The 144,179-nt window shown below is 42.5% G+C and overlaps 1 long non-coding RNA gene across 1 annotated transcript; it reads left to right on the top strand.

The window, feature by feature from the left end:
• Positions 1–58,887: 58,887 nt before the first annotated feature.
• LOC133375497 (uncharacterized) lies at positions 58,888–97,576 on the top strand. Its single transcript, XR_009760243.1, has 3 exons — positions 58,888–58,993; positions 77,590–77,761; positions 97,408–97,576. It is a non-coding gene; the product is annotated as an uncharacterized LOC133375497 (long non-coding RNA).
• Positions 97,577–144,179: the final 46,603 nt, after the last annotated feature.

The following is a 144,179-nucleotide window of genomic DNA, read 5'->3' as shown; positions in this document are numbered from 1 at the left end:
AAAATTTTAAAAGGGATATTGTTGTCCCTGCAATAGGCTTTCACCTCTGGTACAAAGCAGCTGTCAAACCAATCTTCGAAAACGGCTGCAGTCGCCCATGCTTTTCTATTAGACCTCCAATGCACTGGAAGTCTAGTTTTAACATAGTTCTTTAAAGCTCTAGGGTTTTCCCAACGATAAATTAGCATAGGCTCTAGTTTCAAGGTACCAGAGGCATTGCCACCTAACAGAAGGGTTATTCTTTCTTTAGCTGGCTTGTAGCCTGGCATTGTTTTCTCCTGTCTGGCGATGAAGGCTCTTGCGGGCATCTTTTTCCAGAACAGCCCAGTCTCATCCACATTAAAAATTTGTTCTTTGGAGTAGCTTCCCTCTTCATAATTTTGGCAAGGTCGCGTGGATAGCTTTCTGCAGCCTCAGTATTTGCAGCAGCTGCCTCTCCTTGCACTCTGATGTTATGTAGGTTAGACCTCTTCTTGAACCTGTCAAACCATCCATGGCTTGCAACAAATTCGGCATCCTTCGCTGTCTCACCTTTCTTAGCCTTCAGGTCATTGAATAGGCTTAAGGCCTTACTTTGAATCATTGCCCGCCTGGCTTACAGGAACCTGGCATGCAGTCTGATTTTCTATCGAAAGTATTAAGAGTCCATATCTGCAACAACGCTATCCTTTTTTCTAATTTTTGTTGTGTTCACTGGCATAGAACTCTTAACTTCCGCAATAATTTTTTCTTTGCTCCTCATGACTGTGCTGTCACTCGAGTGAAGCCTAGCCTTCGGCCTATCTCAGCTTAAGAAACACCTTCATCAGACAGTTTAATCATTTTAAGCTTCATATCTAAGGTGATAGATTTACAACTTTTCTTTGTATCTGCCATTATGTACTGTACAGTACTGAAGGCAAGGGGAAACAATACCAATACACACACACACCACACACACGCTATTGGGAATCACAAGCCAGCAGTGGCAAAAGCCAGAACTAATGATGGGCAGAGACAGAGAAAAAAAGCAGGAAAGGAAGATGGGACAATGGAGAGGTATAAAATGGGACAATAGATAGGTATAAAATGAAATCGGTGATCTAAAGAATTTTTTTTATTTTTTTTATCACAATTACAGTAAAGCAGATGGGACAATGGAGAGGGAAAGGTATAAAATGGGACAGTAAAATGAAATCGGGGATCTAAAATGAAATCGGGGATCCAAAATGAAATTGGGGATCTAAAGAGCACAAAGTGCCCTCCCACACTCACTCGCTGCCCCCCCACACTCACTCGCTGCCCCCCACGCTCACTCGCTGCCCCCCCACGCTCGCTCGCTGCCCTCCCGTGCTCGCTCGCTGCCCCCCCGTGCTCGCTCGCTGCCCACAACGCACATGGCACGAGGAACGCAAGTTCAGTCAGTGTCCGTTACTGCGAAGTGCGTACGTTAAAGTGGGGTATGGTGGAGTATGAAGCATGTACGTTATAGCAGCCTTTCTCAACCTTTGGGTCCCCAGATGTTGCTGAACTACAGTTCCCATAATTCCTGACCATTGGCCATGCTGGATGGGGCTGATGGGAGTTGTAGTCCAGCAACATCTGGAGGCCCAAAGGTTGGGAAAGGCTGCGTTATAGTGAGGCAATGTTAAGTGAAGTGACGTTAAGCGGGGTATGCCTGTATACTATCTGTGATTTTCCTGCTGCTAGAAAATGAGACATGCTAAATTGGAGGGGGGATTGGGGGAGGGAGACATGAGGTTGTAACTGAAGTTCTGAAATGCTCCCTTTTCGTTCAGAATTTCTTCTGCAATAGTAAATGAAACTTAAATGAAGGCATTAAGAGCTTGTGTGAAGATTATGTTAGCAATATTTATTTATTTGATTTATATGCCACCCTTCCCCCCAGTAGGAGCCCAGAGCGGCAAACAAAAGCACTAAAACATCATAAAAACAGACTTTAAAATATATTAGGGCAAAACATCCTTAAAAATGTATGAAAACAAAACATCTTTAAAATATATTCAGGTATTGATACATTCAGAAGTAATGGATTATCAAGAGTAACCAAGAAAAGTTGTGAAGAACAGCTCTTAAGCATTGGCTGATAGATGCAACGTCTTTCAAGGTATGGGACCTGTAACCGGGCAACAAAGAAGTTAATCTGTACTCTCCAAAATTTGGATTTTAGCCATGATGATAGAGCACAAGTGATGATAGGGTGCCATGCTAGGTGTTCTGTTGGCCAGAATCTATGACTTATTTCTCACTCTACATCATTTATCATACCCCTACACTTTTGGCATTTGGATACATCTTCTGCTTTGTCAAATCAAGAGGATGAAAACATCTCATTATAGTCTGTATTCTGCTTGTGTAGATGTCTTCTGCTGCGGCATATGGCTTGGATCATTTGCGAGAGCCATCTAGATTTTATTGAAATTTAACTACTGTTCGAAGCAGGCATCTGTTTCTGATAGGTATCTCATCTGCTCCTGCTGTCTACTTGATGTGGATTAAGATTTGTAAAGCGGTTCTCTGTATATGTTAATACAGTGGTTCCCAGACTTCTTTCCCATGCACCACTTGAAAATTACTGATGGTCTTCGCAGACCACTTAAAGATTTTGTCTGCCTGTTGTAACAATTGTAATGCACTTTCCTAGGTGCTGTATAAATTTATATTTACTGCTTTTATTATTCTATCATATTTTATTGTTTTACAACCTTCATTTCATAGAATTCAAATTATAATACAATGAAATACAATGTAAGACACAGAAGCAATAAAAAGACAAAAGATCAATATGCATATTTAATGTGGACATGTCATGGACCACCTGAATAAAGCTTGTGGACCACTTATGGTCCACGGACCATAGTTTGGGAACCTGTGTTGACGTATGAAGTCCTGTTTAGACTTGGAACACACAAAAAGAAAGAAAGAAATGGACTGCCTTCAAGTTGGTCCTGACTTAGGGCTACCCTATGAATAGGGTTTTCATGGCAAGTGGTTTTCAGAGGGGGGTTACCATTGCCTCCCTCTGAGGCTAGTCTTCCCCAGCTGGCTAGGGCCTGCTCAGCTTGCCACAGCTGCACAAGCCAGCCCCTTCCTTGTCCTCAACTGCCAGCTGGGGGGCAACTGGGCTCCTTGGGACTCTGCAGCTTGCCCATGGCTGCACAGGTGGTAGGGCCCGTAATCCCTGAGCCACTCCTTGTGGGGGTGATATTTAGCTGGCCCTTTGCACCCAGGAGACACGAGTAGGGATTTGAACTCACAGACTCTGGACTTTCCTCCCCACTGTGCTATACCAGCTGTTCTGGAACACAAGAAGAGGCCTACTGGATCAGAATAACAGTACAAAGCCTATGATGTATATTCTAAACAAAATATAACAAGCTATTGGAACAGTTTAAAAGTGCAGAATGATGTTAACTGAGAGGGGATAGATTAACTGAAGTTAGAGGATCAGGGATAGCTAATGGTTTTGTGGGGTAGTGGTGAGAGAATGGGGGGTGCTGTGTATGTGGCTTTGGCTCTATCCTCCCTTCTGCCCGAGCAGATTACCCTAAAGGGAATATGGTCATGGGGGAGGAGAAGATTCCCTACCACCATTCTAGAGCCAAATATGCTTGCGTGGAAAACATCTCTAGCGGCTTGGAGCAGTTAAAATGGAAAACTAGTATCATGAACTGTACTGCCACATAACAGGGACCTGGTCTGTGTCAGTTCTAAAATGGTAAATATGTTTTATATTTGATGCACCAGACATTTCAGTTTTGTAGCTGGGTAATCAGAGCACAAAACATCTAAGACTGAGCCTTTGCAGAGGTTTTCAGTGCAGACACTGCAGGCTAAATATATCATCAGGCATCTTAAAAACTGTAGTGTACAATGGACTGATACTCTGTTTGTATCATGGATTTTTAGATTATCCAGCTCCAAAGCAAGACCAGATCTTATTTATTATGAGGAGTGCCTAATCAAGTTCTTTTTCCCTCCCCCATTTTGTAAAACAAATACAAAAAAAGGAGAGCAATGTTATTTGCGCTATATCTCATTCTGACCAGCTGTTTCAGAGTTATTGTGCCTCCCAACCCAACATTTTATTGTACTGTGTAATGGGAAACTGTGGCACGAAGTTTTTGAACTACTTGAATTTTCCACAGCTATCTAGAGCTGTACTGTGACAGTGACAGATTTAAAAAATGAGAAGCGTAGGGTGAATGCCTGGGAAAGCTTGCATTGGAGTGGAGAGTGCTTTTAATATTTCAGGCTTCAGATGTATTTTGAAGACAGCTGGCAAGACTATGAGTACCTGATGTGTCTCTGCTCTATTGATCTAGTTTGCAGAGCTCTCATAATAGATGGCCACAAAATGTTCTCCCAGGCACAGTGGGAATTGCTGAGCTGCTGCCTATAAGCCAGTTTGAATTGTTTATTTTCAAACTGCACTCAAATTCAGCTCACTTTATAAATTGGGCAGGAATCCTGATTTTTTTTTGTACTCTTTCAATCATGAGTTAGAATCTTATGCTGATTTGTGGATATAAATTGGAGTACAAATATTAGTTTACACATTAGTTCCTATCTTCTAAGTAGAGAAGCACTAGATTAACACACAAGAAGAGGATGGGAGAGGTTGGATTGGAATCTGCCTAAATTAGCTTCCCAGTTACTAATTTTCAATCTGAGTCAGTAAGAGTTACTTCCTGCTGTTGGATGGAGCAATAGCCCCATCTTCCAGCCAGGCTACTGGCCAACCTATTATCTACTTGGGAATGCCTCTGAGGATGTGGAAGAGAGAAAAGGTTTTTATGGGCTATATAAACACTTATGCAGTTCAACCAACAAGAAAGTAAGAACTGGCACAGTCAATGACTCAGTAAGGTGTGTGGGACACACTCCAAACAATGAAATTGTGGTGGCCTCCCAGCTCCAGGATTCCTGGATGAAATGGAGTATCTAGATCCATTTCAGTCTGGTTGCAGGCCTGGTTATGGGACAGAGATGGCTTTGGTCGCCTTGATGGATGACCTATGCAGAGAACTGGACAGGGGGAGTGTGTCCCTGTTGGTTCTGCTGGACCCCTCAGTGGCTTTCGATACCATCGACCATGGTATCCTTCTGGGCCGCCTTGCTGGGATGGGACTTGGGGGCACTGTTTTACAGTGGCTTCGTTCCTTCTTGGAGGGACAAACCCAGAAAGTGGTGCTGGGGGATTCCTGTTTGACTCCTTGGCCGTTGGCCTGTGGGGTCCCTCAGGGCTCAGTTTTGTTCCCCATGCTATTTAACATCTACATGAAACCGCTGGGAGAGGTTGTCCGGGGGTTTGGGGTTCGGTGCCATCAGTATGCTGATGACACCCAACTCTACTTCTCCTTTCCACCTAACTCCAAGGAAGCTGTCTTGGTTTTAAACCGGTGTCTGTCATCAGTGGTGGACTGGATGAGGGCGAACAAATTGAAGCTTAATCCAGACAAGACAGAGGTGCTCCTGGTCAGTCGAAAGGCAAATCAGGGAATAGGGATTCAGCCTGTGCTGGATGGGGTTACACTCCCCCTGAAGACGCAGGTTCGCAGTTTGGGTGTGCTCCTGGACTCAGCTTTAAATTTGGAGGCCCAGGTTTCTGCGGTGGCCAGGAGTGCTTTTGCACAATTAAGATTAGTGTGCCAACTGCACCCATTCCTTGAGCTGTCTGATCTGGCCACGGTGACACATGCCTTAGTTACATCCCGTTTAGATTACTGTAATGCGCTGTACGTGGGGCTGCCTCTGAAGACTGTTCGGAAACTTCAGTTGGTGCAACGTGCTGCAGCCAGAATGTTAACTGGGGCTGCTTACAGGGACCATACAACTCCCATGTTACAAAAGCTCCACTGATTGCCACTCTATTTCCGGACACAATTCAAAGTGCTGGTGATGACCTATAAAGCCCTATATGGCTTAGGTCCAGGCTATCTGTCAGACCGTATCTCCCTATATGAGCCTGCCCGGGCCCTGAGATCCTCAGGAGAGGCCCTTCTCTCAGTACCTACGTTCTCACAAGTACGACTAGTGGGGACGCGAGATAGGGCTTTTTCAGTGGCTGCCCCAAGGCTTTGGAACTCCCTTCCTAGGGAAGCGAGAATGGCCCCCTCCTTGCAGTCCTTCCGTCGGCAAGCAAAGACTTTTTTATTTCAACAAGCCTTTGGAACTGAAAGCTGTTAAGGACAGGTCTTGACGGGTGCTGCATTGCTATTGTCTAATTGTATTATTTTAAACTGAGTTTGAATTATTTTAACTGTATGTTTGAATGGTTTTAATACTGTAAATAGTTTAATTCGATTTTAATCTAGACTTTTGTATGTTTTTAATTATATGTGTGCTTTTATCTGGAAGCCGCCATGAGTTCCAGTTTTGGAAAAAGGGAGGGGTAAAAATAATGATAATAAATAAATAAATAAACTACCTTTAAGGAAATGGCTCTGATAAGAACAAATATTAAAACTTAGTACCCTTTGTTGAAGCCCTTTCTTTCTTTAGAGCATCAGAGTATTTTTCATAATCTTTGAAAGACTTTTTATCTCAGCTTTCATCTGTTTTCATCTCTCAATTTTTTAAAAAAATCATCACTAAACAAACCAAAAATATATGGATGGACTGCGGGAGGAAGCTCTTCCCTCCTGATTATCTCTCAAAAGATTTTTTAAATCTTAATTTCTATCTTCTTTTGCTTTCTTTCATTATTTTTGAAAGAATGTCCATTATTTTCAGAGAGGTTGCTATGTATGGGGCGGGGACTCCTCTGTCTCTGGCAGATATGATTGGTGTTTTTCCACACCCCAGAGCTTCACATCATCAATCACCAACCAAACTGCTTGAGCCTTCTTGAACAAGCCTGTCAAGATCAGACTGTGGACCTCTGTGGATTTGGACATTAAACATGTTTTAGCTGACACCTCTGTCTCTCCTGAACTGATGCCTCTGCCTAGTATGACTCCAGTGCTATTGTTATAGCTTCCAAGGTCCACCTGAAAGAGATGTTTGACCAGGTGCAGGTGATGGTATAAAGCTTCCTTGCGTATGGTTCCAGACAATCATGTTACTGTCTTGTAGCTACAGTGAGAGGTGCTTCCATTGGCCTCAGTCACGGCTCCTTAACTATCCAAGAAAACCAAAAGAGGAAACCAGTTCCTCAAGAATGCAAGGTCAGTTACAATGCGATAAAAATGTTTTGTTGTCAATAGAAGCTGTTTATTAGAGCCCAACATGTTTCAAGTCTAAGTGACCCTTTTTCAAGGGCAGTCTGTAACAAATGAAACATTATTAGATGACTAAAACAAAATCATAAAAAGCTTTCTAAATATGAAATATAAAAACATTGCTAAATTATTTAAAACATACAAGTTATTAAAAAGCATTTCCTAAATATCCAAATACAATAAAATAGTGACCAATTAGAAAGTCAAAGAGAACCATCCTATTTCCTTGTTGCAGGCCTCTCTTTTGACTTGGGCTTATGATGGTCTCTACATAATTGAGAGAGCCTTGGATCTACCCTTGAGCATGAGGTTGGAAAATGGAGACCAGCAGGCAGTCGTCGTTTCAATAGCTCTGCAGTGTTTCTTCTGGTTTTTTTCCTCTCTCTTGAAATGGCAACACAAAACTACTGAAAATTATTGAATTAATTACCAACCTCTGTCATCTCGCCGCCTCTTATCTTTCACTGCACCAACTATTCCTGAAAAGCCTCTAATCCTGCTTGTCTCTTGAATGACGGACTGCAAACTTTACAGCATCTCACCCCACCCTCCCCTCCCTCATCTGGAATGGTCCTGCTCACGACGAGGAACACTAACAAGTAAGCAACGATTATAAGCTATCTTATGGAATAAGAGGAGAGGTCCTCTTTTGGATAAGGAATTGGTTAAGAAGCAGAAAGCAGAGAGTAGGAATAAACGGACAGTTCTCTCAATGGAGGGCTGTAGAAAGTGGAGTCCCTCAAGGATCAGTATTGGGACCTGTACTTTTCAACTTGTTCATTAATGACCTAGAATTAGGAGTGAGCAGTGAAGTGGCCAAGTTTGCTGACGACACTAAATTGTTCAGGGTTGTTAAAACAAAAAGGGATTGCGAAGAGCTCCAAAAAGACCTCTCTAAACTGAGTGAATGGGCAGAAAAATGGCAAATGCAATTCAATATAAACAAGTGTAAAATTATGCATATTGGAGCAAAAAATCTGAATTTCACATATACGCTCATGGGGTCTGAACTGGCGGTGACTGACCAGGAGAGAGACCTCGGGGTTGTAGTGGACAGCACGATGAAAATGTCGACCCAGTGTGTGGCAGCTGTGAAAAAGGTAAATTCCATGCTAGCGATAATTAGGAAAGGTATTGAAAATAAAACAGCCGATATCATAATGCCGTTGTATAAATCTATGGTGCGGCCGCATTTGGAATACTGTGTACAGTTCTGGTCGCCTCATCTCAAAAAGGATATTATAGAGTTGGAAAAGGTTCAGAAGAGGGCAACCAGAATGATCAAGGGGATGGAGCGACTCCCTTACGAGGGAAGGTTGCAGCATTTGGGGCTTTTTAGTTTAGAGAAAAGGAGGGTCAGAGGAGACATGATAGAAGTGTATAAAATTATGCATGGCATTGAGAAAGTGGATAGAGAAAAGTTCTTCTCCCTGTCTCATAATACTAGAACTCGTGGACATTCAAAGAAGCTGAATGTTGGAAGATTCAGGACAGACAAAAGGAAGTACTTCTTTACTCAGCACATAGTTAAACTATGGAATTTGCTCCCACAAGATGCAGTAATGGCCACCAGCTTGGATGGCTTTAAAAGAAGATTAGACAAATTCATGGAGGACAGGGCTATCAATGGCTACTAGCCATGATGGGGGTGCTCTGCCACCCTAGTCAGAGGCAGCATGCTTCTGAAAACCAGTTGCCGGAAGCCTCAGGAGGGGAGAGTGTTCTTGCACTCGGGTCCTGCTTGCGGGCTTCCCCCAGGCACCTGGTTGGCCACTGTAAGAACAGGATTCTGGACTAGATGGGCCACTGGCCTGATCCAGCAGGCTCTTCTTATGTTCTTATGTTCTTACAACAGAACTAGCTTTAATATTTCCACCAGCACCGGGGATTAGTTTGTTTACAAAGCCGTGAAGGTCGAAGGAAATTCTCCCTTTTGTAAGCTGCTTTCTTGCTTAAAGAGACAGCCTAGAATTATGGTCCACACTACGAGGGACTACAAAATCTTGGGGCTGGCCCCCTTGGAGTCTATCCCTTTTGCCAGAAAACTTAAGCAAGCAAAAATTAATTACTTTTTTACCCCTAAAGAACATTTGCTTTCAGCGGATATGGAGGACAGAAAGAGGCCCATGGGGAATAAGGCTAGCAATCCCAGTAGATTCAGCAGAGCCAGCAGTCCCACAGTAAAAGATGAGGACTCGCCACCCCTAGCAAATACCCCCCTGGATTGGTCACTGGATTTCAACAGAGCCTTGCAAACGGAAGCTCCTGCTCTCTCGTCCTAATCTCGCTTGGGAGCTTGCCGCAGCGGAAAAGCCGGACCAGACAGGGGCTTCCCCTCCATCGATGGTTGAAGACTCGACCAAGCCAAAAGCTGGGCACCTAAGTCTACCTATCTACCCAACTTGCAACGACTCATTGCTCAACACAATCTCACACAGCCTTCCCAAATAACCTAAGGGGATGAACCTATCAATTGCAGCTGACAAGTTTCCAACTGAATGCTGGCTTTTTATGTTACAAGGGACATTGACTTCATCAAGACCTTCCTTTCTGAGTCCAACAAGCTTTTAACCACCCTAGTGGAGGCTCATAATAAGCGTACCCTATGGCCTGGCAGCGCGTCGTGGGGAATCCAGACCTGCACAAGCTTCAAGCAAATCACGCGAAGAGCCAAATCTAAGCGTTGTGGCACTAGGATGCACAGGAATCTCCTTAGAAATAAACGAGGTAATACCAGCAGGAAGAGCAAAAACATCAAAAACCCAAGGACCAAGCGTTACAGCAAAATGAACTTTGCCAAACTCTTTCGACTTCTAGACGCCACCCCCAATCGGAAGAGCGCACAGAGGACAAAACTTATAGCATACTCAGAATGGACAGAGGAAGGCAATTCTCTCCCTAACTGTAAAGCTCTTTCCCCCCCCTCCTACCCCCTTTAACCGCTACCCCCCAACAGTGTCAGACTCCAGACCAGCAAGATCTCTCGCCGCTTATACTCCTGGAGGTCAAACCAGTCCAGAGCTGGTCCTCTCTGACTAAATGGAGTTTAGTCCTAGACCGACAAAAGCTTGTGCTTTCCAACTACCCCAAACCTCCGGGTCATATTGTACATAATAAACACAAAGCTCATCTTCTGGGAATACTTGAAAGTATTATGCCAGTCCTTTTTTCTCCTAGAGATATATCCAACATGGAATATCTTTACTTCAACCAGGTCACAGCTCGAACTATAGTGATTTTCAGCTCTCCTGAAAAAACTAGTCAGCTTCTCAAAAATAGAGACATCTTACAATCAATCGGCATAACAACAACAAGAGTCTTCGAAAACACAGCTCTCCCACAGGCTTTAATCAGCTGCACGAGCATACCAACCAAAAGATCCCTGACAATGATAGACCCTCTGCTTGGAAAAAAATTAATCGAGCTGGAAATCGAGCCTGATCCACCCTTCCCTCTGCGGGTGCGATCTCAGCTCGCCAATGCCAAGTCAGAGGCCCCAGATCATGATTCAGCCCGCAGCTTTGGGAGCGCTGATGGGATTGACTTGTTCACCGAAGAAGAAACAAAACTATTTGAAGTCTTTGTTGCTCTACCGTCACCAGCCCAAACAGACATTGTTTTAAGGCTACAGAGATTAATCACACAACTAAAATGCTTGCCGGCTGCGAAGACCAAAAACAGTTCCCGGAAAGGAAATCAACGGCTGGGGGATCCTATTAGTATGTTAGCGGTGGACCCTATGACTATGACTTTAAGCCACAGTTCCTAGCAAGTAATAAACATGCCCTCTGGGCAACTACAGCAGAAATCAACTTACCAGCCCCAAACTCAGTTCCAGCTCCCATAAGGAAGAATCAGATCATTACATCTTCCAGGGCAACACCTGCAACGTGTGTAACTCCCACTTGGACAGAAATGAGATGGTTAGACAAAAATGAGGAAGGCTCCCCCCAGAAGGCATACGCCTATAGGGGTTCCTCGCTTAACTCTAAGCAGGCGCTAATATCTAATGTTAGCTGGATGGATCCAACTTTAGAGTCAATGGAGCCCTTGCCGATCAAATTGCCTCCTGTGGCCAGTACTCTTCACCAGCAGAAAACATCATCATTTCAACAAAACATGGGAGGCCAACCTCCCAAGCCCTGACTACAAGCGAGCCATTCTGCATCTCGGTTGCTCTTTCTTTCTTGGAACATCGCAGGGTAAAAATCCAAAGTCGCTGACCCCTCCTTTCTGGATTATGTAACCAAGCATGACATCGTCTTCCTCCAGGAGACCTGGGCTACAGAGCCACTTGAACTGAATGGATATTCTGTTTACTCGCTGGCGGCAGCGCCAAGCAACAAAGTTGGCCTGAGTATGATGGTCACTACTAATCTTAGAACCAGCACCACCAGACCGGACTCTCTGTCAGGGCTAGCCATGGCGCTAGTCCTCAAGTTCAACTGGGCTTGCCTACTAATAATAAATGTTTACCTCCCTCCAAACCGCCAAAAAAGGCGAGTGAATAACATCTGCCAAGAATTAGAGACCTACATAGCCGAGCTGACAACGCTATACCCTGAAGCGGCGGTGGTGATAGCAGGCAACTTCAACACTAGGATAGGACCTAATGACGAGGCCCTGTACGCCCACTTCCATGAAATTCGCCCCGCCCTAGATGAGACCCATATCTTACCAGCACGACATTCTAAAGATCCTGGGTTCAACTATGCTGGCCTTTGCCTCATGGAAGCGCTATATAGACTAAATCTTGTTATAGCAAATGGGTCTATGGATGGTGATAGAAGTGGTGAATACACCTATTTCTCCAGCACAGTAGCATCAGTAATTGATTTCTTTATAGTGTCTACCGACTTATTAAGAGGCATATCCTCATGCCTCGTTGACAAACGGCCCGACAGTGACCATCTCCCCTTGACCCTTGTTGTGTTGCAGCACTCACACTACTCATAGCGATCAGTCTCCATCTTTGACAGTGATTCCTGAAGTAAGGGCCGCATGGGTCAGATGGGCGACTAAGTTAGAGAAGGAACTGAAAGAAATACTCTACTCGCCCAGCTGTCTCTGTCACCATGAAAATCTGTTAGCAGCGGTCCCCGGAGAAGCAATGCTTGCTGCTTACAATGATTTAATTACGGATGTTCAACACTGCCTGATACCCAAACCACCAGCAAGGCCCCTTATCCATCTACAAAATTCCAAACTGTGGTTCAACAAAGAATGTGTTGACTTGAAAAAAAATGCTAGTTGAGAAATACAGGGAGTACAGAACAAAGGATCTTCCGGCACTGCCTGCTGAGTGCCTAGAGCTAAAGAAGAGATACAAACTTCTAATTAAGCAAAAAAAAAAAAAGATCAGCACAGGCTTACCTCTGGCAGTCCCTAATTACAGCCTCAAGGACCAAGGATTCATCCGTTTTCTGGAAGCTAGTGGCCAGGGGTTGGCCCAACAATCCTACTAATTTGAATTACAATATACCTGTGAACTCCTGGGAATCGCATTTTTATAACATCTATTCAAGGGGCCAAACCAGGGCCCTGCGGGTTGAGAACCCTATAACTGAACTCCCAAAGTGGGCCCCAGTCTCTGCCAAGGAAGTCATCTCCTTAATTGCCAACCTGAAGCTGGGTTAAGCTCCAGGGCCTGATAATATCCCCCCTGAAGCAAATCTAACCCAGAGTGGTGGGCTCCGGTCCTGGCAGCCTTATTTACTAGTATCGACCAAACTGTTGGCATCCCCAAGGACTGCGGCCTTGCCACTATTATTCCAATCTTCAGAAAAGGTAGCCGTGCAGACCCAGCCAACTATAGACCTATTAGCTTGCTGAATATTGTCAGCTAGCTATATGCAAGTCACCTACTTACAAAATTACAAACTTGGATGGAACAGGAAAATATTTTGGAGGAGGAGCAAGCCGGCTTCAGGGCAAGTCGCTCCCCATTGGATCATGGCTTCGTCCTCCAACATCTTGTTGAAAAATACACTTCCAAGCCGGGCGGCGCCCTCTATGCTGCTTTCATCGACTTTAAGACAGCATTCTATCTCATTCCAAGAGATAGACTTTGGGCAAAACTTGAATCCACCAATATTGATAGACGTCTATTAGCATTGATTTGTGGGTTATACCAGAATACCCAGGTTCGCATAAGATATAACAATGCTGGCCACCTGTCTAAGCCCATTGCCACCCAAAAGGGAGTTAAACAGGGCTGTATTTTAGCCCCTACATTGTTCTACCTATATATCAACTCCCTAATTAAAAGCTTGGCGTTGTGCCCCTTGCATCATCCTACCCTGTCAAACAGGCCTCTTTCTATCCTATTATATGCAGATGATGCAGTTCCTTTGTCCCTCACAAGTACTGGCCTCCAACCCCTGCTCAGAGCCCTCGCCAGTTACTGTAATAGAGAACAGTTGGTTATTAACCACAACAAATCAAAGGTCGTAATATTTACTAGGAAGAGAGTGAAACATCGATGGCAATTAAACGGTACCCCATAGAGCAAGTATCATCATATAGGTACCTTGGGATAACCCTTCAATCCTCGGAAGCATGGCATCTACAGGTAAAAAATGCCAGGGCAAACGCTATGAGGAGCACAAAGGCGCTTCTCTCCTTTTTTTACATGAAGGGTGGGCAACACGTTCCATCTGCGCTACAGGTATTTAGTGCCAAAGTTATCTCTCAGTTACTTTATGGTGCCCAGATAAGTGTGTATGCCAAACACACCTTCGAAACTATCCAAACTAAGTTTCTAAGGAACATACTGGGCACCCCCCCTATGTGTATCGAATACCAACTTATGTCTTGAAGTCGGGCTGCCTACGATCGAGGCTCGTATGTGGGTGCTCAAGTTTAAGTACTGGCTTAAACTGATCTTTTTACCAGTTGGTTTGGCTCCACTAGTGTTATCTGATGCGTTTCAGTCAAAATGGAAGAAATCACTACTCACCAAACTCTCAGCTTTAGGCTTTTCTCCTGCTAGTGTCCTCTCGGGTGGTTTTTTCAAAGCGAAATCGGCTATCACCCAGAGAATATTCGATATAGAATTGCAAAACCATTTGCCTCTTGCTGGTTCCATCTCCGACTCTTGCCTTTCTACAAAAACCTTTACTCCTGCGCATTATCTGGCCTTCCTATACATTCCCAGACTTAGGAAAGCTTTCACGCTGGCCAAGCACAATGCCCTACCATTGGCACTTTTAGAGGGCAGATATCAAAAAATCCCATTCGCAGAAGGTTACTGCCCATGCGATGTTGGTGTAGTAGAGACCGTGAGCCACGTTTTATTAGAATGTTCTCTTTATCATGATCTCCGATGGCGATTAATTACCCCCATACAGCAGAAATTCCCAGGTAGAGATGCCGTTTTCTACGTACAATATCTTCTAGCTGATAAAAATCCTTTAGTTACAACTAAGGTCGCGAGCTTTTGTGACGCAGCCATTAAATACTGAAAGAAGTGCCAACCCAATGACCGTAATAGCTTATAGATTGGTTTTAGATTGACCATGTGTCAGTATACAGTCTATTGTACTGTTAACTTTTTATACAGTTTTTTTGCACTGTTAACTTCTTATGATGTTTTATATTCTGCACTTTGGTCTCTGCTGGTCTTTGACCGTAATAATGCAATCAATCAAAACCACACTTGAGCATGGAGTGGAAAGGGGTTTCCATGCACAGTGGCTGGGAGGGGGGGAGTACAGGTTCTTCTGAGCTCTAGTTTCCGAAATGCTGGTCTATGACCACACAAATGGCCATTCAAAGAACAACAGTTATACATCAGGAACCTGTCTGTCTATGTAGCACTGATGTTATGGAATGCATTCTCTGTTGAAACATGAGAGGCCTTGTCCGTATTGGCTTTCTGCTGGTTTTTGTATCCGTTTACACAAGCATTCCCTTGATCTTTCGACCTGAATCTTCTGCTTTAATTGCTCTCTTGTTTTAGTGGGATATTTTAATTATGGCAGGTTATATTTTAATGTTTGTATAACTTTTTTTTATACATTGCAAACCACTTTGTCCGTTGAGAGACTTACATTCCTTGAAATTGTCTAATTCTTTAAAAATGCCATCTGAACTAGCATACATCACCACATACTGTGATCATTACTTCCATAAATTGACTATCTGAATCTACTCTCATTCAGCATTACTGGATGCTCCTGGGAGTTCTAGTATGTGTGTTTATGAGGGGGAAAATGCTCCTATTTACTTACTCTCCCAACACTATTCACAATGTGCAGTAATACCTCAATTAACAAATCCTCCATGAAAGAAGCACCTTTTTAGAATGTCTTTTTGGGCCCAGGGGGTGTGAGGGGCACATACTCTGACATAGTCAGAATGTGGCCCCTTGTCTACTGGACTGCAGCTGCTGCAGGCAGCTCTTCCACACGTGGCTGGAATGGTGCTCCTTACCAGGTGGTGCAGGCACCTTGGCAGTAAACAATGCTTTGGCTGCCCTGGAAACACTCTTTACTGAAGACACATCCTCTTGAGTGTAGGGGAGGATGGCAGAGAGAGAGAGAGAGAGCAAGCACAGGGGGATGTGGCTGCCCCTTGCCTGCCTGGTTGAGTGTATGGAGAGGAGAACTGTGCTCAAAGCTTTGGGTTGCTATAGCAAGATACTACATGATAAAAGTAAAGAGGCAAGGCAGGCATTCCTGGATGCATTTTGGAAGAAGCCTTCAAGTGGTCTGTATGCAAGGCTTACCTGACCTGGTTGTTTTATTTCAGACATGCATATTGTTAGTTTTGAATAAAAAGTTTGCTGAAATATGTTTAACTGCTCTTCTTTTTTGTGGTGTAGGAACTTATCCCTATTCTTTCCATATTATTCCTACCTCTAGTATCAAAGTTTCTGTTAAAGAAGTAATGTCCAGGAATGCATGCACTTCATTAATTGAGGTGTTACTGTGCAACATCTATCACATCTGCCTCAACTGTACAGTTAAATCCTATTCATGTTTACTCTAAAGTATCCTACTGAATTCAGTGGGCCTTTGCTCCCATGCATGAGTGCAGCCTTACAGTGCAGTTTTAGGGTAGAGACACATTTGTGCCAGTTCCAGTGTGTCTCCACTTCTCTTTTCTTAAAACAGGGGCACATGACATTAGTCAAACGTTGCCCCTTTTTACTCTAAAACCTGGTTGGATCAACTTTTTTAAAAAAGAATTTTTTAAAAATTCAGCTTCAGATAGAGTTTGCAACTGATTGATAGATCAACCTGTTGCCTCTCCAGGTGAGGCCAATGGAAATGCTTTGCTGTAGACTCAAGGAGAGACAGTGATTTGTTAGCTCATGTTTAGCTGAGTCATTCCACAGGTTGGGAATGGGTTAAAATGTTAACAATTAGTGAAGGACACACAGCTGCACCAGATCACAGGGGCTGGCTATAAATTACGTACAGAAAGAGCCAGGCTGTGTGGGGGGAAGTAGTAGGAGCGTCTTATGTTGGTGATTGTATTTGTTGACTGCACTTTGGTAAAAATTTATGTTACTGGCACGAAGCTGGACTGTGTTGGAGCATTTCATTCCTGTTTGCTGACTTACTTGCACCATTTTGGCTGTGAACCTCTGTGTCCTGTGCAGCAAGCTAATTCTGCCTTGCTGGGGCGGGGCACAAGAGCTCAACAAAGGGTTATGGGCCCAGCCATTGCAGCTGAAACAATGATCTTGTGAGGCTGAGCAACAGGCAGAGAATTAGAAAGTGCAACAGAACTACACAGCCGAGAAGGGTGAGAAGGATGGCAGTGTTTGGAAGCACGTCTTTTCCCTTGGAGAGGCTGGGGAGCACCAACTACTCCTACTGGAAGGTAAAGACTGAAATGTTACTGGTGAAGGAGGGCGTGTGGCACACTGTTGCGGAAGACCCCCTAGTAGCCCCACCGGCAGAGTGGATAAGAGCAGCAGAGAAAGCTAAAGCTCTGCTTATCCTAGCTCTGGAGAATGAACAGTTAATACATGTCAGAGGCTTAAACACAGCAAAGGAAGTTTGGAATGTTTTATGTGCTGTACATGTGAGAAAAACTGCAGGCTCTAAAGTTTTACTTGCTAAAAGACTGTACCAGACCCGTTACAAAGAGGGAGAGTCCATGCAGAGGCATTTGCAAAACTTACAATGTTTGTTTGCTGAACTGCAAGAAATGGACATGCAGCATATACAGGAACAGATGACATATATTATGCTATCTACTCTTAATGATTCCTGGGAAGGAGTGATAAGTGCATTGGAAAGTCTCCCGGACGCGGACCTCAGTATGACGTACATCACAAACAAACTACTTCAAGAAGCAGAACGCCAACAAGAGAAAAGTAAACAGAGCAACAAAGAAAACCCGGAGCGGAATGCGCTAGGACCGATGGCGTATGGAGTTAAACGTTGCTACAGATGCGGCTCCACAACTCATCTACGCAGACAATGCCAAGCCGAGACGAAAAGAAGATTGCAACAAAGCAAGAAAGACCCATTTAAAGTGCATGTCGTTGGCACTAAAGACAAGGACAATGAACTAAATAACACATCCTGGGCTGTCGACTCGGGAGCAAGTCATTTTCTAGTAAATAATGAAAAACAGTTTAAAAACCTAACCCCAACAAAGAACCAGAACGTTTACTTGGTGGATGGAAGCTGTCGCGAAGTTGAAGGGGTAGGAGTGATATATTTAAAATGTTTAAAAACGCTAGTTACAAATGTGCTTTATGTTCCCAGTATGGACAGAAATATTATGTCTGTAGCCAAGTTAAATGCTATGAATTATGTTGTTCACTTTGACAAAGGGAAATGCACAATATCTAAAGGGAATAAGATTTGTGTGATAGGAAAGTTCAAAGAAGCATTGTTCATAGTAAATGATGAAGCCCCACAATGTGTAAACACAGTAAGAAACAAACAAAAGCATGAAAAATGTATACACTTGTATCATAGAAGATTGGGACATGTAAGTTATGCTACTCTACTAAAAACAATGAAGCATAGTGCAGACTTACAGTTCAAACCTTGTGCGCAGTATGTAGACTGTAATATTTGCAGTGAATGGAAGTCAACAGCAGCTCCCATACACAAAGAAAGGCTAATTAGCACGCAACGGCCATTTCAGTTAATCCACATGGATCTGGCCGGTCCCTTTAAACAGTCAAAAGGAAATGCAAAGTTTTATTTTGTGTTGGTCGATGACTATTCGAAATACGCGTTTGTTTACCTATTGAAAAACAAAGCCGAAGCCGCAGGGAAGCTTCAACATTTTGTTGAATGGGTGGAGGTGAGATTCAAAACCAGGATAGCTACACTCAGATCAGATAGAGGAGGGGAATTTCTCTCTTCAACTCTGCAAAATTATCTTTACAGGAAAGGGGTAAAACACGAATTAACTGCTCCTTTTTCACCCCATCAGAACGGGGTGGCAGAGATTTATAACAAATATTTGCAAAACACTGTGAGAGCAATGTTAGGAGACTCTAAACTTACCAGGGATTTCTGGGGTGAATGTGCAATTTATGCTAATTTTCTGTTGAACAGAGTATATAAAAGTACTGTGGATTGTACACCTTATGAAAAGATGTTTAACAGAAAGCCTTATCTCAATCATGTAAAGAAATTTGGAGCAATATGTTGGGCACATATTCCCAAACCTCAACGTAAAGGCAAACAGGGTCCCAGAGCGTTAAAGGGTTACTATCTCGGATTTGAGGGGGCATATCACAGAGTCTGGTTAATGAAAGAAAAACGTTTACTTGTGTGTAGAAGTGTTAAAACGCAGGAGCAAGACTGGGAAGACAGTACACAACATGTAGAAATAAACATAGATAGCACACAAAATGAGCAACAGGAAATAAACATTAAACCTGATCCCCAGGAAGAGAGGGGAGGGGGAATTGTAGAAACTGCAGAAACTGAAGTTAAGCAAGAGGCAGAGGATAGAACAGATGAATGTCAGAATGTTAAAGAGATAGATCAAAACATAGCACAGACAGAGTCCAGAAGTACCAATAGTTGAACCTACACCCATACCAAGGTGATCACAAACAGCTAATCTGGGGCAACCTCCAGAGAGATTTAAAGTGACGACTGTAAAAGTAAAACAGGAACACAAAACACCAGCAAAGTGTCAGAATGGGGAAGATGACTGGACCGAGCAGGATTATCAAGAATGGTTTGCAATGCTGGATGGGGGTAGAGATTGGCGAGATAAGTTACATAACATTGTTTAGAAATACTGACCAAGACATGTAATAAACTGACATTAATGTTTAGTGTAAATGAATGTGAAAATGTAAGTCAAATGGGACTGAGACTGTATGTATAAAAACTGTATTAAGTATGTGTAACAAGACTACTGTAAATGTGAAATGTAAATGTAAAATGTAAAACGGATTATGTAAAATGTAAAACACAAAACAAAATGTAAAACTGGAACAGCAGAGCAACAGCATCACCCAACATGTGAAATGAGGTGGGGGCTGTTAGCTCATGTTTAGCTGAGTCATTCCACAGGTTGGGAATGGGTTAAAATGTTAACAATTAGTGAAGGACACACAGCTGCACCAGATCACAGGGGCTGGCTATAAATTACATACAGAAAGAGCCAAGCTGTGTGGGGGGAAGGAGTAGGAGCGTCTTATGTTGGTGATTGTATTTGTTGACTGCACTTTGATAAAAATTTATGTTAGTGGCACGAAGCTGGACTGTGTTGGAACATTTCATTCCTGTTTGCTGACTTACTTGCACCGTTTTGGCTGCGAACCTCTGTGTCCTGTGCAGCAAGCTAATTCTGCCTTGCTGGGGCGGGGCACAAGAGCTCAACATGATTGGCCCAACACTTTGCTGTGGGTGATCCTGAAAGGTCTGATCCTGAAAGGTCCTGCAGTCCAGCAGCGGGGAAGGGAGGTGCATCCAGCCAAGGGCAGAATTCCTTCAAAAAGGAGCAAAAAAAACCATTCTTGCTGCTTTTGACTTGTGTGCCCGCAGCCTTATACTTTGTTGTCAAAATAACACGTCTATAGTGGGCCTGGGGGCACATCTGGAAACCTAAGAGACAGTCATGGGCAGCACAGAATTTCACAGAAGAAAATCTGATAATGCCTAGAACCTCCCTCCCCAAATAACAGACAAAACCCTTACACCTCCCCAACAAATAGAGAAAATAGGAGGTAACACCCTTCCAAAAACAGGCAACCCCCCAAACAAAAGCAAAAAAACACAATCATTTTAAAAATGGAAGGGGCAGGGGATCTTGGTGGGTGCCAAGGGGGTGTTTGAGGTAGGGTTGCCAGGTTCAGGGCCTGAGACTGATCCTGTATCTTTAGGAGAAGAGAAAGTCAGCCAAGTGCAGGTGTTTTTGCAATGCTGTAATGGGAAAAACCACAAGGTGGAATTCTCCTCTTTAAAAGTTTAAAAGTGCAGGGGGAAGGGAGAATTCCACCTTGTGGTTTTTCCCATTACAGCGTTGCAAGAACACCTGCACTTGGCTGACTTTCTCTTCTCCTAAGATACAGGATCAGTCTCAAGGCCTGAGACTCTGAGGGCACTAAGTTGCCCCCCCCACACTATAGTATTCTAACCTTACAGCACAATCCTAACTATGTCTACTCAGAAGTAATGGCTGTTGAATTCAGTGGGGTTTACTCCCAGGCAAGTGGGGTTAGGTTTACAACCTAAAGCTGCAATCCAATACACCTGGGAGTAAGTCTCATTGAATCTATTGGAGATACTTCTAAGTAGACATGTATTGGATTGCACCCTAAGTTGTCTTTTCTCTGAGCTGAAGAAACCCTGGTCTGTTTAGCTTGTTGGGAAAGGAAGTGAAACTCCTTTTGCATACTGCTACAAACAGCATTCGAACAGAGTAAATGTGTATAAAATAATATGCCCTTATATGCTTCCATTAATAAACTCTTTCAAAGTAAAACTGTATTCAAAAGTTAGCCACAAGTTCTGTGTTAACTTGTCTTTTCCAAAAAAGCTGTGCTATTTTGGTACCAGATTAAGCTAGCAAAATTGTGGCTGCATACTTAGCTGCTTTTTAAAAAACACACAGATGCTTTGAAGTTATTAGCGGCAGTTTAAGCTGTAAACTATTTAAATGATGTGCTAAATATAACCAGCCTACTAAGCATATTTTAATTTTATTCCACCAAATCCTAAACGTTCAGGCTTTTTTAAAGGCAGAAGGCAGATTTATTTAGTGGAATAAAACTAAAGAGTGGCATTTTGTTCAAACCAATTCTTCAAAATGATGTTTTTAAATCCCCATCAACTTAGTGCAGTAATTTATATAGGCATAGGCATTTACAGGCAGATGGGGAGCTACTCTTACAGAAAACTCATCCTGCTAATGTTAAGGAAAAACAGAGCCATGCTAACACTGTCTTACATGTCTGAATCTCAATTTGCTGGTATATCTTTTGGTCATGTTGCACAGTCTGCTCTCCTCAACCCAGCTCAAATATGTAATTGATTGCAACAGACAATCAATGACCCAAGACATTTTGCTGCCTGAGGTGAAGGACAAGATGGCTTCCTCCACGCCCGTTCCATGCACAGAGATAGGACACAAGTTCCAGTTCAGAAGTATGAAACTTGCATATTTAGCATAGTATCCTTCTTGGATAAGCATGGGAATTAGTGGGACCTGTAACAAAATATCAATCCTTTTAACAGGAGTGCTCCTAACAAGGGTTTCAGTCAGCCATTTTCTCCAAGCATGGACTTTGATGGTTTCCCACAGGTTTTCTAACTCCTTTTCTCTTTGCCTCCATTTATCTTTTTCAAGTGACACATTATGTTTAATGTAAGCTTATAAATATTTACTTGTGGAAACTGGGAGGCTTGATCCATGCATATATGGTGGTATCTGAGATACAATGGTTTCAACTACCTCTTGGAATGGAACGATCTGTCAATTTCAGTTCTCTTAGTTTCTCAATTTTCCAATCTTAAATTCAGTTCTCCAGCAATTTGTGATTTTTTGTTAAAAAAATCCTCATGAACATTCTTCAGCATTTTAGTGCAAATTTCTCTTCATAAACACATTTTATGTAGTTTTATTGTATTTATTTATTTTGTTGCATTTATATACCGCCCATAGCAAGTAGCTCTCAGGGCAGTAAACAGAATAGGATAAAATACATACATCATCATAATAAAATCACAAAACATATAAGACACAATGAAAACAAAATACAATTAAACAAAATATAAGATGACAAAAGGATTAGTATTACAAGATTAAAAAGATAAAAAGATTAAAATGATTAAAATGCCTGGGAGCATAAGGTCTTTACCTGGCGCCGGAAAGATAATAATGTAGGCGCCAGGCGTACCTCTTCGGGGAGGCTATTCCACAACTCGGAATTAGTTTTAACTAATGTACATGATTTTGCAAACAATTTTTTCTAATACAATGCATTTTTGTGTGTAATTTTCACTAATATATTCCTTTTTTGCCCACTTTTCTCTAATGTATACTTTTTGTAAACAATGTTTTGTTGGAGAACTGTATTGCAAAATTCAGATATGTGTGAATTTTGAGGGATGTAATTCATGCATTGTTCCGGAAATTGCCAATTTGATAGATCTGGCTTTAAATATGCACTGAATCAAATTTCTCCCCCATCCCTAACTATCTCCCATATCCCCCTATACTTTTCTATTCTGGTTACATAACAAATTAGAGGGTCTTGAGCCACTGTGGCCCTTGCTTTAAAAGGAAAAGGGATGGAGAAAAAACCCTTGGCCACCCCTCTGAATATTTTGGAGAAAATTCTCTTCCCAAGAAACCATGAGAATATTTTACTGGTTTTGTGTGGATGTAATATCTTTGCACAAACAAGGGATTCTGCTTTCATGCTTCTTAGAAGATGGAAAGGGCTTCCCAGAAGATGGAAAGGGCACCCCCTGGCACACACAAAGCAGCACCAAGTGAAAGCATTTAATTCTCCCAGCCCTTTTTAAAGCCTGTGCTTTTTCAGTAATCTGAACCACTGACTGTCTTCCTGTTCTTCTCTATGCTGGATTTTTTTATGCTGGGAAGTATCATTTCGGGATACCACGTTTTTAATTCCATTTTATCATTTTATGCTGTAAGACACCCAGACAACGAGCTTTATATAAATATAATAAACCAATGAGCTGGAAGACATAAGGTATGTTGGGGGTTTCATCTGGAAAGAACTAGGGCAGAGGAAACTTTATATGTCTAAACATTTAGCTTTTCAGATGGTACAAGACCAAGCTTCATATTTGCTCACATTAATGATGCAACAGTGTCTTATTTGTCTGCTGGCTTAATGGTTTGATCTTAGAAAGTATGCTTCTGAGATACCAGGTGTTTGTTAATAGCTGACTCATGCACAAAGATTAAGAAGGAAGAATGGCAAAAGAAAACAGGCTACAAATCGGGTCAGAATACTTGTGTCATTTTTGTGCTCATTTTTAATACACACACAGAGAGAGAGAGAATTAAATAATGCTGAGATTCAAGATGCAAGACTTGCTATTAGCTTTTCTGTAAAACCTTTGGAACTATTGTTAACAGCTGCAGACAGTCTGCCATTAAATTATTGTTATTTGGCTGCATCAAAGTGCAACCAGTTTCAGTAAGACAGCCTGGTCAGTGAAATCTTTCACAAACATCTCCTATATACATAACACGTGGAAAGTTATACCATTATTGTTATTTATTTGTTATAACTATATTAAGATTCTACCTTTCTGCCTCATCATGAAACACTCAAGGAGACTCACAGTAACATTAACACACACACACACACTGAGGCTGTGCACACATCATGCATTTAAATCATGAAGAATCATGGGAACTGTAGTTGTTAAGTATGCTGGGAATTGTAGCACTGTGAGGGATAAACTACAGTTCCCAGGATTCTTTGGGGTAAGTTATGTGCTTTACACGTGCTTGTAATGTATGCAGCAGTATTCAACTAATATGTGCCAACAGTGCAAGGATTTCTGCTTGTGCAACAGAGGGAGGAATTCTGTCACACACGTGGAGATCCTTGCACTGATGGGACCATTACTTAGCACTATGTTGGTTACAACCCATAGTGTGTACGCTGCCAAAAGCACGTCAAATAAAATATACACAAAATTAAGCACAAAGCTAATCACTCCTGCTAACAGTCAACACTGGTGGTGAGTATTGATAGGTCTGTAATAAAAATGGAGTCTCTGAGAAACAAGTGGGAGGTATAGGCAGTTGTGGCTGGTGGCTCCATGTCAGTGGAGCAGTGGAATCCACTCTGGGTTTTAGTCTGAACTTTTAAAGAACTGTGAAAGCACTTTGGACAGCTCCTTTAAAGTCTGGCCTAAATCCCAGAGTGCATTCTGCTGCCTCACTGACATAGAGCTACCAGTTGCCACTGAGTATAAGCATATCTGGGAGAGCCCTGTGATCTGCAGTTCAATAAATCTTATTAAAAAAGAAATTGAAGGGATAACCCCTCCCCTAAAAGATAGTCCAGTAAGGAATGACCCATGGAATGGGCATAGAATGTTGAGCGTCAGTTGCAAAATAAAAATGGAAAGTAGGGGCAGAGGGCAGATAGATGGACAAATAGGTTGGCTTGCTGGAGGGAGAGCATGGCTGGCCAGCTGCAACCCTCAACAGGAGGATTCTTATTAGGATGTGAGAACAGACTGCAATGTTTTGTTGCAGGTCCCACTTGCAAGTTCATAGTAGCAAAATAACAGCGAGGTGAAAATAAAAAGAAGGCCAGGAAAAGCATAAAGACGCTGACAAGCTAAAGAATTGCCAGAACAAAACAAGAATGAAGACTGGCACAAAACATGGAGGGAGCCAAACAGATGCCATCCCCCCAGGCAGGCCATTTTAGAGTTGGGGCACTGCAACACAGAAGGCCTTTCAAGGGTTCCTGCCAGATATTAGCAGGGCACATCATGTGTCCTTTCCCAGTGACACCAACGTTACGGCTGTTGCTCGCTTTCTTCATATGAAATTCCACTGGATGGAATGTAATATAATTGGTGTCTTTTCTGTGGTCCATAAACAATTTAAAGGGCATGCGAGTTCTAATGATAATATTCCGGGATCCCACATCTCACTGACCAATGTCCAAACTAGTGCATGCTTACTTAGAAGGAAGCCACACTACTGTGTTCAATGGGGCATGCTTCCCGATGTATTGCAGCCAAAAGATCTGAGTACAGTGAAGTCCATTATCTGCACAATTGGAAGACAACTTTGTAAAAGTTCAGTATCAATAATACAGTACTACAGAATGGACTCGAGGTTCCAGACACACAGAGACACACAATGTGGAACAGTGGCTTTTCTTTCTCTCTTGTCCAATTATGTTCATATTCCATATTTTGCTGAAACTCTTCGGCTTCTGCCTTCATCAGCTGCCAACATACAAATGCTGTTACCAAGGTGGCAGTTAGAGAGCTTTGAGGATGGAATGGTCAGAGGGGCTTCATTTGCAGGAGCCAAGTGATGTTTGTACTGTCCTCCAAGTTAAGACAATGTGGTACCCATGTGTCCAGGGAGTATATCCATGAGTTCCCCCTGTTAGTCAGTGCTGTTGGATCTGTTGGCATCTCAATAGCTGTTATTGATAAGTCCAAGAGGCTGCAGCCCTTGATGTTAAAATGATTTGCAACTGGTTGCTCCACTTTATAAGTCAAAATTGCTGATTTGTGGTTTCCGAAGAGTGTGCGTAGGCCAGTTGTAGTTTTTCCTACGTATTGGATATGACATCCTCTTTTTTTGCATTCAATGACATAAATTATATTGCAGGACCTGCAGGTGATGTTCTGTTTGATGTAATATGTCCTGCCTGTCCTAGTGCTTGTGATAGTAGCTGTTTCCCTGAGGTACACACACAGGTGATACAGCATTTGGAGTGACAAGGATGAGATCCAGGATTACTGATAGGTGCCTTAAGCACAGCTCTCACTAATAGTTTACGTAAATTAGGAGGCTGATGAAATGCTACAACAGTAGGTTTGTTGATGGTCCAGCAAGACGTTCAGAGTTTGCTAGCAATGGGTAGCTCTCCTTGATTGCTAAGTGATAATTAGGAGATATTGGATGGAAATCTACCACAAATGGAATATGTTGTTCTTTATTTTTTGAAACCTCATTATGATGGAGGAGGTTTTCTCGAGAGAGAATGGAGGCTCAGTGGATGTGGCAATCAATTACATGTGGAGTATATCCTCTCAGAAGAAGGTGTTCTTTAATAATAATAATAATAATAATAATAATAAATTTAATTTCTGTGTCGCCTATCTGGCCAAAGGCCACTCTAGGTGACGTACAAAACAGTTAAAACACAATGAGATAAAATACAATAATACAATAAAAAACAGTATGAGAATAATACAGCAGCAACAATATTAAAACAGGGTAGGAGGCATTTCAGTCACAGTAATTAACCCTCCCCGGAGATCCCAAAGGCCTGTTGAAAGAGCCAGGTCTTTAAGGCTTTACGGAATACATTTAGGGAAGAGGCATGCCGGAGATCTTGTGGGAGGGAGTTCCAAAGAGTGGGGGCCGCCACTGAGAACGCCCTCTCTCTCGTACCCACCAATCTAGCTGTTTTTGTCGGCGGGATTGAGAGAAGGCCCTGCGTGGCTGATCTTGTCGGGCGGCATAATTGGTGGCGTTGAAGGCGCTCCGTCAGATAAACTTTAAGTTCATTAATCCTTCTTTGGTATTTCTCTTCATTGTTGCAAATACGTTTGATTCTGAGAGTTAAGCTATAGACAACATTTTTCTTTACATACTTATAATTTCCAGTTTAGATAGGTGTGGGCATCAGTGGGTTTGCTGTAGAGATCAGTGGCTATTTTATTGTTTTCAGTGGTGAGAAGGACATCAAGAAAAGGGATGAATGGATTCCCGCTCCATGCCTGGTACTTACCGGGCCAAAGGGGTGAGTTATGCGGCTGCAGCCAAAGCCTGAGCTGCCATCTTGGCATGAGGGGCGCCGATTCACTGACGCAGCATGCAGCAAGGGGTGGGGCGGCCAAGGGTATTTAAACGCGCACCACTGGCTTCCTGCCTTCTTTTGAATTTGGCAGCAGTGGCGGCGGCAAGCCTCGACCCTTGCAGCGGTGAGCATCAATCTGCGGCTTCTCCCTGGACTTTGGAGTGGCACAGCAGCAGGAGGCTCAGGCTAGGTGGTCTTCTGGCCAGGATTTTTGGTTTCTTGGTTTTGGTGGGCGGGAGACTAGCACACGGTGCCAACCTTGTGTGTGGGGGCTCTTCCCTGCTCTCATCTCCAGTCCTTTGCACAGGAGGGCTAAAGGAGGGCTGATCTGGATGTGGCGGGCCTCTGCGGCTACCTTTGAGGGGCCTCCCCACTGCCTTATGGTGGGCGCGCTAACCTCACGTGTGGGGAGCCAGTGCCAGGCACTATCTTGGTGCAGCGGGCCTTATCCCCCCCCCCATGGCTAGCGTGCTGACGCACATGGAGGGATCCAGCTCCCAGCACCATCTTCGGGTGGTGGGCCTTTTGCCCCCCCCACTACTGGACCGCTGGGTGGCCTGTGAGGGCTGGTCAAGCCACAGCAGGGCTGGTAGAGCCAGCTTACAGTTGAGGCTAGCGCTCAGTGGTTACATTGCCCAGGCTCCCTAGGCCGCAGTAGCACCGATAAAGCCAGCTTTGGTGTGTTCCCACCTCTCCCTGCTGAAAGGCGTAGGCCTTTGGGTAGGCGGGTGGCCTCTGTTTTCTTCAGTCAGCTAAAGAAGCCACCCAAAAAAGGACAAGGTGGGCCAAAAGGGAAAAACAAGGTCCCCAAAGCAGGGGGTGGGAGCCCACCTCCTGCAGCTTTAGATGGCGGAAGGAGGATGGGCCCCCATGGGCAGCCATCCTGGCCAGGTTGGAAGCTCTAGAGCGTGGCCCACGCCAGCCTGATGCACTTCAGGCTCAATCTGTGCTAGAGAGGGCAAAGGAGCCATCACCTAAGTAATCCCATGGGAAAACGCAGCGCACAGTGAGCGAGGCTAACAAGCTATCCTAGCTCAGCTGGACGTGCTCGAGGCTGGGCCCAGCAGGGCTGACATGAGGACGACCAGCGCAGAAACACAGACAGCTCCCACTTCACAGGCCTCCCAGGGGCCCACACTGGATGGTGCACCTTTTGTAGCACACCAACAGGGTCAGCCGCAGTGGAGCTGGGCCTCATGGGGATTTCCTTACTGGCCCTTTTCTCTGCCAGCTGGGACGGAGGGGTATGGGCAATCAGGGATTTCCAAGGGGGGGAAGTATGCCACAGCAACAGCTAGGAGAGGCCTGTGAGCAGGTGTGGCAGTCCTCTGCTGGGATGTTGACAGGAGGGGGGCTCTGCCCCCCTCATCTTCTGCCCATCTTGCAGATGCTGCCAACCCTCTGGGGTCGGTGAGAGACGGGGCTATACCTTTTGGGGAGATGTCAGCCCCACTAGGCTTTCACCTACTACCCGCCACCAAAGAAAAAATATTTTGGGGGTAATATATGGACCTATTCTCACTTTTATACAGGGAACCAGTCAAAATGGAGAAGGACAAGGGTGATGACGTGGAACCGGATAAACCCAAGGGCTAAGTGGTTGCCAGCATTCCTAACGTACAGGGGGGTAGTGATGCAGAAAGACCCACAGAAGGGCTCAGTACTTCTTAAATACCTTGACATCATATATCAAGGTTATTCTGAGTTCCAGGGGGCTGCCTGGCGTGTCTATGATGAGGCGTTCTGTATGAGGGCGGCTTTTGATACTTCCCTCCCCTGGGACAAAAAGGAGGCTGACCTCTGGCTGCAGTTTATTTCACACTCCAAGCCTGCGGTCGGTGATAGGACAGGCAGTGGCCACCTCTTAGCTTGGCAGGTAGCAGCAGCTCCTCCCGGCTTTCTCATGCCAGTGGAGTCCCTGCTCCCACCCCTGAAGGGCCAGCCCCTGGGGCAGCTCGTGCAGGTGTGGGGGCCCCCACATATCACACACTCGTGTCTGAATCTGCAGAGGCTCCGACCACAGGAGCCGCTGGAGCTGCACTCCCAGCAAAGCAGGCGGGGTTGAACCCCCTGCCCCGCCGGCCTGCAGGGAAAGGGATGTATGGATTATTATTTGTACTACTGAATGTAAACTGGACAGATAGTGTTGATGTAATTTTTAAATTGCTCTAAGCTCTCTTTGCCATTTGTCCAGACCACAAAGATGCCATAAATGTATTGCTACTGTATAAGTGGTTTGTTAATGTCTTTTTTGATGATCTCTTGTTCCAGTTTACCCATAAAAAGATTCACATATGATGGAACCATAGCGAGGTCCCATAGCTGCGCCTTATAGCTGCAGGTAGTGTTTTTGCAAGTCAGGACTTGGGCTGAAAGTTCTGGTAACCTCTGTGGGAGGATTGTTAAAATTTCTGGTGTTGAGGAACTCATTTAAAGCCTGAATCCCATCATTATGTGGTATATTGGTGTAAAGAGATGTGACATCTAAAGCAACTAGTATAGATACTGCTTGTTTAGAGACTCAGTTTTAAGTAAGAAGTCATTCTTGTCTTTGATATATGATGGGAGATTTTACACCATGTTTTATAAATTTAAGTCAATGTACAGAGAAATCCTTTCAGTAGCTGTTGTCATGGCCCCGTCAGAGGACTCATCAGACGAGGATGACTCGGGAGTAACAGCAGCAGACCCAGAAGCAGCAGACTCAGAAGGAGAAATGGAGGAAACTCCTGAGAACCCAGCTCCTTCTCCCCCTCAGCTGCAGAGCACCCCAGACACAGCTGAAGCCCTTCAGCCAGACGCAGTCAGTGAACAGGATACTCCCCCCTCACCTGCAGAACGTAGACAACAGAAGGTCAGGCAGAAGAGGGGCAGGCCTGTCCACTTAAGGCCAAAACGCTGATGGCTCACACCTGCTGACAAACCTGCTCCTTAAAAGTCAAACCTTGGCTTCAGCTTGTGGCTGACTACGTCAGGCGTGACCACTGTGTGTCTTCCTATCCTCTGAACCTTGACTTGGACTGATCTCTCGGCAAACTGGACCTGGACCTTCACTGACGTGTCTTCTGGATTTCTGGCTTGGCACGTAAGCTTTGAACGGCCTCTGCCCTTATCTTGCTTCCTCCTTGCTAGCCTGGCAGATTTATAGCCAAGCTGCCGGCTGAGGACTTACGGCCTGGCAATTACCAAGGAATCTCCAGCCCTGCCTGCACCCCCACTGACACTGCTGTCTCAGTGAAGAGCTGACAGCTGTGTTGTTACCTGAGACAATTGGGCGACAGGATTGTTGGCTTTGTGGATTTTAGGTAGCATGTAAAACCTTCCAGGGATGGGATTTGGGTTAACAAGGAGATCAGCAGTCTCCTCTTTAAGTTTCCTACTTGTAAGGTTTTGTATAGTTGCAGTGATATGAGTATTGAGATCTGTGGTGATGTCTTTTTCCAAAAGTCCGTCTGTCGTTTCATCCTTGTGTTGTCTTTGACTTTCTGCTATTTAGTCTGAAGTGTTAAGTACCACAACAGTACCACCCTTATCCGCGGGCTTGATGACAACATCCCTTCTCATCTGAAGGTTCCTTAGGGCTATTCTTTCTTCTTTTGAAAGGTTGTCCTGATTAGGAGTTGGTGTGTGGTTTTTAAGGACTCTGTTTACTGATAAAATAAAAGTTTCTATGACTGCATTCCTGTTAATGTTTGGTGTCCACGTTTTAGGTGGCAGAAACTGTAGCAGAAGATTTCTATTGTAAAGGTCTATGTTGTTCTTAGAGTCATCATAAAAAATCCAGCCACTCTGCATCTCTTTTCAAATGCTTTGATGTCACTTTTCATTTGTGCTATATTGTGCTGTCTTGGTGTTGGGTGGAAGGTGGGGCCTTAGGATAGAAGCCTAATTTCATTAGGTGACATTTTGCCCACAGCGAGATCTATCACTGTTGTGGAGTCATTTCTGTAAGTTATGCCAGGTGATTTTGTTATACATGTGGAACTTTTTAGAGGAATTTGTTTGAATCTCCTGTTTTTCTTGTTAGCTTTTACTCATGTAGCAGAGGAATATATTTCTTTATAAATAGATCCCTGTGTTATTAAGTTTCCCGGAAAAAGGGGAAGATGATATCTTAGAATATCCCTTTTGAGTTTTTTCTTTTTGGTGGCATGGACATTGATAAATGTCTGTTCTGTTTTGTGGAGCAGATATAGGAGACGTTCATAGTCATATGGTGTTAGAATATTTTTTTTGAACATTAATTTCAGCTGTAGTGCTTGTTTCAAGGTCTTGATTTTCAGAAGATTCTGCTTAATAAATGTAGAGTTAAGGAATATGTTCAGTTGATGTTTCTCTATGTGGCAATTTAGACACAGATTGATACTTTCCAGTATAGAAATTCATTTATAAATCTCAAGGCCTCGTGGGATAATATTTAAGGTCTTATACACTTTAAGTTGATCTATAATAAGTTGGCATTTTGTGATTTTCTCTTGTAAAAACACTGCGTACCTTGGGTAGTGGTTGCACATGATGGAATACTTGAATGAAGAAGACTGGATCCTGGTTAGATGTGAGTTGCTTTGGTATACAAACAGACAGTTTTGAAACCACAAACAGAACTTCCCCCAAGCTTGCTCTGGATCCCTGTAAGGATTCCATTAATCACCTAAAATATATATACAAGGAATTGTGATTAACAAAACAGAGGTTTTTATTTTACTAGCAAAATGTTTTGGCTTCTGCTTTCATCAGCTTCTAACATACAAATGTTGTTACCAAGGTGGCAATTATAGAGCTTTGAGGATGGAATGGTCAGAGGGGCTTCATTTGCAGGAGCTAAGTGATGTTTGTACTGTCTTCTAGGTTAAGGCAATGTGGTGTCCATGTGTCCAGAGAGTATATCCATAAGTTCTCCCTGTTAGTTAGTGCTGTTGGATCTGTTGACATCTCTGTAGCTGTTCTTGATAAGTCCAAGGGGCTGTGGCCCTTGGTTTTAAAATGTTTTGCAACTGGGTGTTCCACTTTTTTAGTCAAGATTGCCATTTTGTGGTTTCTGAAGCATACGTGTAGATCAGTTGTAGTTTTTCCTACATATTGGATATGACATCCTGTTTTTTGCATTGATGTATCTGTATTAATGCTGTTCACAACGTTCACTTTCTCCTTCTCTTCTGATTCCATGTATGCCTGTCTATGGTATCCCCTGCCTATTCCATATGGGACTAATCCTCAAGTTTGTTTTCCAAAGGCTAACTTCAGTGGATTAGGAGGAAGACCTTTAAAAATCAGCAGTGAATTAGGAGTGAAAGAAGGTTGTCTAGAAGAATTACTTTGGCATTTTATTATCTTTGCAACTGACATCTCCGCTTGATTTGAAAGCTCAGTTGCCATGGGGGAGAAAGCAGTCAATTAGGTTTGTCAGCATCTCAGGATTTGAAAGGGATAATTTCAAGGCTTGCTTTAAGATCTGTTTTATACATTGGAAACCAAAGAACAGAATTCATGGCAAGCAAGGAGAAGTGTGTACAGACAATACTGAGCTATCATTGTGAGTGGCAGCTAACTGACTTCTCTAAGAACAGCACTCTTGTTTGTTACAGTGAACGGGACAGTGAATAAAACTGTGGCATACAGAAGCCACCCAACCACCAGCCTTAACCTCTCTTCTGCCCACCCACATGCACCCTGGAGTAGAGGGGCAGATTTAACATCAGAGAAAATGAAGACCAAATGCTTAAGTTATGTGGTTGTTGTGACAGCACATCCCGAGATGTTAACACAGGAGTGGCTCACTGTTTTTGGACTGAGAACCACACTCGCCCTTGGCCAAACTTCCAAGGGCCACATGCCAGCAGTACATGTGGCCAACAGTGGGTGTGACCACCCCACACAGGACACATATCTAGCCAAACAGCCTTCTCTGCTGGTCTGAGCAGATCAGCTGGGGGCCTATTGCTCTTTCTCCATCCCTCAAATAATTGATGACTGGGGAGGGGTGATTTGCATCCCCATCAGGTTGCTGGGGTCTGCCCACCTCAGCACCACGACTATTTTAATTTCCCCCCCTTTCTGCTGGTGCCGCCCAAATCAAGAGCTCCTCGCTCTTCCCAGGAGGCTGGTGGTGGTAATAAAGTCTCTCTTTGTGTCTAGGGTGAAGGCAGCCTTTGGAAGCCCATGGGGGCGGGATTGGCCAGCTCAGACCTATAAACGGATCACCTGGTGTCTGCAGGTCTTGCTTTCTGTGAAATCATGTGTGTGAGAGTTTTCAAAGTTCAGAGTCAGTGTGGCATAGTGGTTAGAGTGTTGGACAAAGACCTGGGAGACTAGGGTTTGAATCCCTACTCAGCCATGAAGCTTGCTGGGTGATCCTGGGCCAGTCACTGCCCTTCTGCCTAACCTGTCACAGTTGGCGATTAAATGAGAAGGGCTAGAACTGTGTACTTCACCTGGAGCTCATTGGAGAAAAGGTGGCATTTTAATGCTAATGCTAATAATAATATAAGACTTTCCCAAGGAAGAGCTCAGAATACAAAAACACACCTTTATTGTTTTTAGTGTCCTGTTGTCTGTGTCTTGGTTAAGGTGTGTATCCAACCTTGATGTGCTTATAGAAGGGGTGCGCAAGTAGTGTCCCCCCAAGTGTGAAAGTTTGGACAAACACTGTGTTATAGAAAACCAACGTCTGTGTGAAAGCACATATTTGGAAATGCCATTGGTGCGACCCTAAGCACATTTACTAAATGATGTCATATAGAACTTGACCTTCACAAAATATTTTACAGTCATGCCCATAAACACCTATGCAACCATGTGTCTGGAGACCTAGACCAGATAACACATTATTAAGAATAACTTTCCATAACTGTAAAGAGGTATGTCCACATGCGTGCATCTCAGGCACCTAGATGAGGGGTGAGAGCAGCATAGGAACATAGGCAGATGCCTTACACCATGGGTTCCCAAACTTTTCTTGAAAAGTTATACTTTTATTGTTTTTATTACATTTGTAAGCTGCCCTGAACTCTGTTTTTAACAGTGGAAAGGCAGGATATAAATCTTCTTAATACATAAATAAATATTCCATAGTGTTGTAAACTAGAGCCTAGGCATTTAAGGCTGAAAATGTACATTTTAAAAAACAAATTCTCACATATTCCTTCAGTTCTTGTTGTTAATTACTAGGTAAAAAACCAAAACACCTGGATAATGCAACTATTTATATGCTTCATTTGCATAATATGCAAATTAGCCTGCCCAGATTTGTGGGACTGGAATATGGCAACCCCACCCATGGCGAGTGTGATCCCTTGCAGGTTCTTAAGGACCAAAAGAAATGAATTAGCAAAGATTCATTGAATAACTTGTGAACTTTTTTTTTCATTTACAGAAGGGAACATAACATTAAATATAACACAATTTTATGTTTCACAGCTCCCAAATACTTAAAAAGATAATTGTCCACAAGTCTTTTTTTTTGGACAAATCTCTGCAGTCAACTGAAGGTTCTTTTCATCTGTCTTAAGAAGATGAACCACTCTGTCCTGTTCTTCTGAAGAACTGCAGTTTCAGCAAGGCCAAGAAAATCCATAGGTTCGGCAAGGCCATATGATTACATATACAAATTACCACCACTCAAATATTCCCCATGCCTTTCCCCACTTCTGTACAGTGCAGTTATACATATGTATTTTAAGGGATTAGAGGCCAACTCCACAGTTGCTTCCCCAGGGCCCCAAGTTCTCCACACCCAGGGCCATCTTTCTGCTCCCCACTTGCTCTTTCTTTCTTCTTCTTTTCCGCAGGAGCAGGGTTTGCTCCTACTTAACCCCACCCATAAGACTGAACCAACTAAAACAAGATTGTGGGGGTCATACCAGCAGAACTCCATCAAAGCAGCTTTGGATCCAATCCAAATTGCCAAATATGGAGCCTGGCTTCAAAAACCAAATTCAGCGGTCAGGAAAAGCCTGGGGAAATAAGTATGTATTTAAAAGATGTCTAAACCAGATATTAGTGGAAACATGCCATATGGCAGAAGGAAGAACATTCCAAGGTGCAGAGGCGGTGACAGAAAAGAGTTGTTGCCAAACAATAGGGCAGCCTTTCCCAACCAGTGTGCCTCCAGATGTTGTTGGACCACAACTCCCATCAGCCTCAGCCAGCATTGCCAATGGTCAGGAAAGATGGGAATTGTGGTCTAACAACATCTGGAGGCACACTGGTTGGGAAAGGCTGCAATAGGGCATGGGGCTATAAAGTGATCTAAGTGGTCTGTATTTGGGCTGGTGATCTTTCAGGTAAGCTTTTAGTCTTATGATCTTTCAGTCATAAAAATGTAGCCTGCAAATAGGGATGGGCGAATATGTTGATTTTGGTTTCTCTGTTTCTCAGTTTTCCAGTCTTAAGTTCAGTTCCCTCATATTTTCATATCAGTTTCTGATTTTTTTAAAAAAAGTCCTCATGAAAATTAATCAGTATTTTAGTGCAAATTTATCCTAATATACACATTTTATATGCTATTTTGCCTAAAAGACACATTTTTAGAAAGCAATTTCCCCTAATGTGCATTTCAGCATGTTATTTTCACTAACATATGCATTCATTCGCACACCTTACCTCAGTATATGCATTTTTGTATATATTACGTGGCTAGAGAACTAAACTGCAATATCAGATAAGTGCCAATATCCAAAGATGGCTGTGTTTTGGTTCATGTAATGTTTTGGAAAGTGTGAATTCAGTACTTTCACCTTTTAGTGCAAACTGAATCTTCAAAACTGGGGTGGGGGAAAAAAATCTTATTACCAAACCTTAGCATATGTGACATTTTGGAGATTGGGTATGCAATAATAATCTGAAAATAAAGGAGAGATTTAGTACACTTGAACTTAAATCCATAAATGTTTGAACTTAAATCCCCAAATCACTACAAATCAATCCCCACCCTCCAAATATAACGAGGAGGATATAGAAAGCAAAGAACCAGAAGAACTGGTAGTTCCTCCCAATTTTACCACCTTTTAGCCTGTTAGCTAAAGGTGTGGCTCAGCTTGGCGGCTGTGGTTTCTTCTTTGGAACAGGATAGAGAGAAGATTTATGCTGATGTACAACTCTGCTGAGTTCTAAGTGTTTTCGAAAGAGCACTTTGCCAGAATCTGATTAATTTATTGCATTATTGAGAGCCATGAGATCACTTTGATGAGCTATGTGATAGGACAGAGTATTGAAGTAATGGTGTTAGGTTTTTTAAAAAGATTTTATCTTTGCTTCCAGAATACACAAAATGATGGCATAGAAAAACCTGGTGCCTTTCATAGGAAACACCAGACAGGTTCTGCTCTTGAGGCTTTAGAGCTCCACAGGGTGCTTCTATAGGCAAATCAGATGCAACCCATTATGAGGCATGAAAGTGGGGGGCATTTTCTCTTTGTTGGCCATGCTGACCATTGTCCCACTCAGATGATGATGATGAAGATTTGCATTTGTTTGTCTCTTTTTATATTCAGACCACAAAAAAGTCTTGGTGTGATTTAACATCAAGACAGAACACAAACAGGTAAAATCAATTAAAAGCCAAATAAAAAAAGAAAAGACCAATGTGTAAAACAAATGTTTTCCTAGAGTATTCATCCAACAAATAAAAACGATGTATCTTACCCCATCCCACTAAAGGCTGGGTACCACAGCAGAGGCTAAACTCGTACATGAGCATGAACTCAAAAATGTAATCAGAAAAAGTCTGGGTAAATAAAAATGTCTTAGCCTGGCACCTAAAAACTGACAGTGATGGCATCAAGCATGTTTGCCTGGAGACAGCATTCCACAAATGGGGTGGGGGCACTACTGAAAAGACCCATTCTCCTCTTTCCTTTGCTGTCATCGCCCATGAGTGCCACCTGTCTTGTGCTATCCTTCTGTCTTCACACACGCACATACATAAGCAACATATGTACCTGTTCTGGCTCTAGGTTTTGGGGGGTTGTTTTGGCCAAGACACCCCATGCCCCCCCTCAGTGAGTCTACCCCTACCATGCCAGTAGGGGTGAAAGGATCTGTTAATTTTGGTTCTCTCAGTTCCTCGTTTTTCCAATTGCAAATTCAATTCTCAACATTTCTGCAGCAATTTGTGATTTTTTAAAAAAATATCAGCATGAAAATACTTCAGCATTTTGGTGTCAATTTCTTCTAATAAACACATTTTGGTATGCAGTTTGGCTAATGTAAACATTTTTGCAAGCAATTTCTCCTAATATAGTGCATTGTTGTATGTTATTTTTCATGAATATGTTCATTTTATGCACATTTTCTCCTAATGTAAGGATTGTCTGGTCGTACACCTACACGGGAAGATTAGGATAAGTGTGAATGTTGAAGGATGGCTGTGTTTTAGTTTGCATATTGTTTCAGAAAGTGTGAATTCCCGGAAGATTGCTCCGCCTGTGGCTGCGTCTGAGATGAGCTCTGTCTCAGAGGAAGCTTTTTTCAGTTTAAAATCAGTCAAAAGGGAACTTTGACTGGTGTAAATGTTCTCCCAGGCAAGGGTGAACCGAATAGATTATCCACAGAAACTTTGTTGGGCTGTCGGTGGCTGGAATTGATCAGGAATTCCCTGGGAAAGGAAGGCATACCTAGCAGCCGAGGACGGAGTTAGGACTTCCAGCAAGCTGGGCTGAAAAAAAGCGAGACGTTTTTTCTTTTAAACGATCCACAACGGGCGAGCTTTCTTCTGTCTAATCTTATCATTTGGCTTAAATTACTACAGTAAAAGAGATTTGTTTAAGAATCAGCAATTAAGATACCTGGGTGAGTTACACTTCTCTCTTTTATACAAGGAATTAAGGAGGAGGAAAGAAAATTTTAAAAGCTTATCTTATTTTTTATGGCAAAAAGCAGACCTGAATTTGGAAACTATAAAGATTAAAATGGATGAGGGGCAACTTACCCGAAGAGAAAATCTGATTTAGATGATTATTTGATTGATACATGTCTGGGACTACTTTTTCTTGGACTACTTTCTTTAGATGAATCTGCTGTTTGTGTATGTTACTAATTGTTCGGCGCTGTGAACCAAATTTGTTTTGCATTCTTGGACGTGCGGGAGATAAGAACTGTGCTGGCCAGATGTCAACAGGCCTGGAATATTAACTCCCTTATTGCTGGAAAAAGAAGCAAATTACTCTTTGCTTGGGAATTGTGGCTATATTGGAAATTTGAAGGGTTTTTTTTTTTGGCTTTAAGAATGACAATCAAAGAAGTGGCAGAGACCCTGGATGTACCCCTGGAAGGGTTTTCCCCTCTGGATATGTTTCAGAAGATAATGGATGAGATTAAGATAACGAAACAAGAACTGGGACAGAGTAGTCAAGAGATGGCAACTGAATTTGGTAAAGTGAAACAGGAGTTGAAAGAAATAAAGGATTATATGAGAAAAGAAGCAGATGGACAAGCAATAGAATATGAAAAAGAAATTAAAGGGAAGGAGCAAATTCTGGAGATTGGATCAGATATATCAAATGTGGAATTGGAAAAAGATTTGGACTTTATGGCAAAAATTGAAGGAAGGATGCAAGTCCTGGAGATTGGAACAGATATATCAAGTGTGGAACTGGAAAAATATTTAGAGTTTGTGGATCCTGGAGATAAAGATTACTGTTTGGAATTCGGCGTTGTCCCTGGAGAAATTGATGAAGATATCAGAGATAAAGCTATCAATGTTTCGATGGAATTTCTGGACTGGAATGATTTGATGGAACTTGAAATAGAGAAAATTTATAGAATTAATTCCAGATATGTGACAATGGAAAAACTCTCAAGAGATGTGCTAGTGCATTTCGTAAAAAAGAGGAACAGAGATACGACCTTACAACAATATTTCAGCAACACATTCAGAATTGATGGCAAGGAAATATTTGTGATGAAGGAAATTCCCATCAGACTCTTACTATATGACTATGACAGCAAGATTATTATGGGTGCAAGGATGGAAGTTGGAAGATGGAATTAACACTGATAATGGAAAAATGGCTATTGAAATTACTGGTCCTAGTAGACTTGATGAGATGGATTAATTGACATGTTTATTTGAAGAAAAATCGAGGGATATATTTCTCAAGGAGTGGAAACCTCTCTTTGACTTTTTGCGGAAAGAATAAAGTGATGTTAATGAGATTTGATGATTAATTAAGATAACTACTGGAGGAAAGTGATTTTGTAATATTAAGAGACAGGTTTGTTATATATCATAGACCTATAACTGATCTGCGACAAATCGGAAGTCAACATTTTATTTTATTGTTTAATTTGTTTCTTTTTTGTTTTGTTTTGTTTTGTTTGAAAATTTGAATAAAATTAATGATAAAAAAAGAAAAGAAAGTGTGAATTGGATAAGATTCGGCTTTAAATGTGAACAGAATCTAATATTTCCCCCATCCCTGTCTGCCAACGTTGCCAGATGCTGATACTCCTCTGCTTCCCCATTGCTTGCCCACCTATTTGAGTATCCTGTTTTCACATGGCAAATAACTCTTGTGTATATATAGGATGATATCCAACAATTGTCATACTCAGAATAGACCCTCTGAAATCAATGGGACTGCTTTGAGCATGATGAACACTGGATATCACCCATAATTTATTTGCAATAGTTCTAAATCACCTTTTCACAAAAAATGTTCACATGATGGTTTGGTTTGATTTGATTTAATATTTGTATGCTGCTTTCCCAACAGCTTTGAGCTCAATGTGGCTCACAATATAAGCTGAGCCTGCACCTGTCTCCTAGCTTAATCCACTTCTCAAACAGTTTCAGCAGGACACTGCAAGACATGTTCTTACTCAATTTCTTGAAAGCCAAGTGTCAATGTTGTACCCCATCTATTCAGGATGTAAGAAAGTGGGCAGGTGAACTCAGAACCACTTTTACAAAGCAGTTTCTCTTGATATGAAAGGGAGCAAAATAAGGGACCCTAAATATCAAGCAGCTTTCCTCCTAAAAATGGGCAACCAAAATGATCAAGGGGCTACAGCAACTCCCCTATGAGGAAAGGTCACAAAATCTGGAACTTTTTAGTTTAGATAAAAGGCAAATATGGGGGGGATTGGTCAAGACATAATAAAATTATCACGTGTATAAAATTATGCATGGTGTGGTGAAAGTGGATTGAGCTCTCTCATAATAGCAGAACATGGAGTCAATGCAGCTGAATGTTGGGAGATTCAGGGCAGACAATACCAGTTGCTGGGAATCTCAAATAGAGAGTGTGAAGAAGGGGCTCCAGTCCCCCTGGATACCCTTCCCCGTCCTAGGAGCCAATTCCCTACCCAGGGCAATTGATCCTGGCAAAATATCCTTCTCTGCCAAGGCTGTGCACGCTCACAACAGCCCTGCAGAGTAGGTAGCTGCTACCACCCCTTATCTGGTTAATCACCCTGAGCCCAGGGGAAGCTCAGAGCCCCATAACTTGCCTGAGATCCCCAGACACAAGAGTCAAGCAGACACTCCTTGGTCTGGGGCCCTAAACAAACATCCCAATTTACACAGTAGTCATGGTCAACCATCTTGGATGCAGGTTTTGATGACAGAGAGGATGCTGTTGCACTCAGGTCCTGCTTGCAGGCTTCCCAGAGGCACCTGGTTGGCCACTGAGAGAACAGAAAACTGGACGAGATAAGCCTTTGAACTGACCCAGCTTTTCTTATGTTCTTCTCACTCCGAATTTAAAGTCCGTTTTAGATTAACTCTTTATATTTCAAAAACAGTTAGAAGCAAAAATGAATTAAATGGTTGCATACTCAAGTGTTATGATATGCTTCTAAGCAAGTTTTTAAATATGCTGACAAGATGTACTAAATCACACCCTCTAATTGTAACTTCTTAATTATTGTTAATAATCAGTCATGGGTGCTAAGGTGTATGAAATATAACGGCAGTATTTGGTGTTCAATTTGTATGATTTAAGTATGTGATTTGCAGCTCAGCAATAAAATAGAACAGAAGTAAAGTAAAATCTGTTGTTGATGATCATGGAAAAAACCAAGAAAATCAATTGTATCTGACAGCACAATCTTTAGAGACAGCTCTTAATTTTATTTCTGGTCACAAAGGAAAATCAGAGCATTAAATGTGGAATGCCTTTGCTGCTGCCATATGTTTCAATACAGTGCACTGCAAAATTATCTTGTAGAAAGAAATATTTATGGAGAGCACCCTTTCACTGAGCTGCAACTGCAGTCTCAGAGACAGTTACTCAACTCTCTGGATATGAATACATTATTAGTATGAGCATTATTCAACGTGCTGGCAAAGGAGATGAAAATGTGAGCACATTGTAAATAGTAAGGGCTGAGTCATGAAGTCTTCTTGGCTTGTAAACTCGATGTACCTTATTTATTATTTATTTATTTATTACATTTATACCCCGCCTTTCTTTTCATGCTAGAAACCCAAGGCGGCTTACATATAGTTCCCAGGTGGGCTCCAGGCACTGACGAGGCCTGATGCTGCTTAACTTCAGCAGGGTGCTTAGATACTAGGATTCCATGTTCCTCAATGGTGGCCACTGTGACCAGCAATAGGTGGAGGAGAGCCAATGACAGGCAGAGTCAACTCATTCTAGTTTTGTCCTCCTCCTCCTCTCTGCTGAGTTCTACAAAGGCAACCCTGTAACTAAGGAGAGAGAAGATGACAGCCAGTGCTACCCCCTGGTCTGATGGGAAGTAAGAAGACAGGGAGGTGGGGGCTGGCTGAGGGTGGACTGAGGTTGGGCGACAGGGCCACATCAGCTTAATGGATGAGCCCCCACTAGTGTGTAATCGCAAGTGACTTTCTATCCAGAAAGTAGAGCAGATAAGCCAGGTATGGGGAGCCTTTGGTCCTCCTGAAGTTGCTGAACTACAACTCCTATCGGCCCCAGCAAGCATGGCCAATGGCTGGGGATGACGGGAGTTGTACTTCAGCAACATCTGGAGGGCCAAAGGTTCCCCACAGCTGATATAAGCCAATGTCACATTTGTGTCCCACCACACTCTACAGGTGAGGAATCTCAGGCATGGAGCCAAATACAGCCCTCCTGACTTTTCTGTCTGGTCCTTGAGACTCTCCCAAGCGCCCCCCCCCAATTACTGGCTGTGCTTCAGATCCCCCTTGAGTGTTTTTGCCTGGCTAGAATGTGTCCTTGAACTCTGATAATGCTACTTGCTTGCCTGGATGGACGACAGAGAAAGGGGTGTGTGAATATGTGTAAAACTAGCTTACTGAACAAATGAAAAATTCATGTTTGTTGCTTTTGCCTCTGGCCCCGCCCCCACTGGCATGTGACCTCCCCCAAAAGGTTGTTCTGCAGGGAATGCGGCCATTGGAATGAAAATGGTTCCCCACCCCTGACCTACAGTGTAGCGTGTGGCGTTTACACAACATGAAGTTTACACCTTGGGAGAATGATGATAACTGGTCCTAAATTTAAACAGAATTCATAAAGTTCTAAACATATAATGCCTGTAACCCCCTCTGCTACCTATAAAAAGCCCTAATGTTTTCTTTTGAACTAAGTCTGGAGTATTGGTCTCAGAACCTGAGCAAGCCTGGCTGTAAGCATCTCAGAATCCAGTTTAGAAGCTGTTAAAAAAACACCACCACACATTTAAAGTAATAGCAGCATGCTGCCATGTTTGAGATTACACTTCATTCTTTCACCAAGCAGCAGTTAACTATCTTAGGATTCTATTTGCTTTACAGAAAAATCTTCTTTATTCCCAGAATAGTATCCCCATTAGTGCTAAGGTTCCTAAGGCCGCTCCAAATTACTGTTTTTGGTGCAAAGGGGTGGGGGAAGAGAGCAGCTATTTGTCATTTTTGACCCTCTTTCTTCAACATATCAGTTCTCTTCGGGAGAAATTGCATTTCTCCAGCATTAAAACAAAAACAGAAACAGGAGTTATGTTGCTGATCAAAAATGTGTTACTCCCCAAATTAGTGCTTCCACTGTAATTGGGAGAGTCATACAGTTGCTTATCAGGTATCCATGACAGTTATGCCACAATTGCATAATGCCCATGAAAACAAAAACTGATTGAGTACACTTTCCAGTTGTGGCTGCGTCATTTTCTATATTTTTTGAAATCTTGGGATACTAAGACCATAATCCTGGGCACACATACTTGGGAGTACATTCTGTTGGTCTTAGTGGGATTTATTTTCTAGTCAAAAGTGCATAGGATGGGTGTTACAGGCCCTCATCCTATAGAGGCTGGTTCATGAGGGTGAATGAGACGCTGCCCCACCCACCTCAGTTTGCCCTCAGCCAATTCAACAGGGAGAAGAGGGAACACAACTAGGATTAGTTGGCCCTGCCTGGCATTGGCTCTGGCTCCACCTACTGTTGGGCTTCCTGCCTTCTGCCCTACTGGCAGAGCTTGGAAAAGTTACTTTTTTGAACTACAATTCCCATCAGCCCAATCCAGTGGCCATGCTGGCTGGGGCTGATGGGAGTTGTAGTTCAAAAAAATTAACTTTTCCAAGCTCTGCCTACTGGTTCCAGTGGGGAACAGCCCCCACAGTGCAGCAGTTAAGTATGAAAATGTATATACAGGTATTCCCTTTAAATAAGATCCCCCAAATGTGCCACATGCTAGCAAAGTTACTTGCTCCACCATCACCTCCTGTCTGACAGAGCTGCTGTTACCACTTCACAGACTCCTCTGAACAATTATTTTTAATGTTGTACTTTCCTGCTCCCTATTGCATATTTCTTCTGAAAGGGGACAGGTGAAGGAAATGAAAGCGGAGCTGTGTAGATTCCATCTAATTTTTGAATGTAGAATAGCGAATTTGACAAAGCTTCAGTGCAATTCTGTCCCTGCAGTGTGAAACGGGGCGAGGAGGGTGAGAGGGCAAAATCCCCGGAGCCCAGACCTCTAGAGGACCCAGGCTTCTGGGGGCCTGGACCATGAAAAAACAAACAATACATTACAATTAAATGTTGGTATCTCAACAGACCAGAGAGCAGATATGTTTGTTGCTAAATATCAACATATCCAAGTATTCTTGGATAACTTTTATAGAGAGTGGGACAGCAGAGTGTAACCTTGCTCCTGCTTCTTAAATCAAATTGGTGGCTTTTGATATAATTGACCATGGTATCCCCCTGGACCGGTTCCATGGAATGGGAATTGGGAATTGGGGGCACCGTGTTTCAATGCTTCCAGCCCTGCGTACAGGACCGAGTCTAGAGAGTAGCTTTGGGTGATTGTATTTCGGCCCCCTGGCAGTTGTGTTGTAGGAGGCTGCAGGGTACCATCTTATCCTCAATGCTATTTAATATCTGTATGAAGCCACTGGGAGCGGTCATTAGGAGTTTGGGGGCAAGATGCAATCAGTTTGCTGATGACACTCAGCTCTACTTCCCCATCACTTCCAAATCAGGAGAGGCTGTGCAGGCCCTGGAGCAGTACCTGGACGCAGTGGTGGGATGGATGAAGGAAAATAAGCTGAGCTTGAATCTTAGCAAAAGAGAGGCACTATGGGGGAGTGGTTCCTGTGTATGAGAAATTGGTCAATTGCATGTCCTGGGTGAGGTTTACTCCCCCTGAAAGAGCAGTCTAGGGGTGCTTTTGGACCCAGCTCTGTCACTGGAAGCCCAGGTAGGCTCAGTAGCTACCAGTGCCTTTTATCAGCAGTGCACGGTAAGACAACCACGACTATTTCTGGACCGGGAGACCTGTTCAAGGCATTGGTGACTTCACGACTGGATTTCTGCAATGCACCCTATGTGGGGCTTCCCTTGAACTTGACCCATAAACTGCAGTTAGTGCAGAACGCTGCAGCCAGATTGCTGACAGGAATGAGACCCTGTCAGCATATAACACCTTTGCACTGGTTGCTGATCTGGTTGCTGATTTGTTACTGGGCCGGGTTCAATGCATTACTATTGGTATGTAAAGCCGTTAACAGCTTGGGCCAGTTTACTTTCAGGGAGGCCTTAATCCATATGTGCCCATTCAAGTGCTTTGATTTGTGGAACTGGCATTGTTACAGGTGGTGCATAATACCTGTTCTACACTTGTAAGAAATCATTATTTTAGTGTGGAAGTACCTGCTCTTTGGAACTCTCTGCCTACTGACATCAGGCAGGTGCCTTTGCTGTGTTCTTTTCAGCATCTGCTTTTTTGTTTGTTTGTTTAGGCAAGCCTATCCAGGCCTGGGCAAGGTCCTAGAACGAGTGGTTGCGGACCAGCTCCAGACACTCTTGGATGAAACTGATTATCTGGATCCATTTCAATCGGGTTTCAGGCCTGGTTTTGGCACGGAGACAGCCTTGGTCGCCCTGTATGATGACCTTTGTCGGGAGAGAGACAGGGGGAGTGTAACTCTGTTGATTCTCCTTGATCTCTCAGCGGCTTTTGATGCCATTGACCATGGTATCCTCCTGGGGAGGCTCGCTGAGTTGGGAATTGGAGGTACTGCGTGGCAGTGGTTTTCCTCCTACTTGACGGGTCGTCTCCAGAAGGTAGTGCTTGGGGAGCATTGCTCAACACCCTGGACCCTCCAGTATGGAGTTCCGCAGGGGTCAGTTCTGTCCCCCATGCTCTTTAACATCTACATGAAGCCGCTGGGTGCGGTCATCAGGAGTTTTGGAGTGTGTTGCCACCAGTATGCTGATGACACGCAGCTCTACTTCTCCCTTTTCATCTTCTTCAGGTGAGGCTGTCAATGTGCTGAACCGATGCCTGGCTGCGACAATGGACTGGATGAGAGCTAACAAACTGAGGCTCAATCCAGACAAGACTGAGATGCTGTTAGTGGGTGGTTCTTCTGACCAGATGGTGGACGCTCAACCTGTTCTGGATGGGGTTGCACTCCCCCTGAAGGAACAGGTTCATAGCTTGGGAGTACTTTTAGAACCATCCCTGTCACTTGAGGCTCAAGTAGCCTCGGTGGCACAGAGTGCTTTCTACCAACTTCGGTTGGTGGCCCAGCTACGCCCCTATCTGGACAGGGACGACCTTGCTTCAGTTGTCCACGCTCTGGTAACCTCTAGACTAGATTACTGCAATGCGCTCTACGTGGGGCTGCCTTTGAAGATGGTTCGGAAACTGCAGCTTGTGCAAAATGCAGCGGCCAGATTGTTAACACGGACCAGGCGGTCCGAACATATAACACCGGTTCTGGCCCGCTTGCATTGGCTGCCTATATGTTTCCAGGCTCGATTCAAGGTGCTGGTTTTAACCTATAAAGCCTTACACGGCCTGGGACCACGATACTTGATGGAACACCTCTCCCGATATGAACCGTACACTGCGCTCAACGTCGAAGGCCTTTCTCCGGGTGCCCACTCAGAGGGAAGCCTGGAGGATGGTAACAAGAAAAAGGGCCTTCTCAGTGGTGGCCCCCGAATTGTGGAACAATCTCCCTGATGAGGTACGCCTGGCGCCAACATTGTTGTCTTTTCGGCGCCAGGTTAAGACCTACCTCTTCTCCCAGGCATTCTAGCATTCTAGCATTCTAGCATTCTAGCATTCTAGCATTCTAGCATTCTAGCATTCTAGCATTCTAGCATTCTAGCATTCTAGCATTCTAGCATTCTAGCATTCTAGCATTCTAGCATTGTAGCATTCTAGCATTGTAGCATTCTAGCATTCAGCATTTTAGTATTTTTAGTATTTTTAGTAATTTTAGTATTTTAGTATTTTAGTTTGGTATAGGTTTTTTTGGAAATTTAATGAGTCATGTTTTAAATTGATTAATGTGTGGTTTTAAATTGTATGTTGATATTTTGATGTTGTGAACCGCCCAGAGAGCTTCGGCTACGGGGCGGTATAAAAATTTAATAAATAATAAACAATATAGATGCTGATGTGTTATTTATAGTCTGTTGCAATTTTGTTTTTAAATGTTTTAATTACGTGTTTTTAATTGTTTTATCAATAATTTCAATGTCTTTTTTGTAAACTGCTTAGAGGTTTTTTTACAATCAAGTGATATATAAATTTTGTTAAATAAACAAATAAAAATAAAATAAAAAGCACCACCATTTATTAATATGATTCAGATGCGGCAAAGTGCAACATATACCTTGACACCAGAACTATAGGTAGCAGGCCCCAGTTCCCAGAACTCTATTAACACAACTAATTAATGCAGTAGTACTAAAAAAGTTAAGTTTCTTTATTTTCACTTGGTTTTGTGATCAGTGTTATTGACTATCCCATTCTGATAGATGTCTTTCATTTATTTTCAGTCTTTCTCACCCTAAGTTAAACCTAAGTCACTTAGAAACTTTTTCAAAGAAAGCAGTAACATTTGGTTTGTAGAAAGATTCCCCCGATCATGCATCTTGTCCTGGGCCTGGGCTACTTCTCAGCAGCCCTGCTGAGAAGACTAGATGTTACAGGCAAAGGATCTGTGGGAAGTTTGTGCAAAGGAAGAACAGTGTTTGGAAGGCTGTGTGGATAAACCTTAGGCGCTGATCTAAAGGCAGAAAGACTATTTGCAGTTCTTTCTCCTTGGTAAACACAAGCTGTTACCACATGGGGGCGTCTCCACAAGAAATACCATAAAGTTGATGAGACAGAAACCATCTTTGTGATTTCTTTATTACCATGTTAGACAATGCTGCCTGAAAGAACCCAAAGACAGGCATGCAACTCAATGAAAGTAAAAACGTTGATTAAAGTTGGGAAATGATGGATAATTCCAAAACCCAAAATAATTTTATTGCTGAGCATTGTCACTGAAATAAAACAAATGTCTCTGTAAAATATACATTTGTTAGTTTATTTTAACTGAACATTTGTGATAGGTAGTGTTTCTTCCTAAACTTACCACAATGTTCTGCAAGTGTTAAATGTAATTATTCTTTCAAACTGGGTCATTTCAGTTGCTGCCAAACAGCACCTATTAAAAAGTTGGGTTATGCTACTTTCCCACCATCTGTGCACATAACCTCAATACTAATTGGTACCAGAGGATGGCAGGCTTGCAACATTTTTTAAACATTCCAGCTTCAGTTTCAGTATTTATGAAAAATGGACTGCCTTTAAGTTGATTCCGACTTATGGCGACCTTATGAATAGAGTTTTCATGGTAAGCGGTATTCAGAAGAGGTTTACCATTGCCTTCCTCTGAGGCTGAGAGGCAGTGAGTGGCCCAAGGTCACCCAGTGTGCTTAATGGCTGTGTGAGGATTTGAACCTTGGTCTCTCAGATCATAGTCCTTCAGTGGTTAAGTATTTTCAGAATCCTCCTCTTTCTTTCTCAATCACATCCGTGTTCAGAACAATGAGCTCAAGAACTTACATGTAAAATTCTTACCATCTTAAAAAGTATTTAAATTAAAATGGATATATACACACACACAAGCAAGGCTGTTGACAGTTTTAAGGCTCAGTTGAATGCAGAATATACATTTGAAGAATTAAATTTTGTTTGATTCAGATCAGTAGAAATGAACAGGAAAAATATATCTTGGCATAATGGAGAGAGGATTCAAGGAAAGATAACTGAAAAAGTATGTTGTAGGCTGGATCGACAAGGAAAGGGCCCACTTGCATGGTTGGAATGTTCATACATATTCCCCAGCACTGCGGGATGACAAACAGGGGAACAGTGCCCATGTTACTCTGGGTGTGCACATGGAAGGGGAACATAGCAAATAAATATTGTGGGGTGTTTTGTTGTTATGTGCCTTCAAGTTGACTACAACTTATGGCGACCCTATGAATCAGCGACCTCCAAGAGCATCTGTCATGAACCACCCTGTTCAGATCTTGTAAGTTTAGGTCTGTGGCTTCCTTTATGGAATCAATCCATCTCTTGTTTGGCCTTCCTCTTTTTCTACTTCTTTCTGTTTTCCCCAGCATTATTGTCTTTTCTAGTGAATCATGTCTTCTCATTATGTGTCCAAAGTATGATAACCTCAGTTTCATCATTTTAGCTTCTAGTGACAGTCCTGCTTTAATTTGTTCTAACACCCAGTTATTTGTCTTTTTTGCAGTCCATGGTATGCGCAAAGCTCTCCTCCAACACCACATTTCAAAGGAGTTGATTTTTCTCTTATCTGCTTTTTTCACTGTCCAACTTTCACATCCATACATAGAGATCAGGAATACCATGGTCTGAATGATCCTGACTTTAGTGTACAGTGATACATCTTTGCATTTGAGGACCTCTTCTAGTTCTTTCATAGCTGCCCTCCCCAGTCCTAGCCTTCTTCCGATTTCTTGACTATTGTCTCCATTTTGGTTAATGACTGTGCCAAGGTATTGATAATCCTTGACAAGTTCAATGTCCTCATTGTCAACTTTAAAGTTACATAAATCTTCTGTTATTACTTTACACTTTTTGACATTCAGCTGTAGTCCTGCTTTTGTATTTTCCTCTAACTTTCATCAGCATTCTTTTCAAATCATTACTGGTTTCTGCTAGTAGTATGGTATTGTCTGCATGTCTTAAATTATTAATATTTCTCCCTCCAATTTTCACACCTCCTTCATCTTGGTCCAATCCTGCTTTCCGTGTGATATGTTTTGCGTATAGATTAAACAAATAGGGTGATAAAATACACCCGTCTCACACCCTTTCCTATTGGGAACCAATTGGTTTCTCCATATTCTGTCCTTACAGTAGCCTCTTGTCCAGTGTATAGGTTGCTCATCAGGACAATCAGATGCTGTGGCACCCCATTTCTTTTAAAGCATTCCATAGTTTTCCATGATCTACACAGTGAAAGGCTTTGCTGTAATCTATAACGCACAGGGTGATTTCCTTCTGAAATTCCTTGGTCTGTTCCATTATCCAACGTGTGTTTGTGATATGATCTCTGGTGCCTCTTCCCTTTCTAAATCCAGCTTGGATGTCTGGCATTTCTTCCTCCATATATGCTAAGAGCCGTTGTTGTAGATTCTTGAGCATTACTTTACTTGCATGGGATATTAAGGCAATAGTTTGATAATAATTTCTGCATTCCCTGGGTCCCCTTTCTTTAGAATTGGGATGTATATTGAACGCTTCCAGTATGTGGGCCATTGTTTAGTTTTCCATATTTCTTGACAACGTTTTGTCAAAATTTGGGCAGATTCAGTCTCAGTAGCTTGTAGCAACTCTGTTAGTATGCCATCTATTCCTGGTATATTCCAAGTATTTTAAGAGTAGCTTTCACCTCGCATTCTAAAATTTATGGTTCTTCATCATACGGTTCCTCCATGAATGAATTTGTCATCCTGTCATCTCTTTTATAGAGTTCTTCAGTATATTTCTTCCATCTTCCTTTTATTTCATCTTGGTCAGTCAGTGTGTTCCCCTGTTGATTATTCAACATCCCTACTTGTGGTTTAAATTTCCCTTTAATTTCTCTAATCTTTTGGAATAGGGCTCTTGTTCTGCCTTTTTTGTTGTCATCTTCTATTTCTATACAGTAACTATTGTAATAGTTCTGTTTGTCCCTATGTACTAGTCACTGTATTGTTGCATTTAGGGTTCTAACAGTGTTTCGATCTCCTTTTGATTTTGCTTTCCTTCTCTCTTTAACCATTTTAAGAGTTTTGTCGGTCATCCCTTGAGGTCTTTCTCTCTTTCTAACTAGAGGTATTGTCTTTTTGCATTCTTCCCTGATATCTCTGACTTCACTCCATAGTTCTTCCTGTGCTCTGTCAACTAAATTTAAAGCCTCAAATGTGTTCCTTTTTTGATCTTTATATTCTTCTAGGATGTTATTTAAATTGTATTTTGGCATTACGATTGCTTTGTTGTTCTTCTTTACCTTTACTCTGATTTTCGATATGACCAGTTCATGATCTGTACCACAGTCTGCTCCTGCTCTTTGTTTTCCAGAAAGTATGGAGCTTCTCCATCTTTTGCTACCAATTATTTAAAATATATATTTTACAACTAATTCATATATTAAAGATCTTGCCTTTCCTCCGAGGAATTCAAAGCAACTTACATAGTACTCCTCATATTTGAGCCTTATAGCAACCCTAAAATGTAAGTTAGCCTGAGAGATATTGACTGGCCTAAGGTTATTCAGTGAGCTTCATAGCTGAGGAAGGATTTGAACCTGGGTCTCCCAAGTCCTAGTCTGCCACTTTAACCATAACACCATGCTGGTACAATGCTGGTATTTTATGCTGCTGCTGCTGCTGCTTAATATTTGCTTATGAGAGACAGCTCTTCATATCCACTGAGAGCATGCTGGCTTTCCTTCACATTGCTCACTTCCCTGGGTGCTCAGCATGAAGTGAGAGATGCTCACCCCAAATTCTTTGTAGCAGGAACACAGGGAACTCAAACTGGAGCAGGAGCAGTCTCATTTTGCACTTGATGCCTGACAACTGTCCAAGTTCATGCTACAGGGCCAGGGTCATTCATTTAGTGCCAGTATTTCCCCAATCATGCCCAGTGGAGGCTGCTGTCTCCATGCTCAGCACCTTGGACAGCTCCTTGAAAGTTCAGACTAAAACATGGAGTAGATTCCACTGCCCCACTGGCATGGATCCACCAGCTGCCACTTCCTATGTCCCTGAGACATGCTACAAAGAACTCAGTGGGATCTCTTATTTCCTTTGACAGTTCAGAAAAGGTTAGGATCAGCACTAATCTTAGCCCTATTTGGGCATTCTGTTTCCTTGTCTTGTGTAAACATTCCTCTGCTCATGGAGATTCCCTCCCTGGTATCCAGAATCCTGCACAATCAGGGTTCCAAATTGCATAGGGAACCTTCAAGAGGAGAGGAGGGTACTCTCTTCAGACCTGTACCCTCAAACTTGTGGAAGCCTGGCAGGTGGCATGGTGAAAGTGATGGGGCTTGGTAATAGATCCTCGCCTTCCCTTGAATCAGAAATGGAACACCCAAATAGGGCCCTTATGCACTTTTCTTTCTTTCTTTCTTTCTTTCTTTCTTTCTTTCTTTCTTTCTTTCTTTCTTTCTTTCTTTCTTTCTTTCTTTCGTTCTTTCGTTCTTTCGTTCTTTCGTTCTTTCTTTCTTTCTTTCTTTCTTTCTTTCTTTCTTTCTTTCTTTCGTTCTTTCGTTCTTTCGTTCTTTCGTTCTTTCGTTCTTTCTTTCGTTCTTTCGTTCTTTCTTTCGTTCTTTCGTTCTTTCGTTCTTTCTTTCGTTCTTTCGTTCTTTCGTTCTTTCTTTCTTTCTTTCTTTCTTTCTTTCTTTCTTTCTTTCTTTCTTTCTTTCTTTCTTTCTTTCTTTCTTTCTTTCTTTCTTTCTTTCTTTCTTTCTTTCTTTCTTTCTTTCTTTCTTTCTTTCTTTCTTTCTTTATATTCTGCATTTTCATAAGAATATATCAAGGTGGGATGCAACATATAAAAATAAAATCAGTAAAAACAACCATAACATTATCATTAAAAACACCAGGTGTTCTGAACCAAGTTCCATCTCTCAAAATATATTTAGCTGTATATCTTCTTTCCCTGTTTAGTCACCTAAATGTGATATCCAACATAATACAGCATGATACAGAAGCACTGTGCAGTCCAAACCTGTGCATGTTTACTTGGAAGGAAGGACCACTGTATTCAATGGACTTGCTCAAAGTGTAGATGAGACTACAGCTTAAGGCTGCAATTGTATACACCCTGGGGCACCCCACATGTTGTTGGACTAGACCTTCCATGACCCCTGATTATTGGCCATGCTGGCCAAGGCTGATGGAAGTTTAAGTACAATGACACATGTCCCATCATCTTTGACCATTGGGCTTTCTGGCAGAGATGGTGGGAGTTGGAGTCCAACAAAATCTGGAGGGTATCTCACTGACAATCCCTGCTATATACACTCACCTGGGAGAAAGTCTCCCTGCATTCCATGGGACTTTCTTTCAAGTAGGCATGCATAGGATTGTGCTATCAGCCAAGGAAAGAACCCTAAACCCAATGCAATTTTGGTCAGTGTCACCTCATTTATGGAGTCGTGCATATGCACAAATAATCCACACTTATTCTGATAAGTTGCTGGAATACCAGGCCTTTATCTCAAACAGTATGAAGTTTTTCTCTCTGGTGGGTATTACTGGAAGATGTCCTTCCTTTATCAACAGCCCTTTCAGCTAATTAAATGCATGCAATCTATTCACAGTCGGATGTCTGTTCCACCCTAGATAAGGCAGAATAATAAAGCACCCCCTTCACATTTCAAATGTTAAGTGATGAGGATGTCTGCTGGAAGTAAAGGCGCAGTGGAACAGAAAATACCAGGAAGAAGGTGCTGCACTAAGGCTATGCCGGGGTCAACCATCTTCACAGGAGAATCTCATCCCCAATGAGTTGTGAAGCTGATAAGCACAAGGACACATGGGTTGTCTCATTGTCAGCAGCATGCTAAATTTTTAGACTTCTCTGCTGATTTCAAAGAACTTGCTGCTTGATGACTACATCATCAAATGACAACTGTGCTCTGATTGGTACATTGGTCTGGAAAGTGTGGCCCAGGTGCATTCACTTCAGAATTTGGATGTCCTGATAAGATGGCATCTGCAGGATGCCCTCTCCTGCCAGACACAATGATCAGTTGGGTATACAGTAGGGCCCTGCTTTACAGCGCTTCGTTTTATGGTGCTTTGCTAATGCAGCGGTCTCAATTAGACTAAAGCCCCACTCATATGGTGCTTGTTCCACTTTTACGGTGGTTTTTGGGTGTCGCGCGGCATTCTATTCAATGTGTTCCACTTTCCAGCGGTTTTCACTTTCCAGCGGTTTTCACTTTCCAGCAGGGGTCCGGAACATAACCTGCTGTATGAGTGGGGCCCTACTGTATAGGGGATGAGATCAATCCTGATCCCAAACTGTATAGGGATTTGTATACCAGTACCAGCACCTTGAATGTAGCCTGGTAGAAAATTGACAGCCAGTGCTTGACAGCCATTCGTTCAACAGCAATGTGTTATGGTGGTGGTGATATTCTGCCCCAATAAGCAGTCAAGCCACTGCATTTTGCACAAGCTGCAGCTTTTGGGTCAATCTCAAGGGCAGCTCCTCATAGAGTACATTGCAGTAAACCAATCTGGAGGTTACTAGCACATGCACAACTGTGGTCAGGCTTCCATGTCATTTGAATAATGAATTCAAATGATATGGAAGCCTGACAACAGTTGTAGTCTGTGAATCATTTGAATAATGAATTCAAATGATAGGGGGAAAAAAGTATCTTAGCAACATCATAATCAACCATTTAAAAAATAAGCTAAAAAGTACAGGAGGGAGACTGGCACTTTCACTTCTGGACCAGACATAGGGTAGTTATCAGCAAAACAACGCTGGTAAACCGGGCAGTTTGGATACTAATCAAAAACAAGGAGACAAGAGTGCTGGGGGGCTGAGGATGTTATCTGTCTAGAGCAGCATCTGGAGAGACAGAATGTGTGCAAAATGGAAATGACATTGCTGCTGAAGCCTGGCTGTGTGATTAGACAGAATAGCTTCAGCAATCCGTTGTGACTCTGACCATGAATATTCATCTCCAGTGTGCATGTGAGAAATGACTCCTACCAATAGATTAGCTTCTCATGAATCCTTTAGAGAACATGCCATGTGTAAACATCTGCTCACACCTGCTTAATAAGTGCTACAAACCTGAAGACCAACTCTGATCTCTTTTTGCTTGGCTCTTTCTGTTTTCTTCCTTAAGGAGTTCCAGGCACATTTTGCTATCAGTTTTACATTTATATTCCCAACTATGGGATGTTTCTGTGCACATGTGGTGGAGTTTCAGTCCTTGACATCTTCAGTTGAAAGAATTGGGTAGTAGGTGATGGGAGACCTCTGCCTGAGCCTGTGGAGAGCTGCTGCCAGTCAGAGTAAACAATACTGGGTTAGCTCAGGGATGGGGAACCTGCTGTGCCCCTTCAGATGCTGTTGGACTCCAACTCCCATCAGCCCCAGCCAGCATGGCCAATGGTCAGGGATGATGGAAGTTGCAGTCTAACAATATCTGGAGAGCCACAGGTTCCCCATTGCTGGGACAGGGGGACAAACAGGCTGACTTGGTATAAGGCAGCTTCCTATATTCCTGTTTGTTCAGGCTGAAATTCTGTATCCAAAACATCTAGAGTGGACGGGTTTGACAGACTAGATCTGTAATATGAGACTTGAGATGAGTGAATCTGTCGATTTCTGGCTCTCTCTGTTTCTCATTTTGCCAATCTTAAATTCAGTTCTCTGCCTTTCTACATCAATTTGTGATTTTTTAAAAAAAAGTCCTCATGAAAATTCATCAACATTTCACTGTGATTTTCTCTTAACAGACACATTTTTGTGTGCAATTTTGCCTAATGTACACATTTTTGCAAAGCAAGTTCCTCCAATATAATGCATTTTTGCATGTTATTTTCATTAATACATGCATGTTTACACACACTTTACCCTGATATATGCATTTTTTTGCACATTGGTTGGCTGGCAAACTGCACTGCAAAATCAAAGAAGTGTGAATTTCAAGAGAAGGCTGTGTTCACGTATTGTTTTCAGAAAGTGCAAATTCGGTTGATTCGCCTTTAAATGCAAACTCCATCTAATCCCTCCCCATCCCAATTTGAGATGGGGCCTTTTCTGTGACAGCACCCTGGTTGTGGAATTCCATCTCAAAGGTGGAGAGACTATTCCCCAACTCTTTAGGCAAGCAGTGAAAATGTTCTTATTCTATGTTGCATTTAATATATGATTGAAGGATTTGACACTGCTACTTTTGTTCTTAAGATTTTAAATTGCAATTTTTATTACTTTGTGAGGTTTGTTTGTTCTTTTATCTAAACCACTTGCTAGGGCTGAAAAGTGGGATAAAATGGTTTCATGAAATAAATAAATAAAATATGTGCCTTTGCAGGACATTCTACTCGAGTCCTCTTTTCTCGTTCCTGCATCTCATGTGCCATTTTCTTTGTCTCAGTATTCACAGTTAGAATTACGCTGCAGTAACTAGCCTGATCGTGATGTGTGTTTAGGTTTCTTATTAAGCCTCCCTCCCTAATGTTACCTTTAGTGGTATGGGAACTGATGGAGAGGTTCCCCTTCCAGTGCCAACCTGGTAATTTTAGAACATAAGAAAATAAGAAGAAGAGCCCTGCTGGATCAAGCCAAAGGCTCATCTAATCCAACTTCCTGTTCTCACAGTGGCCAACCAGATGCCTATGGAAGGCCTGCAAGCAGGACTCAAGCACAACATCATTCTCTCCACTTGTGATTCCCAGCAGCTGACCATCAGAGGCAGACAGTGGAGAAGAACAGCCTAATCCAAGGGGAAGAGTCTACAATGAGTCTCCTTCTGCACCAACATTTCCCCAGGTCCTGGAATGGGTGATTCTTCTGTGAGAAGAACCAATATAATAGGCTTCTTCCATGTGAACTGCAGCTTTCAGTGTTGCTGGAGTACAGAAGCCTGCCAGTGCATTTGCATCGTGCCAACCTCCATGCTGTTTTGCCAACAGGCAAGAAAGACTCAAAACTTCAGAAGGCAATGAATTACACTAGTGGAAAAAGATTGATTGTTTTATTTGAGATAGCGGTTTAGCATTGAGTTGCCAGCAAGGCACTAAAACAATAAAAGAGAGATAAAAGCAGCTAATGAGCCCACCCAGTCTTACATCCGCCTTCAGTTGCTGGAAGCCCTGAAAGCAGCAACAGCGAGATCCCCGTGGCCGATCTCTTACAAACACAGCACCATGCACCCCCAGCCTGTGTTGAGGCTTCTTGATCAAGAGCTAGGGGGCTTTATTTATACCCAAAAGAGCCCTTGGACATGGGCACACGTTTGTACCTGTGACTTTAACTAGCTATACCTTTGGAGATGTTGTTTTAATTAGGCTCTCATGCTTCTCTCTTTGCTTATTAATTCTGCTGGTCAGTGTCCTTGAGCTTTGAAGCAACATGATTCATAACACCTGCATGAAGGCTGTGTTTCTCATCCCTCAGGAGTCTGGGAAGACACTTTCCCTAATGAGTATCCTGCTTAAACAGAGCTTCCCCGTCTTCTGTACTACGCAAACAGGGTGGGAAAGCAAGCAAATAGCCCACCTGGCTGGGAAGCAGGGGTGTGAGACGGGCGCACGGGACAGGGAAATGGAGCATGCCACACTACACCTCCTCGGCCCTTACATTGAGATGTCTTCCGGATTTGCCCATACACCTGCAACCTTGTCCCTCCCCCCTCTCTCTTGGTAAGCAAGAGTCAACAACCCACCTGCCAGGAAGCTAGTGTAGCAGCTACACCCCACCTAGCAAGCTGCTTCTGCTGAAGTGGCCCAGGAAGGAACACAGGAAGCTGCCTTCAAGTCAGACCATTGTTCCATCTAGCTCAGTATTGTCTCCAGGGTTTCCCAGCCCTACCCAGAGACAGAGAGTGAATTTGGGACCCTCTACACAGGAACATCGGATGCTGTCTTATACTGAGTCAGAGCATTATTCCATCCAGCTCATTATTGTCTACACTGACTGGCAATGGTGCTCAGGATTTCAGAGAAGGATCTCTTCCAGTGCTACCAGGGGATGCTGGGGACTGAACCTGGGACCTTCTGCATGCAATGCATGTGCTCTGTTGCTGAGCTATGGCCCTTCTGTTGCTACAATGTCTCCCTACCTACCAAAGCATATAGATATAGGGTTTGGTCTAAGGTTACCTAGTGCAGCAACTTTGCTGAAGCTAAGCAGGCTTGAGTCTGGTCAATGCCTGGATGAAAGTCTGTCTTCGGTTCTAATGTGGAAGAAATGTAACAAATGTAAATACAGTCTCATTTAAAATAATTTCATATCTGCTTGATCCTTGCTCTTGTCTTGAGTACTATAAGGTTCTACAGTGTGTGTATGTGGGAGGGGGGGCAGGGGATGGAGCACAACTGAGGTCCCTGGTACTTTAGTACTTTCTTCACCACTCCTCATTGTCAAACTAATTGACGTCATTGTCAAACTAATAAACACAATTATTCTAGGTTATCAGAAGCTGTTGTTGTTTTTCCCCATTTGGTTTCTCACAGCACTAGAGTAATTTGCGGGCAAGGGGATTCTTGATGAGAAAATGCTCCAGTAAAGATTACCAACATACTGACTGAGAATGCATGCATTTTACATACAACATTTGCAGCCACTGCATCAATCTCCCACTGGGTTCATGTGAAAGGGAATTTTTCACCACATGGATATTCCAGCGTGCGTTCCTCCCCCCTTCCCACATTCAGTGGTTTGCAGAATCTCCCAGGAAGAGAATAGGTGAGAATAATAAAAAAGAATAACATAATAACATGAAGTTCCACTAGATTATTTTAGGAACAAATAATCCATCTTGTCATTGACAATGAATTTGTAATCCTCTGCCAAAACACAGGACCTTTCATGAGAGTGATACAAGCAAGCAACTATAAATAAGAAACCTCACATTAATTCAAAGTTTTGATGCATTGCCTAGAAATGCACTTCTTGATGTGCAGCACATCAGCAACATTTCCCTTAGTATGGGATAAACTGAAATATTCATTGTTTTGGCACTTGCAAATCCTCCTTGGATTTTCTAGCATTCCATGCAAAATGAATATTCTTTAATTGTCTTCCTGCTGGCAAATCCTTAATCTCTGACCTTTGCATCAACTAATCCTTCACCTTCTGTCTAAATGCACACAAGCTGTTCCTTGCAGATGTGGCATTTCCTTGTGGATGTCCTTTTTATTCTATCATTATTACAGGTAAAGTAGGTGATGAAGAATGGTGACAACTCTGCCCAGCAATGAAAATGGAACTAGGTGGCTGTTGCTCCCTTAAGTATGCAAGAGGCAATTACTAAAGAGAAAGCAGTGGCTAAGCATCTACTTTGGCAAAACAGGTATGGTTAGGCTACTGGACTGCCAACTCTCATATGAATCTTCCCACTGTCTAAGGGCTCATCCAGATCACTGCAAAATGTGTGACACGTCCACTATGTGTGTTCATTATTTTTCGGTTGTCCAAATGACGTCTCGCGCTGTTACGCATTTTTGCAGGTTAAATCCGCTCCTTGCGATACCGGCAAAAATCCGATTTGCTGTTTAAAATCGGGAATCATCTGCTGTGCCTTCAGGAGTTAGGATGCAATACCGCGGACTTTACAGCTGATGGGTGGTTCTTGGGCGTTTCCCCTTGCCCCTTCTCCTCATTCCAGCCAATCACATATCTGCACTTTTGCGCATGTGCGAGAATAAGCCTGGGAAAAATGAACCAATGCTCGCAATGGTGGGGTGTTGGGGATGGTGGTCTGCAACTACTGCGCAGATGCATTTAATTTTTTGCCAGCCTGCAAACTGGGCAGCCGCTCTGGGTGAAATCTGCAATGCACAGCAAGCAAGAAAGGGTGGGTGGTCGTTTTCAGCCTGCCTCCAAAAGCCTTGTCAATTTCATTCTACTTGCTGGGGTTTTTGCTTCAAATCAGAAAAGCATACATTCCTTTAATGCAAACAAGAAAAGAGCTTCTAGTCGGTTTCAAGACTGCTCTGGAAAGCTTTGTCAATTTCATTCTCGTGGGAAGGAAAGGGAGAAGGGGGGGACACACGTTTCTTGCTTTTTTGGAGAAATAAGTGCATTGCCAGCGTGTGTATCTCCTTAAATATCAATAAAGGCAGAAAAGCATACATTTGTTTAAGTGTAATATCACAAATGCAAACAAGAAAAGGGTGTCAATTAGGCAGGCGTGAAACCGACCAGCAGCCTTTCCTTCCAAGGCGAGAACTCCTTTACAGCCATATTGTGCTTCGTTGCAAAGGGGGAGAGGAGCATACATAATTCTTTTGCTGACCAATTGGTTGATAGGGGGAGGTTTTAGAGGCGGAGCTTGGAAAAAGCGAAAAGAATGTAGGGGTCTTACCGCTGCATGTGCGGGTGCAACAAAGCGTTTTTTTTTAATTGGGAAAGAGCAAACTAAAAGGCAAAGTGAGGACTATCAGATGACAAACCAAATATGGAAACCGTGGATTATCCTGCTCCGTTTGGATAAGCCCTGAGATAGGAGTGGGGAATTTTTTTTCAGCCTGAGGGCCACATTACCTTCCAAGGGCCAAATGCCAGTGATGGGCGAGGCCTGAGGCAAAAGTGGGCACAGCAACTAATGTACAGTTGGCTAGTTTTTACTCTCTCTCTCTCCTCCATCTAGACAAGCATGAAGCATGAGCCAGGCACAAGAATTGAAGGAGAGTGTAGAGAAGGGCCAGTAAGGGGTGTAGCCTTGGGAGAGTCTCAAGGGCCAGACAGAGAAGCTTGGAGGGCCACATTTAGCCTCTGTGCCAGAGGTTCTCCACCCCTGATCTAATATCTTTACTGGAGGTTTGTCTCCAAACAGGACAGCCTACTTTCCATGGTAAAGGAAATGAAGATGCGTGACAGGGCCTTTTTGGCAGACACACACCCCAGCTGTGGAAAGCTAGCAACATAAGAATATAAGAGCCCTGCTGGACTAGATGGGCCACTGGTCTGATCCAGCAGGCCCATCTAGTCCAACATCCTGTTCTCACAGTAGCCAATCAGATGCCTAGAGCACTCTCCCCACTTATGATTCCTGGCAGCTGGCATTCAGAGACATATTGTCTCAAACAGTGGAGGCAGAACATAGCCATTGTGGCTAGCACCCGTTGATAGGCTTATCCTCCTTACATTAATATGTCATTCCTGCCCATTGGCCATGCTGACTGTGGCTGATGGGAGGTGGAGTCATAGGAACATATGAAACTGCCTTATACTGAATCAGACCACTGGTCCATCTAGCACAGTATTGTCTATAATGACTGGCAGAGGCTCTCCGGGGTTTCAGACAGGAGTCTCTCCGAGCCCTATCCAGAGATGCTGGGGATTGAACCTGGGACCTTCTGCATGCAAGGCAGATGCTCTGCCACTGAGCTACGGCCCTTCCCTTGGCATCTATAGGCCCTCATCCCTGTTGTACAGAAAACTCCCTCATCAGTGTGACATGGCGAAGTATGTCAACAGCTTGTTTAATGGAAATAAACACCACAGTTAGCCAGTTAAAATGACCCCTATGTTGTCATTTTATAATATGAATCACCCCATATATTTCAGGTAAAACAGAAGCTTCCGGCGTTTGGAGTGCTGGGACTGTGATACCCTGGAATTATTCCTATCTGATCTTGTTAGCTGTCTTTCTTTCAAGTAGATAGAATGAACTGACTTGATTTCCTAGGATTTGACTTCAGTAATGGAGAAAAATGTTGAACTGAAGTATTGGGGGTGGGTAGGGTGGTGATGAAAGGGCTACAAGTAGGTCATGTTATCTTAGATCTATATAAAAATGGCTTCTGGGGGGTTATACAACTGAAGCACAGTGATGTGATTCTTAATGCACAATAAGAAAAAGAAAAACCTCCTTAGAAAGAGCTCACAAAGCTTTCCATGTATTCAGCAGTGACACTTCAGGCACCATAATGACAATTTCAAATAGAAAATGGTTGAATATGGTTGAATGAAAGTAAAAAGCAAGAGTACTTAAAATATACATATCTAATAGATATATTACTTCTAAGCACTTTTACTTTCATACAACCATTACTTTCATACAACCATATATAATCTCTATTTATCTATTGAACGATTGATCTATCAATCTAAAATGTACTGTGGTTGTTATAATATCATTCCACATGACTTGGAGATTAGAGAAAGCACAAAAGGAATATTATTGGATGGATGTTAATTTGGGAGGATGGGCCAATGTCACTGGGTTGTTTTTTTTAAAAAAAGGTGCCTCCCATCAATAAAAGTGGCAACATGTTCTTAAAAGAGAACAGTAAAATACGGATTTTGTAAAAGAGACAATCATCTCAAGCTCAGGGTTTGCAACAAACTATTGTGTCATCAGAACAATGGAGATTAATTTTTCTCAAGGTAGGGTTAGACCAGCTCCTCATGACTCAAGAAAAAGAATAACCCTAAAGGAAAACAACAATAAAGACTCCTGTGGCATTTAAAATTTCTTGCTCTGTGAGCAAGATGAGAACCCCAGCTAACAGAGCATCTTGGCCCTAAAGACAAAGTGTCAAGTTAACAAGTGAGTTTGGCAGCTGTGCAAATTCGGCATGAAGGCAAAGCCATGGCCAAACCCCCCTTCTTTTTTTGACCTAACCAAGCCCAAGTTCCAAAGTAAATGAACTCAGTAAACAGCAATAACAAGTATGCAAGTAGAAAGCCAGCAGGGGTGTGGGGCCTATCCGGTTTATTGTACAGAATGTCACATGCACTGCTGTCTGCCTGCTAGAAAGAGGTTGTGGATATGTGCTTGGTGCAACAAGCTGCTGGGCCTCAGGAAACAAGTCTGTTCCCTTGAGGCCAAAGCAGCTGAGAGAAGCCTCTGTGGACATGATAGCAGCATCCCATTTCCAGGGTGACAGTTTCCTCTGCTGTCATCGATTAGAGCTGGAAGATAGGGACATATTACTGTCTACACTGACTGGCAGCTGCTGTCCAGGTTTCAGGCAGGGAATCCTCCCAGACCTACCTACCTGAGAGCTAGTGGTTAGAGTGTTGGACTAGGACCTGGGAGGCCAGGGTCCTCAGGCCCTCGGGTCCTCCTCCGTGCCTGAGGACTGGAAAGTGGCAAATGTAACGCCAATCTTCAAAAAGGGATCCAGAGGGGATCCCGGAAATTACAGGCCAGTTAGCTTAACTTCTGTCCCTGGAAAACTGGTAGAACGTATTATTAAAGCTAGATTAACTAAGCACATAGAAGAACAAGCCTTGCTGAAGCAGAGCCAGCATAGCTTCTGCAAGGGAAAGTCCTGTCTCAGTAACCTATTAGAATTCTTTGAGAGTGTCAACAAGCATATAGATAGAGGTGATCCAGTGGACATAGTGTACTTAGTGTACTTAGACTTTCAAAAAGCGTTTGACAAGGTACCTCACCAAAGACTTCTGAGGAAGCTTAGCAGTCATGGAATAAGAGGTCCTCTTGTGGATAAGGAATTGGTTAAGAAGCAGAAAGCAGAGAGTAGGAATAAACGGACAGTTCTCCCAATTGGAGGGCTGTAGAAAGTGGAGTCCCTCAAGGATCGGTATTGGGACCTGTACTTTTCAACTTGTTCATTAATGACCTAGAATTAGGAGTGAGCAGTGAAGTGGCCAAGTTTGCTGACGACACTAAATTGTTCAGGGTTGTTAAAACAAAAAGGGATTGCGAAGAGCTCCAAAAAGACCTCTCCAAACTGAGTGAATGGGCGGAAAAATGGCAAATGCAATTCAATATAAACAAGTGTAAAATTGTGCATATTGGAGCAAAAAATCTTAATTTCACATATACGCTCATGGGGTCTGAACTGGCGGTGACTGACCAAGAGAGAGACTTCGGGGTTGTAGTGGACAGCACGATGAAAATGTCGACCCAGTGTGCGGCAGCTGTGAAAAAGGCAAATTCCATGCTAGCGATAATTAGGAAAGGTATTGAAAATAAAACAGCCGATATCATAATGCCGTTGTATAAATCTATGGTGCGGCCGCATTTGGAATACTGTGTACAGTTCTGGTCGCCTCATCTCAAAAAAGATATTATAGAGTTGGAAAAGGTTCAGAAGAGGGCAACCAGAATGATCAAGGGGATGGAGCGACTCCCTTACGAGGGAAGGTTGCAGCATTTGGGGCTTTTTAGTTTAGAGAAAAGGCGGGTCAGAGGAGACATGATAGAAGTGTATAAAATTATGCATGGCATTGAGAAAGTGGATAGAGAAAAGTTCTTCTCCCTCTCTCATAATACTAGAACTCGTGGACATTCAAAGAAGCTGAATGTTGGAAGATTCAGGACAGACAAAAGGAAGTACTTCTTTACTCAGTGCATAGTTAAACTATGGAATTTGCTCCCACAAGATGCAGTAATGGCCACCAGCTTGGACGGCTTTAAAAGAAGATTAGACAAATTCATGGAGGACAGGGCTATCAATGGCTACTAGCCATGATGGCTGTGCTCTGCCACCCTCGTCAGAGGCAGCATGCTTCTGAAAACCAGTTGCTGGAAGCCTCAGGAGGGGAGAGTGTTCTTGCACTCGGGTCCTGCTTGCGGGCTTCCCCCAGGTACCTGGTTGGCCACTGTGAGAACAGGATTCTGGACTAGATGGGCCACTGGCCTGATCCAGCAGGCTCTTCTTATGTTCTTATGAATCCTCACTCAGCTATGAAGCTCACTGGGTGACCTTGGGCCAGTCACTGCTTCTTAGCTTAATCTACCTCACAGGGTTGTTCAAATGAGGAGAGGGAGAACCATGTACACCACCTTGAGCTCCTTGGAGAAAAGGTGGGATATAAATGCAATTATTGTTATTATTAATGATGATGATGATACCTGGAGATGTTAGGGATTCAACCTGGGACCTTCTCCATGCAAAAAGCCTTACCACTGTGAGGAAAAGGAAAGGATCTCTTAAGGAGGGGTCCATTCCTTGAGGGATGAAGAGATACTGTGATGTGCTGAGAATACTACTCCAGGGGTCAGGGGTTCTGACATGAGTGATCCAGTCATTGGGGACATAGATAGCTAGGTTTGTGATGGGTATGCAGACCACATCGTGACTTGCCTGCCTGGCATGAAGGTTGTGGACATCACATGTCATCTAGAAAGCTTGGTAAATAGTGGTGCATGTTGGCACCAATGATGTGGGGAAATGTAGTCATGCAGTCCTAGAAGCAAATCAACGTAGCTTTCTGTGAACTACTACCTGTTCCACATACAGGGCCAGCTAGACTGCTAAAGCTAAGGAGTCTCAATGTATGGATGAGGCAATGAAACTGGGGGGAGCAGCAAGGGGTGTGTTGCTCCAGGGTGATTTTTGTGTGTTAAATCTCTTCAATGGCCCACTTTCCCATTGCTAATTGGTTGAGACCTTTGCCTTGGCCTGGCACTGTAGTAAAGCTTCTGCTTATTTAATCTGAGAGGAAGGGAGGATCCATTCAATGAAAGAGGGACCATAACTGAAGAAGCTCTAGCACTCAAGAGAGTCTTTTACAGAGTTGATTTGCCTCACTATCTCCCAGGCATACTGTCATGCTCACCCCATTTCTCCAAGCAGTGAGAAGTTTCAGGGGCATAGGGTTTACCTGGATTTGGTTTCTTGTGAAAGGAGGGGTTGGTACATTTTGCAATATTTAAGTTTATTAAGTAATATTGAGGTTGGACGTAAGTGGAGATACAACTCAAACAATCCAGCACACAGACATTGACCACATTAAATTCCCAAGAAAAGCCAGCACCCCCCAAATGCTGTTATCTTATAGCATCCAAACTTGTGTCTCTCTCTGAATTTCTCTGTTTGTTTTCATCCCACTTGGAAACCACAGTTCATGTTGTCTGTTTCCACAGAAAGAGAAACCGATTATTATCATCATTGGCTGGGGAAGGGGAGGTCTGCTATTGCCCATTCAAAAAATTCAAGAAAGATAGTATACCAATTAGTTCCCATGGAAACATATCACCTATAGTTTTCCTAACAAAAGATGTACCTGACTATTTTGTCAGGAATATCCAGCAGTACTTCTGGCTCCATTAACCCTCTTATGATCAAACTCCCAATCACTTTGGATACCAACATTAACTTTTGGTGAGGGTTGGGCCAAAATGCCCCCATTTTGTTGTACCATTCACAGGCTAGGAAAAAGGAGTGGCATTTTAGCAATTTCCAAGAAGGTGAGGTGATTGTGGGGGTGGGGGTGACTCACCAGCGTTTCTCCCTGTAGATTCCAGCTGCCATTTTAATTAATTAATTTATTAAATCTATATCACGTCCTTCCTCCCAAAAGAACACAAGGGTGGCAAACAGGCGATAAAACTCTAAAAACATGTATAAAACATCTGAAAAATAAAATCTTTTGAAAATCTTTAAAATATCTTTAAAAACAAAGTATCTTTTAAAAAAAAAAACTTTCCTAGGTCAGTCTTACTTCTGGCCAGTTTGAGGCTTGTGGCCTGGCCTGGCAGTGGCTTCTATGGAGAAGAGTCTGGCAGCTTCCAGTGCCTTGGACAGTTTGATTCTGCCTTACTTTGCTTCTCAGCTTAGCATTTCTCCTCCTTCTGGTCCTGTGGGGGAGGGAAAGGAGTGGTAGGCTAAAGACAGAAACTGGCCTTTCCTCCCTGGAGTCTCTACCCTCTTGGTGTCAGTGGTGTAGTCATCCAGGGTCTCAGGGGATCTCTTACTTTTTTGGGAGCAGAGTCCCAGCAGGGTCCCTATGTCTCTAGAATTCTAGGAGCCAATCAACATGAAAGAAGAGTGTGTTGGCCACTGAGAAGAGTCTTCTAACATGATTCTTCGTCCTTTTCTGCTGATTGGAGCCAATCAGTGAAAGGAGATGAATCAGCCACTGAGAATACTCTATTCAGTAGCTAACACTCTCCTATTTTGTGCTTATTAGGTCCTAGGGACATCTGTTGTTCTGATAGAAGACATTAATAAGGATCTCATTCTCAACCCAGCAGCAAAAAAAGAGGGAGGGATGTGGTGTGACTATCATGAAGGGACCATGCACTTTTGAATTTGCCACTACACTACTGCTCAGTGCCTTTTCCTGGCTCCCTCCCCACATTCTCTCTTTAGTACAGGGTGGGGTCAGCTATAGTTAGTAAAGTGAGCTCAGTTCATCTGTGTAGTGGGTATGGCTGGATTGTGATCTTCTGTGAGGACTGGGCCAGGTATATGGGGGCACCAGTACCCACTGGGGATGATGAGGGCATGGTGGAGGTTGGTAGCCACTAACCTTCAAGGAATTGTAGTGGTCAGCATGGTGTGGCAGCAACACTTACCTAACCTTGTTCTCTTGTGAGGGAAGTGGGGAATACTCAGTGCTTGGAAAGTTCATTTTTAAAAGGAACTCATCCTAACTCAAGTTAATCCTGTTCAAAAAGGAACTAGTTCCACTTCATGTTTATCCTTTTACAAAAGCAACCAGTTCAGTTTCATCCAAATGAACTTTTCGTTCATACAATGTTTATCCTCAGCAATTTTTTTCAGCATTCTAAATGTTACAAGCTGCTGTGGTGAAGTATAAGGTCCGAAAGGAAATCAGGGGCCACACATAAGTAACAAGGTGTCTGGCAGACACAATGTCAACATTCTGTTTTCCCCATAATTGAATTTCCACAACAGAAAAGGCTTACCCAGTTCAATTTGTGCTAGCCATACAGCTGTTAAAGGCACAAAGCATTTGCTCACTGTTGTTCCTGTACCTGGACTTCTTGCTGGAAGCTGCTTGTGTTGGAAGTGAGCAATTCTCTTTAGCAGGGAAGATACAGAAAACGCCTCACATTCCTTCCTTCTAATTGCTTAGCAACAGTGATTAAGTGACCAAGCATCCTTAGCAGCAGTACCTCCATATCTACCTAATAAGCCTTAGAGCATCACTTCTATGTTTTGCTTTCTAACTTTCTTTATATATGTCAGATTGACTTTTTATCAGAGAGTGGAAAAGGAATGAATGCAAAGATGAATTAGATGGACTAGAAATCATTCAAAGTTCCATCCCAAAATGAACTTAATTTACTTTTAGTTCACCTGGAAATGATGGAGAATACTTTCAGGTGTAGTTCAGAGATTTTTGAACTAGTTCATTGAACTTCATTCAACTGGACTAATTCATTCCAAGCACTGGGAATACCACTTCAAAAAAGTCCCAGTGGTTTGGATCTAGGCCAATAAATTTACTGGAAACAATGCAGCAAAAGCTAGTTATGACTAATTCATGATTTTAACAGGGCTATGCTGAGGGCTAGGACATAATCATGGCCATGGTTTTCATTGGGACCAGCTTTGCTAGATTGAGCCTATTACATCGAATTTCTTAAATATAAGAAATAATCTATAGGTGTCAAAGATCCATCCCCCTGGGGTTCCTTACCCTCAGTACTCCAAGGGGGTTCTTTGCTTCTGAGAACAGTCCCCACCCCACTGGGTTCCCACGTCTCAGGCACACTTCTCCATTTCCACGGAAATAATTGTCCCTGGTATTCACTGCCACCACCCTTCTTTCTAAATTCTTCCCCTGAGTGAAGGGACCTCAGAGAACTATGTTATTTTTTAGGGGTTTTACCCTCTCTAATCAATCCGTAGTGTTCAGCCTTCCAGCACTAGATTTAGAATCCTTAGTTCCAAGCCAATACACACCTTTTATACAAAGATTGTTTATTTAAGAGTAAATACTTTGGTATATACAAAAGGAGAAGCAGTAGTTTGATTCCTTAAAGCTAATCACCCTCAGGCAGGCTACACACGGTCATTGGCACAACAAAAGGAGAGATGTTCAATACAGACACGAAACAAAAGAAAGACTTACCTTAACTAAGATCCTATACTTACATCCAAGTAACTCTATTCCTTCATGGAGCAGCCGGGTTCCCAAACGGCTGTTCCTGTTACACGTCAGTGAGTCGAGGTCGATGGAACAAGAGGGAACTCAGTTTTGAAAGAAACTTCTTCATATTTATGGGTTTCTTTTCCTCAACAAGGAGGGGGGAAAGTAAATGGCCATATCCCGCCCCTGCTGGGGATCCCTTCCTTTGAAGTCTTTGAAGACTGAGAGAGCGAGACAGCGCCATCCAGGAGTCCTGATCTACAATATCCCCTCTTCCTGACTTGTAATCCCAGGAAGCTGATAAGGGGCAACACCTAAGAATCAGTTGCATTTCCTTGCAAGGTTGTAAATTGCCTGTCTGACACTGAGCTTCGGATCTTCCCCTGTAGGGAATCTTAAGGAAGCCACAAGCTCCCAGAATTCTCTCTGGTTGCCTCACTTCAGCTTGACCAAAGTTAGCTATTCTTGACAATAGGGGAGAGTCGTGTTGCACCCATATCCTCTTGTGGGTTTTCCATATGCATCTGGTTGGCCACTGTGAAAATAGGATGGGCATTTGGTCTGATGCAGCAGAGCTCTTACAGATCCTCCATACAAACAACATGAACTGGGATGAGTTACTGTTTCTACAAATCAGTATGTACTCACTGAATGTTTTAGTGTGAAATAGGATAGAAAATGGAATGTCTCCTGAAACTTGACAGTGAAAGGAATGGGTTTACACAAGATCAAAGACATAGGCAGAAGCCTAACGGTGGCAACCAAGCACGAATCAGCTGAGTTGCCTTATAAAGACATGAAATGAAGCAGCTTACACAAAAGTTTCTAATTTTACCAAGTTTCCAGCCAAGAAAGGGCTGAGGAAATAACCCCTCTTGTAGCAATTGTTGTTTGAAAATGTAAAAAGGAACCAAAGGGCAAATGTCAGAAGCATAGGAAGGAAGTCAGAAACTTTGCAAACTGTGTGTTGTTGTGAGACATCCAAGATTAGCCTGAGCAATGTAAGAATGGATTCTCCTTTTCACTACAATGCCCAGAACAAGTTATAAGACTGTGATATAATGGCCAACATCTAAAAAGTGATAAGCATAGCTCAGAGTTGAATGCCTTGCTCTTGAGGTTTGTGCAGGGGAGGTATGGGTATTCAGCTGTGTTACTAGTATTGGTGTACAAAGCCCTATACAGCTTGGGACCAGGATACCTAAAAGATTGCTTCACCCCCTACATACCCAACCAATCACTGCATTCTGCAGGAGAGGGCATCCTTCAGATACCATCACATCTGGAGGTCCATCCCACATGATGTCGGAATTGAGCCTTTAGTATGGCAGCACCTACCCTTTGGAGTTCCCTCCCTTTGCAGACAAGCAGGTATCTCTATTGTCTTTCTGGAGCCTGCTAAGGATGTTCCTCTTAGTTTCAACAAGCCTTTAATGTCTTTATCGCAATTGACATCTGTCTTGGAATAGAATTGATTTTATGTATGTGCTGTTGTTGTTTTAAGTTTTTTTTGCATTTACAATTTTTTAAAAAGTTGTCTCTATAATTGCTGTAACTGCTTTTATATACACAAGTGCCTTACAGATATGTTATTATATTGCAGATCATTTTGGGATGCCTCATGAAAAGTGATTCATAAATGAAATAAATCATAACAATAGTTACTTCACATGCTTCAGAGCTGGCCCTTGACACTCAGCACAGTTTCCAAAAATGAACTTGGGCTAAAATTATGCCATCGTGTGATATCTAAAGCAGCTGCTGCCGGCAGGGCAAAGTGGGGTGCTCTGCCTGCACTGACCCCCCTGCACTGCCACTTGTCCCTCTCAGGTTGTAGACAAACTAGTTGCTTCAAAAGCAGTGAGAATGGTTTTTCAGGCTGCATTTTCAAGCAGCTCTGCTCTTGGCTGGACACATCTCTCTTCCCCACCATTGACTTCAGGCCTTTCAGAACCCCCCTACCCTGGAAAGTGTTGGGCCAATCACTGCCTCTGCCTGAGCCTACAGCAAAGCATTTCCATTGGCCACATCTGGATTGATCTTCCAATCAGTTGCAAAAACTGTCTGAAGCTGAATTTTAAAAAGAAAATGGAGCTGATCCAACCAGGTTTTAGAATAAAAAGGGGTGGAGTTTGATTAGCATTGTGTGCCCCCCTTTTCGCAAACAGAGGTGGAGACACACTTGAACTGGCACAACAGTAAGTGTGTCTCTGCCCTCAGTTACTGGCAGTGACCTCCACATTGGGAAGCCAGGTAAGCAATGCCGTCCCACCAATTCCTCCTCCCCACTGGCCACTAGTGATCTAAAGTGGGGTCCAAGCATAATTGGAGGGGGGGCTGGTTCTAACTTGCACATGCCCCTCCCCCCACACACGATGATTCCATCCCACACATTCAATGTCCCAAGTCATGAAAGAAAGATTTCTACTTTAATTCTGAAATTACACCATGGTCCACATTACCATCAGGGCTCAAGTATGGGAGCTCAGTTTTTCCCTTCATGGTAATGGGGTTGCAACCTGGGTTTCTGGGCTGAGGTAAAGGAAGAGAATCTGCGACATGCTCAAACATAAAGTTTGGCTGGCTGCCTTGGCCACCCAAAACCTGTTGGCTTCTGGGAATAGGAAGATAGCTGGGAATCCCAAGCAGTACAATATCTCTTAACTCCTACTGACAGAGTGCTTGTTGGTGACCGGCGAATTGCCAGGTGAAAAGAAATATAAGCAATACAAAAAGTCAACTTATATTAAAGAAACAGATTGTTTCCTTAAGATAGAACCTCAAGCCTCCTGTAGATAACAGAAGTTATACACACAGGAACAAAGGGTGCACTTTTTCTCTTTTGCTCTTTGCATGACCATCATTTAGTGCACACTTTATTTCTTGGCATTGTCATGGTTACTGACCAGGAACTGAAATGACTGTGTGATATGCTTTCTATCCAGCCATAATTACACTGAGCGTAACAGTCAGTCTCTAGTAATTAAAGGAGGCAGGCTTGAAGGTGTGTTTGACAGAAATCGTTAATGCTACAGATAAAAAACAAAAACCTTTGCTGTATTTTGGGATCACCCTTTGCTGACATGGAAGTTTCTTTAGCATCAGCAGGGTAATTGCAGATGTAGCAGTGAGTGGAGTACTTCACTGCAGCTACAAATGGCATCCTTTCACAAGTAAGGTCCAGGAAGAATCACCAAAACAAATCTATCTTAGTTTAAGCAGAAAGGAAATAATTGATCTGCTTTGGCAGATGCATAGAAGTGTTGTTTCTTGTGCTTTCTCAAACATTGATTCTTGACCTTCAAACAAATCAATTCTTCCTTGGCCAGAAACATATCTTTAGGATAGTATGAAGCCTAAATGCAAGTGTCAGGAGCAGGCTGGCAAAGGACAGTTTACTATTTTCAAAGAGAATAAAGGGATGGATGATGTACAATTGATCCAACTCATTGGAATGATTTTTAACGTTTACTTAATGCAAACGTCAAGTTTTGTATCTGTTCTCTTCTTTTGTAGTGTGTGATATTTAATTTCATACTTTTGAAATGTGCCTGGTATTGCCATGGAACAACTAATTTTGTGTTTTTTCCCTAAAGGGTTCCAGAATAATTTAAAATATTATTTAAATATAGTTGTGTTTATTAATAAACAAACTGTCAAACACTATACAGAACACAAAATTAATTGTTTCGGTAGCTGACAGCAAAGAATGGATACATACACATGTTGTTGTTGCTATATCCCTTCAAGCCGATTACGACTTATGGCGACCCTATGAATCAGTGACCTTCAATAGCATCTGTCATGAACCACCCTGTTCAGATCTTGTAAGTTCAGGTCTGTGGCTTCCTTTATGGAATCAATCCATCTCTTGTTTGGCCTTCCTCTTTTTCTACTCCTTCCTGTTTTTCCCATAAAGATACTCCATGGCGCAGAGTGGTAAGCAGCGGTAACGCAGCCAAAGCTCTGCTCACGGCCAGAGTTCGATTCCAATGAAAGGAGGAAGTCGAATCTCTGGTAAAAGGGGTCGAGGTCCACTCAGCCTTCCATCCATCCGTGGTCGATAAAATGAGTACCTGGCATATGCTGAAGGGTAAAGAAAGGCTGGGGATGGAACTGGCAATCCCACCTCATATATATGGTCTGCCTAGTAAACGTCGCAAGACGTCACCCTAAGAGTCGGAAATGACTCGCACTACAAGTGCGGGGACACCTTTACCTTTTCTGTTTTCCCCAGTATTATTGTCTTTTCTAGTGAATCATGTCTTCTCATGATGTGTCCAAAGTATGATGACTTCAGTTTCATCATTCTAGATTTTAGTGATAGTTGTGGTTTAATTTGTTCTAACACCCAATTATTTGTCTTTTTCGCAGTCCATGGTATCCGCAAAGCTTTCTAACACCACATTTGAAATGAGGTGATTTTTCTCTTATATACCTTTTCACTGTCCAACTTTCACATCTATACATAGAGGTTGGGAAAACCAGAGCTTGGAAAAGTTACTTTTTTGAACTACAACTCCCATTAGCCCCAACCAGCATGGCCACTGGATTGGGCTGATGGGAGTTGTAGTTCAAAAAAGTAACTTTTCCAAGCTCTGGGGAAAACCATGGCCTGAATGATCCTGAATTTAGTGTTCAGTGATACATCTTTGCATTTGAGGACCCTTTCTAGTTCTCTCACAGCTGCCCTCCCCAGTCTTAGCCTTCTTCTGATTTCTTGACTATTTTCTCCATTTTGGTTAATGACTGTGCCAAGGTATTGATAATCTTTGTCAAGTTCAATGTCGTCATCAACTTTAAAGTTACATAAATCTTCTGTTGTCATTACTTTAGCCTTTTTGACGTTCAGCTGTAGTCCTGCTTTTGTGCTTTCCTCTTTACCTTTCATTGGCATTCATTTCAAATCATTACTGGTTTCTGCTAGTACTATCATATCATCTGCATATTTTAAATTATTGATATTTCCTCCAATTTTCACACCTCCTTCATCTTGGTCCAATCCCGCTCTCTGTATGATATGTTCTGCGTACAGGTTAAACAAATAGGACAATAAAATAACCCTTGTCTCACACCCTTTCCAATGGGGAACCAATCGGTTTCTCCATATTCTGTCCTTACAGTAGTCTCTTGTACAGAGTATAGGTTGTGCATCAGGACAATCAGATGCTGTGGCACCCCCATTTCTTTTAAAGCAGTCCATAGTTTTTGACGATCCACACATCAAAGGCTTTGCTGTAATCTATAAAGCACAGGGTGATTTTCTTCTGAAATTCCTTGGTCCGTTCCATTATCCAACATATGTTTGCAATATGATCTCTGGTGCCTCTTCCCTTTCTAAATCCAGCTTAGATGTCTGGCATTTCTCGCTCCATATATGGTAAGAGCCTTTGTTGTAGAATCTTAAGCATTACTTTACTTGCATGAGATATTAAGGCAATAGTTTGATAATTACTGCATTCCCTGGGATCCCCTTTCTTTGGAATTGGGATGTACAGTAGGGCCCCACTCATATGTCGGGTTACGTTCCAGACCCCCGCCGAAAAGCGGAACACATTGAATAGAATGGCGTGTGAAGCCCGAAAAGCGCCATAAAAGCAGAACAAGCACTGTATGAGTGGGGCTTTAGTCTAATTGCGTCTAATTGAGACCGCCGCATTAGTGAAGCACCGTAAAGCAGGGCCCTGCTGTATATTGAACGCTTCCAGTCTGTGGGCCATTGTTTAGTTTTCCGTATTTGTTGACAAATTTTTGCCAAAATTTGTACAGATTCAGTCTCAGTAGCTTGTAGCAACTCTGTTGGTATGCCATCTATTCCTGGTGATTTGTTTCTTTCAAGTATTTTAAGGGCAGCTTTCACCTCATATTCTAACGTATGCATGTAACCCCCCCAATGCAATTTATCTCAAACGAACGCTCAGTCTGCTTGAGATGACTAAATAATAATTATACAGCCACAAGAGTGGCTGTATACTATAGTCAGCAGGGCTTTTTCGCGTTCTACCATGTTAAATGAAAATACCCCCCCACTAGGGTTGCCAGGTCTCCGGTTTTCTGCCGGAGTCTCAGGGAAAATGGGGCCATCTCTGGCCTCCGGCCATATGTCAGTCAAACTGGTGAATCTCCAGCTTTGTAGCGGCCCCCTCAGCCATGCATGCGTGAAGAGGTGGTGGCTGTGGAGGCCAGGCTGGGCTGGCTCCTCCTTAGGCCCGGAGCCAGTTCCCCTGCTCCGGAAAGGAAAAGAACTCTTTCCGGTGGCAGCTCAAGCTTAGCAGCCCCGCAGAGCTGGCTCGCCCGGTGGAGAGAAGGCAGCGACTCTCACCTGGATTCAGAGACCCCAATTGCTTCGGCTAGCGGAGCCCAAATGCACAGGAAACTGTTCAAGGTGAGGCTGCCTTGATTTAGCCCTGTCCACTTTGGAACCCGTTTCCTCGCTTTCGTGTTATGTCTGGCCCCGAGATCTCCCTCCCCTCCCCCATCGCTTCTCCCTTTCTCTCTCCGCCCACCCCCTTTCCCTGGTAATAACGACATGTATGCCCTCCTGCCCACATTCTAGCAACCAGGAATGTGCCAAGTGCCGCAGCAGGCAGCTGCTGCCACCCACTCGCCTTGCCTTGCCCTGCCACCTCGCTCAATGCAACAGACCCCCACCCCGGAATCCTGCACCCCTCCTCTTTCCCTTGGGAAAAAGGGTGAGCCGGCGAGGAAGGGGGCTCTTTCAGCCTCCCCCCCTCAATTCAGGGCTCCCAAAGGCTCCCAGTCTCCTCTCCCTGCCCACCAAGCCCCCGATCGGGGGGGAAGGCTGGCATCGGCCGGCCTCCCTTCCCTTCCCCTCGCCTGCTGGTCCCCGGCCAGCCCGTGCGGTGCCTGGGGTGCGCGCCTCCGCCGCTGCAATGCAGCCACTTGCGGCTGTCAACCTCTCGCTCAGCCCCTTCCTGCCAATTGCAGCTCTCACACACTCACACGCACCCGCTCTCACACACACGGTGCCGGGAGGGAGCGAGGCGGCACAGTCAGACAGGCGGAGTTGGACTCGGTGAAGCTGGTGGGCGAACACTGACGCCCGGAGCCGCCACCGCGCACGCGTGCGTGCGTGCCCACACACCGAGCGAGGCAGCCCGAGCCGCTGTTATAGTCCGAGCGGGAGCTGCAGCTGCAGCTTCTCCGAGCAGCATGCTCTGGGAGGGTGGCGTGGGTAGCTTGCTGGCTGGCCGGCTGATGCCAGCCTTGCCCCCCCCGATCGGGGGCTTGGCGGGCGGGGAGAGGAGACCGGGAGCCTTTGGGAGCCCTGAATTGAGGGGGGGAGGCTGAAAGAGAGCTCCCTTCCTCGCCGGCTCACCCCTTTTTCCCAAGGGAAAGAGGAGGGGGCGCAGGATTCTGGGGTGGGGGTCCGTTGCATTGAGCGAGGGGGCAGGGCAAGGCAAGGCAAGGCGAGTGGGTGGCAGCAGCTGCCTGCTGCGGCGCTTGGCACATTCCCAGTTGCTAGAATGTGGTCAGGAGGGCATACATGTCGTTATTACCAGGGAAAGGGGGCGGGCGGAGAGAGAAAGGGAGAAGCAACGGGGGAGGGGAGGGAGATCTCGGGGCCAGACATAACACAAAAGCGAGGAAACGGGTTCCAAAGTGGACAGGGAAGGACACACTGTTCACTGTGGACTTTCACCGTTAAAACCATTTGGAACAGAAAAAAGATCAGAAGAGCTCTGTATTGCTAATTATAATAAGGAGTTTTGTAAAGACTGCACTAAAGAGTATCAGAAGCTATTGTATAGTGACCAGCACTATGGAAGCCCCAAGAGTGTTGACATCAAAAGCGAAGGAAAACCTCTACATAATAACAAAGCAAAACAACAAATTTTGTGGAGGCATGTTGGGAATGCTAGTGAAATGGACAATGGAAAGGAGGACAGTGGATACTCCTCTTTGTTGGCCAGTCAGCACGAGCCCACAGATAATGACGATAGTATGCTACTGGCAGGAAATATAAGTGATACACATATATGCATATTCTTTATCTTTTAAGGAGGCAAGTCCTAAATGGGGGGTGGGGGAGAGAGAACACACACCTCTGCATTATTTTAGAACAATGAAATGGTATATAAATAGTCCCCTGAAAATATGTGTAGGTGACATTGTGTACTTTGTAAAGCCAGAAGCAAGTAAGCTAGATTAAATGTTCCCTAAAAGTGTTGAACTGTGACCTGGGAGACCAGGGTTTGAATCTCCACACAGCCATGAAGCTCACTGGGTGACCTTGGGCCAGTCACTGCCTCTCAGACTCAGAGGAAGGCAATAGTAAACCACCTCTGTCTGAATACTGCTTACCATGAAGATCCTATCTGGGATCAACTTGAAGGCAGTCCATTTCCATTTTGCATCACCCTAAGCTTGTGAGAAAGAATGACCTTGTCACTTCAGATGGACCTAGGAACACCCTATTTTAGATAAGATTTCTATTTTAATCTCCAGATAATTTTCTTTGAATGGTATGCTCCAAGCAACTGTGGTTGATACAATGTATCATGTTTAATGATGTCACTAGGGCCCGCCCCATGATGTCACTAGGGCCCGCCCCATGACATCACTAGGACCCACCCTGTGACGTCACTAGGGCCCACCCCATGACGTCACTAGGGCCCGCCCCCATTTTCTCAGGTTTTTGGATGGTTCCGACCTGGCAACCCTATCCCCCACTCCTTTCTGGTGCTTTGTATAGTCCCAATTCAAAACAAACACAAGTCTTATACTGTTGGATTCAGAATCGCTTGCTCTACAACTCTGGAAGTTTTCTTGGTGATACACAACCCCCCCACGGAGAATCCACAGGTTAAAGTGAAAAACGGGAGGAAAAAAAACTAGAAGCTGTTTGGACTTTTTTCCCTTGAAATTGACATAATCTGTTGTCCTTGATTACAACTCAGAGATGACTGTAAGGTATCCCTAATCAAATCCCTGAGCTTGCCCCATACACAGTACTTCATCTGAAGTAGGTTTAAATTTAAAAAAGGGCATGGTTTATTTTTAATTAAGTGATTAAAAAATGCCTTATAGTGGGTTATAACGTACTGCATGCGCAGAAGAAACACTTCTTTCATTTCACTCTTTCTTTCCCTCCTCTTCCAGTTACTTGGAAGAAGCAGGGGAAGTCTGCTCCTGTGATTGATGGGCAACAGACATGTGACTCACACTGGCCTTCTGCTGAGCTTGAATCTGTGTGATGAACCGAGAGAGAGAGAGAGAGAGAGAGAGAGAATGGCTGAAAATGGAGGGAGAAAGCAGCAGCAGCAGATGGGAGGTGAGTGGGACAGAGTTAAAAAATGGGGGGGGGACTTTCTTTCTGTTGTTCTCCAGTCCTGTTTTAAAGCAATTAGGCAGGGCTTACTTAGGTATTACAGTTTTTTATTATGTAGGAAACTAATACTGATTTGTTTAAAATTAATACTGATTTTTTGCAATGACCAAGTGGTTTGACAATAAAGTATTATATGGGCTGTATGTATGTATACATCTGCAGTGTGTGTATGGAGTCTTTCTAACAACTCTGTGATTGGTTTGGTGATTGGAAACCAAGACAACTCACAACAAGAAATAAATCCCCTTAAAATCCAGTAACCACAAAGCAAGAATAAACAGTTGGAAAACAGCCTAAAGAGGCATGATTCTGAATTTTGGGTTGGGTGAATGAAGTTTATTTATTATTTGATTTATATCCTGCCATTCCTCCCAGTAGGAGCCCAGGACAGGAAACAAAAGTACTAAAAGCACTTTAAAACATCATAAAAAACAGACTTTAAAATCTATTAAAACATCTTTGAAAACATTTTTAAAAGCTTTAAAAAACATTTTTTTAAAAAAAAGAAAAGGCTTAAAACATATTAAAAAGCAATTCCAACACAGACTCAGACTGGGATAAGGTCTCAGCTTAAAAGGCTTGTTGAAAGAATAAGTTCCTTATCACTTGAGGCTGTAGTTCTCTGCACACTTCCCAGTTTAGTAAGCCCCATTGAATACATTGGGACTTGCTTCTGAGTAAACAAACATTGGATTGCACTATAAATATCAATTACAGATTATGTAATTAATAAACATATTTGATAGTCATGTTTATATAAATATTTCTTCATACTGTGTCCCAATGAGTATTTGATTTCACACTATGGTTGTAGATGATTGTTTCTCTACATTTTAAGTGTGCCCTTCTTCCTTGGGGTGGTCATGGTACTCTGTTGTTTTCATCTTGAGGGGAGGATAGGCTGAGAGATGGTGAGTAGCACATGGTCACCCAGCTCATTTCCATTTTGAAAAATTAATTAAAACGATTTACATGCAGGCAAAGTTGATTAAGTAGATCAACACATTTAAAGCACATCCAATTCACATTTAAAGCCCATGACTTCGCCTAAAGAATCCTGGGAAGTGTAGTTTCCCCCTCACAGTTATAGTTCTCACCACCCTTAACAAATGAAGATTCCCATGATTCTGTGGTGGGATTCATGTGCTTCAAATGGGTGTTGAATGTACTATAAATAAATGTTGTAGGTAAGATGTGCATTCAAGAGTGATTGCAAAGAAAATTTTTAAAAGATACTTTTTTAAACAGGGGGAGGGTTGTAGCTCATAGTTAGGGCATATGCTTTGCATACAAGGTCCAAAATTCAATTCCTGGAAAAGACTATTGCCTGGAATCCTGGACAGCCAATGCTAGTCCATGTCATGAGTACTGAGTTAGATGGTACAAAGTGGCCTGAGTCAGTATAAGGCAGATTCCTTGGTTCCTAAAATTTGGAAGAGACTCAAGGGCCACAGTGACCCCAACATTTATTGATGTATTTTTATTTACAACATTTATATACCGCTTTAGTGTAAAAAATCTCAAAGGTGTTTACAGAAAGACTTAAAACAATAAAATTATTGGCAAAAGCGTTAAGGACAGATATTTTAAAAAGTTCAAAATAATAAAACCAACAATGGGTTAAAAACAGATTTAAAAACACAATAGCTTCTACATGCCTGGAGAGGCTTGCCTCAAGAAAACTGATTTTAGCAGGTGCTGAAAAGAGGCGTCTGCCTAATGTCAATAGGCAAGGAGTTCCAAAGCATAGGTGCTGCCACTTTACAGGACTGATTTCTTACAACGGCAGAACAAGTACTATGTGGCACCCATAACATGGAAAGCACACCTTGAACTTGGCCTGGTAGCAAATCAGCAACCAATCCCGATTTCAGAGCAGAGGTGTAATGTGCTGTTAGGATCTCACTCATGTCAGCAATTGTGCTGCAGCATTCTGCGTTAACTGCAGTCCCCAGGTCAGGTTGTGCTGCATAGGGATTTCTGTGACCTTGGCTGACTGGCTGCTAGGATTTTTTTAGTTTGGGTTTTTGGTTATGAATCCTGACTGATTGTGGGATGCGGAGTTTTCTGCCTTATTCATAGGAATCTTGTGGTTGGTATGGTATTGCATTTAGGAAAGTGTTACTGGCTTTTGTGTTGTTGTTTTTTCTATTTGCATTTCACTTATCTTTAACCTCACTCTGTTACAGCCATAGAAGCAACAGCAGTGGTTCCATGTGCTCAGGACAACCCCCTTAAACCCATTGATGATGCAGGGGCATCAAATATTTGCAGTTAGTGTAATACCATATTACACTAATGAGGTGGCCAAGTGGTTTTTCTGTTTATGACCAGTAGTGCAGTAGCAAATTAAAAAGTGCAGGGTCTCTTCATGATAGTCACAGCCATGCCCCTCCTTCTTTTTTTGCTGCTGCGTTGAGAATAAGATCCTTTTTAATGCCTTCTCCTATAACAATAGACGTCCCTAGCTCAGTATTGACTGACAAGATTTCAGATAAGGATCTCTCCCAGCCCTAATTGGAGACGCTGGGTATTGAATGTGGGGACTTTTGCATGCAAAGCATGTTCTCTGCCACTAAGCCATGACCCTCTTGTAAAGATAAAGGCATTCTTGATGGTAATATAACATTTAAAATACACTGGTGAACTATTTCTGTTACTGCTGGTGCTAATTTGCACAGGATCCCATCTCTTACCTCCCGGATTAAAAAGCAGGGAAATTCACTAATTGGCAAAAAACCTTGCGGTTTAAGAATGTACCTATAGCCCACAGCTATTTCTATCACACTTTAAAAAGCAGGGAAATTGGGCAGCTATAGTGAATGCACCAGGGGAGCAGGAGATCTGAACTCCTCTCTGAGATATTGGACTGCCCTACAAATTGGTCAAAATGCAAACACCATTTGGGTTGGTCTTTCACAGTCCAATCCACTTCCTGTGTAGCTTGGAAGAATTTGGTAACATGTGCCTCTGAGCATATGGTGAGTGGTGGCAACACCTGCAATCAGCCCAAATAACAGAAACAAGACATGTGCTGTGCTGATCTTGTTTTAGCAGGGAGGAAGCAACATTATTCAGACAGTTGATATCGTTGAGATGGTCACTTTGAATATGTCTGATTTCCTTTGCAATTTTAGTGAAGTTTCCTATAGGAAATAATTTTCTTTTGTTTCTATTTCTGCGAATATGTGTAGTACAGCAACACTTTGCAAAATTTACACTAAAAAAACTCCAAACATAATAATGGCACTTTCTGCAGAATAGTCTCCAGTGGACCTCAGGAGTGTGTCAATTTACACAAGATAAAACAGTGGGAGGTGAAATATATTCTAACAAAATGCTAGGTGTGCTCTATGTTTTTAATTCACCGTGCCTACCTTGCCTTAAATGAAGTGGTTTAAACATAGCAGGCTGAAAACATGCACCCTCTTTTTCCTAACAGCTAGAGTCACTGCTGAAGTAGCAACATATTAGAATTAGTCTGATTTTACATCAAACTACAGTTTCAGATTCAACTGTTAAAGCACCCAAAATAGAAATAGAACATAACCTCCAATTTGAAACACAAAAGGCTGTCTTCACCATTATATCACACTGACCACTAAAAAGGCTTTGAAATTAATAAAACTAAATTTGACACAGATTTCTGGGATGAATAATGAGGAAAATAAAATGTTCTAGTTTAGATTCTCTGTACAAACAGTAGTAACACGGAAAAGAAGCAAAGCAAGAACACCAACAAACATACAAAAATATAATTCTCTATCTTTGGAGACTGCAGGTGTTGCCACCACTCACCATATGCTCAGAGGCACATGTTACCAAATTCTTCCAAGCTACACAGGAAGTGGATTGGACTGTGAAAGACCAACCCAAATTGTGTTTGCATTTTGACAACTTTGTAGGGCAGTACAATATCTCAGAGAGGAGTTCAGGTCTGCTGCTCCCCTGGTGCATTCACTATAGCTGCCCAATTTCCCTGCTTTTTAAAGTTTGGTAGAAATAGCTGTGGGCTATAGGTACATTCTTAAACCGCAAGGTTTTTTTGCCAATTAGTGAATATGATTTACATTCAAGCTTGTCAGTAAAAAATCTGTTAGGAGTTGAAACTTTGTGGACCTTACTTCATGTAAACAAAGCCATAACAACAACAACAACAACACATATAACTCCTGTTTTTAAGAAATATATGAATCACCAAAAAGTAGTGGAGACTGATCCATCCTGGCAAATGGGGCATTCTTGGGAAAAATACTGTCTCTCAGCCTAACCTCTACAGGGCTGGTGTAAGGATAAAATGTGATTGCCCCTTATATATGCCCTGCTGTCCTTGGAGGAAGGGTGGGAGATACAGATGAGAAGCTAAACAAACAGCAGAAGTGTGATGTAATGTGATGTTAACAGGGGCAGGATGTTCTCACTCTGTTATCCATTAAACCAAACCCTTCAAGATAGTTCAAAGATCAAAGAAATAAAGCATGGAACAAAGAGGTTACCAGTGGCCCACAGTGTACCAGGAGAGATAAGGCACCTACCTTGAAAAAAACCTTTCTTGTTTAAATAGGACACTTTGAGCTTGCAGCTCTTGTTAAACTGTGATTCAGAATCAAAATGTGTGGGTTCTTTTTTCCAGCTCTGAAAAACAAGATAAGCTTTCTGCATTCCAAGCATGAGCAAGCCCCATAGTATTATTTTCCTTCATTCTTACATAGTGGCATCATCAATGTGTATAGGACTTTACTAAGTGACAGTAATGTAGGCCCCTGCCCCATGGAGGTTACAATCTACTATTGAACACAATGGAGAAAAAAGAAGGGCAGAGGACAAGATGGCAGGGAAGAAAATTATGTATACAGTTCAGTTACATTTGCATCCATTTATTTCCTGAGGTCTGGTTGGTCTTTCCAATTGGAATTTATTTAATTGATATTTTATACTGTTGGATTTTGTCAGTGGGTGGATATTTTTAATGTGTTGCTCCCAATCCCAAATCTCAGCATGGGGTAGGTTAGGATGAAATAACATTTTATAAGAGTAGGCATCACCCTAGGAGAGCACTTTGCAGAAAAACACACTCTTCCTTTCCAACAGCCCCTCCTCCCCCTGTCAAGTCATCCCACAGCACAAGCAGGTATACTACAGACACGTCTCACAAAGCAAATGTCACAAACAAACCATAATGGGATATTTTGCCTGTGGGGCAGTGCCTTCCCAGCCTCCTACCTTACTACTTGATTGTTTACCTATTTTCCATTCTTCCGTCATTCCTGCACAAATATTATTTATCCTCATGACAATTTCCCATTCTCCTTGATTGATGGGATTGTCCCTTAGTTTTATAAGCTATCTTCAGGCCCAGCTTTAGTACTTGGCATAATAGGATATTTGCCAGGGGCCATATACCCCAGCAGGGCTAAAAGAGCTGACACCTTTTCTGCTCCCCTCCCAAGCCAGTACACTTCCCACTGACACTTGGATGCCCTGGCAATGGCATTGCAACAACTGCCAGACACCCCCCCCCTTGCAGGTCACCCTCTGCCTCACGCTCACAAGCAGGTTTACCTGGCAGTGCTATAATGAGCGGAAATAACATGTGGCAACTGTCAGGTGCTGATCAGAGCCAAGCAGCCATTTGGCTTCCAGCCTATTATAGCACCACTACTACCAGGTGAACCAGCCCACGAGCAAGCATGATGGGGAGGCTGGATGGCACAGGGATTTTAAATGTCTGTGGGCTCTGGAAGGACTCACTGGCAGCAGCCTGCCCAGAGCCTCCCAAAGTTTTCTTCTGTCATCCCTTCCAGTCCCCCCCCATCCCTTATAACCAGGGTACCTAATCTTTTCTGGCCTGACTCTTATATGCACCCTTGGCCAAACCTCATTTACCAGTGATGGATGTAGCCAAAAGTAATAATAATAATAAAAATTTATTTGTTAGTCGCCTATCTGGCCGAATTAATGGCCACTCTAGGCGACGTACATTTCCAATAAAATACAATATAAAACCAATAAAAACATACTCAACCATTAAAAACACCACTCTTTCAAGTGGTCAGCAACATAAAAAACCTAACCCTCCCCAGAAGTGCCATAGGCCTGTCTGAACAGCCAGGTTTTTAAGGCTCGGCGAAAGCCTATCAAGGAGGGGGCATGGCAGAGATCGAAAGGAAGGGAGTTCCAGAGGGTGGGAGCCACAATTGAAAATGACCTCTCTCTGGTTCGCACCAGCCTAGCTTTTTCAGCTGGGGGAATCGAGAGAAGGTCTTGTGTGGCTGATCTTGTTAGGCAGCCTAATTGGTGATGCTGGAGGCGCTCCTTAAGATAAACTGGGCCGACACCATATAGGGCTTTAAAGGTCAGTACCAGCACCTGGTTTGCAACCCCGTACACTCCCGTATGTGCACACTCATGCACACACACACAGTGCACAGCCCCCCCTCAAGCCAATTCTTGCTGATTAGCTAAGGAGAGGGTTATCACCCCCCCAAAAAATGATTGATCTGAGAAAGGATTGATCTGATCACAGGGGGGAGACGATCTGCATCCTTGCCAGCACACTGAGCTCTACCTACCACAGTGCTGTGTCTGCTTAATTCCCCCCTTGCTGTTACTGCAAAAATTGGTGGGGTCTTGGGAGGAGCAGAAATATTTGCTTGGGGAACTGGATCAAGCCCCCAACTTGGGGCTGAGTCACCTCTGCCTTACGAAGATATCATAATCTCAACTGATGATGTCATTTCAATGATGTTCCATATTTCTGGCAGTAAATAATAGCAGACATCATACTTGGCATGAGTAGCCCCATCTACTTTCCTCCCTTGAAATAGTACTTTCGCATTGTTGTGCACACCCCAGTCTCTGAGCAGTGAGAGACTTCCAGATATTCCTGTGCTTCACCCAGGGTTTGGTTTCCTTGGAATGAAGGTCAGTGGAGTCTGTGGTGTCTTATAGGATATATTATTTTTGGACTTCCGGGAAGGGTTGCTCTGCCTGTGCTGCCTCTGAGCCGAGCCCTCGTCTCAGAAGAAGCTTTTTCAGCTTAAAAATCAGTCACAAAGCTCTTTTTGACTGGTAAAGATTTCTCCCGGGCAGGGAGAAACATAGAGATTAACCACAAAGCCTGTTTTTGTGGGGAGGACTGGATTTCATTTATTTATGAGAGAAGGTTCAAACTGCAATGCCGGACGGACTTTCATCAAGCTCCAGCTGATTACAGCGACACGTTTATCTTTTTTTTAAAGAAAAACGGACTTCAACAGGCAGATAAGCATCCTTCTTTCTATTTTCTTTTTTTACTTGGTTTAAATTGGTGCAGCAAAAAAAAGAGATTTGTCAATGAATCAGCTGTGAAGAACTCCTAGGTGAGTTGCTTTTCTCTTTCACTAACGAAATTAAGGAGGAAAGAAATCGAAAAAGCTTATATTTGTTTTTATCGCAAAAAGCTGTCCTGGAGGTGCATTCCAAAGATATCAACGGAAGAGGGATTTCTATTTCGTGGAGGGGGGAAAAAAAACTTTTTTTCTTGGTCTATTTCATTTTGACAAATCTGCTTGTTCACGACGCCACTAATTGTTTTGATGTTGGGAACTAACTTTTGTTTTGTATTCCTGAACACATAGAGATAAGGCAGGCTGTATTGTCTACACTGATATAAGCAAACCTGGAATATTAACCCAATTGTTGCTGCAACAATTTTTGTTTTTGTGGATTTAAGAATGACAACCAGGAAAGTGATTGAGACCATGGAAGAAATTATGTTTCAGAAAATAATGGGTGAGATTGAGATAATGAAACAAACCCTGAGACAGGGTAGACAGGAGATGAAAATTGAATTTAATAAAATGGCACAGGAGTTTAAAGAAATAGTGGATTCTGTGAGAGAGGAGTTTGATGGGATAGGGAAGCTACAAGCCCTGGAGATTGGAACAAATGTGAAATTGGAAAAAGATTTGGATTTTATGGATGTTAGAAATACAGTTTACTGTTTGGAATTCAACGTTGTCTCTGAAGAAATTAATGAAGATTTTGGTGGTAAAGTTATCAATGTCTTGGATAATTTTCTGGACTGGAATGATGTGATGGAGTTTGACATAGAAAAAATCTATGGAGTTGACTACAGATATGTGACAGTGGAGAAACTCTTAAGAGATGAGTCAGTGCATTTTGTAAAAAAGAAGAACAGAGATATGACTTTGCAGCAATATTTCAGCAACATATTCAGAATTCTTGATTGGAATGATGTGATGGGGCTTGACATAGAAAAAAATTATGGAATTAACTACAAATATGTGACAGAGCAGAGATGCATCCAGAGCAGAGATGTGACTTTACAACAATATTTCAACAACATATTCAGAACTGATGGCAAGGACATATTTGTGATGGGGGAAATTCCCATCAGACTCTTGTTATATGACTATGGCTATGACAGCAAGATCATCATGGGATACTGATAATGGATGAATGGATACTGAAACCACTGGATTTAACAGGACTATTGAAGATGGAAGATGGAATTTATATTGATAATGGAAGAATGGTTATGGAAATTATTGGACTTAACAGACTTGACGAGATGGATTAATTGATATGTTTATTTGGACTATGGCTATGACAACAAGATTATTATGGGATACTGATAACGGAAGAATGGCTACTGAAATTACTGGACTTAACAGGATTATTGAAGATGGAAGATGGAATTAATATAGATAATGGAAGAATGGCTATTGAAATTATTGGGCCTAACAGATTTGAATCAGATGGATTAAGCGACATGTTTATTTGGAGAAAAATTGAAAGATATATCTTTCAAGGAATTGAAACCTCTCTTTGACTTTTTGTGGAAAGAATAAAATAATGTTTATGTGATTTGATAATTAATTAAGATAACTACTGGAGGAAAGTGATTTTATAATATAATTTTAGAGATAGGATTGTTATATTTTGTAGACCTATAACTGATCTGCGACAAATCGGAAGTCAACATTTTATTTTGTTGTTTAATTGTTTTTGTTTTGTTTTGTTTTTTGTCTTTGAAAATTTGAATAAAAATTAATGATAAAACAAGGATATATTATTTTTATTTACACATATATACAGCCTGAGCGTAATATGGAGGGGTTCACAGCATCAACAGTCCATGAGAACGTGCTCCCCATCACCCATACGTTTTAGGGTTCAAACACAGAGAACAGGCCTCTCTTTGTGTCTTTCCAGCTTCACCCCAAGATTAAAAGAATGTTAACTGGAGCACGGCTCAGGGAGCATATTACCCCTGTGCTTTATTGACTCCACTGGCTCCCAATTTGTTTCCGGGCCCAATTCAAAGTGCTGGTTCTGACCTTTAAAACCTTAAACGGCCTTGGACCAATGTACCTGAGGGACCGCTTATGCCCATATGTACCTGTCTGGGATTTAAGATCATCTGCCTCTGGTCTCCTCTGCGTGCCTGGAGTGAAAGATGTTAGATTGACAGGCACGCGGGAGAGAGCTTTTTCAGCTGTGGCCCCCAAGCTTTGGAATACCCTACCCCAAGAAATTCACTCTGCTCCCTCCCTGTTGGTTTTCTGGATATTTCTGAAAATGATCTTGTTCCGGAGAGCCTTTGGGAGGGACTGAAGGTAGAGCCTGACACTGATTTTATGCCTTCTACGTTAAATTTTACCTTTGTAGTCCCTTTAGTACCAATCCCTATATATATGTCTATATGTGTGTGTGTATATATATATTGTATTATATGTATTTTAATTGTATTTTATATATTTTAATTTATTTTAATGTTTATGTGATTTTACTGTTTACAATTTTATTATGTACATGTTTGATTTTATTTCTGTAAGCTGCCCTGAGTGCCCTATTATAGGGTAGAAGGATGGGATAGAAATATTTTAAATAAATAAATAAAAAGACACAAGCCTGTCCTTGGCTCCAGGATGGGAGGGAGGAAGGTCTCTCTCTTCAAAAGAGTTCTAATAGCAACAGGATCTCTCTTGGCCACATCCCTTTGGATATGCAGTATGACCACTCAATAAGCTCATTAACTCACAGGCTGACTTGGCCAAACTGTTAGATTAATTAAGGAAGCTAATCTGACCAATGGAGCAGGTTTCTTCCACTGTAGATGCCACTTCCAGATTCAAGGTTACAGGCTTGAAGGGACTCAGAAATACAATCCAAGTCCACCCCCACAATCCTATAACAACATAAACCATATCACACTTGTACCATCAGACATATGGGAAGAAAAAAAACATTGTGCTGTGTTATAAAGTAAAAAAATAATTGGAATTTCAAACTCCCTTTCGGAGGAAGGGCAGGATATAAATTTAATAAATAAATAAGGAAATAAAATGGCTGTTAGAGATATGCATGCATTACTTGATACAAATAAAACTGCTGGGGTTTGAATATTTATCCCACAAGTTGTCTATTAAAATGCATGAAGGTGTTGCAGAATTGTTAAAATGCCTGTTTATGAAAATATAATATAATCACAGGAATTCATTTCAGCAGCACCCATCGCTTTACACAGATTCTGTGGTTCAGTGTTGGTGTCACTGTATTCATGTTGGCTACAGATTCATGCAATGCTGTTCAATAGAAATTTTAAAAATTAACTAAAGAAACAGAGAATCATTGCTTTAGTTAAAAAAAGAAGTAATCCTTGCGCTGTGGGTATGTCAATCAGATTATGGAACAATGAAAGAATGAACTATTTCTTATGCCCAGGGAGAATAGCAGTGTAAGCTTCTTGGAATTCAGTAGCATTTGGCATGAAAGCTTTGGGATTTTCTGCTAACAATGAGAATAAGAAACCAAATGATAACGTCAATCACACACATGCACGCACGCACAGCAAGTCCCGCAGGATTTCTCAAATGTCATTAGCATTCAATTGTAAATGGGGTTTTAAAATTAATTGAAGAGATCTCTAGCATCTTAGCTTCTATTAAGAATAAGAGAAAGTTGGGGAGGAGGAATAGAATGCCACACAACTGTCTTGTTTCAGTCCCCCCCCCATAATAATAATGTAAGAGATTGTTGGTATGCTCTGTTATGCATCTGGTATGAATTCTGGGACTCATCTGCAAGTAACCAGGTACTGAGGAATGTTAAGGGGAATGTTTACACACAGATCTACATCTGAGAAATACTGTATATGCATATAGGGATGGGGAGAAATTAGATTTTCTTTTAATTTTAATGAGAAACTAACTAATTTGCACTTCTTGAACCAGTACATGAACCAAAACACAATTATCCTTCAAACGTCACACTTTTTGCAATATAGCTCTTCAACCAAACAATTAAAAAATTAAAAAATGGAAGACTGTGTATAAAATTGCATATTTTAGTGAAAATAACATACAGTAATACATTACATTACATTACAGAAAATTGCTTGCAAAATGTGCATATAGGAAAAGTTTGTACTGAAAAGTGGATGTATTTTCATGAGAATTTTTTTAAAAAGCAAATTGCTGCAGTGATGCACAGAAGTGAATTTAAGATTGGAAAAATGCAAGATACGAAAACTCCATCCCTAATAACAAACTGCTGCATTTATGACGTGCTATATTTTTGAGCCAATTCACACTTTATACAACATGTGTAAGAGTTGCTTGCCGGCCACTGGCCATTGCTCTTTAAATCCCCAGTTAAACAGTTGCAGTTCCTTCATGGCTCTTCCCATCCATTCCTTCCATGGCCAAGTCATCTGCTCCTTCATCATATCCCATGTGGAGTAGTGCAGTTATACTGCAAAACAGGTGGGTGTGAGGGGATGACTGGAGAGTGAGAGATCATTGGGTTGGATTGGGAGGTAATTGTGAGTTATCCAATCAGCAGAAACTGATGTCCCACCCCTTCTTCCCCTTGGCATTCTCCTCAGGCCCTCCAAATTCTCCACCACGTGTTGGGGAACCTTGCTGAGTGGGCTGAGTTGAGGCATGAGGATGCTGAGAGGGATGGGAGGGATCCTTCACAAACTGAGTGGAGGCACGTTTGATGGGTGGAGCTCCCACTTGTGGAAGATTCCTCTGCCCAGTTTGGGAGGATCCCTCTTCCCCCTCAGTCTCCCGTGACATAGTCTACCCCACAGCTTGGAAAAGTTACTTTTTTGAACTACAACTCCCATCAGCCCAATCCAGTGGCCATGCTGGCTGGGGCTGATGGGAGTTGTCATTTAAAAAAGTATATTTTCCAAGCTCTGGTCTACCCCATTAAGAGGAGCCCATGACCTAAGTGGAGCATTTTGGGAGGGACAGTTGCCGCGGGGAGGAATACACATGCTTATCCAATCCAACATCCAACGTATTGAGTAGCAGATGGAATAGAGGAAGCTGCCTTATAACCAGGAGGTAGAACAGTTTTGCCATCTAACATAATATTGTCTATGCTATTGGGCAATGACACTCCAGGAGTCTGTCTCATCTCCTGCTCCCTGTTCCTTTTAACAAGAAACGCCAGAGTTTCCACCATATGCTCCATCACTGAGCTGCAGTCCCTTCCTGGGTAGTAACCCTAGCCAATGAGTCTGCTGCTTGTTTGCTGTGTGTCTCCTGTACTCTCCCCTTTCCACATTTTTAGGAAACACATATAAACTGCTTAGAATCCAACTTGGTAATTAAGCAATATATACACTAATTAATTAATTAATTTTATAATAATAAATAATATGGCATATGCCGCTAATCATTTGCCTGTCTACATTTCTATAAGTTGGATGAGATCCCTGGTAAAGTTATGTCTCAATGACATGTTCCAGAATTAAGTAAATTCTGTTTAGGGAACTTTCTAACCTAGAAAAATGGCTTCAAGAGCTTGGCTTGAAATGTGCAGAGTCATAGCATGTTTCTTTTAAAATTATTGTGCAAAACCTCCATATTTTCATAAGATACCCTTCTTGAAAGGGAAGAAGGGCTTTATTAATGCATTTCAAAGTTGTAATGAGGTTTTTAATGGCTTGCTTTCACAGACAGGTGACCTTTGATACAAAGATTTCTCAAGAGTTTGGCATTTGGGTAAGAATGAGGTCTAACATTAAAATGTTGAAAGTGTCCACAAATTAGTGTTTGGGGAGAAAGGTTTCTCCTTAATGGAATTTAATGAAAGCAGAGTTATGCAAAACTATTAACAGAGTGAATCCAGATGAGACAAATTAGAATACATTAAAATATTGCTCAACAATACAATTAACCTTTCCAAATTGGAGAAGAAATGAGTTAATACAGCTCTTGATAAAAAAGACAATAAACAAAAGTGTCAAACACTGGAAAAACTACCAAAGGTCTTTTTTTTTATCCTCGTGATAATTACAGCATTTACTAAACTCCTGATTACTGAAAATAGATGGAACAATGGTCTGACTGAGTATTCACTCTTAAACTCCCCATAAAGTTTACTTTGAAGGTAGAAACACACTCAGTGTTCTGCCAATTCCAGTGCGTCTCCACCTCTCTCTTCTGAAAATGAGGGCACATGTCTAACCCTGCCCCTTTTTACTGTAAAACTTTGTGGTATCAGCTTGAGTGCATTTTTTTTTAAAACCAAAGAGATTTTGCAACTGATTGGCAGATCAGCTCATTTCCCCTCCAGGTGTAGCTAAGGGAAATGCTTCTGCTCCTTCTATGAATCTTCAGCTTAAGCTCTTTATAGTGCTGTTTGCATAGTCCATAGCCCATGGCCCATGGCCCATGGCCCAGCTGCCTTGCCAGAACAAATGGGTGGCTGTACTGCGGCTAGCACAGACACAGCAGCAGTGATTATTAAGCCTGTGATGGGCAAAGCCCATCTTCAAACCACATACACATTAGTAACATGGTATCAGAATTCCTCATGTTATCATTGTGGAGGACAATATCCTCATGAGCACACTTGTCCCTCCAAAGGAAGTACTTGTCATAAATGTGGCAAGTTGAACTATTTTTCTGCAGCTTGCAGATCACAAAGATCACCATCTCAAAATTTTATCAGGCCATCTCACTACAAGCATCCAAATGCACATAAGGCTGTGAATGCAATTGATCCTAATTCCCACATTTGCAAAGTGCTGCTGGATCATTTTTGGAGGGAGATGATCTCTCAGTCACCAATGACCTCAGTGACCCACATGCGTTCCCCATATCCCTAGTATACAAGGCACAAACTGGGCAGAGAGTGCTCACCACAGCGAAAAAGTCTCATACATGGACAACAAATAGAGGTTCTCATTGATACTGGTGCGTCAATAAATGTTATACCACCACAAACTTATAGCATGCTCATTAACACACCTACTTTACAAGAAACTAAAGTGAAGCTTTATCCATATGGATCACAACAGCCATTATCAATACATGCACAATTTCAAACATGTCTGCAATTCTGGGATACCTGGACAACACTTATTTTGTGTTGCATTTGCTGACGCTGATACCCTTCTCAGTTATGAAACAGCAATTGTACTGAACTCATCCGCATGGTCTGCAACATTCAGTCAACCCATCTGGACCAGATCCTTCAAGCTCATGCAAAGATGTTCAGTGGTAGAAGCAACCATGTGGACTATCGGGTCAGGCTCCAAACTGATGGCAGTGTCAAGCCTGAAGCTTTACCACATAGACACATTCCTTTCCATGTGTGGAAATTAGTAGAACAGGAACTGAAATGCCTGGAAGAACTGGATATAATGGAGAAGGTGGAAGGTCCTACTCCATGGGTTTCCCCAATTGTAATTGCCGTGAAACCCAAGCAACCAGGAAAAACCAGTCTCTTTGTTGATGTGCATAATTACTAAAATTAAGCAAGCCAATTCTATGATTGAAGTTGTATATACAGTAGTGTAGTGGCAAATTCAGAAGTGCAGGGTCCCTTCATGTTAGTCATAGCCGTGCCCCCTTCCCCCCTTTTTTGCTGCTGGGTTGAGAATGAGATCCTTTTTAATGTGTTCGCCCACAACAAGAGACATCCCTTGGAGCCAATAAGCATGAAAGAAGAGAGTGTTAGCTACTGAGAAAAGTCTTCTCAGTGGCTGACTCATCTCCCTTCACTTTGATTTGCTCCAATTAGCAGGAAAGGACAAAGAAGCATGTTAGAACACTCTTCTCAGTGGTTAACATGCTCTTCTTTCATGCTGATTAGGTCGTAGGATACTGGAGACATAGGGACCCTATCTCAAAAACGTAAGGGGTCTAAGACCCCCTCGAGCCCCCAGATGACTACACCCCTGTTTATGTACCAGACCACCAAAATGCTAAGTCACCAGCCAAGCCAGGCCACATCACACCCTGTGTAGATGACATTATTTCAGATCTAAGTGAAGCAAGAATATTATCCAAACTTCTTGTCACAGCTGGATATCACCAACTAGAGCTTCACCCTGAATCCAGATACATCACCACATTTACCACTCTTTGACAGTACAAAAATTAAACTTTGGTGTTGCTTCTTTTTCTGAAATCTTTCGGTATGTAATCTGAGAAACACTGTCTAGGCTCCCTGGGGTGCTCAACTTTAATGACGATATTCTTGTGTTTGGGACACCTCAAAAGAAACATGACGACAGACTAGATGCTCTTTTGGATCACTTACAGCAGAACAATCTTACACTGAATCCTGAGAAGTGCGACTACAACAAGATTAAACTAGACTTTTTGGTTATGTTTTTTCTTCACATGGTGTTTCTCCAGATCCAAAGAAAATGGCAGCCATGCAAGAAGCTGCAGATCCACAGACTTCATCTGAACTCAGAAGCCTACTTGGCCTTGCCATATATTGTGGGTGTTTTATCTCAAATCTAACCACCATAACTCACCATAACCCCTAAATTGCTTGCCAGCAAAGACGCGTGAGAGTGGACTGATAAACATCAAACAGCTTTATCTCAGCTTAAAGCATCCCTTTCTAGTGACACAACAATGGCATATTTTGATCCTAAGTAAAACACAGAACTCATAGTAGATGCAATCCCTGTTGGGCTTGGCGCTTTTTTGACACCAACTGATAGCAGTGATCATGTATTTACCATAGCACATGCAAGTCAAATGCTTTCAGCAGTTGCATATTGCTGTTCACAAATGGAAAGAGAAGCATTGACTGTCGTGTGGAGACATTTGCATTTCTTTTTGTACCTGTATGGGCATCAGTTCACAATCTTTATGGATCATAAGCCACTAATATCCATGTTCACCACTGCTTCATTCTGACCACCAGCCCGCATTGAATGCTGGATGCTGCAAGCTCAGGCTTATAATTATACTCTGATATATTGTTCTGGCAAGTCTAATCCTGCTGATTATTTTTCACGTCGTAATCTCAGACTTCAGCCATTCACATTGCCACAGAACTGGCTGAAGCACAAGTACTTTTTGTTTCCTCCCATGCTATTCCAAAAGCCATGACACTACACATTCAAGATGCCACAGATAATGATCCCTGTCTGCAACATAGAATTCTCACTGTATGGAAAGGGCAATGGCCTGTTTTCCTTCTCACATTTGCCACTTTTCCCCCTGAGGACCAGGCCTTCCTTAAATTGTTCTTTGGCATCCACCAGGAGCTGACAGTCACCACCACAAGTCTACTCGGTGGGCTTTTACCAAATTGTTAGCTCATGAAGGGCATCAAGGGGTGGTAAAACTAAGCAGCTTCTTCAGGAAAAAGTCTGGTTCCCAACCATAGACTCAGAAGTAGAATGTTGTGTCCAGTCCTGTCTTCTTTTTTAGTTAGCAGTGTTAGATCATACAGTTCCACTATTACTCATGACCATTTTGTCTTCATATCCTTGACTGGAAGTCAGAGCAGACTTCTGTGACCTCCTCTCTGGTTCTCACCTTCTTGTTATTATTGATGACTACTCTAGATCCCCATTGTTGAAATGGTTTCCTCCACCTCAGCAGTGGCTATTATGCTACAACTTGACAAGTTATCTTCTGCTTTCAATATGCCACACACAGTGAAAACTGACAATGGGCCACCTTTCAATGGCTCGTCTTTTGCACAGTTTGCTGAGTTTGCACAGTTTGCTGAGTATCTTGTTTTCCGCCATCAAAGAATAACACCTCATTGGCCACAGGTTTATGTGCACTTTGAAGAAAACATTATGAATTGCAGGTATGGTTGGGTGAACCATCAAACAAGAACTATATAAATTCTTACAAAACTGCAAAGCAACTCCACATGACACTACAGAAGTATCCCTAGCAACCTCACTGTTGGATGTCCAATGTGCACTAAACTACCAGAACTCATAGTCCCAACTCAGGATTATGGGACTTGGATGCAAGACAAGGCAGCCAAAGAAAAAATAAAGGAGAATGCAGAGACGCATCGAACCACATGGCAGCCAGCCATACAAGTAGGGGATTATGTGTTGGTGAAAAACCTGCAACCATGAGACAAGCTTTCTCTGCTATATGTACCAACCTCACCCATACCAGGTCATAAGCATTCGACAATAGGAAATTTTATTTATTTATTTATTTATTTTATTGTTTATTAAATGTATATATACCGTCCTTTCTCTCAGAGGGAAGAAAGGAGGGGTGTAGTGTTTTATGTGTGTTCTGGTTCACCAGGGCCTGGAGCAGTTCCACTCCAGGTCTTTCACAGAAGCTCTAGAGTAGTGATGGAATTTGCCTCCCCACCACCACCAATCTGCTCCACCCCATTCTCCCCCAGCATCATAAAGAAGGAGGCAGGAGAGAAGGGGCCTTCCCTGGGTGGAAGTATAGAGCAGCAGCTGTGGCAAAAGTCTCCCCAGCAGGGCCTGACAGCGGAGGAAAAATAACAGGAAGAGGAGGTGCCACCACCACACCACAGGGCAAGCAACAGGCTGCAGGCTGTAATGGGAGAATATCTGTAATGGGAGATGGCAGCAGGGGCATCAGCACCTTAGGGAAACCTCAGCCGCTGTCTTGGTTAATGGCAGCCCTGTATGCACAGTGCACGCAGCTGCAAAGGACAGGAGAGACGGGTAGGTGGGGTGAGTGTGTGTGCATGCGCCTGTGCATGCCAGGGCCCAGGGCAGACTGCTGCCCAAGGGCCCCAGCACGCCTGGTGCCGGCCCTGCTCAGCACCATTCCCAGGATTCTTTGTGGGAAGCCCTCACGGTTTAAAATGGAATAATAGTGGAATAAATGTGTGGAATGAATGTGGTGTGTATGTGTATCTTTGCCTGCTTTCTCAAGAGAAGGTGTCTCTAAAAGAGAGATAGCTGAAGTTTTTAAGGACAAGATATTGTCACTTAGAGGTACGAGAGAATAACAGCTTTGAAAACAAAGGTCATAAGAAGAATCTGCATTCCACCATAATGACTGATACGACTGGTTGCTATAGAGACGGAGGGCAAATTGAACCATCCAGGGTCAGAATGATGGATGCTTAAAAGAAAAGGTGTTAGATTTGGAACCTCCTATTTATCTGTTCTGATGAACTAGCAAAAGTTTCCTGGACTCTGACTCTTAATTTTTATTTTTTTCTTGTTTTGTACACTGCCCAGTTTTATTTTTGAAATACAGTTGCATTTTGTTTTTATCTAGGTTTTTTCGGGGGGAAATTAAATATGGTTGTATTTTTATTATATTAAATGGTATAAAATGTATAAATAAGTAAATGTGGGAATGGGAACTTTTTTTAAAAAAATGATTCATTTTGATTCATTTGCTTTCATCCAATTTTAATAATCATTCACTAATAGGCAAAAAACCTTGCAGTTTAAGAACATACTGATAGCCCACAGATATTTCTATCAAACTTTAAAAAGCAGGGAAATTGGGCAGCCATAGTGAATGCACCGGGGAGCAGGAGACCTGACCTCCTCTCTGAGATATTGGACTGCCCTACAAATTTGCCAAAATACAAACACAATTTGGATTGGTCTTTCACAGGCCAATCCACTTGCTATGTAGCTTGGAAGAATTTGGTAACATGTGCCTCTGAGCATATGGTGAGTGGTGGCTCCTCTTGTGGCTGTATAATATTGCCTTATATTTATATATCTTGTAGAAAATAAAGAGCTTATGTGTAGGAGAATGGACATGTATATAAATTTAGTCTAAACAGTATGCTGGGAAGCCAGGTGCTTCATTTTGATAGGAGATCTATCAGTCCCAAATTCCTGAGGGTTTTCTTATTTGGGGAGCCTTCTAAGTTTTGGAAGTTAGATAGGTCAATATTCCTATTCAGAAGCAGATTAATATTGCAGATACTTCTGAAAAGAGAATAAAACAGGGGTTGCCAATGTGGTGCCCTCCAGGTATTGGAGTTCAGCTCCCATTGGCCCCAGCTAGCACAGGTGATAGTCAGGAATGATGGGAGATATAGTTCAACAACATCCGGAGGGCACCATGTTGGCCACCTCTGGATGTTTCAATCCAGCCCGCTGAGTTTAACGTCCTGAAGAGCATAGATCACAAATTTTAAATACTGGTCCTCTCCCTAGCTTCAAAAGATTTACCCTGCCACAGTCTTACCTGATTGCTGGATGTATGTTCAAGTTAGCCTTTAAACTAATCATTTAGTTTAAACAATTAGGTCAGTGCAGCATCCTCTTAATTTAGAATGGGAATACCATGTTTATTTGCTTTTGATTTTGTTATCCCCTGCAGGGCAAGAGATCTTTTGCAAGTGTAAATTACTTTGTGTGTGGTTAATGATGGAGATCAAGTAACAACAATCAAAGCAAGAGAGCTGCTGGGAGCAAACCGACATTTCAACAGCACAGCCCATTTACTGGAGGAAATCTCTTGCCCTGTGAAGGAACTGAAAATAAGTTGTTCTGCCTATACTGGGAAATGCTTTCCATGCTTCTATTTATATTTGAAAATAATATGAATACAGCTATTGTTTTATGTTTACTATCTGTGCCTCCTTCCACTTCATTTGAAAACTACAATAAACAGACACAAAATAGCTTCCCACCCCCCTAGACAATCCAAAGCTTGAATCATATGTAAAAGTGGCTTGTTGGAAAGTCCATTCATTTTCTTTCTTTCCCCACCTCTCTTTATCTCCCTGTTTGTTGTTGTTATGTGCCTTCAAGTCGATTACGACTTCTGGGGACCCTATGAATCAGCAACCTCCAATAGCATCTGTTATAAACCACCCTATTCAGATCTTCAGGTCTGTGGCTTCCTTTATGGAATCAAACCATCTCTTGTTTGGTCTTCCTCTTTTTCTACTCCCTTCTGTTTTCCCCAGCATTATTGTCTTTTCTAGTGAATCATGTCTTCTCATTATGTGTCCAAAGTATGATAACCTCAGTTTCATCATTTTAACTTCTAGTGATAGTTCTGGTTTAATTTGTTCTAACACTCAATTATTTGTCTCCTTTGCTGTCCATGGTATCTGCAAAGCTCTCCTCCAACACCACCTTTCAAATGAGTTGATTTTTCTCTTATCCGCTTTTTTCACTGTCCAACTTTCACATCCACACATAAAGATCGGGAATACCATGGTTGGAATGATCCTGAATTTAGTGTTCAGTGATACATCTTTGAATTTGAGGACCTTTTCTAGTTCTCTCATAGCTGCCCTCCCCAGTCCTAGCCTGATTTCTTGACTATGGTCTCCATTTTGGTGAATGACTGTGCCAAGATCTTGATAATCCTTGACAAGTTCAATGTCCTCATTGTCAACTTTAAAGTTACATAAATCTTCTGTTGCCATTACTTTAGTCTTTTTGGCGTTCAGCTGTAGTCCTGCTTTGTGCTTTCCTCTTTAACTTTCAGCAGCATTTGTTTCGAATCATTACTGGTTTCTGCTAGTAGTATGCTATTATCTGCATATCTTAAATTATTGATATTTCTCCCTCCAATTTTCACACCTCCTTCATCTTGGTCCAATCCCGCTTTCCGTATGATATGTTCTGCATATAGATTAAATAAATAGGGTGATAAAATACAACCCTGTCTCACACCCTTTCCGATGGGGAACCAATCGGTTTCTCCATATTCTTTCCTTACAGTAGCCTCTTGTCCAGAGTATAGGTTGCGCATCAGGACAATCAGATGCTGTGGCACCCCTATTTCTTTTAAAGCATTCCATAGTTTTTCATGATCTACACAGTCAAAGGCTTTGCTGTAATCTATAACGCACAGGGTGATTTCCTTCTGAAATTCCTTGCTTTGTTCCATTATCCAATGTATGTTTGCAATATGATCTCTGGTACCTCTTTCTTTTCTAAATCCAGCTTGGACGTCTGGCACTTTTCACTCCATATATGGTAAGAGTCTTTGTTGTAGAATCTTGAGCATTACTTTACTTGCATGGGATATTAAGGCAATAGTTTGATAATTACTGCATTCTCTGGGATCCCCTTGCAGTCTGTGGGCCATTATTAATTTTCCATATTTCTTGACAAATCTTTGTCAAAATTTGGACAGATTCTGCCTCAACAACTTGTAGCAACTCTACCAGTATGCCATCTGTTCCTGGTTCTTTGTTTCTTCCAAGTATTTTAAGAGCAGCTTTTACCTCACATTCTAAAATGTCTGGTTATTCATCATACGGTTCCTCTACGAATGAATCTGTCATCCTGGCATCTCTTTTATATGTTGTTCAGTATATTGCTTGCATCTTCCTTTTATTTTATCTCAGTCAGTCAGTGTGTTCCCCTGTTGATTATTCAACATCCCTACTCTTGGTTTAAATTTCCCTTTAATTTCTCTAATCTTTTGGAATAGGGCTCTTGTTCTGCCTTTTTTGTTGTCATCTTCTATTTCTATACAGTAACTATTGTAATAGTTCTCTTTGTCCCTATGTACTAGTCACTGTATTGTTGCATTTAGGGTTCTGACTGTGTTTCTGTCTCCTTTTGCTTTTGCTTTACTTCTTTCTTCAACCATTTTAAGAATTTTGTCAGTCATCCATTGAGGTCTTTCTCTATTTTTAAGTAGAGGTCTTTTTGCATTCTTCCCTGATAATATCTCTGACTTCACTCCATAGTTCTTCTGGTTCTCTGTCAACTAAGTTTAAAGCCTCAGATCTGTTCCTTATTTGATCTTTATATTCTTCTGGGATGTTATTTAAATTGTATTTTGTATCTCCCTGTTATTGGGCTATATTTAAACTTATATCCTTGCACATTATATATTTAGAACAAAAGTGAAACCTGCAACAAAATATTGTGGTGCAGAATGCTCATGTTCAAGGTTTCAGGTAGCCAGCCAGCCATCTCCTCTTCTAGGATACTCCATTCCATTCCACTACCACCACCTCACTATAGTTTTCATCCTAACAGACGCTTAGCATTCTGTAGCCACTGAGCATGTTCACACTGGGCTGTTTTTGGGGTTCCTTAAGGTTTTTTCATTAAGTTTTTTTCAATGTCTGCAAACCTTGGAGTTCTCCCAAGCCTGCTGATACCTCCCTCTTGTATGCGGATGATGTTATTTTGGCTACGTAGGAACTATTTACATAAGGATGAGCATGGAAAAGAGATACCAGACCTACATTTTGATAATGTACCACTCTTGCACCATTTGCAAGAGTGGTTTAAGAATCAATCCTTCCCAGGGAGCTCTGGGAATGTAGCTTTGTGAGGGGAGTAGGGGTCCCCTAATTCTCAGCAACCATAACAAATTACAATTCCCAGGATTCTTTGGGGGAAGCCATGACTGTTATAGTGGTATGAAAAATGGACTGCCTTCAAGTCAATCCCAACTTGAAAAGGGTTTTCATGGTAAGCAGTATTCAGAGGGGGTTTACCATTGCCTTCCTCTGAGGCTGAGAGGCAGTGACTGGCCCAAGGTCACCCAGTGAGCTTCATGGCTGTGTGGGGATTCAAACCCTGGTCTCCCTGGTCGCAGTCCAATAATGCTTTAAATGGATAGTGCAGATGGGGCTTAAGGTAAGCTCAGAGCTGCACACTCACCGACATTCAAAGAAATTCTGAAGTACCCTCAGAATGTAGCAGAAAAATGGAAGTCCCTTTTGCAGGGGAAGAAATCTTTTGAGAAATTGGAGAGTCAATTTTGGCACTTTCATTGTGTGCTGTTAGAACAGCCCTTAAAAAGAGTAATTTCTTTATCCTTTTCAGTATATCCCAGCAAAGATCAGGAAAGTGATAAAAATCACAGAAAGAATACACTATCCTGTCCTCTTAAAAACAAACCCCCTAGGAAAAGCAGCGTCAAGTTCCAATTAAATGAAGGATCTAGAATGACTGTGGATTGACAGAAATCAACCTAGCAGTCCTGGAATTGTACCATTTGGGAGAAGACGGAACTATTTCCATGGCAACAAAGGATAAATTATTCAAGGAGAGAAGGAAAGAAAAGAGAGTTTCTTAAGAAGGATGATTCAAATGTGGGTTGCTGAATTCCTTCTTCAAAACAAGAATGCAGGCTTAGCACAGGCAAGCTAAAATACGCACGCACACACACACACTTATGCATATGTGTACACACACATACATGTACACACACACTGAATGTGTGTGTCCATAGGGGTATGAGAATGAAAGAGAGAGAATTAACACAGACAGGCTGAATTGCTATCTTTACATCATTTTCCAAATCTGCCCTTTTCTCAGATAATGACTGCAAAATTGCACAGTCTCAGGCCATCACCTGCCGCATAGGCCTCCACACCTATCGCTGACTGGGTACTCTGCGCCTGGGCCTTGAAGCCAACCTTAGCCTCTTATAGAGGCTGAAACAACGACGCTCTCCCTTTGTCACGCTTGCACTGGGCACCAGCTGCATGAGTGCAATGGAAGTGTGAGCAGAGCAGGCTGCTTCATTATGACAAATGAGGCACCATCCCACCAGCCTCAGTCTGTCCTTAGCTATCCCCCACCTGCCAGACTTCTTGCTTACAACCAGTCTATGGTGTGGCACTGGCTGTCAGCTTCCTCCTTCTCAGTCTCAATTTTGCTTTTGTAAAACTCAGCAATTCATCCCTCTTCACAGGGAACTCTGGGAATTGTCGCTGTGTGAGTGGAATAGGGGTCTCCTAACAACTCTTAGCACCCTTAACAAACTACAGTTCCAAGGATTCTTTGAGGGGAAAGCCATGACTGTCAAAGCGGCATAATAGTGCTTTGAATATGTGGTGTGGATGGGGCTTAAGGTAAGGTCAGAGTAGCACACTCACCAAAATTCTAAGGAAATTCTGAAGAAAAAGTTAGCTGTGTCTGTCATTGCTGCTAGCTCCATCTGCTGTTGGCCTCCCTGCTTTCTGCCCTCCCAGTCCCAATCGGCACCAGCAACCATTGAATGTGTGAGCCTACCTGTCAGCCAGGGCTGTGCCAGAATTTTGAAATGTATCACTTCCCTATTTGTTAAGTATTTTGAATTGCCGTTTACTTCGAAAGGAGCGTTAAGCATGTGCTTAAGAAACCACATTTCTGCCTCCCTTCCCCCCCATTTAGAAGAAATACATGAATACATTTTTATTTTAATTTAACATCTCACTACTAAAATTCAAAGAATATATTTAAGTTTCAAACATGATGACTTACTTTGCAGACACTGTCCTCTATTTGAAGGAGTCCTCCATTTGAAGTCAGCTGTCTGGCTTAGAGATGTGAAGGCCGGGGGGGGGGGGATGGAAAAATTCAGGAAAAAACTCAGCCCCCCCCCCCAAAATGGGGATGAATGAAACAAACTATGGAAAAAGCAGTCCCCCCCCAATTTTCCTGTTTTTCTTCCCTAGGCCAGGGGTGGCAAACCTTTGGCACTTTAGATGTTGCTGAACTACAATTCCCATAATCCCCAGCAAGCATGGCCCATGGGCAGGGATGATGGGAGTTGTGATTCAGCAACATCTGGAGTGCCAAAGGTTCACCACCCCTTCCGTAGGCATTCATGTCTCGTCTGGCTCAAGTCCAGTTTAAACATAAAGAGCATAAAAAGGAGAGCAGAAGGGGCCTTCATGTTGCTCGTCAATAGTTAGCACCTAGACTGAGCAGGCACCCAGGTCACAGTTTTTCCCATGGTGGTAAGCTATATTTCTATTTAAAAAACAGTCATTATTTCTAAATTGGCATCTGTACATATAAATTAGCAAATGCAAGTTATATGGAAATTGGTGTCATATTCCGTTCTCTTTCTGGGTATGCATAAGCAGTGGCAGATCCCATTTCATGTTTGCAAAGCTGTCAGCTCTGATTTCCACATAAAGCATACGGTACTGTGTGGTGCTCCAAAGAGGTTGCCAAGTTCCAGCAGCTAGGGACAAAGTTGTTATACATCAGACCCCTTGTAACTCCAAAGCCAAGAACAGAGTCTCTACCCATCACTCATCACAGACGTAGTTCATACTACCATAACTGAAACAAAAGGCAAAGTAAGGCCTGTCACTAGTCCTTCTGATGTCACAGTAGGGTCTTTGCTGATTTGACTAGTATCACACACTCTTATTGCAATTGGCTCATGTACCACAAGCCTAGCAAGCCCTGGGCTGCACAATCTGTATTCCAAAATCCATTGGAAATTTGTGTCTGAATGAAAGAGCACCTGAGTGTATATTAGCCAAGGGTTTTTAATCACTAGGCCTATGTTAACCAAATGCATTCAAACAATACCTCACTGGTACAGATTGGTTGAGCAGCCTCAGAACCTTTCACTGGAAAGGGACAGAGGTAGCCATCTGCTTAGAGCAACACCTCTGTGCTATATTTGGCAGACAAAAGTGGGCTATAATGCAGGGGAACACCTGAGTACTGGGGAGATATGATGCTTACAGTGGAATTATGAAGCTAGAAAAATGAAGACTATTTATTAATTAATTGAACCAGAAACCTTTGAGTATATCAAGCAACCTACATTCTGTGATAATTTTAGATGTAGTCATCCCTTGAGTTTTTTTCAGGAAGCAATGACTGTACTTTCACATCAATCCCTTTATAGTACTTGGCAAGAGATAGGCTAAGCACTAACATAAAAAAAAAACCTCTAGGCAAGCATTTGAAATAATCCCCATATTAGTTACCCTGCAAGACAGGCCATTTTCTTATCCTGAGTCCCTTCAGATGTTGCTAGACTCCCCACTTGCATTAGCTCTAGCCAACATGGCCAGTGGTCAGGGATGACAGGTCCAATGGTGAGCCAAGCAGCACCTGGAAGGGTACAGGCTAGCCATCACTGTTCTAGACCACTAAATTATACCAGCGCATGAGTCCATTTAAGGCTATTTACAGCGTAATCCAATACAACTCCTGAATTCAATGGAATTGTGTTTTTTAGCTTTGATTTTCCTGTGCTTGTTCAGTGCAGCCCTCCATGGCATTTGAAATTGTGAAAAGACAAACTCAGCATTTATTTATTGGAAGAACTTTTAATCCCACTCTCGGGCTCTCAGACTGGCTTACAGTTCACTAAACAAACCCAGTCCTGACTCTCAGGCTTACAATCTAAAAAGGGCATGACAAAAAAGGAAAAGTGGATTGGGAGGGAGGAGAAAAGCAAACTCAGGTACAAGTTCTTCGTTAACAAAGTCATCTAATCACCAGCTGGGTGGAAAAGCTCAAGGAGAGGACTGGTGCCAAAAGCTGCTTGTTTGTCCACTGCACCAATGGAATGGCCCTGCATCTCTTCCTTTCTGTCTTCTGATGCAGCCTGATGGAATGGGTGCTGCTAGGTGTCAGTTGAGGGAGGGCAAAGGCTGGCTTTGGCATAACTGAAGCTGATGGTGGTCCTGCATCTTCCTCATCCCTCCTGCTACACCTGATGCAATGACTGCGGCTTGGTGCCAGGCACTGCCTTTCTTATACAATTAGAGTCCCCCAGCCATTTCAGTTTAGTTAACAACTTAGCATCTTGTTGGAGAACAAGATGCTGGACTAGATGGTCCTTTGGCCTGATCCAGCAGGGCTCTTTTATTTTCTTAGCAGTGTTAAAATATGACTTGGGTATTTTTGGTATTCACTACTTAACACTTCTTTGGCTTCTGTGATGTTATCTAACACCTACTGATTCTGACATTCTGTATGTAATAAACTATCAAGGAACAACTTCCTACAACTTCCTGGAAGTTTCATTCTGAAGTCTAAAGACAAAAACAATTTCCTTGTTTATTTTACAGCAGTAGGCCCTTTGCCCTCCTGTGGCCAATCATTGTAGCTGCAAATGAATATTCTTGCAAGCTGTGTCATATCATCCTATTGTCCACATATTGACTGTCCCATTAGATTCATCTGCTGAGTCATAGATCAATGGGGCCTTGCGTTGGACTGGACTGTGGCCACAGATCCCAAATCCTTCATGAGTGATCTATGAGGAAGAGATTATAGCGTATTCAACAGAATACAACATGTAGGGTTTGGAGACAATGAGCTATACAAGACACTGTATATGAGCTTTGTGTGAATTTAGGTTGAGCTGTCAGATAATCTATGATGCACAGTGTTGATCATCCACCCTCCACCCTTCAAACTCAGCTTCTTTAGGAGGACCTTCTGATCTTTGGGTTGGGCTGTGTGGGTTGGGGGGTAGCTTCTACTTTGTTGCTTAGTTTTATTGCTTGTTTTTTGATGTTTATATACTTTTATGTAAACATAAAAAAGCAATAAAACTAAGCAACAAAGTAGAAGCTACCCCCCAACCCACACAGCCCCCTTTAGGATGCACACCTTAACGTGGTGAGGGGGTTTGAGAGTGTTGAAGAGCAGTGCCGTCAGGAGTCTAGACCAAGAGGCTAGACTCCTAGCAAGGACACCCATGGCAGAATGGTCAAAGCTGAGACACCAGACTAAGATGCATCCAAACTCAGAGGAAGGCAATGGTAAGCCACCTCTGAATACCTCTTACCACGAAAACCCTATGAACAGAGTATCCAAAATGCAAAACGAGATAGTGCTGGAAGATGAGACCCCCAAGTCAGAAGGCATTCACCGAGCTACTGGGGAAGAACAAAGGACAAGTACGAGTAGCGCTGTGACTAATGACACAGCTGGGTCAAAGCCGAAAGGAAGCCCAGAGGCTGATGCGCACAGATGCGAAAGGAGAGTCTGGAGTTGTATGACGCACACAATAGGAACATGGAATGTGAGAAGCATGAACCAGGGAAAGTTAGAAATTGTCAAGCAAGAAATGGAGTGTATCAACATTATAATACTTGGCGTGAGTGAATTAAAATGGACTGGAATGGGACATTTTCAATCAGGCAACTACAAAATATTTTATGCAGGAAATGAGAAATCAAGAAGAAATGGGGTTGCTTTAATAGTGAGAAGTGATGTAGCAAAAGCAATTAGGAGCTCAACGCAAGGTCTGAGCGAGTGATATCAATGATATTAAATGGGAAACCTATTAACATAACCATCATCCAAGTCTACGCTCCAACATCAAAAGCAGCAGAAGAAGAATTGGAGAGATTTTACACAGAAGTACAGGAGGAAATTGATCACACACCAAAACAAGATATGATGATAATCATGGGGGACTGGAATGCAAAAGTAGGGAACAGATAAGAATTAGGAATTGTGGGGAAATGAGGCTTAGGTGACAGAAATGAAGCAGGAGAAAGACTTATTGAATTCTGTGAAGCCAATGATTTGTTTCTTGCCAACACATTTTTTGAGCAACCGAAAAGACGACTGTACACATGGACATCACCAGATGGCCAATATAGGAATCAAATTGATTATATAATTGGAAACAGAAGATGGAGAATTTCCATACTTTCTGCAAAAACAAGACCAGGAGCAGACTGCGGTACAGATCATAAACTGATCATATCGAAAATCAGAGTAAAGCTAAAGAAGAAGAACAAAGCACTCATAATGCCAAAATACAATTTAAATAACATTCCAGAAGAATATAAAGATCAAATAAGGAACAGGTTTGAGGCTTTAAACTTAGTTGACAGAGAACCAGAAGAACTATGGACTGACGTCAGGGACATTATCAGAGAAGAATGCAAAAAGACAATACCTCTTGTTAAAAAGAGAGAAAGACCTCAATGGATGACTGAAGAAACTCTTAAAATGGTTAAAGAGAGAAGGAAAGCAAAAGCAAAAGGAGATAGAAACATGGTTAGAACCCTAAATGCAACTATACAACAACTAGTACGTAGGGACAAAGAAAACTATTACAATAGTTATTGTATAGAAATAGAAAAGGACAACAAAATGGGAAGAACAAGAACCCTATTCCAAAAGATTAGAGAAATGAAAGGGAAATTTAAACCACAAGTAGGGATGTTGAATAATCAACAGGGGAACACACTGACTGACAGAGATGAAATAAAAGGAAGATGCAAGCAATACACTGAAGAACTCTATAAAAGAGATGACAGGATGACAGATTCATTCACGGAGGAACCATATGATGAAGGACCAGAAATTTTAGAATGTGAGGTGAAAGCTGCTCTTAAAATTCTTGGAAGAAACAAATCACCAGGAATAGACAGCATACTAATAGAGTTGCTACAAGCTACTGATACTGAATTTGTCAAAATTTTGACAAAAATCTGTCAAGAAATATGGAAAACTAAACAATGGCCCACAGACTGGAAGCATTCAATATACCACTTCCAAAGAAAGGGGATCTCAGAGAATGCAGTAATTATCAAACTGTTGCCTTAATATCCCATGCAAGTAAAGTAATGCTCAAGATTCTACAACAAAGGCTCTTACCATATATGGAGCGAGAAATGCCAGACTTCCAAGCTGGATTTAGAAAGGGAAGAGGCACCAGAGATCATATCACAAACATACGTTGGATAATGGAACAGAGCAAGGAATTTCAGAAGAAAATCACCCTGTGCTTTATAGACTACAGCAAAGCCTTTGACTATGTAGATCATGAAAAACTATGGAATGCTTTAAAAGAAATAGGGGTGCCACAACAACTGATTGTCCTGATGCGCAACCTATACTCTCCTACTGTAAGGACAGAATATGGAGAAACCAATTGGTTCCCAATCGGAAAGGGTGTGAGACAGGGTTGTATTTTATCACCCTATTTGTTTAATCTGTATGCAGAACATATCATATGGAAAGCGGGATTGGACCAAGATGAAGGAGGTGTGAAAATTGGAGGGAGAAACTTCAATAATTTAAGATATGTAGATGATACCATACTCTTAGCAGAAACCAGTAATGATTTGAAACGAATGCTGCTGAAAGTTAAAGAGGAAAGCACAAAAGCAGGACTACAGCTGAACGTCAAGAAGACTAAAGTAATGACAACGGAAGATTTATGTAACTTTACAGCTGACAATGAGGACATTGAACTTGTCAAGGATTATCAAGATCTTGGCACAGTCATTCACCAAAATGGAGACCATAGTCAAGAAATCAGGCTAGGACTGGGGAGGGCAGCTATGAGAGAACTAGAAAAGGTCCTCAAATGCAAAGATGTGTCACTGAACACCAAAGTCAGGATCATTCCGACCATGGTATTCCCGATCTCTATGTACGGATGTGAAAGTTGGACAGTGAAAAAGGCGGATAAGAGAAAATTCAACTCATTTGAAAGGTGGTGTTGGAGGAGAGCTTTGAGCATACCATGGACTGCGAAAAAGACAAATAATTGGGTGTTAGAACAAATTAAACCAGACCTGTCCCTAGAAGCTAAAATGATGAAACTGAGGTTATCATACTTTGGACACATCATGAGAAGACATGATTCACTAGAAAAGACAATAATGCTGGGGAAAACAGCAGGGAGTAGAAAAAGAGGAAGGCCAAACAAGAGATGGATTCCATAAAGGAAGCCACAGACCTGAACTTACAAGATCTGAGCAGGGTGGTTCATGACAGATGCTCTTGGAGGTCGCTGATTCATAGGGTCCCCATAAGTCGTAATCGACTTGAAGGCACATAACAACAACAACAATACTTTTATGTTTGATGTTTATATGCCTTTATTTTGTACGTCGCTCAGAGTGGCTAGGTTTCCAACCAGATGGGCGACTAATAAATCAAATTAAATAAATAAATAAATAAATAAATAAATAAATAAATAAATAAATATCTTGCAGTTTAATGTTCATTTCCATATATTTCTGTCCCTGGGCATGCAAGAAGAAGAGGAATGTGTAAATCCTACCTCAACAGCAGTGTTCTAACTATTCACAGGGCAGTCAATGGGAGCTTGGCTTACTATACGCCAACTAGAATGGTCATTATTGCTCCTGCATGATGTCAGAATCCTGAAATTCTGTACACCAGGAATGGTTAACTTGTGGCCCTCCATATGATGTTGGGTTCCTTTTCCCACCAGCTCCCGCCAGCACAGTCAATGGTTAGGAATTAGAGTTGATGTTCAACAACATTTAGAGTGCCATGAGTTCTTCATCCCTCGTATACAGATTTGTATCTAATATTCCTGATACTTCAGTTAGCCAAAACACTACTACTATAGACAGTGGTGGCTGGTGCCTATTGAACCCAAAGAGAATCGAGCAGATAACACTGAGACTAGAGGAGGAGGAGGATGCTGAAGGCAGTGCCACACCCTGGACTGATAGTACGTAGGAAGGCAGGCAGGTGGGGGTTGGCTGAGGACAGACTGAAATTGATGGGGTGGTGCCCCTTTTGCCCTCATGGACCAGCCTCCACTGACTATAGAAACTAAAGGTTTCTGTTTCAGACCTGTACCTTTTTGTGTATTTTGATGCTGACAAAATTATGGGGCTTTTTTTTGGACCATATATTTTTTAATGTTTTACATGTTTGAAGCCTACATCTAAAATGGAATGGGTGAATGAGTGATGAACAGGTGTTTTAAAATATGTTTATTATACTGGTGCACTCATCTCAGAACCCAGATTGGTTTCAGCTACTTGGTCAGTATATACTCTGTAGCAAACCTAGGTTTCTTGGTGTGTAATGGTGTGAAATCAACAGGAAAGACAGGCCATTCATTCCATTTTACATAGATATAGTGCAGATTTTTTTTTTTTTTTTGCTTTTGGTAGCTCTTCAAATTCACAGTATATGTCATGAAGGAGATATGGATAATTTGTGACAGCTGCTTCAAATCTACATGACAAACTCTAGAGTTCTTTATTTTTTGAGTGATCAAAGCTAGAGAGTTCTTTAGCTGTTGCACTGTTAATATTTCCTGGAAATTAGGATGGTCCTTCTATCTCCTATTAAAATGATGCAGCATCTGGATTAATCTAATCCAATGTGTGGAACATCTCTATCAGTTTTGCAGTTGTGCTGGAGATGTTTCAGTAAGCTTGGGCAGGGGAGAAGAGTCTCTTTGGAGTAACTTACTGTATATTAAAGTTCTGCAAGAAGTCATGGAATATAGCTAATAGATATCTCATATTTTGAATCATATGAGGGAAGGTTACAACATTGGGACCTTTTTATTTTAGAGAAAATATGAGTAAGAGGAGACATTTTCCATAGTTTAACTATGCATGGTGTGAAGAATTATTTTCTTTTGTCTGTCCTGAATCTTCCAACATTCAGCTTCATTGGATGTCCATGAGCTAGTATGAGAGAGGGAGAAAAGCTTTTCTCTATCCCTTTTCTCCACGCCATATACACCTCTATCATGTCTCCTTTTACTTGCCTTTTCTCTAAAGTAAAAACCCCAAATGTTGTAAACTTTCTTGATATGGTTCAAAATATTGGACCGCATTCAGCCAACTCATTGTGCTAACTTGGAAACCAGCGCAAGGATTCCCACTAGCACAATAATACTTTCTCCCCTTTCTTCCCACCATGCACCCTTGCACCATCCCCAAACAAATTTCCAATCATTTTATTTTCTTTTGTTCCAATGAAGAACTCCATCTTATGCATTCCAAACAGGCTAGCCTCCCAACCCATCCTATCCTAGCCCAAACCCTTCTCTTTCCAGCTAATCCTATTAAATCAAGGCAAGAAACAAATATCCCCATCCCTGACAAAATGATCATGATGAGTAAATGACCAACAGGACAAATGATGACATGGCGCATCTAGAAAGAAAGGGAGTTGTGCACCCATGCATTCCAGCATGGCTTCCAGGCAGGTCCTACCACTTTACGTAGTGAGATGGTTGCCTCTGGTAGCAGATGCTAGGGTTTCATGTAGGGGAACATTCCCTCCCCAACCATTCCTGCTGAGCATGCTGAAAAACAGTATGTGCCATGTGACCTGCTCTGTACCATTAAGCTAGCTTGTTGCCCTCAGGTTAGGTGCAAGACACTGTCTTGCCACCAGTGTTGAAGTAAGATTCACAGCCATTCCGGTCAGCTTCTGTACATGGAATAGGAAGGGAGTGCCATTTTGTTCTTCACTCTTGGCAGCAAAATGTCTTGGCCCAGCCTTGGGTGGCTCTCATTCATTCCAGTGGACGCACTGTTGTGCAGGACATGTTCTTTGTGGATTGTGCCCAATACGTTTCTGTATTCTTGCTATCAAACTAGAAAAATAGTCTAATATAGTTGAATGCAAGTATGACAATGGTTCCTTTAATAATATAAGTAGGTAATGCAAATTGCCTATTTAATTTTATAGGAGTGTTAACAACACATTTTCTACTTCTATTGCTTCTCTTTTTTCACACAATATGTTTTTTCATACCCGATTGGAGATCCCCAATTGTCTCTGTGGGTGTCTGAGGCAATATTTGTAGTAATTATCCTTCTCTGAAGGAAGCCTAGGAATGTAGTTTGGGCCATTACTGTTCTCTTCACAGCTGCCCAAACACCATTAAGAAATCAAAACACTGTGCGTTGCATTTTGAGCACCAGTGCAAAGATGAAGTCTCACCTCTTCCCACAGGGACTGTGAGGCAAACAATTAGCTGAACGAGTCTGACTAAATGAATTGTGTATTCCCACACTATCAAAATATGGTAGTGTCTCTTACATGTATTCTGTGACTCTTACAAATAAGAAATTGAAATGGAAAAAATGTTAATTTTTAAGATTAAACAGAACGTTCTGCATCTCTGTTCAAGAGAGCGTCTCTAAAGAAGAGGTGGGGAACCTGTAGCCCTCCAGATGGTGGATAAGAAAGTCTATTAGCCCTCACCAACATGGCCAGTGATCAAAGATGATGGGAGCTAGAGTCCAACAACATCTGGACTCTAGAGTGTCTCCGAGCCCTGATCTAAAAAAGTATGCACTCTTTCTTAAGTCCTTTGAAATTGGGCCTGTCGTTTGAAAAGTTTTTATAATAGGGATGAGAGGATCATAGGGTTGGCAGGGACCCCAAAGGAGTCCAACCTCCTGTCAATGCAGCAAATCCACTACTACAGCACTCCTGATAGATGGCCATCCATCCTCTTAAAAACCTCTAATGAAGGAGAGCCCACTACCTTCTGAGGCAGACTGCTCAACAGTTAAACACCTCCTACCACTAGGAAGTTTTCCCTAATGTTTTGTCCAAATCTTTTTTCTTGTAATTCAAACCCACTGATTCATAAGAACGTAAGAACACCCCTGCTGGATCAGACCAAAGGCCTATCTATTACAGCATTTCTTTTCTCACAGCAGCCAACCAGAAGCCTATGGGAAACCCACAAGCAGGATCTAAGTGCAAGAACACTTTCCTACTTGTGATCCCCAACAACTGGCATTCAGAGACATACTGTCTCCGACAGTGGAGGCAGAACATCATGGCTAATAGCCATCGATAGTCCTATCCTCCATGAATTTGTCTAATCTTTTTATAAAGTCATTCAAGCTGGTGGCCATCCCTACATCTGCGGTGAGAGAATTCCATAGTTTGTGTTGTGTGAAGAAGTACTTTCTTTGTCTGTCCTGAATCTTTCAACATTCAGATTCATTGGATGGCCCCAGGTTCTGGCATTATGAGAGGGAGATAAGCTTTTTGCTATCCTCTTTCCTCACTGAAACCCAGCACAGAGGAATAGCCAGAGGCTCAAGAGGAATAGCCAAGGGTGCTGTTCTTCATTCCCTGCATCTGCAACCTGAGGCAATTGCCTCACTCTGTCCCAATGCAATATGTGTGTGTGTGTGACACACACACACACACACACACACACACACAGGAGGGAGGGAGGGATTGTAATTGACTTTTGTGCTAAAGTAGAATAGTGAATGTTCTTTAGATTCATAGTATATTAATAATATCATCTCAAATGAGCTGAAAAATAAAACAAAGACTGACTCAAATAACAGGAAGAATCTACTGAATTAGTAGTCTGCCTACATAAGTTAATTAATATAATTTTCAGTAAAAGATGCTTCATAATAAAGAAGTCAGTTGTCAAAACCTTTCTATAATAAGGCTGCTGTTAGTTGGTGAACTGGTTAGATGGAAAGCTAGTTTGAGTGACACTTAATTTAGCTTTCCATCTAGCCAGTTTACCAACCAACAGCAGTCTTATTATGGAAAGGTTTCGACAATTGTCTGCATACTGATTAGTGAGTGGCTGGCACTTTCCCCCTTCATGCTTTCATAGTGTTATCCATTTTCTCCTCACTGCAAATCTTTTGCTGTCTTGGCATTCCCAACATAAAGCTAATGTTTAATGTTGTCTTCTTTTAATATACTTAGATATACCACATTTTTACTTTTTTAAAAACAACAACACCATATACCACAACAATAACAAACATTTCATAAATGATACATAAGCATGAAATCACTTGCAGCTTGCTTTGCAACATAAATGGTTTGGCTTTTAGCGGCTGTTTTTGGTGTTTGTTCTGGGGCTGGATATTCAGTGTTTCAGGTGATTTGGGATGAATACTTTAAGTATATTTGTACTGCTTTTATGAATATTTTTATTATTCTCTTGGAATCTTGGAATTGTCGTTGATCACAAGCTGAATATGAGCCAACCGTGCGATGTGGCTGCAAAAAAGGCAAATGCTATTTTAGGCTGCATTAACAGAAGTATAGTTTCCAAATCGTGTATTAGTTTCCCTCTATTCAGCACTGCTTAGGCCTCATCTTGAGTACTATGTCCAGTTCTGGTCTCTGCACTTCAAGAAGGATGCAGACAAACTGGAACAGGTTCAGAGGAAGGCAACAGGATGACCAGGGGACTGGAAACAAAGCCCTATGAGGAGAGACTGGGCATGCTTAGCCTGAAGAAGAGAAGACTGAGGGGAGATATGATAGCATTCTTCAAGTACATGAAAGGTTGGCACACAGAGGAGGGCCAGGATCTCTTCTTGATCGTCCCAGAGTACAGGACACAGAATAATGGGCTCAAGTGGCAGGAAGCCAGATTTCGACTGGACATCCGGAAAAACTTCCTAACTGTTAGAGCCATACGACAATGGAACCAATTACTAGAGAGGTAGTGGGCTCTCCAACACTGGAGGCATTCAAGAGGCAGCTGGACAGCCATCTGTCGGGAATGCTTTGATTTGGATTCCTGCATTGAGCAGGGGTTTGGACGTGATGGCCTTAGAGGCCCCTTCCAACTCTACTATTCTATGATTCTGTGATTATTTAGTTTTGTGTTTTTTACTTACGTTGTAAATCACTTTGGGACTTCTTTTGGTGGTGTGAAGTGATAAATAAATTTAATAAACTAATTCACTACATGATAACAGACAAACAATTTGGTGTTTGAAATATTGGGGCCTATGCATAGGGGTCTCTAGTTTTAAATATATGCCCACTGATTGTGGAGCACAGTGAAGTCGGAATCATGTGGGTTAACCTGTATGGTTCATAGGGATGAGGATTAGTTTAAATTACCCCAACCCAGAGATCTGTACTCTGGACACAAGAGTTTAGATGCATACAGTGTGCTCTGCTGACTGAACAGATTCCAGATTCATTTAAAGAGTGACAACAGTCTAACTGTGCAGTCTTGTCTGTGCATGGGTTTGATGCGTCAACTAAAATGAAAGAGACACTACAGGATCCTGGATCAGGAGATGTTTGGATCCTGCCCTATGGCTCCATGTTGATAATCTGCCCTACTATATTAAAAGCATAAATTATGTTTGTGAGTGCCTTTCAAGCTATATTGCTGAAAGTAAACAGTGTTTAGAATTACACTCTCTCTCCTCCACCCTCACCATTCAAAATGTTGATGCAAGAGATAAAAGATGGGGCAAGAAGGTCATCCGGTCCTCCAAATTAGCAAGATGAGAGATGAAATCCAGCGAGATGTAATTAATGGTCTGGTTGCCAAATTAGAGCTGAAGACAAGTAATTGAGCAAAACACATCACTGACACTTAGCTGGAATCAACAGGACACCATTTAACAAGCACCCTGAGCTTTTCAGCAGGCTTTCAAACACAAGAGTCATGAAGCATTAGGAACTCCTGTCCAAAACTGAACCTCACAAAATTATCTGCAGATTAAATGAGTCACACAAAATTTGGTTCTCATTGAGGCAGTGAATCTGTTTGTGGGTTCTACCACTCAGATTGCAAGTGGGGGCCCACATCAGTGAATGCTTCTCTATAGGAAAACCAAGTGGTTTCGTTTAGTCTCGTCTTCATTCTGACAGCCTAGTGTGCTATATGCAGAGATTGGTTTTGTGGTTTTGTATGGAGAAGCATTCAGTTATATGAATATTATGGGCCCGGGGCCAAGCAATGAAGCTGAATTTTGGAAGATTCAGAATGGAAAAAATAAAGTATTTCTTCACACAGTGCATAGTTAAACAGTACTTTATTTTCAAGTGGGGAAACATAATTAGGGAACCACTGGATTAGCCAAATTCATGGAGGATAAGGCTACCAATGGCACCATATTCTTTCCCTGCGTTGAATTATATTTCTTTCTGAGTTTCCCGTTTACATGCACTGCCCCAGCTAAGGTACAGTAACACTACTATTTGCAGGATCTTGTGTACTGAGCAGACGGTGAGTGCTGATCTCCTGTTGCAGAGGTGGAGAACCTTTGGCTCTCCAGATGTTGCTGAATAGCAACTCCCATCATCCCAGAAAGCATGGCCAATGGTCAGGGATGATGGGAGTTGTAGTTCAGCAACATCTGGAGGGCCAAACTTTCCCTGCCCCTGGCCTATTATCAGGCCAGGCATCAATAGCTAACACCTTGGGGCATTTACCAGGGCCCATGTACCCCAGCAAAACCTACTGGGGCTAATATCTTGTCCACCCATTCTCCCAGTACCTACTGTCATTTGGGTCCTCCAGTGGAAGTGCAGCTGAAGCTGCCAGTTTCTCCCTTATGCTCACAAAGGTGCTTGGAGGCTGGCTTACTTGGTAGTGATGCTGTAATAGTCTGAGAGCCCATTGGCTTGTCAGCTCCTGGTCCACTACTGCCATTATCACTGGGTAAGCTTACTTGCTAGTGATATAGATGGTGAAGGTGACGGTCACACCACCACCATCTGGGGCCCAACTGCCAACAGGTGCTAGTTGGTGCCAGGGCGCTCACTTGGGGCAGCCTATTATGCAGGTGGGAGGAAAGGAAGTACCTTGAATCAATCTCCAAATGTTCTAAATAGGTGTTCAGGAGCATCAAATAGTTTCTGCAGACTGCACTATGACACCCCTCCCCACATTTATTAGAATATGATTGGATATGATTGTTTAAGTCTCAGTTGTCATACTTTCCTCCAGATCTCTTTTATAGCACCAGCCAAAACATAATTTCTTTCGAACCTGTCTGGGGATTTTAAATTATTGTTTTAAACTTAACTAATAAATGCTTGTTGCCTTTTTCAAAGCAATGGCACACAACCATTGGATTCAAAATTTGAGTTTGAGATATTATTCTTCTGGCACAAAAGTGTTTTCAAAAGGTTACTCTTGTTTAAATGAAAACCATTACCAAGCATAAAACACAGACACAAATGACACATCCTTTTTCATCATTCCAGGATGATATGTGGGCAGATTTTCTGACATGCAGCCCTTTAACACCTGTCTGATGTTTTAGTCATACATATGCTCTATCCAAGCTCTCACCATGGCTAGCGAATGTTGAACTGCAAACACTTCTGCCATATGCATTCTGCAGACTAGAATGCCCCCCTCTAATGCAACAAAATATTTTAAAGTACGTTTTGATGCATCTGGCTAAGAACTCTGTTGCAGTTTGTGGATGATTCTTTCCTTCAAAAATGCTATAGTTTACTGTGTAGGAGTATAATCTGATAACAAAGCATCCAGATGTCATAGGCAACCTTTCCCTCTATTTATCCATTTAATCAATTAAGTGGCCGTTCCTTCAGTACAAATCTCGTTTAAAACTCTCACAAGATCAAAATTCTCCAGTTCAGGATTATTGAAACTGTTTAATAGATCAGTGAGCAACTATTAATTTGCATGTTACAAAATCAGCTATGTCCGCTCACTAGGAAGCAGTAGAAGTCAAACTGAAAGACTGATTTTATGTAAGTATGCAGCATTATCGTATCTAGAGCTGAAAGTTTTAGATATGGTGAATCTCTGGTCTCCAAACAGTATAGGCAAGATGTTTTTCACTTTAGTTAGTTTTTTGGACTCAGAAGAAGCGTAACGACTCTTTTTTTGATTGCCTTATTCTCACTAACCATACTCTTACCTTCTTTTAATTAGACCATTCAAAATGTTTTGGTATGGAAATTCCTGATTCCTGGTGGTAGTTTTTCAGTTTTTCATCTTGTCTCTTGTTATAGCCATATCCCTAGGCCAGAACAGCGGGAATCATTCAGTCCTGTGTCCTGAATGATGCTATGAGCTGCTGTAGTTTCTCCCTGCCTTATCCATTGGCTGCAGCTGTCAGCAGGTACAGGCCGTATGCAGTTTTAAATTAGCCAAACAAGTTGGTTCCGCTATGCCACTGACCTGTACTGTCAGACAAAAGAGTTACATTCATGGGTTAAGTGACATGTGAAAGTTCCCTATAGCATACCTGGGCTGGTAATATTCAGGGGCCTGGATCCATGCTTATTAGAGCTATTAGAGCTATGGACAAGTTCCTCGTTGGTCATCTGCTGTGCCCACTGGCCTGTGTGTGCTGTTGTTAAATGCCAGATCAGCACACAATAAGACCACACTCATCCATGATTTGATCATGGATGAGGGTGTAGATTTGGTGTGCATTACTGAGATCTGGGTGGGTGAGCTGGGTGGAGATGATCTGGCCCAGCTTTGCCCATCTGGATATTCAGTACAACATCAGAACAGGCTACAGGAACAGGGGTGGGGTTTGCTGTGGTCTACAGAACTTCCATCTCTGTGTGGGCCTGCAAACTAGGGCTGCTGCTCATGTACTGTCCACCCTGCTGCCTGGGATCTTCTCTGACCAAGCTCTAACTTGATGTTATTGTCACATGTCAGAGCATGCTCAACATCCAAAATCACCCCAAGATAACTAATTGTTAATTGTCTGAATCCACTGAAGCAGGAAGCAGGAAGGTGGATCACTATGTGATGGCTAGTGATGGAAGTTTGATTGTATGAAGACACAGCCATAGAAATGACTTGCCCATTAGAAGGTAATCACAATATCTGCAGGAGGATTGAGAAAAAGGGACAGAATTACACAAATGTATGTTATTTGCAAAATCAAGGAACTACAATTATAGCTAGATCCTATATGTACTGATTCAGTAGTCCTGAGTTCAATGGGACTTACTCTCAACTCAAGTGACTGTTTATCATATTGTGTCCTTTGGCACTGTGTTCCAGAGTTCCAAGATATCACCTATGCATTCTTGCTAGAACTCTATACAAGAAAATATTTCCTTTAGATAAATATTTGCTTTAGATTCAGAAGTGGATGAAATGTGTAGTTTGCAAGCTATTTTATTTCACTTGTTATCAAACTTATTCACTAAAAGAAGAAATATAACAGCTATTACTGGCATTTAGAGCACCAACTCATTCATACTGCTTGGGTTAGCTTCTCAACACAAATGCACTCATTTCATGGCATCACGCTGTGCTCACCAGACTGTGAGATGTCATCAGTTATGACATTGCATCGTTATGTGGGTAACTCAGTTAACAATTATGATAACAGGTGTCTCTTGGATCATGAAGGTATGCCCAACTATTTCATTTCACAAACCAATCCCATTTATGTGCATGCCAAAAGGGGAATCCTGCCCTAGAACAAATAGACCAGAGATCATTTAAAACAAAACAGATTATCCAATAATTAATAGTGATACCTCGTTCAAACAGGGCAGCAGAAAGTCTCCACTAGGAACCAAATAAAGGAGTATTCTATGATCTTGTTCCAAACTATAATACACAAAGATCATAAAGTGAAATACCTCTGGGGGAACCCTCATGAAAAATGTCAGCATGACAATGCAAAAATATTTCGGGTACAGGATAGAATTACAAATGGAACACTGAATTACTGCCTGCTTTTGCCTAGAAAAGGAGCACAGGTTAATGGTAGAGCACAGGCTTTGGAAGCAGAATGTCCCAGATTCAATCCCTGGCATCTCCAGTTCAAAATGGATCAGTAGCAGGCAATGTGGGGGGGAACCTTTGATTGAAATCTTGGGAGAATTGCTGAGAGGCAGAGTAGATGATACTGGAATAATCTGACCTGGTATAAGGCACCTTCCTGTGTTCTTCTTTCTGCTAAAGCCATGGCCATAGCTTACACGTCAACATATGCACATATTTTGTTAAGGGTGGTGGTAGCTAGTAAGCTGCAACTGGCATGCTAAAGCCATGCACCTTTTTTGCATGCTAGGATACAAAGAGCTTTTATAGGTGAGCCCAAGGACTTGGCTCTGCTTAGTGAGATTCTTTTCCTTCTTCCTTTGATCAGCAGACCCCTTTGCCATATTGCAAACTGCATGTGAAAGTCACCTTAGCTTCAAATGTGGTTTGGCATGGGGGATGGTATTTAAGGAACACATGCTCAAAGCCTTCTTGGGTATCTAGAACTAGCTGTGCAGTTCTTTGTATCCCAGTTGCTATGTATCCCACCACTGAGGAAAAGCACTGCAACAGAACTGAAGTTAAATCCTGAGCCATGTTCATGATTGTAGTTATGCAGGCTTTGCCACTGATGCTTCTATGCATGATTATAAACAAGGGTCATATAAAATCCCAGCAGTCTGGCAAGCTTCCAGTCTCCTGAGACTGCTGGTGGCTAGAGTTTCTAATCTACTCAAGACTAACTGGATAGGAGACAAATAAAAAAATTGTCTTATGCTAAGTCAAAACATTTGTCCATTTAGCTCAGTATTCTCAGTTTACATGCCCTGCCCCTTCTAGGATGGGGAGGGTATTGAGGATGCCACACTCATGCCCCCCCAAAAGCTGGATCCAGAGGGTGTACAAAGGTAATTAAAGCTGCAGTCCTGTATATAATTACCTGGGAATAAGTATCATCACATTCCATAGAGCTAACTTCTGCAGAGACACACAACAAGCACAATCCTAAAACATCAACCCAGCACATAAAAAGTGAGAATGGTTCTTAAAGTTTAAACCAGACTTTAACTGAACAGCTCTTCAAACTGAGGACTCCTCCAAATTGAGGGTGGTTCTTGTATGGAAAGGGAGATGACTATTCTAGACATACAATCTCAGGGTGGTAGATTGGTTTCATCAGTATTGTTACATGTGGTGTTGCGGAGCTGCCATCCCAACATTGCTGCTGCCTACCTAGACAGGGCTGGGGGGTGGCACTGCAGTTGGGACTGTGTGTTGTACTGGTGGGACCACCGCCACCAATCCGGTGCTCCCACTGGTGCAACTGTCCCACCCTGATCTTGCTGCTGCCCTGCCATAGCTCCATACACCTCAGCAGGAAGGCAGCTATATGATCACACCCACACCGTATGTTTAAAGCACTCTTATACCACTTTAGCAGTCATGGCTTCCCCTACAGAATCCTGGAGACTGTGGCTTGTTACAATTCCCGTAACAAGTTCCCAGGGTTCTTCATTCTGTTGAAGTGGTATGCTTTAAATGTACTGTGTGAAGGTGACCTGCCCCATAGTTAAGGATAGTGGTAGCCACTAAGTAGCAAATGGACTCTATTTGCAATCGGTGCCATTTTTTTTGGTCACTGTGTGACTGGACATTGGGAACTAGCCTTTGTATAATATAGGGTTATTAAGAATATTGAGCGCCAGTGTGGTGTAGTGGTTAAGGTGTTGGACTATGACCTGGGAGACCAAGGTTTGAATCCCCACATAGCCATGAAGCTCACTGGGTGACCTTGGGCCAGTCACTGCCTCTCAGCCTCATGAAAACCCTATAGGGTTGCCATAAGGTGGAATCGACTTGAAGGCAGTAAGTTTACATTTATTAAGAATATTAACTATGGCTTTCAGGTAGCATACCTCTGCATATTTAGCCACAGATCCACAAAAACTGTGGATGCCAAAGTATGTGGAGTTTTGCTGGAATTTATTTATTTATTTATAACTGTATTTGTATACCACTATTTCATTTAAAAACACCAAAGCAGTTTACAGCAATTAAAAAAAAACACAGTACAGTAAAAGCTATTAAAATATAGTAAAAACAGAAGTCAGCTATTGCAAAATTGCCTGCGTGAGCCTGATGGAACAGAAAGGTCTAGCAGGCATTTAGAAGTTAAAAACAGAAGGTGCTTGCTGAATTTCTGTTGGCGGAGAATTCCAGAGAACTGGGCCGATGACACTGAAGGCGTCAATATTAAATGAGCCTCACCAACTTGGGAGATGACGAAAGCTGCTCCTGCAGATGATCTCAGTGATCGAGCTGGAATGTAAGGGTTCAGGCAGTCCCTAAGATACCCTGGACCTAAGTTGTTCAGGGCTTTGTAAATTAATACAAGGACCTTGAACCTGGCTCAGTAGCAGATGGGCAGCCAGTGCAGATGTTTTAAGAGTGGAGTCACATCTTGTTGGCCATGTGCCCCCATCAGCAGTCTGCATTTTGCACCAGCTGAAGCTTCTGAACAAGAGTGAAGGGCAGCCCCACATACAGTGCATTGCAGTAATCCAGTGCATACATTTTGTCAGTCCTGGAGACATGGGCCCATACTGAGTGTGTTTCTTGATCCCATCTATTGTCTGAGCGAGAGCCAGTGTTGTGTAGTGGTTAAGGTGTTGGACTAAGGGAGACCAGGGTTTGAATCCCCACACGGTCATGAAGCTCACTGGATGACCTTGGGCCAGTCACTGCCTCTCAGCCTCAGAGGAAGGCAATGGTAAACCCCCTCTGAATACCGCTTACCATGAAAACCCTGTTCATAGGGTCGCCATAAGTCGGAATCAACTTGAAGGCAATCCATTTCCATTTTCATTATCTGAGGCTCAGATTTGAATATTGGACTTTATATATTACCTTTAGATGGCAGTGTAGGTCAAGCTGGAGCATGGTCTTTCCCACCTATTATGACTTCTTCATCTTGAACTGTCCTCCATCCTAATCAGATTTAAAGTCTCCAGCATATAGCAAATAAGGTCTGGAAGAGTCATTAGGAAGGGTAAACACTCACCAGCGCCAATTAATTATTTTACTGTTTTTCCTAATGGAATGCCAAGCTAATCTTTTGTAGATGGTGGCAGACATCCACGTCCAACATAGTTATTTTATTTACATGGTAATATCCACCAGCTTTGTATGGATATTTTTCGCATATTTTGCATGACTACTTGTCAAATTCTTTTGTGATCTTTGAGACAAACTGTCAAACAAGGCAGAGGTGCCTGCCTTAATTTTCTTTCGCTATTGAGGTCTTACTTTTCCCTTGTGTAGGATTTCTACCTTTTACTGTGTCTGTAGGGGCTTTTGTTGTTGTTATGTGCCTTCAAGTCGATTATGACTTATGGTGACCCTATAATTCAGCGACCTCCAATAGCATCTGTTATAAACCACCCTGTTCAGATCTTGTAAGTTCAAGTCTGTAGCTTCCTTTATGGAATCATTCCATCTCTTGTTTGGTCTTCCTCTTTTTCTACTACTCCCTTATGTTTTCCCCAGCATTATTGTCTTTTCTAGTGAATCATGTCTTCTCATTTCATCATTTTAACTTCTAGTGATAGTTCTGGTTTAATTTGTTCTAACACCCAATTATTTGTCTTTTTCGCAGTCCACGGTATCCGCAGACCTCTCCTCCAACACCATATTTCAAATGAGTTGATTTTTCTCTTATCTGCTTTTTTCACTGTCCAACTTTCACATCCATACATAAAGATCAGGAATACTATGGTATGAATGATCCTAACTTAGTGTTCAGTGATACATCTTTACATTTGAGGGCCTTTTCTAGTTCTCTCATAGCTGCCCTCCCCAGTCCTAGCCTTCTTTTGATTTCTTGACTATTGTCTCCAGTTAATGACTGTGCCAAGGTATTGATAATTTTTGACAAGTTCAATGTCCTGATTGTCAACTTTAAAGTTACATAAATCTTCTGGTGTCATTACTTTAGTCTTCTTGACATTCGGCTGTAGTCCTGCTTTTGTGCTTTCCTCTTTACCTTTCATCAGCATTTGTTTCAGATCATTACTAGTTTCTGCTAGTAGTACGGTATCATCTACATATCTTAAATTATTTATATTTCTCCTTCTAATTTTCACACCTCCTTCATCTTTGTCCAATCCCGCTTTCCGTATGATATGTTCCTCAGATAGATTAAACAAATAAGGTGATAATATACACCCCTGTCTCACACCCTTTCTTATGAGAAACCAATCGGTTTCTCCATATTCTGTCCTTACAGTATCGTCTCGTGCAGACTATAGGTTGCACATCAGAACAATCAAATGCTTTGGCACCCCCATTTCTTTTAAAGCATTCCATAGTTTTTCATGATCTACACAATCAAAGGCTTTGCCATAATCTATAAAGCACAGGGTGATTTTCTTCTGAAATTCCTTGGTCTGTTCCATTATCCAACGTATATTTGCAATACGATCTCTGGTACCTCTTCCCTTTCTAAATCCAGCTGGCATTTCTCGCTCCATATATGGTAAGAGTTGAGGCTTTTAGCATTTTATTTATCTCTTACATTTACGTCCCAGCTTTCCTCCAAGGAGCTCGAGGTGGCGTACATGGTTCTCCCCCCCCCATTTTATCCTCACAACAACCCGGTGAGGTAGATTAAGCTGAGAGACAGTGACTGGCCCAAGGTCACCTAGTGGAGCTTCATGGCTAATTGGTATCCCAGGGTATAGTCCAACACCCTAACCATTATACCACACTGGCTGGCTCTCAGTGTATGTGAAGTTCTTATTTGCATGGAGGTGAAATGACAGGGAATCTCCATCTATGTAAATCTCATTGAACTGATCTTAAAGACACAAGGACATGAATCTTGGTTTCTATTGCATCTGTAGGGGAAAAAATGACAACCCTACCTTTGAAGTTTTCAGTTAATAGACATATGTATTTTAGAAGTATAAGACAATCAGAAGCACTAAAGAGCAAGATTCTTGCATGACAAACTGCTTTTGCCAATATCCCTTCTTATGCACAATTGTTCAAAGGATTGAGGTCTTATCCTCCTTTGTACTCAGTCTGCCTTTCCTTTGCCCAATCTTACACCCTTCTACCTTATATTTGGATCTGACTATCCAATTACCTGTGCTTTCTTAGATTGCCTCCCAACTGTCAATATTTTGAAGTATCAACTCAAGCACAATTAAAATGGATTAATGTGCTCTGTTGCCCCAGCAGAACAAATCCATTTCTTTCTTTCTTTTTTAAAGGGCTTTTTGCAGTTAGGAAAGTGACAAGAGAAATGCACTGAAAAGTGTGGAATGAATGAATGATTAATGGGAAGACATAAAAAGTTTGCACAAGCAAACCAGGATGGATGCTGATTGTTGTACAACTTCCCCAAACAGATGCTTTAAAAAGACGAGACATATGTGTCTAACCTCTGTGTAAGCCTCGTGCATGGAAATCAGGATGAATGCTCAATAAATACGCACTGGGAAACAGCTCTTAATGCCTCACTCAGCTATTGATGCCAAACTGGCCAAAAAAAGACCCAGGGCTGATCTCTTCCTGTACTTTTAACAGTAGCTTGGTTTGCACTAATCAGCAGGCAAAGCATTTCACAGCATGGGGTGAGGTAAACATTATCCCTTGATAATATCTGCACATCAAGCTGCTGTTAAAGATGGAAGGAGGAGTCAGTAACCAAAAAAAGTCAGCTGATTTCTTTCTCTATATTTGCTCACTTTGAATTTGACTACCTCTCAGACCTAGCTCATCCATGCATTCCTGCATTAGACTGAATGGTAGCACTGCAGAAACTGTTGACTCTGCTTTCCACCACAGTAACTTCTCTTTCATGGGAACGTACTTGATCATCCCATCTCCCCTGCCCTGCCTTTGGCTGTACAAAGAACAGATATGACATTCTGAGTGCAACCCTCGGCACACTCTCTTGGAAATAAGCCTCAATCATTGCAGCGGGACTGATTTCCAAGAAAACATGCACAGGGTTGAGTTGACAAGAAGATAGGAAACATAATCACATTTTAAATCCTTTCCACATCTCTTTGTTGCAGTAATATTCAGGCATAGTGAATTAACTGTGCCCTGTCCTCTTAACTACAGCCCAGGCTCTGGACACACTCTCTCCCCACTTGGATCAGGACAGGGGCCCTCCAAATGTTGCTGGACTCCAGCTCTCATCAGTCCTAGCTAGGATGGCCAAAATGGTTGGGAGTGAAGGGAGTTGGAGTCCAGTTACCCCGGGACTAAGAGAAACCCAGCTGCAGACCTGTATTAAGAACCCTGCCAGGGAGCTGCAGAGAGCATTGTCTCCATGTTGAGGACTCTTGGGAAAAGGGTTCTCATTGTGATCCTGTCTCCTTCAGTGGGCCCTCATCTTCCTCACTACCATTGCTGCTGACAGCTTACCTGCCAAGGAGAGAGCAAGTCAGGAAGCAGCAGTTATTGCTCCTAATCTTTACTGCCTTCTCAATAAACCCCTCTGGGCCTGAGGCAAGGTGAGCAAACCGGTGGCAACAGAGAGGAGGAGCAAGAGCCTTATGGGGCTTTCAGCAATGGGCCTGCTGCTTAGGTATCAAGGGACACCCCACCATACTTTCCATATATCCCTGTCTCAACCCTAACATCACTTTCAGAGGCCCTTCTTTGGATGCACTTCCAAATGAGGTGAGGCCATTTCTGTGGTACAGGTTCAGTTGTGTAATGCCCTCTGACTACGGTGCCCGTGTCTTATTTTGCAGAGGCCAGTCCTCTCTTTAAAGGGTGTGTTCTGTGTCCACTGGTTTAAAAATGTAAAGGAACATAAGGAGGGGGAGAGCAGCAGAAGTTTCCGATCAACAGGGAGCGCCTGGAGAGCAGACTGAGCAGGCACTCAGGCCACAGTCTTCCCCACTACAATGAGATGTACTGTATTTCTATTTCAGTTATGGAAATTATTTCTAAATTTGTATCTATACATATAAATTAACATATGCAATTGTTATGGAAATGTGCATAATCTCTTGCCGTTTCAGAAAAATGCATTTCCTTGGCCATGCTTAAGTGGCCACCGAAGGCTTCTCCGAAGGCCTTTCCTGGCGATATCCTTGTGGTTTTTTCAATGCCTGGTGACCTTTTTCTTTTGCTAGGCTTTTCAATTTCAAAAATATGCGTGAGTCCTTTTTGACCAAGGGCGCTTCTTGTTTCAAATTCATTCTGAGGTTCTTTTAACTGTTGTTTCATTTTATGTTCATGTGGCATTTTTATATTTTGTTTTACATGTTTTTAAATGTGTTTATTTTAAAATGTTTTTAGATTATTTTAAATGTACTTCATTGTATTTTTGATAGCATTGTTTCATCACTGGTGTGTGTGCTGCCCTGAGCCTCTTTGGGAAGAAGGACTGGATATAAATTTAATAAATAATAATAGTAAATGTGTTCTATGGTTTAACTTTTTTGCTGCATGTTGCCTTGAGAACTTATTGTTAATGGATAGTATACAAATGCTGAGATCTGCAGAGTAAAACATCACAGCAACAATTGAAAACAAGTAGACAAACACCTGCCAGGCTTGTGTTATAGAACCATGTTAAATAAACTTGTTAGGACTAAACTAGGTGATGTGTCATTTTACATGTAATAATAATAACTGAAAACCAGTTTTTATTATCTGAGAAAATGGCTGTGTACTGTAGACTTGTGGGTAAGATCTTGTTGCTGGGAGGAAACCTGTTATCATTAGAAGAGAAATGATCTCCTGCTGGAGATCCCTGAGTTATCTAGAGAGAGCAGTGCTCAAGGCCTGTTAATTGGGAGGGCCAGTGAGCTCTAGGAATGCACATATGCCCTGGTACAAGAAGGCACTGGAAAGTTCGTGGTGTGAGAAGGCACTGGGGAGCCTCCTGATTGGCCCTTAGGCTTTTCCTTGGTTGCTATGCTTTTTTTCTATAAAAGTTAGCCCTTTCTTTGTTGACTTCTCCACATCTTCCCTGATGCCTTTCAACACTTTGGGTGCCGTGGCTCTTTGTTCCTGGTGGAGTCAATGTTCCTATGCTATGCTGGCATGTATTAGAGATAGGTTCAGTTAACTTTTTTATTATTTACTAGGGGTTGTCGCTCCTCTTGCTTCGCTCGCCAACCCCACCTACCACTGCCAAAGCTGCCCCTTCCCCTCTATTGGTCGCCAAAGCCCGCCCGTCCCTTCCCCCCCTAGGTTGCCAGGGACCTCCCCCTTCATCCCCCATGGATCACTAGGGCCCTCCCTCTTTCCTCCCACAGGTCACCAGGGCCCTCCTCTTCCCACCCCACAGGTTGCCAGGTCCCTTGCCTTCCCCTTCTCTCCCCACATGGGTCTCTACTTCCCTCCTCCATGGGTCTCCAGAGACCTACCCATCCCCTCCCTTCCCCACATGGGTCATCAGGGGCCTCCCTGCCTCCCCCTCACTGGGTCTCTCCTGCTGCTGCCACCACCAGCCTCTCACACCCACCCATGCCAGGCCTGTGCCATCACCATCAGCCTCTCACACTCAGCCATGCCAGGCCTCTCCCAGGGCCACCACCAGCCTTTCCTGCACAGTCTTCCCAGGCCTCTACCAGCCTCTCACACCCAGGCCTCTGCCACCACTGTGTAGCCTGCCCACTGTCCAGGTAAGCTGTTTTTTGATGCCCCACCTCTGATGTCATGCTGCATGATGTCATGACTGGTGTACCGGCATAATGGCTTACCTTTTTATTATATAGCAAGATAATTCCCAACCGTATTATTATTATTGGTGTTTGCTAGCTATATCTCTTATTGGTGTTTTGGTTCTTTTTATGCTGCTATTCTTAATTAATTATTTTCAGTAAAGCTATCTCATCTTTACTGGTGTGCATTCTTTCTGGGTTAAGCCCTGGTGCTCAATCCAGAGTCTGGCCAAACTTGGCTAATTTGCTACTGAGAACTTCAATATGCCAATGATAATGTAGTCTCCGTACATTCAAAGGAAGATCTTCAAACTATCCTAAAAGTCTTTGCAGAAGCATATGAAAATTTTGGCCTCTCGCTTAACATCAAAAAACCCAAAGTGCTTCATCAGCAAGTACGAACCAATCCCTCTGTAGCACCATCAATCCAGCTTAATGGTGCGACGCTGGAGAATGTCAATCACTTTTCCTATCTTGGCAGCCATCTCTCTGTAAAAGCTGACATCAACGCTGAAATTCAGCATCGTCTGAGCTCTGTGAGTGCCACATTCTCCCGAATGAAGCGTAGAGTGTTCGAGGATCGGGATATTCGCAGGGAGACCAAAATGCTTATTTACACAGCCATTGTACTACCGACCCTACTGTACGCCTGTGAAACATGGACCATCTATAAATGCCATTCCCAACTTCTTGAAAGATTCCACCAACGCTGCTTCCAGAAAATTCTGCAAATTACTTGGGAAGATAGGCAGACTAATGTTAGCATATTGGAAGAAGCAAAGACCACCAGTGTTGAAACAATGATCCTCCAACGTCAACTTCGCTGGACTGGCCATGTTGTTCAAATGCCTGATCACCATCTTCCAAAGCAGCTACTTTACTCCCAGGCATTTTAGCATGTGTTCTATATTGTTTTAAGTTTTTTAATTGTATTTTAAATTGTTTTTTAAACGATATATTTTAAATTGTATTTGTTTTTAGTTATTGTAAACCGCCCAGAGAGCTTCGGCTGTGGGACGGTATACAAGTTTAATAAATAATAAATAATAATAAATAACATAAGGATGGGAAACGGAATATCTGTGGACAGCAAAAGAGGTTTAAAGATGTTCTCAAAGCTAATCTAAAAAAATGTAACATGAGCATCGAGAACTGGGAAGCCTTGGCCCATGAGCGTCCCAATTGGAGGTCGCCATTATCAAAGGTGCTATGGACTTCTTTGAAGAAGCACGAGTACAGGGTGAACAGGACAAACGAGCTAAGCGGAAGGCACGTCAAACAAATCCTCATCGCGACCATCTTCCATCTATGTCCTCACTGTGGGAGGCTGTGTAGATCCAGAATTGGCCTCCACAGTCACTGTTAAATACCCTACCCTGGAAGACAATCTTACTCGGCCATGAGTGATTGCCAATGAATGAATGAGTGAAAATGAATGTGTGTTCTTTCTGGGTTAAGCCCTGGTGCTCAAACCAGAGTCTGGCCAAACTTGGCTGATTTGCTATTGAGTAACCTGTTTGCTTGGGGTTCCAAGAAACAGAGTCTGGGCTTTAGCTCTTGCTTTGGGAGTCTCTTGGCCCAAACTGGTATCAGCATTCTACCTTGCAGGGTTGGTTTTAGACCCTGGTAAGTTAGCAACAGTTATTTGCCTACAACAGCTGGTTCTCAGGGGTATGGGACCCAGGTTGTTGTTAAAAATAGCAGATGGGAAGTGTAGAGATGCAGAATCAGGGTATCAGTGATAACCTCTCTCCCAGAGCTAATAACGGTTGTGTGTGTGTGTGGTGGGGAGGATTTTCATCAGGACTGTGACACAGGGGTGTATGTTAACACTCCCCTTGCCACATGCCACAGTTCTGCTTTCTTTTCTTTCTTTTTTTAAAAGACCCATGCAACACAACCATACATCTACACCCCTCCCCCAAATCATCTAACTTTGCCCTTTTCAGTACCAGCTCCTGTGTGGAGCCCAAATCTGGTAATCAAGGCTCAACAAACCACACAATGGCCTGTTTTCCACCCTAATAGCTGTGCTGTTTTGCCTTGCTGAAGTGCTTTCCAGAATACAGGCCCTGACTATTGACCATGGTGCAACCCTGAAATGGACTGCCTTCAAGTCGATTCCGACTTATGGAGACCCTACGAATAGGGTTTTCATGGTAAGTGGTATTCAGAGGTGGTTTACCATTGCCTTCAATTTGAACTCTGGTCCCCCAGGTCGTAGTCCAACGCTAACCACTAAGAAGCGGTTATTCAGCTGCATGATGGCGACGTCAACAGGAGAAAGTTGGCATGCTGGAGAAATTCTGACCTGCTAAACAACTGTCCCACAGCTATTAAAGGCACAGAGCCTCTGCCAGGAACAACAACAACCAGCAAAAAAAAAGATAGAATTGTACCTGTTGTTTTTAATTAGAGTCTAACAGCAAAAGGCTCCTAAGTGCGCTTTAGAAAGTGAATGGAGAGGAGCCACTCTGGAATTCACATGCTGAGACCCAGCCCATTAAAGTGGTGCAGTTCTTTATTTTACTCTCTGTGTTAGCAAATCTACTGTGCACCTCATCTATTTGGTCATTCCAATAAACCTCTTTTGGAAGGATGCTGCTTGCTTAGTTTGTTACCAAATATAGATGTGTAACACTTGGATATGGCTTGCAGTTCTTCCGTAATCTTCTTCCTCAGCAGCAGACTGAAAGTCAAAGGATTATGAGACTTTAGAAAATAAAGCAGTAGCATTTCACATGTCCGACAGCTTGCTGTGGTCTCTTGCTATGGCACTACTTTCATTTGTTCCAAATGGGAAGTGTCTCTGCTACAAGATTCCTTGCATGACACATAGGGAGATTTGTGGAGCGAGGCCTAGCTAATTAAGAGATTTCATGCATTTTGAACACAGATGCTGTAAAATGAGGCTTCCCTTGGTGATTCAGAAGATGATCCACATTTTGCTAACTTCATTTTATATTTATTTATTTATTTATATCCCACCCTTCCACCCAGAAGGCGCCCAGGGTGGCAACTTTGGAAATGCTTGCAGATTTCTGCACATCACATGTTAGTTAAAGACACAAGGCTTCAGTGATGTGGTAATCCTGGGTAGTGAGATGATAGAAAGGCTGAATTTATCATCACCTGTTTGGCGTTTGGAGGGCCACAAGTTCCCCACCCTACCCCTATACTAAAGATGTGAAATAGCTGTCCCCTCAAGATTGCCACATTTATTGGCTAGAAGCTAAAATGATGAAAGTGAGGTTATCATACTTTGGACACATAATGAGAAGACGTGATTCACTAGAAAATACAATTATGCTGGGAAAAACAGAAAGGAGTAGAAAAAGAGGAAGACCAAACAAGAGATTGAGTCATCCCATAAAGGAAGCCACAGACCTGAACTTACAAGATCTGAACAGGGTGGTTCATGACAGATGCTATTGGAGGTCACTAATTCATAGGGTCGCCATAAGTCATAATCGACTTGAAGGCACATAACAACAAACAACAATGTGTCTGGTTCAGCTGCCTTATTGGTACAGCTTCAGCAGATGCAGATTTTCCAACATTAAGGTGTAATAATCAGGAAGTGCTTCATCTGTTGAATCTTTGCCTGTTAAGCCACTGGGTTCCTGCAAGGGGAAAAGGAAGTAACACTCCTCATAGCAGCCCATCCTCCAATCTGTGTCACTCATAGCAACAGCCTTCAGCTAGGTTATCTGCTATCTACCAGGCATCAGATGCCTGTAGAGGCTTAGGTGTTTCACAACCAAGTACCCCATTACTTTGGTTCATGTTTTGCTGCTTCATGAGCAGGACAACCATTTGATTCATATTTCTGGGGTGTGGTGGCAGATGCACCTCAGGTAGCCAGAGCTCATTCGTATACCTGTATATACCTTTATATCTCCCAAAGCAGCAGGTGATAGGGTGCCTATAGCTTCTTCTGCTTGTTCCTCTGTTCTCCACCTCTCTCCCCTGCTTCCTGCAGGGCATTCCTGGAGCCCTAATCAGTTAAGGGACAGACAGTTAGCAACATGGCCAGGGAGTGAACAGGCAAGAGGAACTCCTGACAGCTTGAGAGATTTCATCTATGAATCTGGAAACTATAGATGTACAGTTGTGTTCAAGCAGAGGAACTATAGGGGAACCTGTAGCTCTCCAGATATTGATGAACTACAACTCCCATCATCCCTGACTATTGGCCATGCGGGCTGCCTGGGGCTGATGGGAGCTGGAGTCCATAAGCATCTGGAGGGGTGCACAGGTTCCTCATCAGTGGAGGCCTCAGTAGTCTCAGCCTTGATTCACACATTTGACCTGGGCAGCACTAAAAGAAAGCTGAAGGAGGAACAGAGTAACTTCCCCACTTCCATTTCTGCAGAGAATCTTCTATTGTAAGTAGGGACCTCATGAGAGAAAGTGCCCTTTCAGTAATGGATTGCTTACATATCACCAAAATACAATGCATCTCACCATTGTGGGGAGGGCTGTAAGCACATGAGCCTGCTCAGTCTGCTGTCTGTTGGTGGCCAACTTCAAGGCCTCTCCTGCTCTTTCTTCTTAGGGTTCTTTATAATTGAAAGTGGACTTGGCCTGTACAGCCCTTCAAATAGAGAACTGTCCTCTGTGTAAAGTAGGATGGATGGCCACTCTAGTGGTCATTCCTCTACTAGAATATGTGGAAGAGAATTGTACACCAAGGAGTTAGATGTTGGTGAATTACACGTGCTCCTTTCATGCCTGGAAATCTCTCTGGGCTAAAGCCCTGTAACAGGTTAATTCTTATTTTCATATTATTCTGTAAAATAGTAGCTGTGTGTGGAGATGGCACCACTGAGCAGAGCCTGGAAATGTTGGTCATTTATCACTCGAGAGATAAGCCTGGCATAATTCCACAGGGTCCACCTGGTACTGATGCAAGGTTGGACAGCCAGGTAGTTATTTATTTTGGCTGCTCACCATAGTGTAAGTGCTATCTTGACCTTGTATATGAATAAACATATTCCGGGCCACTTATGTATAGTCAAAATATCAGGTGTGGTTAATTAGAACTGAATAGTATACAAAGCCCTGCACATTCCTCCAATATTGGAACCTCAGCATAGATCAGAAGATGCTATGTACCAGACCTCACAGGAGCTTGTCTCTCAATGTTCTGTGGAGTTTCCAGTGATTGAAAGGACATCTCCTCAGGTAGGGGAACTCGGTATAGACCAGAGATCCTGGGATGGTGCTGCATGTCGGCTCCAGCTACAGGGCTTAGTCTGCTGTTGTTTCCAAGGGTTCCCTGGCAGTAGCAGGGATATAAGATTTGTAATTATTTTTCTTTATAAGCTTTTCTTAGTTATTAATAAAACCTTTAACTTTCACCCCATTTGCGTGGTCATTGCCTCTGAATCCACAAAGAGCCATTGCCCTTTGGCAATACAGCTCCCCAGTTGAGGAATGTCTTCCCTAAAGAGGCGTGCTTGGCACTACCTTCATGTTGTTTTACTGCCAAGCAAAGGTCTTTTTATCTCCCCTTTAATTTTTTTTTAAAAATATATTTTTTCTCTATTTTTCTGTGGTTTTAGAATGTTTGTTTTAATGCTGTGAAATGTATTCCTTTAGTTTTCTGTATTAATTGTTGCTGTGATGTTTTACTCTGCAGATCTCTGCTTTGATTGTTTTGTTTTTATAGTTTAATTTGCTGCTTTATTGATTCTTGCTTTGTTGAAATTGTGGTTTGATTTCTAGGCTGCAGTCCTTACCAGGGTGTAAGCCCCATTCTACACAGTTGGACTAACTTTTGAGTACACATAGAAAGGCTTGCACTGTTAATCTGTTTTATTTTATACATTGTTATTGGGTGACTGATACATGGAATAAATAAATAATGGACATCCAATCACATTAGCGCAATTTCTCCTCCTCTCCTTTATTTGAGGAGGACAAATTGCACAAAGAGTGCCTATACGTGATTAGATGATCTTTCGGTAGAAGCCTTACTAACCCTTTCTTTGCAGACACTAAGGCTCTCTTAATAGTTTCATTTGCAAGAACACACTGTTAGGTTACTGTCCTATATGCACACTTAGGCCCCATCTGTGCTGTGCATTTAAAGCAGTAGCATGCCACCTGAAACAGTCATGGCTTCCTCCAAAGAATCCTGGGAAGTGCAGTGTGTTAAGGGTGCTGAGAGTTCTTAGAGCAAAGCTTGAAAGATTACTTTTAAAAAGTACTAAATTACAGTTACAATTACATGGCTCCAAAAAAGTAGTAATTACCGTTACAATTACAATTGCTCTGAAAGCAACTGATTACTTTTTCTCAAAAGTAATCACTGTCATGAATCCCTGCCGTCAAGGCACAAGGATCATGCGTCAGACCCAATTCCCACCCTTAGGGCAATTGATCTGGAACCAAAATATACCAATTCACCCTTGCCAAGGCTGTGTGTCCAACACCAACCCTGCAAGGTAGAAAGATAGGCTGCCACCACCCCTTTTACTGGTACCACTCAGAGCCAGGGGATCTCTGAGCCCAGACACTAGTTAAACCAAGGTCCAAAAAGACAAGAGCCAAACTTACACCCCTTGTCAGGAAACCTCTGGTAAAACCCACAAAATAGAATTAAGCTTTTAACTTCTTTTTCCCTCTTTGGTAGTTGCGTGACTTGAGAAGGTCAGGGTACTGGATCCAGAACCACCCTCTCTCTCAATGAACACACCAGGTTAAATAGAAGTAGCTTTATTAAAATAGACAAGTGCACATCAAAATATAGCAGCAACTAATCCTTTAAGACCATACACCCAACAGGGGTTTAGGTACATACAAGAGAATTCATACACACAACAGGAAAATAAACTAGCTTACCTAATTACTTACACATGAGGTAGTTGGTTGCAGTGGCATCTCTCCTAAGAGAGATGGATGTTAAACACAGAACAATGGAACCAGGCATAGGTTACCTCCCATAGGCAACACCATGGAACCACAAAAGCAGTTTGCTATGGAACCCTGTAGCCAAGGCAGCAGAGAACAACGGCTATGGGTTTCTAGCCCTATACTTAAGGGAAAGAATCCTAACGGTCCAGGATTCAAGAACCAATCAGAAAACGTCTGATGTAACCCCCTTCTAGATGTTTTTCACTCTTTTGCACCTTCCAGGCCCCCCTCCCAACCGGTGTTTCACTGTACAGGCCAAGGATGACCTTGAATGCCAGGCACTTGTTAATCAGCACAGATAGCCAGGTGCAGCTGTTTAGGCTTCTCTCTAACCATCTTCAGCTGGAAACCGAAACTTAACATTTTTACCCGTTCAGAGGCCTATTTTCCTAAGGGTTGGCACTCCCAGAGTTCTTTGCTTAAACCAAAATGTTACCTATGGTTTTATATAACTCATGAACATGTACAGGTTCATGACAATCACTTCAATTACATTCAGTTACTTTTTAAAAACAAACCACTTACAAGGTGCTGGCCTTGGCTGCTACACATCTAAGTAGCCTAAAACAACATTGAAAATAAACACACACATACAGAGGTAGTAGAATAATTCTTTTTATCCATAAGATAGCAATAGCAGTCTCTCCGCTGGGAAGGGAGATGGGGAGGAAGGCAGAGGCCACTACTCAGATCTTTGCACGTCAAACCAAGTGCAACCCCCCCTCTCAGCCAGCCAGCATAATCTCTCTCACTTAACCACCTCCTGGACCCTGCCCTGCCACCAACTAAGGGACACTCACCCAAGCAAACATTTTCCCAAGATGCAAAAGAGTGCAAATGCAGCACAGTAGCTGGAGAGGGTGGTGGAGGCCACTTTGTGTGCCAAGTGCAAACACAGTATTCACACACACACACACGCACACACACACGTTGTCATCTTTCACTTCCACAGTTCTTTATCTCCATTCTGCTGCTGCCTCTTTCTCCACGTTCTTGCCCCCTGGCTCCTTTTTCCCTCTACTCCATTCTTCACCACCACCATCCATTTTTTTAAACAATTGTTTTCTCCACTCCATCCCGTCTCACTCTCCACCTCCTCCCTCGTCGCCTCCTATGCAGCCACAGAGCATGAGAGAAGAGCAATGCTGCACAGAAGCCCAGTTTGAGGCATATGATTTTCATCCACAAATCAGAGGAGCAGAAGACTTCACCCCCCCCAAAAAGTAATGCCCAAAAGTAATGCTGGAAACATTACAATTACTCCACAAAAGTAATAAAATTACTCCTAGTTCTATTACAATCAAAATGTAAAGGAATTACCCATTCGTTCCTCAAAAAAGTAATGAATTACAAGTAATTCCTTACTTGTAATGAATTACTTCCAAGCTCTGTCTTAGAGACTCCTATTCCATTCACAGAGCTACAATTTTCAGAGTCCCCTGGGAAGAGGGATTGATTATTAAACCACTCTGAAAATTGTAGCTCTGTAAGAGAAATAGGGGTCTCCTAACAACACTCAGCACTCTTCTCAAACTACACTCCCCATGATTCTTTGGGAGAAGCTATGACTGTTTCAAGTGGGATGATACTGCATTAAATGCATAGTGCAGATGGGGCCTTATTTTCAGTATGGTTAGTGGTCAGGGCTAGCCCTACCATTAGGGTAATTTTGGGTGTTGTGAATGGGCAGCAAATTGTTAAATATTTAATTTATTATTATTGGATGCTTAATAATAGGAGAAAGGTATATGTGGAATTTTCTGCCTCAGGTGCAGACAAAATAAAATGAATTGACCACCCCTGAGTACTAAGCACCTTGACTTTGGGGGAGGAATGTCATTTACTGCTCTGCCTAAAGTTGTGTAATATTTTGGCCCAGCCCTACCAGTGGGACTTCTAAATAAAGGTGAATATTCAGACATTTGGGTGATCAGGAACAAAGGAGGATAGGGCTTCCTTACCTTGAAAACGTGTGCAGAAGTATTTCAGCCGGTGCAGTTTTTGTCAGAGCAAAACTAGATATGACATTAATGGCATACATGCAATCAATGTGCATGGTTTTTTTTAAAATGGGTTTTTAACTGGTTAAATGGAGAGAGTTTAACCCATTCTTCACCTGATGAGCCCTTATGAAAATTGTCTTCCTGAAGCTGCTATTTGCAAAAGGAACATAGAAAACTGCCTTGTACTGAATCAGACCATTAATCCATCTAGCTTACTAAGGTCTACACTGACTGGCAGTGACTCTCCAGGATTTCAGGCAGGGGTCTCTCCCAGCCTGTCGGAAGGCAGAGCTGGGGTCCCAATCCCGGGGAGCTGGATCCCGGAGAGTTGGGAGAAGAGTATTCGGATGGATGGCAGAGGGAAGGGGGAGGAACTTCCCCCCTTTGGAGCGAAGACGAAACAGAGGAACTGCCAGTGATAAGGTCGCTTAGCAACGGGGAGCCTGAGCCCTCCCTGGACATTCTCACGCCTCCCCCTCTTTCAGGCTCAGAGCAAGAGGGGAAAGAGGGAGGGCTGCTCACAGCCGAAAAGCGGGGAGGCAGTTTACCATCAGCCCCTCCCCTATCCCCCATCCTGGAATCGGAAACTTCAGAAGAGGAGGGGGTGATGCTTCCCCCCTCACCGCGCACACGCAGACAGCTGAAAAGACAGGAGAGAAGGGGGGGAAGGCGGGCAGTACCTGAGGGGCAGTTAAGGAGGAGCGAAAGATTGCACGCCCGTTTGGCCCCTTCTTAAAGAACAGGCGGGAAGAAGTCCCTTGCTCTGTCAACTTTCTCCCAATGCCGCAGGACCTGTATCCCTGTATTGCTTCATGAGAAAACGCAGTCTTTGTTTGGACATTACCCTAATAAAACACGAATTAACTACAGCCGTTGGTCTGGTTCCTGAGTCACATCCTGGGCCTGACACAGCCATAACTGGATATGTCGGGGATTGAACCTGGGACCTTATGTATGCAAAGCAGATGTTCTACCATTCAGCTATGGCCCTTCTCCTAAAGGAAGGGAAGTCTCAATTGGTACTAATGCAAATTGTAGCTGGGGGGGGAAACTGCATTGGGACTAGGAACATTAACCTCTCCCTCTCCAATGTCTATGATCTGTTGCTTCACAGTGTCCACTGCAACTGCTATTTACACTTTTGAAAACCCTCCAGCGTTTCTGGTTTAAGGATTTCTGGTGTTGTTCATTTTAGTATTTATTGAATACTACCGTGATTATTAATATTTATTGAATTTATATCCCACCCTTCCTCCCGAAGGAGAGCAGGGTGGCAAACATAAACAAAACAATTTAACAAAAAAAAGAAAAGCAGGAAGTTCCAAGTAATAATTAATTACTTGGGTTGCATACACATGCTTCTGAATCAAGATGTTGTACTAAAGAGCAGTCCTCTCCAGCATTGTGGAGCTCGGTTTGCACTTTGGTATGCCAGTGAGCTAAGGGCAATGAAACAGGCTGGACAACAGCTAGAGCACAAGTGGCGAAAGACATGCTGTGAGGCTGATTGGGCATGAGTAAAACATTATAACCGTGCCTACTGTGTGGTGGTGAGGCCCACTTCTCTGCCTCCATCACATCCTGGGAGTGTTTCTGTATTGTCAGGGGTCTGTTGACATCAACTCCAGGAAATGGTGTCTTAGACCCTTTGGAGGCCCAGTGTGAATTGTTTGCAAGGCACTTTGAGGGTAAAGTTGCTCGCCTCCATAGTAGTCTTGATGCCCCATCCACATCTACTGTAGTCCCCATTGAGGTGTCCAGTGCAACGTCTACTGCAATTTCTTGGGAATGGTTTCAGTTGATGCGGCCTGATAATGTACACAAGGTGCTTACAATGATGCGGCCAGCAACGTGTCCTCTCGACCCTTGCCCTTCTTGGCTATTAAAGCTTGCCGAGGGAGTTTGACCGAGTGGATCCAGAGTGTGGTCACTGCATCATTGAAGGAGGGAGTGGTTCCAGCCACCCTGAAAGAGGGAGTGATCCGACTGCTCCTGAAAAAGCCCACCCTGGACCCACTGGTCTGCAACAATTACCAACCGGTTGCAAATACCCCCTTTTTAGGAAAGGTGATTGAAAGGGTTGTGACACAGCAATTGCAAATACTCTTGGATGAAACAGATCATCTTGACCCTTGCTAGTCTGGGTTCATGCTTGGTTACAGGACTGAATTGGCCTTGGTCAACCTGATGGATGACTTTGATTGGGAGAAGGACAAGGGGAGTGTGACCCTGTTACTCTTACTTGATCTCTCAGCAGCTTTTGTCCATGGTATCCTTCTGGGCCAACTTGGTGAGATGGGTATTGGAGGCACTGTATTCCAGTGGTTCTGATCCTATCTCCAGGGTTGTTTTCAGAGAAAAGCATTGGGTGATTGACTTTCAACCCCCTGGCAGTTGTGCTATGGGGTGCCGCAGGGTACCATCTTGTCATCCATTCATCCATATGAAGCCTTGGGAGAGGTCATCAGGAGATTTGGGGTGAGGTGTCAGCAGTACACTGATAATACCCAGCTCTATTTCTCTGTAACATCGGAATCGGGAGAGGCCATGCAAGCCCTGGACCACTGCCTGGACTCGGTGGTGGGCTGGATGAGGACCAGTAACCTGAATCTGAATCCTAGCAAGACGGAGGCACTTTGGGTTGGTGGTTCGTGAGTTCAGATAATTGGTCAGTTGCCTGCTTTGGATGGGGTTGTACTCCTTCTGAAAGAGCAGGTCCATAATCTGGGGGTGCTCCAAGATCCATCTTTGTTGCTAGAGGCCCAGGTGACTTCTGTGGCTAGGAGTGCCTTTTACCAGTGGCCGTTTCTGGACCAGGATAGCCTGATCACTGTTGTCCATAACCTCTAGGCTGAATTACTATAATGCACTCTATGTGGGGCTGCCCTTGAGGTTGGTCCAGAAGCTGCAGTTGGTGCAAAATGTGGCAGCGAGATTGCTCACGGGGGCAGGGTATCACCAACATGTCACCCTGCTGCTGAAAGAATTGCACTGGCTGCCCATCTGCTACCAGGCCAAGTTCTAGTTTTGGTGTACAAAGTCCTATACAGCTTGGGACCACGATGCCTGAAAAACCGTCTTATCCCTTATATACCCAGTCGATCATTGCGCTCTATAGGTGAGGGTCTCCTGCAGATACCATCTTATCAGGAGGTCTGTTCTGCACAACATAGGAAATGGACCTTTAGTGTAGTGGCACCTACCCTGTGGAACACCCTACCCTTAAATATTAGACAGGCGCCATCTCTGTTATCTTTTCGGCACCTATTGACGACCTTCCTCTTTGAACAAGCCTTTTACGTTGAGATCTTATCCCAGTCTGCTTCTGTGTTGCAATCACTTTTTAATATTTTTAAACCTTTTTTTTAGCAATATACTTTTTAACCTTTTTTTAAGATGTTTTCAAAGCTTTTAAAAAATGTTTTTAAAGTTGTTTTGTTTTAATGTATTTTAAAGTCTGGTTTTAAAGTGTTTTAAAGCGTTTTTAGTGCTTTTGTTTGCCGCCGTGGGCTCCTGCTGGGAGGAAGGGTGGGAGATAAATCAAATAATAAATAAATAAAATAGAAATAAATAATAAATAAATAAAATTCACACTTATCCAAATTTGCAATGTAGTTCTCCAACCAAACAAGGTTTACAAAAATAGTAGGAAAAATGTGTATAAAGATGAATATATTAGTGAAAATAATATATAAAATGCATTATATTCTTGCAAAAGTGTGTACATTAGTCAAAATTGCATGCAAAAGTATGATTAGTAGGAAAAAGTAACACTAAAATGCTGAAGATTTTTTTTAAAATCACAAATTGCTGCAGAACTGGATTGAAGATTGGGAAAAGGAGAAATGGAGAGAACCTAAACTGACAGATCTTTCCATCCCTAAACTCTTTCCCTAAACAAGCCCTACACACACTTGTCCACACTGCACAATCACTCCCGTCAGATTCACTCAACCACCCAGAGTGAGTTATAAGAAAGCAGAATATATATTTATGTGTGGAGGTTTTCCTGTCACCTGACTTAAAACATCTTTGTCAACTAATATAAGGACATAAGAAGAGTTAGGTAGGATCAGACCAAAGACAAATCATTCTGTTTCCCATAATGGACAGGCATATAGGATGACTCCAAGCAGTACATGAGTGCAATTGCCCTTTCTCTGTGTGGCTACACAGCCACTAGGGTTCAAAGTAGGCTGCCCCTGATCATGGAGGTAGTATGTAGCTATCATGACTAACAGTAGCCATTGCTATAGTATATGTAGTAGCACATGACTTCCCTCAAAGAATCCTGTTAAGGATGCTGGGAATTGTAGTCTGTGAGGGGTAAACTACAATTCCCAGGATTCTTTGGGGGAAGTTATGTGCTTTAAATGGATGGTATGTACATAGTCTAATCCTCTTTTAAAGCCATCCCAGTTTGTGGCCATCTTGTGGGAGCAAATTCCATAGTTTAACAATGCACTGTTTGAAGAAGTTCTTTCTTTTGCCTATCCTGAATCATCCAACATTCATATTTTTTGGATCTTCCCAAGTTCTAGTATTATGAGTTATAATATTTCTCCACATCAAGCACAATTTCATATACTTCTATCATATCCCTCCTTACTCATTTTTTTTTCTAAACTAAAAAGTCCTAAATGTTGTAAACTTTCCTCAAAGCGGAGCTTACTCTAGCCCCCTGATCAATCACGGAAAAAATACCTGATTTTAGATTACATAATCATAGATCACAGCAGGCACCACCTTAGAAAAGGCCTTCTTTCCTATATATGAGAGTACTAGCAGACTAAATGGTTTGCAAATTCTTTATCATGTTTGTATAACATGCATGACGCAAGGATGATCCACTATCACCCCCCATTTTATGAATGGGGAACTCAGGCCAAGAGTGAATGGCCCATAAGTCAACCAGTGAGACCATAGAACCATTGAACCACACCTAAGCACAGACAGGAAATAGATCTTCCTGCACCAAATCTGTCTGAGAGCAAGGCACAGCGTGGAGGGAAAAAAATAGACTGGGTGTAGACTACACATCCCATATCTCAGGCACAATGTGTGCTTTTTTGGCAAGAGGTAGTTTGCTCTTTAACATGTCAGTTAAAGTATCTATCTGGACAGGGCTATTAGAGCCAATTATTTGCTGCAAAGTCAGCAGGATTGTTTTTGCAGATTACTGTTTACAAGCTTGAGAAGCCATGAATACCACCACAGGCTTCAGCACTGGGTGGGTTATGTGACAATTAGCAGCTAGGCAAGTGGAGATAAGTGGTGACTACAGTAAGTAACAGTGGGTGCAGTTTAAGATGTTCAAGACTTTTCCTCTTCTCCCAAGCATTTTAGCATGTGTTTTCAAACTGTTTTTTTTAAGTGTTTTTAAATTTGTATATTTGTTTATTTGTTTTTAATGTTTTTAATTGTTGTAAACTGCCCAGAGAGCTTCGGCTATGGGGCAGTATACAAATGTAATAATAATAATAATAATAATAAGAAGAAGAAGAAGAAGAAGAAGATTGTGGTTAGGAACACAGGAAGCTGCTTTATACTGAACCAGACCATTGGTCCATCCACCTCAGGGGTGGAGAATCTCAGGCATGGGGCCAAATGTGGCCCTTGAGGACTCTATTCGGTCTACAGGACTCTGCCTAGTCCATGCCCCCACCCCAGGACACACCCCTCATTGGCTCCACACTCTCCTCAAGTGCAGTTGCCTGCTTGGAATAAGTCTTTGAACTGGAATAATGTCTCTTGCTTGCATGAATGGAAAAGGGATGTGTATTTCTATGTGTAATAGAAGCCACTCACATTTCTGCAGCTGGAATCTAGCCTACTCTGCAAAGGTAGAAGTTAAATTTGTTGCTCTGCCTACATTTGCCACTGGCTCCACCCACTTTTTGCCTCTTCTTCCGCTATTGCATACGGCCCGCAGATGGTGGCCCATGAGTTGAAAAAGGTTCCTCACTTCAGGGTTATAGCAAAGACAGAAAGAGGAGCAGAAGAACAAGTTGAAATGTTCAGAGAAGGGTAGTTCAGTGATTGGGGAAGGGCCATAGCTCAATGGTAGAGCACCTGCCTTGCATGCAGAATGTCCCAGGTACAATCCTCAGCATCTCCAGGTAGGAGACTTTTGATGAAACTTGGGAGAGCCATTGCCAGTCAGTGTAGACAATACTGAACTGGATGGACCAATGGTCTGACAATATAAAGCAGCTTCCTATGTTCTAAACAAAGGAGTCTCCTTTTATCGCATGGACTAAACTGTGGTTAGCAGACAACAGCCTCTATCTACCCACCCACATAGACCAAGTGTTTAGCTGCATCATTCAATCAAGAATTCTTGCCTTCATCTCTCTTCCCCAATCCCATCAAGATGTTGCCTGAAGCTGACTGCATCATCCTCCTGTATTGCAGGGCACATTCCTGTGTGGTCCATCCAAACACAGAAGGCCAAGTTCGCTTCTAAGCAAGCATGATTGCTCAATGATAGATACAGATGGGTGTAGATATATAGGGCTGGGGATCCTGTTGCCTTCCAGATATTGCTGGACTGCAACTCCGATCATCCCTGACCATTGGCCATGCTAGCTGGGGCTGATAGGAGCTGGAGTCCAACAACATCTGGAGGACCATGGGTCCCCCATCCCCAGATTTGGGGATGGGGAACTGGTGGGGCTTTCCTCGCATCTAGCAACTGTGGCCAGAAAGCAAGCAAAAATTCTGGTTAGGCCTTCCCATTCCACCACCACCATGCCCAATATATTGGCAGTCTTCTTGGTGCAGTGTGTAGCTATGCAGATCCCATATCCATTCCAAGAAGTAATAGTCTGTGAATGACAACCTGGACAAATGCCTGAGTGAGGATTTGGAGAGGAGTCTTTGCCTTCCTGTGCTAGACCAGATGTGGCATGGCAAACCCGTGGCATGGTGGCAGAGGGAGGGTTCTGGATACACATTGTAACCAAGGGCCAGAATGGGAATTATAGGCATAGCTGCTCCAATCTGGCTTCTGGATACATGTACAATGCCCTCAATGTGCTGGGCAGCAGCAGAATCACGCACAATACAAAGAATTACTTTTCTAGTTATCTATAGATAGATATGGAGGAGAAATAAGAATACATTCCATAGCAAAGTGTGTGCTAATGCAGTATAAGATTCTGACATGGAAAGCACCACAATCTGTGGTTTTACAGAGTTTGTTTATTAAATATCACAATCTTTGCCACAGCTATCTATTTAGTCTTGTGTAAAGCAGTTGTGTCCCGGACATAAATCAGTCCAACCTGCAAAAGAAGAGGGCACTTTGTTATTCATGGTTATTTCTAGCAGTATGATTTTGAGAAGTATGGCAACAAAAGATAAGTCCCTGATTCTTTCAATCTTACCAGCTAAGGCTGACTTCCATCTCACCTTCTACTCGGAAACTTGCCCATTCTTGCTGCTGAGAAAGTTTTCAAGGTTTCATGTTTAGGAAACTGATGTGGTTGCATTTTATTTCCCACTCAGCTCTCCCTTTCCAGTAATGCCACCAGATGCAGTATTAACAGTTAAGCTAAAGGTATTG

Source organism: Rhineura floridana, chromosome 1 (assembly GCF_030035675.1).
Source record: "Rhineura floridana isolate rRhiFlo1 chromosome 1, rRhiFlo1.hap2, whole genome shotgun sequence".
Classification (NCBI taxonomy): Eukaryota; Metazoa; Chordata; class Lepidosauria; order Squamata; family Rhineuridae; genus Rhineura; species Rhineura floridana.
This window is presented reverse-complemented; position numbering and strand designations above follow the sequence as displayed.